This window comes from Equus przewalskii, chromosome 4 (genome assembly GCF_037783145.1).
Source record: "Equus przewalskii isolate Varuska chromosome 4, EquPr2, whole genome shotgun sequence".
Taxonomy (NCBI): Eukaryota; Metazoa; Chordata; class Mammalia; order Perissodactyla; family Equidae; genus Equus; species Equus przewalskii.
In genome coordinates, this window is record NC_091834.1 from 58,167,934 (window position 1) to 58,290,466 (window position 122,533).

The following is a 122,533-nucleotide window of genomic DNA, read 5'->3' on the forward strand; positions in this document are numbered from 1 at the left end:
CCGTAAGAAACATTATAAAAACAACAGACACAGAGATTGAACTTATTGGAAATGGAAGAACAAAATGGTGGGCTGGGCTGGCAGATCCTAACCAGAGAATTGGTGCAGGCAGTCCTCAGTTTCTAGGTATTTGTGGCCCCAGGCTAGGAAGGTCAATTTATGGTTTCTCAACTATGAAATAAGGGTGGTGCTAATAGTATCTACTTCAAAGGGTTTTTAGGAGGATTAAATGAGATAGAGACTATAAAGTGCTCAGCACATGGCAGGCACACAATAAGAGCCTGACAGATGTTAGCTATTTTTTTCTTAGGCCCTTATGAAGCTCTGGCAGCAGAAAGAAAGAATGGAAAAAGGGATAGGAGACCACCCAAGGCAGTGGAGTGTGTACTGGCTGAAGAATCCTTTGTCTCTAATTTACAGTGAGAAGAAAAAGAGCCGTCTAAGAATGAGGCACTGAAGCACAAGATTAGCCAGGGACACCCTTCTGGTTGAATGTGGCAAAGCTCTGTGGATCTTATTGCACTAAGTTCCCAGGAGTCCCCTCATACCCAATCTGAGTGTGCAGCCACTTTTGGATCCATTGGCCCGTGGGCCAGACACAGCCTTTGTTTAAGCTACAGCTGTTTCCGTCTTCTCTGGTAACAAAACTCCAACTTGTGTTCACATTGTTGGCAGAGATCCTTTGATTTCAGGAAGGTTAGGCCCCTATCTCAGCCACAAAGAATGAGCAGAGAATTGGGTCTAAATTCTCTGCTGAAATTGATTTAAATCAATCATAGTCATCTCCTTACCCTTCTTCAGGGATTGGCCAAAGAGTGGGCACATGACCCAATCCTGACCAATGAGAAAGAGGGTAGTTCCCCTAGGGAAGCCTCTTTTCCTAAATAAAAAGACAAGTCTCCACCTGTCCTCCCTCTTTTGTCCTGAACATGGATATGGTGGCTATAGCCACAGTAGCTATATTCTGGCCAGGAAAATGACAAATTGGCCCTGAAGTCATTAGATCAACACAGGCAACTGCCTACCTCTAGACCTCTTGCTATATAAGAAATATGAAATCCCATTTGTTTAGGCCTCTACAGATGACTTCTCTATTTCTTACAGTCAAATGCCTTCTAATACAGTGCTTTTCCTGCTTATTTCTTACCTCTGCCTCAACCGTCTGAGGATGGGACCCAAGCCATTTTTCTTACTTGGCTTTTTTTGGACAAAGATTTTAATAATCAAGAAGAAGAAACCAGTCTGTTGATCTGCTGCTCTAATAGAAAACTATCATGTCCTACTAAAAGAATTTTGCATCAACTGATTTATAAGTTGAAAACACAGGTTAAGCAGAAAGGTAAAAAACAAATAGTCTCTTATCTACTTGCTTCTCACCTCTCCCTCTGCAGCATTTAGCTTGAAAGAGACATAAAGGGACACCACGCCATCATTTTTGAGAGAACCACATTTGTGATGGAAAAAAGTGTGCTGAAATTTTGCAACTGTTTGAGTTCCTTGAGCATGAGTGGGATGAATCACTTGTGTGTCTATGGTGTCTTCTCTCCTGTGTCACCTGCCACCACCCTAACCTGATGCCCTCTGAGACATCAGTTGCCAAAAACAATAATCATCATTATTATTTTAGTACCTAACATATGGATGCTGTTTCACAATATTTCAGAGTGCTTTTACATATATTCTCTCCCTGAAGGCTCACAACTCTACTGTTTACTAGGTATATCATCCCCATAAAAAGTACTGCAGAGACCCTGAGGGAAGGAATTCTCATTTTAGGGGAGAGGTGTCATTTTATTTCCCGTCTAAGTCTTACTCTGCTGCAGGTACTAATGACCTCCTACTGTCTACTCAGCAGCATGGCATTTCTGAACCACTCATGATCCAGTAGCAAGAGGCCCAGTCCCTTAGCTGCTAGGTTGTGGAATTAGTCTTGCTAGCTATAACAAAGTAAGAATTCACATGCCCACATTATGGCCCTCTGATTCTTCATCCTAGTGTGGGGTTTTTCCCCCTGTGATCAGGCCTCTGCTGCAGTTTTCTGATGTGATGTCTGAATGCCATGTCAGAACAAGAGTTCTATTCAAATCTTAGGCTGTTCCACAGCCCAGCCCTCACCAATCTCATGCCCACAGACTAAATTTCTGTTCTAAACTGGATTGATACCTCCACTAGAACATAAGGGATATTAAGCCAGGGAATTTACTGCTATTTTACTGAGCAATCATTAGCACATAACACAGATTCTAGTTGGTTCACAGCAACTGCTTTATAAATATTTGTTGAATGAATGAATGACTCTGAGAACTGTCCCTAACTAGAGATTGCTGCTACTATGTCCTAATCACTAGATCAGAGTCCTTGGGTGCTCACATTCACATAGGGCCATGTATAGTTTCCTTACCTCTTAAATGACACAATATTGACTGTTGGACACCCCCTCATCACCAGCTTCCTTTTTCCATCTTGTTTCCTTTTCCTTACTGGCCCATGCAGACAAGGTCTAAGGATACTGAGCTCTCAGCTGAGCCTGCCTAAAATTCACCTTGATAAATGAGACTTTAGAGAGATTATAACAACATAAAAGGGCAGAAGGCCTCAAAAAACAGAAGAACACTGAAAATAAACCTTGTCCCTTTCATTTCTCCAAAAGGTCAAAAAGTAGACCACATGAAAAGATGATCTACATCATTAGCTACCAAGAAAAGGCAAATAAAGACCACAATGAGACAGCACTTCACACCCACCAGGACCGCTATAATCAAAAGACTGAAAATACCAAGTGTTGATGAGGAAGTGGAGAAATTGGAACCCTCAAACATTGTTGATGGGAATGTAAAATGGTCAGCTACTTTGGACAATGGTTTGGCAGTTCCTCAAAATGTTAAATATAGACTTACCATATGATCCAACAACTCCACTCCTAGGTATATACTCAAGAGAAATGAAAACATATGTCTATGCAAACTTTACACAAATGTTTATAGCGACATTATTCATAATTTCCAAAAAGTGGAAGCAATGCAAATGTCCATCAACTGATAAATGGATAAACAACAAAATGTGATGTACCCATAAATACAATGTTATTTGGCAAGAAAAAGTAATGAAGGAGGATTCTGGGAGAATAGTAGAAGCACCAGAAATCTGTCTCCCCACCTAGACAACAATTACACAGGCACAATCTGTCTGATGGACCTATTTTGGAAGTCTGGAGTCTATTGAACACAAACAACTTCCAGGGGAAGACTGGAATTACTTGGATGATAAATTGCAGTTAATTCCAGTCAATTTCAGCTCTTAGCATAGTAGCAGCTACCCATCCAACACCTCATGTGTTACTGCAGCAGCTTGCCCACAGCTGGTAGGATTCAGGGTTGGCAAAAAGGACCATGTCCTCTAAATATCAGGGAATCTGTGCTATGATCACTAATTTCTGCTTCTGATCACACAGGCATAGGTCACAAGGAGGTAATGACCATAGCTGTTGCACCTGCCCCTACTGTTGCAAGACCCTCCCCCTCTGGCTGAAGTGACTTCCTGGGAGAATTAAAGGGCTAGTGCCTTTTCCACCCCCTTCATTTTTCTTTTTCCCCTTTTTGGAACCAAACATTGATGAGTAGGACATTCAAAAGCAACTGCACATATGGGGGAAATTAGAAAGTCACCATGCATGCCCAGGAGAAGGCACAGGTTCAGAGAAGACCTGAGAATACCTTAAGTTTATACCTTAGGTACAGAGACAGCCTACAACAATCAAAATAACGCCAATCCTGGGGATGGGAGAGAATCTGATTTCCAGAATTACCACATTATTAGATTTAAATGTCCAGTCTTCAACAAAAAAATCACAAGGCATACAAAGAAACAAGAAAGTATGGCCCATTCAACAGAAGAAAGTAAACCAACAGAAACTGTCCCTGAAAAAAAAAAATTGATGGTGGATCTACTAGACAAAGACTTTAAAACAACTGTCTTAAAGATGCTCAAAGAGGGGCTGGCCCTGTGGCCGAGTGGTTAAGTTCATGTGCTCTGCTTCAGCAGCCCAGGGTTTTGCCAGTTCGGATCCTGGGCACAGACATAGCACTGCTCATGAAACCAGGCTGAGGCAGTGTCCCACATGCCACAGCTAGAAGGACCCACAACTGAAAATACACAACTATGTACCAGGGGGAGATTTGGGGAGAAAAAAGAAAAAAATAAAATCTTTATTTAAAAAAATGCTCAAAGAATTAAAGTAAGACATGGAGAAAATCAAGAAAATGATATATGAACAAAACAGAAATATCAGTAAAGATGTAGAAAATCTAAAAAGAAGCCAAAAAAAAATTTTGGAGCTGAAGAGTACAATAACGGAAACGAAAAATTCACTACACGGATTCAAAGGAAGCTTGAGTAGACGGAAGAATCAGCAAAATTAAAGATAGGGCAATGTGAATTATAAAATCTGAGGAACAGAAAGAAAAAGAGAACAGACTGAAGAAAAGTGAACCAAGCCTAAGGGACCTGTGGGACACCATTAAGCAGAGCAACAGACGTATTGTGGGAGTCTCAGAAGGAGAAGAGAGAGAGAACGGGGCAGAGAGAATATTTGTAGAAATAATGGCCCAAAACTTCCCAAATTTGACGAAAGACATGAATATAAATGAGAAGCTCCACAAACTTCAAGTAGGATGAACTCAAAAGAACCCACACTGAGACACATTATAATCAGAGTGTCAAAAGATATAGAGAGAATTTTGAAAGCAGCAAGAGAGAAGCAACTTGTCATGTACAAAGGATCTTCAATAAGATTATCAGCAGATATCTCATCAGAAACTTTGGAGGCCAGAAGGCAGTGGGCTAATATATTCAAAGTGCTACAAGGAAAAAACTGTCAACCAAGAATCCTATATCTGGCAAAACTGTCCTTCAAAAGTGAGGGAGAAATTAAGACATTTGCATATAAACAAGGGCTGAAGAAGTTTGTTACCACTAGACCTACCCTTTAGCAAGAAATGCTAAACAGAGTCCTGCAGGCTGAAATGAAAAGACGCTATAAACCAACTCAAAGTTGTATGAAAAAATAAAGATCTCACTAAAGGTAAACACATGGGCAACTATAAAACCTAGTATCATTGTAACAATGATGTGTAACTCCACTTTTTATTTTCTACATGATTTAAAAAACTAATACATTAAAAAAACAATTATTAATATAAAAGCTAGTATTATTATAATTTTGGTTGGTAACTCCACATTTTGTTTTCTATATAATTTATCAGACTAATGCATTAAAAAAATTATTAGTTCATGTTTTTGGCCACACAATGTATAAAGATGTAATTTTGTGACATCAACAAATGACAGGGGTGGGGATGGACTTGTTAAAGGAACAGAGTTTTTGTATGTTATTGAAGTTAAGCTGGTATAAATTCAAACTAGAGTGTTATAAATTTAGGGTGTTAAATTTTAATCCACATGGTAACCACAAGAAAATAGCTAAACAATATACACAAAAGGAAATGAGAAAGAAATTTAAACACATCTCACTACAAAAAATTAACTAAACACAAAAGAAGATAGTAATACTTGAAATGAGGGACAAAAAAGCTATAAAGCATATAAGAAAACAAATAGCAAAATGACAGATGTCCCTCCATCTCAGTAATTTCTTTAAATGCAAATAGACTAAACTATCCAATCAAAAGACAGAGATCAGCAGAATAGATTTGAAGAAAAAAAAAAACTATGACCAAACTATATGCTGCCTGCAAGAGACAAGGAAGTTATTGTTTAATGGGTATAGAGTTTCAGTTTTGCAAGTTGACAAGAGTTCCGGAGATAAATGGTGGTGATGGTTGCATAATAATATGAATGTACTTAATACTACTGAAATGTACACTTAATGGTAAAGATAGTAAATTTTATGTTATGTATATTTTACCACAATAAAAAAAATTGGGGAAAAAAAGGAATGAAGTACTGATACATAATACTGCAACATGGATGAACCCTGAAAGCATTATGCTAAGTGAAAAAAGTCAGATACAAAAGACCACAGCTTGTATGATTCCATTCATATGAAATGTCCAGAATAGGCAAATCCATCGGAACAGAAAGTAAATTAGTGGTTGTCAGGGGCAGGAGGGAGCAGGAATGGAGAATGTCTACTAATGGGTACAAGGTTTCTTTTGGAGTGACAAAAATGTTCCAGATTAGATACTGGTGATAGTTGCACAACTCCATGAATAAACACCACTAACTGTGCAATTTAAAAGGATGCATTTTATGGTATGTGAATTATATCTCAACAAAGCTGTCACGTTAAAAACAAAAAAAGCTTTCTCCCTTTACAATGTTTTTAGGACTAGAAGATTAATTAAGATGAGGCTGAGATGAAAACATGGGTCTTCTGCTTCCTTCCCCAGGGGTCTTCCCATCACTCTATCATTCTGTCACTGCTGCCCCCAGGCACTCACCTGCTCCATCAGCCCACAGGAACACTAACAGGTATAAAGGTAGCAGAAAATCACTTTACTAACAAGGTCCCACTACTGTGGTCCAGTAAAGTTAGAGAAAAACTCTGGCCCCCAGAACAGCTTCTTCTGCCTTGGCTGTGTCTAAGACAGCATTTTCTTCACAAATTATAGTAATGGGAATAAGAAAAATTTTTTTCATCTTGCCTATGAACTAAAACAAAAAATTTTTTTCATTTGACCTTTAATATATTCTTAAAGATAATGGCAATCTGGGGGCTGGCCCCACGGTATAGTGGCGAATTTTGGCGGGCTCTTCTTTGGCGGCCCGAGTTCGCAGGTTTAGATCCCTGGCACAGACCTACACGGCTCATCAGCCATGCTGTGGCAGCATCCCACATACAAAACAGAGCAAGGCTGGCACAGATGTTAGCTCAGGGTGAATCTTCCTCACTAAAAAAAAAAAAAAAAAGATAATTACAATCTGAATTGTGAGTTTTTTACTTTCTCACCTTTTAAACCATATTGCTTCCATTTTTTCCCCTCTTATAGCTGAACAGTGAAAATTCCTTTCTTACAAAATACAAATAAATGTCACTGCAATGGTCTTTGGATATTCTAACTTTCAGAGCCAGTATATACTCCATCTTTGTTTTTCAACAACTAATCCTCAGTCTAAAAGGGGAAAACAAGATAATCCCTTATTTAAATTATCAATGAAAGGGAATTGGTACAGAATAGCAGACAACTCTCACAACTTCATCATTCAGAACTTGCATAATTTTTAAAATAATACTTCAGAAACAGAAATATGCTAATATTTTAACAGCAATTTTCCTGGCTCTCCCAGGGTCCTGGTATCTATATATCTGTTGTTGAGCCTTACTGAATGCCAAGCACTGTGCAGGCACTTCACGATATATTATCTCATTTCATTCTCATTACAATTCTTCTCTGTCAATTCATGAGGCTTACAGTCTGGGACAAGGACCAAGAGTGGAAAAAGAAGTGACCAACAGGGGAATTCAGTTAGGAGTGTGTGCTGCCAAAATATCTTCCTTTTGGTTTGTTACACTGCCTGAAATGCCACCACTAGGTTTTGAAGGTTCTTCTGTCTGGTTTTAGAAAGTGGGTCCTCCTTAAACCACAATCAAACATGACCTCAGTCTCACAGACTGCAGGAGCTCAGACTTAAAAGAAGTGGCGTAAGAATAGGCAGGGGAGACCAAAGACCCCAATGCTGCATCCAGCAGTTTGGCCCAAGAGGCTGTCCCCACGTGAGGATCATTGGTCACAACTCCTATTTCCTAGGAGACCCTGGCATGTCTGCATTCTCCAAGGACACAGTGGTTTTCAGCGTCCCTGCTTTCTTGGCTAGTTCATCTCCTACCTGCTATTTCACAGGCTTCTGATAAAAGATTGTTTTTGTAAGTTCTGTCTACACCCTACTGGGCTCAGAATGTTTAACTGATTTGCCCAACATCACAGAGTAAGTGGTAGAACCAGGATTTGAACCCTCACAAAGTTGGTGTTCTTAATTACTATCCCGTATTTTTTCCCACTGTATTAATACAATTCCAAACAGAGTTAGGAAGTAACCCAAGAATGTTTTGTTTGGGGTACTCTCAACCACTTACTTTACTTTCTGAATATCATTTCCCTAATGCCTTCTCAAACCTGACTTTCAGATGCTTTATTTTTACTATGGTAAAAAATGGCTAAATTATTGACTTTCCTGGAATATCTTCAGTTTAACAGAAACCAATAATTTAAACTAAAACAATGAAGATTTAACCTTAGAATTTCATGTCTTATTGAGGATGAATGCTCGTCTCAAATATGACTAAGTGGATTTGGAAGAAATATCTTAAGCTTGAAAAATATGAAAGACCTTTCAGCAAACCAAAACATGTTTTCAGCATTATATGACTATAAATAGGACTGTGGCTCAAAGGATTTTTTCCAAGCTCTTAATTTAAATTAGCAAACGAATGGTTTCAAGTCCCCATAACACAGATCGTTTGATGGAATATTTTATCAAAAAATATGAAAAACAACATTGCTTCAAAAGCGGAGATAAAAAGAATGGTTGCTATCTGAAGTTCTTTTTTCTTGATTTAAAGAAAGGAGGAGGGGAAAGGCTTTTTAAATTCTTCTCAGTCTAGTTTCCCTGACAAACCTGTTTGATGGGCATCAGGGACCTGAAGCAGAGCTTCCAGGGAAAAAGTAGCCATCATTCATGCTTCATTGGATTTCTATGACAGAATGATCACATTCTGTAGAACCTGGCATAAGCACATCATTATTAAGCCCTGCTTTAGCATTTCTTAAGTGATCACGGATGCTGTGGTCCTTGGTGGCTCTTCTCTGCTGGCACTGTTTGTAGTTATTTGACCTTTTCTCAGTGGATAATCCACACAAAAAGCCCTAATTACTTCCCCAGCTTTGACCAGCCAGCAGTGTGAATAATCAATGACACTCATTTAGGTATTGCACAATCAGATGCTTATGGTGTTTAAAGAACATTTTTCCATTGACCTGCCACAGCTGTAGGACAGTTACAAGCAGTAAAGCTGCTGTTGTAATCACAAGATGACCAAGTGACCTTGTGGGCTTAAAGTTGATGACTGGAGCCTTGACTAGGGCATAGGCATGATACAGAACATATTTTGGGAGAGAAAGGAAGCTTGCTTTTATGCTAATATGACATGTGGAGCCCCAAGAGTAATGTTCTGAAATATTGACAAATCAGAAGACTCATATTGGCAGGTAAAATTCAGTATTTGTATCCAAGGCTACAGCTACTTCTTCCTATTGTACATAAAATAGTAAATAAATAAGATTAGGAAGAAAACCTCAACTCTAGCCACACCCCTTTCTATACTTTTTCTCAAGGTAAACATGTAAATAAAATTGAAGCAAGAAGGTTTCCTATTAAATAGATATTTAAAGATTCCTAGGATGCTGAAATTTTTTAACACATTCAAATTACAATAAATCCTAATCCAGTCTCAGGCCAAACTTTCCCTAAAAAGACCACTTTTAAAAAGACATAAAGTCTGTGGTTCTTTGAAATTATGATTAGTTAAAAAATCACATATAAAGCTGAATTACAAAATAAGTTGTAGGAAAATGAAATATGACAACATTTCCAAGAGTATGTTCCTAGAAACACCACTCCATTGAAAATCCTCTGGAAACAAGAATTCATCATCTAATAAGATTGAGAAATGCAGCACACAGTATCTTCTTCTTGGAGATTTACAATGTGTGTTAGCATATCAAAGGTTCTGGACTGCATTTTTCAAAACGACTTTGGGTAATACTGGTATATAGGTCTTTTTTCATTATTGTCATCTTACATGAAAATTAAATTTGTAAATATTGGTTCTTGTCTCAGAATGTCAATGAATAGACTTTCTACTTTACTTTTGAACTCCCTTAAAATTTTCATGGCTGTGTGCTTATTTACGAAAAGGAACACAAAGTAAAATCAGTAAAAACAAGCAAGAAAACAAATTGGCAGGACAATGAAACAGTTATGCTTCTAGCAGAAAAGATGAAGGAAAGGAAATACCCCAAATTGAGGACATAACAAAAAAGAGTTTGGGAGTGGGGAAAGTCCCAGATGAAAGAAAAGGAAGGACAATCAGAAGAAATGGCACAGACCATCCTCTCCTTTTCCAAACTTGAAGGCTGTCCTGATTTAATCTGGCAAAAGAAGGCAAACCAGCTCATCAGCATGCAATTGATGATTTACCCAGCCTGCTGTCAGAGACGCCTCTGTCTAAAGACACAGTAGAGAATGAAGAAAAACAGGCAAAACGCAGTGGGTAAGCCAAGAAGGCAAATCACTGAAAAAACATACATAGCAAAAGATTCCACATTTGATGGTGTGATCTTGATTAATCCCAAGATAGCTGCAGCTTTCATGTTTAGGGCTCCTGGGATGTGTAACCCAAGTTTTTACTGATACTGGAAGAACCCAATTCATATTTGTAGATAATGAGCTGCTCTTTAAACATGACTTTTAGTTTCACAGGTATCACACTGTGTTTTCCTTTAGTGTAAGGCAGGCTTTGGGTGATATTCATAACTCTTTCCTTGTACTTGTTTACTGTTTGTTGGAAACAGAGACCTATATTTTTCTGGGTTCTGCAGTACTCTTGCCAGATTAGGACAGACCTTGCCCCTTACTCTGCAGCACTCTTGTTCAAGAACCCAGTAGTTCTATGAAACTGGTTCCAGCTGATATTATGCCTGGAAATTTTTCAGGCTTTTGGAATCCACTGATTTCCTCCTAAAACATTAAATCTTATCTGTTGCCAAACTGTCAAGGACATGAGGTTATTACTCAGGTCAGTAGGACAGACGGTTAGAAACATAAGGGGTAGGGGTTGGGAGGCAGGGGTGCAGCGTCAGGAACATCTTACCCAAGCAACTTGCTGAGTAATTTCTTCTGCAGTTTTGACAAATGCAGTATTGTAATTAAAGGCATACCAGTGAGTGTGGCAAGACAGTGTGGCAGATGTATTCAGAAGGACTGCTACCCCTAGTCACACATTTCACCTTCTTCAACCCCATCGTGCCTGTATATGGCGTTTATATAACTGGTAGCACTTTAAATCCCATTTTAAATCTAAACAAGAAATTTCTAGAAAAATAAACTAAGAAGAAAGGGGTTGAGAAAGCACACACCCAGGGAGTAAAATATATGAATATTGAATCACTGAGTACTAGGAATGTGAAATTTTGAGATCTAGTAGATGGGATATGTACTATATGCAGCCAATTTTTAAAATGCTTTGTGGATGAGGAAACTGAGGCACGGGGAAGTTAAATGAGATGACAAAGATCATAGCTAGTATGTAGCGGGCCATAAAGAGCTATCTTTTAAATTTAGTGCTTTGTATTTTCACTGTAACATATTTCTCCTAAAAAAAGTTATCTTTTCAATATAGGATATAAAACATGTTACACATATAACAAGATACTTGCAGCTATATTAATTAAACTTTCATTCCATTTTCTTTAGCATAAGAAAGTATCAGGTTTACTGTAAGTATGAGAAAAACACAGACATCAGGAAAAAACTGAAATAGTTATAAGTGAGAAACATCATCTGAACCCTATTTGTGTAGAATAAAAATTATTATTAGCACTTATGCACCCTATGTTCACTGTAGCATTATTCACAGTAGCCAAGACATGGAAGCAACCCATCAACTGACGAATGAATAAAGAAGATGTGGTATATATATATATATATATATACACACACATGCAATGGAATACTACTCAGCCATAAAAAAAGACAAAATCATCCCATTTGCAACAACATGGATGGACCTTAAGGGTATTATGTTGAGTTAAATAAGCCAGACAGAGAAAGACAAACACTGTATGATTTCACTCATATATGGAAGATACACAAACACGTGGACAAAGAGAACAGACTAGTGGTCACCAAAGGAGAAGGGAGTTGGGGAGAGGGCATATGGGGTAAAGGGGCACATATATATGGTAAACTGACAAATAATAATTTACAACTGAAATTTCACAATGTTATAAACTGTTATGACCTCAATAAAATAATTTTTAAAAATTATTCTTAGCCACATTGATTCAGTTGAGAAAAGATGTTTCATTCATAACATCCAAAATTCTGATCCAGAATCAAAAACAGCAGGACGGTCATGTTGAAAGCATTTGCCCTGCGTTTGTGTCTCCTTAGGCTGCATCATCCAAATACGCTGGGCATTATTTGGATAATCTGGAGAAGGACACCTAATTTCCCTGTTTCTTCTTTGATCAAACTGCTATGTACAAGAGAGCAGCTTCTACATTCAGGATGAGTTTCTGCATGATTGAGAAACTAATTCAAAGGAATGCTTCTTAAAGTTGCAGCAACTTAGCAACTCATTATTATTAATATTTTCATTAAACCATTCAAAGCTTTCTTGACATAAACAAAATTTCCTTTTTCTAATCAGTCAGCATATCTGAACATTAAAGCTTGTTTGATTTTCCCAGTGTTTGGTTGGTTGTTTGCTCTGGGATATTTGGCCGCTTTTATAAAGTTAACAGTTTGGGAAAGGTGTTGTAAGAAAGCTTCTGAAGACGCAATAGTTTGTTTATCAAGTATTTCCAAGAAAAGATTTCAGTTAGTCACTTGGGTGTTTTATCTACCCACTGCCAAAAATCTGAATGTCACATATATATTCTTACACACGTGATAAATGCTAAAAATTGGACTGTTAAACGATCAAATATTCATAACATTGTTCCTTTTGAAAAACGTATTCCAAGTTCCAGTTTAGCTTGCCAGAAAGAAATCTCTGCTTAGTTCTTTGGCTGAGAATCTATCTCATGACCCAGTAAGGCAGCTCCCTCAGCCAGACATAGATATTCTTAAGAGCTAATCACCTAACTCTAAATTTGAAAATGGGAAGGAAAGTCTTTAGGGCACGTACTCTCCTAAGACAATACGAAGTGTGCTCCAAGAGCGGTCTGGGGACAGGCTTCCTATGCACTCCTATGTAAGAGTAGTTAAAATCATGCTGTCCTTACTCTTAGGAGTACATGGCAGCCCTGCCTACTCCTCTGGGTCACCCCTAGCTTTCTTGTCCCTACAACATTCAGGTCCCAGAACATTAACCTAGTAACCATATGCTAGGGAAGTTGTCATAGTATCAGGCAATTGGGGAATATATCAAAGATTATCCAGTCCAGAGGTGCCCAGACTTTTCTGGTTCACAGTATTATGAATGTCTTTGTAGTGTTTTTCAAGATACCTCTAGGCAAACAGGAATAAATAACAGCCCTATTTATTAAGTAGTTAGGCCCAAACACTTAATAAGTATTTATGTCCTAACAACTTAGTAGCTATTTTGTTAAATGCACAAATTAAAAGAAAATCGTATTTTTCTTCAATTCTTAAACAACGACAATTACTTCCTAATGAGATGCGTGTGCCTGTTCAGCACTACACATCTCAACCCTTGGAATCAAATTGGACTCTACCACCCTCTCTTCCTGTTCTACACTGATTTTCACATAGTACTTGCTTTTTATCACAGCAATGGACAAAAACCCAGCTTTACGAAAACATGACATCAAAAGAAATGCAGCATGAGCTAATGTGTGAATTATCTCAAGCTGGTATTCTGCCTGGTATCTGAAAGATGTCAAATATCACTGTATTTCCCTTGAAAATTTAAGATATCCTGCAACCCCCCACTGCAGCACCCCAAGGCACCTTAGCATACAGTTTGGGAACTGCGAGTCTAGACTAATAGCCCATTTCGTGAATTAGCAAGGTGAGATAAAGAGTAGTCAAAGAACTTTCCCAAGATTACCCAGCTAATTATAAGCTAAGTCAAAACAAGAAGACATGTTTAAAATACTGAGAATTTAGCCCACGTTCTTAAATTTAACTAGATGTCACAGATCTTAAATCTGCAGAGTAAACCTGTGGATATGGAACTACCTCCCAGGGCATTCCTGTCTTTGCATTCATTACTAGATGGTCTTCAACATACATATTGATAAAGAAACAAGGCACAAAGAGATAAGAGACTTGCCTAAGAAAACAAAACTAATTATAGGACCAAGAGTAGCACCTTGTCTCCAGACCATCTGTCCAGGCTTCTTCATTACATCACAGTTTCCTTCGCTCCCTATTCTAGAGGCCCTCTTCATCTCCAGCGAACACTGTTTTCTTCCTCCTTGTTTCTCCTCTTTTTGTTCTTTAGTGTATTCTACTTCCAGGGGCCATATGCCCTTATTAGGCCTAGTTCCTACATACAAGATCTTAGATATTATGGTAGAAGTGGGTAGTTATCTCACAGTATTCATTCCTCCCTTCTTCCCTGTAATCAAACATGAAATTTTGTATTGGGCTATCTAGAATAAAGGTTACCTTTCCCAGATTCTTTTGCAAATAAATATAGCCACATGACTAGTTTTTGGTGAATGGGATATAAGTAATGCATGCAATTTCTTGAAAATGTCCTTAAAGAGAGGGCATGTGCCCTTATTCCCCCTTCCTTCTACTTGCTGGCCAAAATGAGAACATGATGACTGGAGTTCAAGCTGCCATCTTGGACCATAAGGAGGAAGTCAGATATTGATGATGATGAAGCAAAAATAGAGAAGGATCTGGGTTCCTGTTGATCTTGGGCCTCCTTACAAAGCCTGGTCTGCTTACCTCTGGACTTCATTTATATAAGAAAGAAATACATTCATAGATTATTTAAGCCACTGTTATTTGAGTGTGTTGTCAACAGCACCTAAACCTAGTACTAATGAATACAGACTATCTTCATAACAATATAACAATAAATAGTGTACTTTAGAACAATGCCTATAGATTTCCATTATTATACATTTGAAATATGTAAAAGTTTAGGATACAAGACTCCAGACACCTGTCAGAAGTATATGTAACCACTCACTATGACCCCCTTGAGAATTAACCTATTTCTTCACACCCTAAGCCTTCCATGGAGACATATTTTATAAACCAAATGATATCTGACTAAAATATATAAAGAAGTTAATATATTTTCATAAAGGGAGAAATTCTCCAATAAAATTGGTCCAGTTTAAAATGACAAATTGAACACTTTCATCTATCTCTACTTCCTTCCCCAAACCCACTAATAATGGTAGAGATTTTTTAAAACAAACCAACAGGGAGAACAAAAATGAGAAAAGGGGTGAAGTCATAAAATTTTGGAAGCTAGAAAGCAGATGAACAAGCAGTAAGACTCCAAAAAACTAAATCCTAAACTAGCAGTGGGGAGAGCTAAGAAGCAACCTAATTTGCTTCTAGGAACTCCCAAAATGCCCAGGAATTGACATCACAAGTCACTATGGGAGTGAAGAGGTGAATGTAGAGCTATTCCTTCCTCAATTCCATGCAACTGGACAGCTGCCTCTTCCCAGTCTCAGTAAAAGACAGGAGCTTTATTCTCTGGATAGGGTAAAATAGAGGAACTCTGGACTGGAGGGATAAAGGCACAAATGAAATAGAATATCATACTAAAAATAGGGACACTAAATAAAAGTTTATATACGGAACTTTAAAACTCCCAGCCCTCTTGCCCTATTCTACTCTTAGAATTCGACAGTGAGAATTATATCGTCTAAGAAGGAATTGTATGGTTCTTTTTGTGGGAATATGACCAGCCCAAGGTAACAGACCTAAAGATTCTGATTCTGGGGTGTTCCTCTACAAACAGTCCACAGATATCAACCTATAGTAAAGCTCAATGTCAACAAGCTCTACTCATGTGATCAGAGCTTCCAATCAGCTTTTTAATCTCACCATTCTTAATCACAAACGGACAGCCAAGACATAGGGAAAAAACTTCTCACATGAAAGCCAACTACCTAAAGGGCCAGAGAATCTATATGAAGAAATAATAGCTGAAAACTTTTCTAAACTAAGGAAGGAAACAGACATCCAGGTACAGGAAGCACAGAGAGCACCAAACAAGACAAACCCAAAGAGGCCCACACCAAGGCAGCTTATAATTAAAATGTCAAGAGTTAAAGATAAAGAGAGAATCCTAAAAGCTGCAAGAGAAAGGCAACAAGTTACATGCAAAGAAAACCCCATAAGGCTATCAGCTGACTTCTCAGCAGAAACCTTACAGGCTAGAAGGGAGTGCACAATATATTTAAAGTGCTGAAAGGAAAAAACCTACAGCCAAGAATACTCTACCCAGCAAGGTTATCATTCAGAATAGAAGGAGAGATAAAGAGCTTTCCACACAGGCAACAACTAAAGGAGTTTATCACCAATAAGCCACTCTTACAAGATATGCTAAAGGGACTTATTTAAGTGGAAAAGGAAAGACCACAAGTAGAAATAATAAAATTATCAAAAAAAAAAACCCCACAATAAAATCACTGGCAAGGGCAAACATATAGTAAAGGTAGCAGGTCAACCACCTATGAAGCTAATATGAAGATCAAAAGACAAAAGTAGTAAAATTATCTATTTCCATAAGAGGGTAACAGATACACATGCACAAAAAATAGGTTAAATATGATATCAAAAACATAAAATGTGGGAGGATGGGAGTAAAAGAGTAGAGCTTTTAGAAGAGGTCAAACTTAAGAGACCATCAATTTAATATAGATTGCTATATACATAGGTTATTATATATGAACCTCATGCTAATTGCAAACCAGAAACCTATAATAAATAAACAAATAAGTAAGAGAAAGGAAATCAAACATATTACTAAAGAAAGCCATCAAACAACAAGGGAAGAGAGCAAGAGAAAACAAAGGAAAAGAGAAGAACTAATAAAACACCCAGAAAAAAAGTAACAAAATGACAATAAGCACATACTTATCAATAGCTACCTTAAATGTCAATGGACTAAATGCTCCAATCAAAAGGCATAGGGTGGCCGATTGGATAAAAAAACAAGGCCCATATATACGCTGCATTACAAGAGATATACTTCAGACCCAAAGACACTCAAACTGAAAGTGAAGGGATGGAAAAAGATGCTCCATGTAAGTGGCAATGAAAAGAAAGCTGGGGTAGCAATATTTATATCAGGCAAAATATATTTTAAAATAAAAACTGTAACAAGAGACAAAGAAGGGTCCTACATAATGATAAAGGGAACAATCCAACAAGAGGATATAACACTTGTAAATATCTATGCACCCAACATAGGAGCACCTAAATATATAAAGCAACTATTTATAGACCTAAAAGATGAAGCAGACAGTAACACAATAATCGGGGACTTTAATACTCCACTTACACCAGTGGATAGATCTTCCAAACAGAAAATTAACAAGGAAACATTGGCCTTAAATGACATATTAGACCAGATAGACTAGTAGATATATAGAGAACATTCCATCCAAAAACTGCAGAATACACATTCTTTTCAAGTGGACATGGAACATTCTTCAGGATAGATCACATATTAGGCCACAAAACAAGCCTCAATAAATTTAAGAAGACTGAAATAATACCAAGAATCTTTTCTGACCACAACAGGATGAAGCTAGAAATCAACTACAGGAAGAAAATCAGAAAAGCCACAAATATGTGGAGATTAAACAAAACGCTACTGAACAATGATTGGGTCAATGAAGAAATCAGAGGATAAATAAAAAAATACCTGCAGACAAATGAAAATGAAAATATGACATGCCAAAATTTATGGGATACAGCAAAAGCAGTTCCAAGAGGGAAGTTTATAGCCATACAGGCCTACCTCAGCAAACAAGAAAAATTTCAAATAAACAATCTAACAGTGTACCTAAAGGAGCTAGAAAAAGAAGAACAAAGCCCCACATCAGTAGAAGGAAGGAAATAATAAAAAATTGGAGCAGAAATCAATGAACTAGAGACCAAAAAAAAGAAAAAAATCAATGAAATGAATAGCTAGCTCTTTGAAAAGGTAAACAAAATCAACAAACTTTTAGCTAGACTCATACATAAAAAAAGAGAGAAGCCTCAAATAAATAAAATCAGAAATGAAAGAGGAGAAATTACAATGGACACCTCAGAAATACAAAAGATTATGAGACTTCTATGAAAAGCTAACCACCAACAAATTTGATAATCTAGAAGAAATGGATAAATTCTTAGAATCATAAAACCTTCCAAAACTGGACCAAGAAGAAGTAGAGAACTTGAACAGACCAATCACCAGTAAGGAAATTGAAACAGTAATCCAAAACCTCCCAAAAAATAAAAGTCCAGGACCAGACGGTTTCCCTGCTGAATTCTACCAAACAATCAAAGAAGACTTAATACCTGTTCTTCTCAAACTCTTCCAAAAAAATTGAAGAGGAGGGGAAGCTTCCTAATTCATTCTATGAGGCCAACATTACCCTGATACCAAAGTTGGACAAGGACACCAAAAATGAAAATTATAGGCCAATATCACTGATGAACATCAATGCAAAAATCCTCAACAAAATACCACCTAATCGAATACAATATATTAAAAAGATCATACACCATGATCAAGTGGAATTTAGGGGATGTAGGGATGGTTCAACATCTGCAAATCAATCAACATGATACACCATATTAACAAAATGAAGACTAAAAACCACATGATCAGCTCAATAGATGCAGAGAAAGAATTTGACAAGATACAGCATCCATTTATGATAAAAACTCAGAATAAAATGAGTATAGAAGGAAAGTACTTCAACATAATAAAGCCATATATGACAAACCCACAGCTAATATGATACTCAATGGAGTAAAACTGAAAGCTATCCCTCTAAGAACAGGAACCTGACAAGGATGCCCATGTTCACCACTCTTATTTAACATAGTATTGGAAGTCCTAGTCAGAGCAATCAGGCAAGTAAAAGGAATACAAGGGATCCAAATTGGAAAGGAAGTGAAACTGTCACTCTTTGCAGATGACGTGATTTTATATATAGAACGCCCTAAAGAATCTACCAAAAAACTTTTAGAAATAATAAATGAATACGATAAAGTTGCGGGATAAAAAATCAACATACAAAAATCACTTGTGTTTCTATACACTTTTCTATACACTAACAACGAAGCAACAGAAAGGGAAGTTAAGAATACAATCCCATTCGTAAATGGAATAAAATACCTGGGAATAATTTAACCAAAGAGGTGAAAGACCTGTACACTGAAAACTATAAAACATTCTTGAAAGAAGTTGAAAAAGACACAAAGAAATGGAAAGATATTCCATGCTCTTGGACTGGAAGAATTAACATAGTTAAAACGTCCATACTTCCTAAAGCAATCTACAGATTCAATGCAATTCCTATCAAAGTTCCAATGACATTTTTCACAGAAATAGAACAAAGAATCCTAAAATGTATATGGAACAACAAAAGATCCCAAATAGCCAAAGGAATCCTAAGAAAAAAGAGCAAAGCTGGAGTATCACACTCCCTAATTTCAAAATATACTACAAAGCAAAGTCAAAACAGCATGGTACTGGGACAAAAACAGACACACAGATCAATGGAACAGAATTGAGAGCCCAGAAATAAACCCACACATCTATGGACAGCTAATTTTCAACAAGGGAGCCAAGAACATACAATGGAGAAAGGAAAGTCTCTTCAATAAAAAGGAAAACTGGACAGTCACATGCAAAAGAATGAAAGTAGACCATTATCATACACCATACACAAAAATTAACTCAAAATGGATTAAAGACTTGAATGTAAAACTTGAAACCATGAAAATTCTAGAAGAAAACGTAAGCAATTCTCTCTTCAACATCAGTCTTAGCAGCATATTTTAAAGTACCATGTCTGACAGGGTAAGGGAAACAAAAGAAAAAAATTAAAAATGGGACTACATCAAACTAAAAAGTTTCTGCACAGCAAAAGAAATCATTAACAAAACAAAAAGACAACTTAACAATTGGGAGAAGATATTTGCAAACCATGTATCTGATAAGGGGTTAATATCCAAAATATATAAAGAACTCATAGATCTCAACAACAAAAAAACTAACCCAATTAAAAAATGGGCAAAAGATCTGAGCAGACATTTTTCCAAAGAAGATATACAGATGGCAAACAGGCACATGAAAAGACATTCAACATCACTAATTATCAGGGAATTGGAAATCAAAAGTACAATGACATATCACCCCATGCCCATCAGAATGGCTATAATTAACATGACAAAAAATAAGTGTTGGAGAGGATATGGAGAAAAGGGAACTCTCATATACTACTGGGAGTGCAAACTAGTGCAGCCACTGTGGAAAACAGTATGAAGATTCCTCAAAAAATTAAGAATAGAACCACCATAGAATCCAGCTATTCCACTGCTGGGTATTCAAAGAATATGAAAACACAAATGCATAAAGATATATGCACCCCTGTGTTCACTGCGGCATTATTCACAACAGCCAAGACTCGGAAGCAACCTAGGTGCCCATCAAGGGACAAATGGATAAGGAAGATGTGGTATATATACACAATGGAATACTACTCAGCCATAAAAAGATGAAATCTTGCCATTTCTGACAACATGGATGGGCCTTGAGGGTTTTATGCTAAGTGAAGTAAGTCAAAGGAAGAAAGTCAAATACTAAATGATCTCACTCATAAATAGAAGTTAAAAACAACAATGAACAAACACATAGAGACAGAGATTGGATTGGTGGTTACCAGAGGGAAAGCGGGGAGAGAGGAGGGAGCAAAGGAGCGATTTGCACATGTGTATGATGGGTGGAAATAAGTCTTTGGGTGGTAAACATGATGTACACAGAAACAGAAATATGATGATGTACATCTGAAATTTATATAATGTTATAAACCAATGTTACCTCAATAAAAAAATAATAAAATTAAAATGAAAAGATGTGACTATAAGGAAAAAAGAAAAAAGAAAGTCAACTACCGAACCAAATAAAGAGAAAAAAGCAAGTTGGAGGAAATATAGATTATGCATAGAGAAGGAAACTTCCAAAACATAAAAAAGTATCTTCTGTTATCATTCCTCAGAAAGATATGAGAAGCTATTACACCCATGAAAGAAGAATAGGATGCTTTTTTAAAAAAACAGAGAATAAGAAAGAGAGCTTGAATACTGAAAATGAAAATCCATGGAGGGTTTGCAATCATCTCCAATAAGAAAGAGATAAAAGACAAATAGATTTTTCAAAAGTGAGAAAAGATGAAAAATGGAAGAGGATCAATCAAGGAAGTCCAAAGTCTGCTAGCGGAAGTTCTAAGAAGAGACTGGAGGAAATCATTGAAGAAATAATTCAAGAAACTTCTCAGCACTGGAGGACACAAGTTTCCAGAATAAAAAGATCCATGGAGTAGCCAGCATAATGGATAAAAATAGACCCACACTTTTATAAGAAATATCAATATGAAATTTGAGAAGCTTAGCACAAAGAAAAGATTTTTAAAGATTTCAGATTTAAAAAAGACACACACACAGATACACACAAGATTAAGAATCAGAATGGTAGTAGACTTCTCCATAACAATAATAGAAGCTAGCAGACAATGGAGAAATGCCTTTAAAATTTAAAATTTTAGACAACTAAATGCGAAGGTAGAATAATGGATTTCAGTAATTCAAGATCTCGAAAATTTCTCAGGAAGCTGTTAGAAGGTATGCTCTTTCACAGTAAGAATGTGAAATGAGGAAAAAATAAAAGACACAATCCAGGAAACAAGGGATCCAACACAAAAGAGAAGCAAAGGGAATTCCCTGAAACAGGGGTCAGCAAACTATAGCCCATAGGCCAAATCCATCCTGACACTTGTCGTTATACGGCCCATGAGCTAAGAATGGTTTTTACATTTTTAAGTGGTTTTTGAAAACAAAAGAAGAATATTTCATGACACATAAAAATTATGTGAAATTCAAACTTTGGTGTCCGTAAAAAAGTGTTATTGGAACACAGGCACATGTATTCATGTATTATCTATGGCTGCTTTTGTGCTATAACAACAAAGTTGAGTAAACGCACCCAAGACCACATGGCCTGAAAAATCCAAAATATTTATTATTCGGCCCTTTACAGAAAAAGTTTGCCTTGCCAAGAAGGATAGTGAAGGAAGATCCTGGAATAATAGCTGTCACACAGCAAGCATAGACAGCAAATGGCCCAAACTAGAACAAACCAGAAGGCCATAGGAGAGAGGTCACCAAAAAATATAATACAATTGCTGAAAAATTTGAATGTACTGAAAGGAGATTTGTATAACTTGGGGAGGATTGAGGAATAAACTGGTTATAAGCACACAGAAAATTAAATAAATGAAAAACAAGGGCATTATTAAAATAAATCAATTTTTTACATAGTGGTACAGGATGAAAAATTATTGTAGTATACTACCTGGTTCAGAGTGAACAGTATTTACATAGTCATAATAATGAAAGCACTGAATATTAAACAAAATTATAATATAATTACGTGAGGAAATGGGGAAACTACAAAGAAATGTATTAAGCAGGAATGAGAATACTGGTGGCAACAAGAGTGAGAGAAAGATAAATTCTTATTTTCCACAGGGGGACATCAATAGTGCCTAAAATAAAAGGTCAAGAAATATCAGTATAAGAATATTTAGTGACATAGAGGTAAACACCATGAGAAACAGCCAAAAGCGTCACAAGTGGTTTCCTCCAGTGATTGGGAAATAGGTTTATGGTGGTAGAAAGCAAGGGGTAGACCTGCTGTTTATCAAAATAAGGCTTGCAGAACTATTTAATTTTTTAAACTATGTGCATATATACCCTTGATTCAAATAAAAGCTACATTTAATATATAACCCCAAAAAGAAAATTTCTCTCATAAATTTCTGATTGCTTGGCAGGCTTTACCAGTTAAGTTTTTCAAATAATGTTTATGAACACACCTGACATGAGAATTTTAAACTGCTTAAGAAATAAAGATCTTATTTTACTTACCAACATAAGATTGATAAATAAACCAACACAGGGTTGATAAGAAAAAGTGAAGAGATTTTTTAAGAACTGATTGTTTTCAAAGCACTCAAAATTCCTTTACACTGTTCTACTCTGTTTAGATCATTACTACTGAGAACTTATCTAAATCTTAACCACTTCTCTTGATCACATAAAAACTACTTAAAAGACCTAATGGAAGGCTGTTTATATGATGAAAGATACTATGCTAAGACAGTTAATGGAAGAATAAGCTATCTTATTAAATAGATCTTCCAAAGAAGGGCATGTACTAAGCACTTCTGGATTCTAGCTAAAAATACAAACAAATGTAAAATGAACACATTAATGATACGATTATAAGTAAATAAAACAATGAAAATATTGCTAGTAATTAGACATTCAGTGTATCCCAAATCTGTTTTTCAGTATTATCTTTCAAAGTCACTGACATTTTTTAAATGTCCTAGATTTTGTATAAATTGTACACGGGGCTTTTATTTGAAGATTTATGCTGATATTTGATACCCAATTTAAAGCTGACTCAATTCGAGATTTTATTCCCTAACACAATTACCTTACTTACCTTGGTATTCACTGTTTTTCAGTTTTAACACTCTTCATTCAAATGATGATCAGTTTGTGGCAATTAGCATTTCAGCCAGGGAAGTGGCTTATAAAGTATTCCCTTTTACATCCACCCTCTAAAGAGAAAAAAAAAATTGCTATTTAGTTTAATACTAACTGTATTTTAAAATTGTGCCTTGAATTCATTTAGAAAATAACTTTGAAAAATCAGAATGGCTAGGAGTACTTACCTGTATCCCTAATTAGACTGGAATGGCTGTTTCTAAGAAGACTATAGGCACTCTCCCTGTTCTAAATGAAATGTAGCAAGTGCTGCTCAAATCACCATCATGAGAGCATTATGCAATTTTATCTGTCTATTTTCTATTTCTGCTTTATGTTGTTACATGGGAGCTATACTGAAGTGTGTTTTCTATCACTGCAAGGGCCAGATAAAATAGTTTAACTACTACATCAAATTGGGGAATTATAAATATAAATTGTCTGCGGCTGTCTATAGATATGTCTGTAAAAGATAAAAGCATTTTTCCCCTTTTAGAGAAAATACTCCCAATGCCTTCTTTGCCTCACATATAAATTGTCTTTTAAGGGACCAGGTGCAATGGGCCAAGAATTGGCTGTCTTCCCAACCCAGCTTTGAATTTTGATTTCTAAATGTACTTGTCGAGTTAGGAATCACAGAAATGCAGAATTTAGAGTTTAAAGACACCAAGGCAAGAATTGTTTTCCTGCACCTTTTGCCTTAGGGGAGAGAAAAGGGTGGGGGATAGCGCTTTGGGAGAAGTCATCTGAAATGAAATGAACTTAATTGCTTTTCCTGTGGATCTCTCTGCCTGGACAGGTGGCTGAGAGTCCTCTGTGTCTCCCTGATCCATGTCAGCGTGAACATATGAGGAACCTAGAATTTGGAAACAGGTCAGACATCTGGGCAGCTATCCAGCTTTGGTCCACATGCAGGATAAACATGATTCCATTGGAAGCATTTGTTTGACACGATTAAATTATTAATATCCAGCAGAACACCAGTACAATAGAGGCCCATTCCTCTAAAACCAGTTCAGCGCTGACCCCTGAAAGTGTTGGTCCACATAGGCATGGGACATTTGGATAGAGTTGATACTCCATAAGTATTTTCTCACTGATACAATTTTGAACTGTGAGAGGCCTGTCTTCAGAGTCCTCTTGGGAGGACAAGAAATTTCTAACTAACTAGAAAATGGCTAGCAGGGAGACTGGTTGGGGAATTCCTCAGAGAGAGCAAGTAAAACTACCCATTACTCTGGTTTGTGTACTTGCCACCATTATTCCTTCTACATTCCTATAACCAATATGAAAAGATATTTTTTTAGATTCCACCCTATTTAAGGAATGTAGTGCAATCCCATGCATTTCTGATGAATTAAACTCAGGTCTAATTCCTGATGTGATTTATAGCAAAATCTCTCAGAATGCTATTACTATCTTTTAGACACTCTTCAAGCTGTACATTGAAAAAAGACACAGAGCCTCTGCATTTGTTGTTCCCTGACGTAGAATGCTCCTCATATAGCCAGCTTCTCACTCTTCAGGTCTTTGTTTAAATGGGACCTTCTTAAAGACAGCTATCATTACCATCCTTTATAAAGTAGATCCCTTCAACCTCCATCTTTAGTTATTATCCATCACAGCACTCTGTTTATCTCCTTCATGAAATTGTTACAGCCATAATTATTTTAATTGTGTGCTTTTTTTCTTATCTCTTGTCTCTCTCCCTTACTGAAAGCTTCCCCACTGGAAGCTTCATGAGATAATTGTACTTCCAGGACCAAGCAAGTACCTGGAACACAGAAGGTACTCAATAAAATTTATGAATGAATGAGTACTGAGGATTACAAAGGAACTTTACTGAAACGTTTAAAAATTTTATTTTTGCTAAGTATATCAATCATCTTTAACTACATTATTCAGCAATAATAATTCCAAAAAATCTCAGGATTTAAAATAAAAAGATTGTTTCTTGCTCATTTTTCATGTGAGCTGCAGATTGCTTATGGCTTTGGCCCAATGATCTACATTCCAAGGTTGAGGCAGTGGCCCTTCTCTGGTACCTGCCCTGGGTCATCTCGTTCACATGGCTGAGGGAAAAGAATAGGAACTGTTGGAAACACACGATGGTCTTAACCTAGGATCTGACAGATGGCACTCTGCTTACAGGAAGACATTCACTTACAAGAGAGGAAGTTACTGGGAAAAATAATACAGTCAACCACAAGAAGCTGTTGCTCAGAAACTGTACTTACTAACAATTTGCAACCTAATTTTTTTTTTTTAAAGATTTTATTTTTTCCTTTTTCTCCCCAAAGCCCCCCAGTACATAGTTGTATATTCTTTGTTGTGGGTCCTTCTAGTGGCATGTGGGACGCTGCCTCAGCTTGGTTTGATGAGCAGTGTCATGTCCGCGCCCAGGATTCGAACCAACGAAACACTGGGCCGCCTGCAGAGGAGCGCGCGAACTTAACCGCTCGGCCACGGGGCCAGCCCCAATTTGTAACCTAATTTTGTTTATATTGCTGTCCATTCACTCTTTATTCACTGGCTTTCTCGAATTACAAACAGTCTTATCAGAGATCCTCTATATGCTAAAAATTAAGATACGTGAGTGAGTGGTACATTTATTCTGTTCCCTTGCCTGGTTACACCTTTGCGGTTCCTGGGTTGTGGCCTGAGTATTTCTTAGTATTTACGTATCTCCATCTATACAATAGAAAGCCAAAGGCCTCAAACTCCTGAGTGACTCAGTTCTGCCAGTACCAAAGGAAGCTGGCATGAGAAGTTCCTGCCCCAGAAAAAAGTTCTTCCCCAGTCAGAGTAAATGACTGGAACGGATGAAGAGTGGCCAAATCTGGCCTAAATCCTTAGGGTGATGTTTAAGTGATAAACCTCATCCTATATACAATGCATTAACATGAAGTTCATTATTTAGTCATAAACTATTATGTGTTCAATTTTGACCACTAACTCAGGCACCTGTCTACCTCTGTTTTCTGATTTTAATATTTACAATATAGTCCTCTAAAAGTTTTCAGCATTACATTGGTGGAGTTTTCCGGAATGCCTATTATATGGGACGCCTGCCACCGCATGGCTTGATAAGCAGTGCATAGGTCCACACTCAGGATTTGAACTGGCAAACCCCAGGCCGCCAAAGTGGAGCACATGAACCCAATAGTCACCCCACCAGGCTGGCCCCTAAAATGAAAGTTTTGAACTATGGTCTTAGCCAAGGTTAAAAAGAAGATTGAACCAAAAACAACTCTCAACCGAGAACTTCTATGTTGAAAGTTTTTTTGTCTTGTGACCTTTCTCCAATCAGATATCATATGAAATTATATGCTGCTGGACATTGTAGATGGTACTTTTTACAATTTATAAGAAATTTTCTTTTAGAAACTATTTACAATGTAAATCAACATTGGAAGATTTTATATGTACATTTTTGAAAATTGAAGATATATATGTGGTTGGGCAAATTAAAAAAATACATGTGAATCCTATCTATTTTGCTCTGTGAGTGTTATCAATCATGTTATCCAGAAGAGTGGGTACAGAACTTGAAATCAAAGTCTCTCCAGTTTCATAGACATCTCCTATAGACATAGACTCTCCAAGCCAAAGAGTGTGATTACCATCTCACTGAGATTTTCCCTCTGTTTACTCTTCTGGCCTCTTCCCAAGTATTCTCTTCCCATCTCCTCATAAATCTCACTGTCCACATTTTCACTCATTTTTATTATCCACCACAGAGCCTGGGCAAGTCTTCACTTCAGTTTAGACATCAAGGCTTATAGAAGGTAACAATGGGATGCATCCAGCATATAAACAAAATATGCTCCTTTTTAACAAGGTTTTCATATTGAAATTAAAGAAATTTCTGAAATTTCATGTATGCGCATTTGTGTAAATTCCATGGGAAACTCCAAAGAGAAACTATCACTTCACTGTTTCATTTTCTTCAGTATTTAAAACATGCAAGGAAAGAAAGCAATAATAGCCCCTGGTGTAAAAGAAACAGGATAAGGTTCATTTTCTATTCCGCTTCTTCAGATAACTGCATCCATTTCTGATCATTTTAGCACCTGCTATGGTTCAATCAACTTCTTTAATAGTTGTGGAATGTGAAATGTCTACACAAGATTGTGGGAGACCTTTTTTTTCTTCCTAGAGTTGCTACCAGATGCAAACAAGGTGCATGCTACTGTTGTTAAACTGTGAGCAAAGTAAAGAAAAAAGAAAGACTGATTTAGATAATACATCCAAGATGCTTGTTGAGTGAAATGTCAAGTAGATTCATGTCTTGCCTTGTCCATCATCAGACAATCAATGACACTTGAACCTGGGATGACCAGGTCAACTTGCTACCACTGCTACCAAGTGGGAGAGGGAGCACATAGATCACCTCTCAGAATGACAATTACTCTGAGGAGCTATGGTAATTCCACAAGCCCTGGTCATTGTCTTGCTTAGCAAGAGGCTTCCTATGCTCCCACAGCTAAATACCAGCTCACTCAGATCTTGACACAAGGGAAACAAAAAGCCCTTTGGGATATCAACTCCCTGGTGGCTCAGGTCTGATCAGAATTGCATTTCACTCTGCTTAGAACAAGTTTTTTTTAAAAAAAAAAAAAAGAAGAAGAAGAAGAAGAAAGAAAGAAAGAAAAAGGATTAACGGAAATGAAGCCTTTGAATGAGCTGTGTTCCTTCTTTTGCATATAAATGAACATGAATACGGTCAATAGACAGACTTTTGCCATCTTTCTCCCACTCCCACCCATCCCAATGACATTTATTTTTTTAGTGACCCAGACTAGAACATCCTCATAAGAAATAAATCCATCATATTCCTGCTTGGGATCAATACTACATATCTACTGTTACTTTGTCATGCTTTCATATGTGTACTTGTTGTAGCCTGTAATCCTTAAATTTGCTCTGGAGATTTGGAGATTTCGTCAAAACCCCAAGAACAAAAAGCGTTAAAATTTTTGTTTGTATTTACATGCAAAGCTTACAAAGTTCTCCCGGGGAAATGGTGGTAAGAGCATTCTTCAAACCTGTGTTAACTGTCAAAGCCTGAGGGTGAAATCTCAGGGGTTTGTTTTAACATAGGGAAAAAACTATAACATTAATTTTAAGTTTTCTTAAAACTCCACAGTGAATATGAACAACATTTTTTCCCATCAGCTCACTTAAAATGTAAGTATAATTGTTAGTCGAAGCTAAAAGGCCATATAAAAACATCAACATGTTTTCTCTCTCTGAAAGACGGATGTAGAGCCTGCCTGGAGGATCATAACTGAGGCAAACTAAGTGGAAAACCTGGTATTTTAGGTACATTATTTTAAATCACTCAAGTCTCCAAAGAAACTTCCAGTAACAGCTTACTTTGATCATCCCAGTACTGTTGAAAAAGAGTATGTAAAGTTAGACTACTGTATATTTAGCCCTAAAACTAGCAATGAGCTGAAAGACAAAGACATAAATCACATTTTAAAATCTGCCTGTCCTACTGCAGAATGAGTCAATTACCAATGATACCATCTGAAAAGACATGGCTAAATCAACTCAATAAAGACACCTACTATTTCAGCATTGGAGATCACAAGTCCAAGGACATTCTATAGTTTATGTGTTTATTAATATTTTATACATTATTATTGAATTTCTCTAAAATAAAATTGAATTAATAATTCACAAAAATAATCAAATTCACTTTGACTTCTAAAGAACTATTTTTTAAAACCTCATTTGTACGATAAAAGATGAGAATTATCATAGAGAACCGTTATATGAAATCTCTCAAAAAACTCAGACTTTTTAATGACTCTAATGTTCATGTACAGTCTATACCCCTAATAATGATCCTAGATATGGATGACCTTCTCTAAACACACAAGCATCAGAATTGGCAGGATTTTCACAGATAATGTGGATCAAGGCTGCCCCAGGAGGAGAAGCCCAAGGCGTTCTGGCCTACGTGCCAATCTGTATCACCCTCCAGGAAATACAGGATGTCCTGACCTGATCTGTACCCAAAGTTGTACAACCTCACGATACCAGACCCCACCTGCACTGATACCATTTTAATGACTTTTTTACATGATCTTTCCTTTGTCTAGTAAAAAATAACTCGCATACCTATGCCTTATAAATGTAGCCCTACCCTAACCCATTGCAGCTCTTCACTGCCATGGGTCCTGTCCCCATGCTATTCTCTGAATAAAAGAGCACTACCACCAGACCTTGAGAGTCCAATAAATCTTTCTTTTGACTCCTCTGCTCTCCGAGCCCGCATCATTTCTGGAGGCTGTAGGGGAGGAAGACATTTCCTCTCCCCAAATGGGGGTTCGTCTGGCTGGAGAACGAATTAAATTCACATGAGACAGAATAGCAAGAGAAAATTAAACAAAGCTTTATGAGGAACCATGGCCCGGGGCCTTTCTTCCCGAAGGAAGAAAGGACACCAAAGAAGTGGGGTGCACAGAGTGGTTATATAGCCCCCAAACGGGGTGTTTCACATGTGATTGAAATGTCCCTCCCACAATAGTCACAAGATTGCCCTGTTGGCACAGTGCTTGATGGACACAGCAGGTAATGGTCTGCTATCTCGGTGGGCATAGCAGGAGGCAAGTCTATGTCTGGAGCTGGGCGGTCACAGGTGAGCGCAGCGGCAATCGGTTCCTAGCCTAAGGAAAGATGCTTAATCCTTAAGGAATGCCAAAGTTGGGAGGGGGAGGGAAGTCAGTTACAGGAGGTTACCGGAGAAGCACAATAAAATGCAGATTTAAGTCCTTGCCTTTGGTATTGATTAAGAGTTTTTAGAGAGTAGGTCGTCTCCTTTCTTCTTCCTGGTTCAGAGAGGGAGGCACCTTTTACAGATAGAGATTTACCTTACAAATGTAAACGTGTCCTAACAAAGGGCAAGTTCCATTCCTCAGAGCCTCTTTCCCTGTCCCAGTTTATCAAAAGCAATCAGCCTCAAATAATCCTCATGCCAAAGAGACATATCTTGGGGTAGCCAATTCCAGGTCCCCACAAGGCCCATACAGGGATCTTGCTTCACCAGCTTGTGAGCCTAAGTTCTGGTAAGTGCCCTTTTCCTCCTTGTGCCTTTCTCTTTTTCAGGAATGGATCTAAATTCACTTCTTCATTGGGAACCTTCTTGGACAGCTGTATGAATCCAAGTTTTCTGTCCATGGCTACTCTATGGGGCAAACCATGGCATTCTGCCCTAAGAGAATCAGTACCTTAGGCCTGAGGGCAATGAGGAAGGAATTAATCCATTCCTTCCTAATCCGATCTCTAATATATACATTTTACATGGGCACAAGTCAATCACTTAAGTCATTAGGACAGTCTCCTATCTCCAAGACTCCTGTGGCAGATTTCTTTTTCTAAGGTTGGATTGGGATACCTCCCTGTGGATCCGGACCACACTCTGAACCGTGGGCAAGTCCCAATGGGGACTCCAATTGAAGGGAAGTACCAACCTCTAACCCTTGGTTGAGTATGGGAACCCCTTCTTGGGAGAATGGCTCCAGGATACAACTGGGTAGAATGTCCCCCAGACTTGCGGAAAATTCTTCACTGTTTTTCTCTATTCTTCTTTTATCTCCGAGACCATTCACCAGGCACCTATTATTGCCAGGCATAATGGGGAAGACATATAAGGGATGCCCCATCACACCTTGCTTTGGGAACCCCACAGGCAGAACAATGGGTAGGACCTGCCCCTAGGTTCAGGGGGGAATTTCAAGATAATGGACCCTTTTCTTTCATGTCTCTTCTTTTGTCTTTTTGCTTCTTAGGACCATGGGAGCTTCTAATTTCATTCCTAAGTACTCACCTTTGGGTTGCCTTTTAAATAACTGGGCAAAATTTGATCTACAAGATCTAAAGAAAAAGAGACATTTTTTACTGTAATACTGTTTGGCGTCAACATACTCTGAATGAGGAAAAATGGCCCATAAATGGCACCCTAAATTTTAATACTATTTTTCAACTAGACTTATTTTGCCACTGCCTGGGAAAATGATCTGAAATTCTTTATATTCAAGCATTCATGGCCCTAAGTCAAGATCCTGAACTCAGAGCGGTTTGTCACATGTGTCTAGCTTCCCAACTAAAGTAGAAAAACCCACACCTAACACCCACATGTTAGATGATGACTGCCTTGTTAGACCTCTTCCTAAGGCTCCTACAGCTCTCACCAAATTAACCTCTCCCGGGGACTCAAAGACCAGAATACCTACCCCCTACGAGGAGGAACCTAAAATTGAGTCCTCAACCCTCATAAGTCCTGCAGGTCATATGAGGAGTGGGACCTCTTATAATCCTGGACATTTCCCTCTCCACGAGGTTGAAAATGCGGAAATGGGGACCATTAGAGTGCCATTTTCATTGTCTGATATGACTCAAATAAAGATGCAACGGAGTAGATATTCAAAAAATCCTTCACTTCATTAGTCAACGTGCCCCAGACATACGCCGAAAATTGACTAAATTGGCTTTGGGTCCTCAAACACCTACCTGTACAGAGACTTTTGGAGGTTGCTACTCAGGTGTTTAATAATCAGGACTTGACTCTTAAAAAGGATAAGGACAGAAGGGCAAAATTACAGGGTAAGGTATAGGCTTACATTTTAGCAGCCACCATTGCAGATATGCCACAGAAACAGGCTAACCAGGGACCGAAGTCTCAAACTACCAATGTCAGAGGCCCAGGTAAGTCCCCTTGTTACCGCTGCTGTCAACTTGGACGCTGGAGCAAACAGTGCCCAAGAAAGGATGTTCCTCCTGGGCCTTGTCCTCTCTGCAAGTGAGAGGGACATTGGAAGCGTGATTGTGCTCGCCTCCAGAGTGAGGAGGGGCCAGGAACACACTTCCCTGCCCAGGGATGTGATCCTGAGGACTCAGCCTGAAGGGGCCCAGAGGCCAGTCCGGCTCCGACAACCATCGAACAGACTGAGCCCTGGGTTACTCTGGATATGCAAGGTAAGCAAATCAAGTTTCTTATTGATACAGGAGCCACTTACTCTGTTTATCACTCTGGCCCAACTCCTAAGTCCCACCAAAAAGTTGTTAGAACAGAGGGCGACTCTAAATTTTGTTATCAAACTCTTCCTTTATCTTGCAAATATCAGGCTCAGACCTTTTTCCATACTTTCCTACTCCTACCTACTTGTCCCAGTCCATTATTAGGGCGAGACTTAATGAAAAAATTAGGAAGCCAATTTATTCTAACATGTTGGGGGAGGGCGGCTTGTTTGCTGATCTCTCTCCAAACTCTTTTGTTTCCCAGATACTCTCTAATATTCCACGCTACATATGGCAAGCAGTTGATCCCCAGGTTTGGGACTGCTCCCTTCCGGGAAGAGCTATAACAGCACAGCCAGTCTCTACTACTTTGCGGGACTCTTCTCTTATACCCCATAAGAAGCAGTATCCTTTAAAACCAGAGGCAGTTGAAGGATTACAGCCCGTTATATTAAAATTCCTCAGTCACGGCCTCCTTAAACGATGTCAATCTCCCTATAATACTCCTATCTTGCCTGTAAAGAAGCCAAATGGAGATTATCGTTTGGTCCAGCACCTCTGTATAATTAATGAACTCACTGTTCCTATTCACCCCATCGTCCCTAACCCATATACCGTATTTTCCCAGATCCCAGAAAACTAATTGGTTTACAGTCCTGGACTTAAAGGATGCTTTCTTTTGTATTCCTCTGGATGAAACTTCCCAACCTTTATTTGCCTTTGAATGGAAGTTTCCTTATGAAGCTTTTCCTACCCAGTTGTCTTGTACAGTCCTCCCTCGGGGTTTTTGGGATAGTTCCCATTTGTTTGGAAGTGCCCTAGGCAAGGATCTATGGAATGTCAAACTCCCTGTTGGTGGCTTAATACAATATGTATGATATTCTTATTTGTGGTCCCACAAAGGACAATTCTGATCACAATATTGTCCTTGTCCTTAATTTCTTAGTCCAACAGGGATATTGAGTGTCCCCACAAAAGGTACAAATTTCACAACAGTAGGTGTCCTATTTGGGCTGTGATTGAACCCCAGGACACCAGGCACTTTCTATAAATAGGAAAAAGACTGTCCTGGAACTTGGACCACCAAAGACAAAAAAACAACTTTGCACTTTCCTGGGTATGGCAGGATTCTGTCGTTTACGGCTTCCTCAGGTCAGGGTAATAGCATAGACTTCATACGAAGCAACCAGAGGACCTGATATGGAACCTCTGGAATGGACACAAAAGGACGACAAGGCTTTCTTGGTCCATTCAACAACAACTGTCTTCCGCCCCAGCCCTGGCTCTGCCTAATGTCAAAAAGCCTTTTTCTCTATGTTGCTGAAAAGCAGGGCCAAGCCCTCGGTACCCTCACTCAAAGACTAGGCCCAGGGGCTGCCCCATGGCGCAGTTGTTAAGTTCTCTCGTTCCACTTCTCGGCATCCCGGGGTTCGCTGGTTCAGATCTCAGGTGCAGACATGGCACCACTTGGCAAGCCATGCTGTGGTTGGCGTCCCACATACAAAGTAGAGGAAGATGGACACAGATGTTAGCTCAGGGCCAGTCTTCCTCAGCAATAAGAGGAGGATTGGCAGCAGATATTAGCTCAGGGCTGATCTTCCTCAAAACTCTGACCTGATGGATTCCCCCATACATAACACGGATGACACCTGGTTTATAGATGGCAGTAGCTTCATAGAAGAGGGCATGTGCAAGGCAGGCTATGCTATAGTAAATGCCCCGCACGTCATCAAGGTACAAGCCCTTCCAGCCAATACGTCCGCCCAAAAGGCTGAACTCATCGCTCTTACTCAAGCTCTTTACCTGGCAAAGGATATGGTTATTAATATTTATACTGACTCAAAATATGCCTTCTTGGTCCTACATGCACATGGGGCCATATGAAAGGAGAAGGGACTACTCAATACAAAGAATTCCCCTATCAAACATGGAATAGAGATTGTGGCTCTTTTATTTTATTTTATTTTTTTGAAGATTTTATTTTTCCTTTTTCTCCCCAAAACCCCCTGGTACATAGTCATACATTTTTAGTTGTGAGTGCTTCTAGTTGTGGCATGTGGGATGCCGCCTCAGCATGGCCTGATGAGCAGTGCCACGTCCACGCCCAGGATCCAAACTGGAGAAACCCTGGGCCACCGAAGCGGAGCGCGCGAATTTAATCACTCAGCGTCGGGGTCAGCCCCAGATTTTGGCTCTTTTAAACTCTGTGCTTCTTCCAAAGCAAGTGACTGTGGTCCATAGTCAGGGACATCGGAAGGATTTGTCCCTTGAGAGCAAGGGTAATAATTTCGATGACCAGGAAGCTAAACGGCAGCTAAACAAAGTAGTCTTTTAAGCTTACTCCCCTTTCCCCCGGGCTTTAAGCCTTATTAGTTCTATTTATACAAATCAAGAAATAACCCTGGATCAAGAAAAGGGATATACCCAGGAATCAAAACAGTCTTGGCTAATTAATCATCAGGGAAAATTTTTCACACCTAAAAACCTTCAATGAAAATTAGTTAACGAAATTCATCAGGCTACCCATTTTGGCAAACAACCATTGACCCCCCATAGCTATAAAGTTAAAAGATCATACTTCTTGGACTCATATCTCCCAAATAAAACCTTTGTCTTTACAGGACAAAGCTGATCCAGATCCTGCTGTTCAACCGGACTACTCTTATGAACGAACTGGTGATTTAAAACTACTTTTTAGAACAAAGTGAGCCCTATCTTGACTATTTTCCTGTTATCTCCTTTTGTAATTACAGACAACTCTTTTTTTTAAATGGGTTCAACATTTTGCTGAGCTCTGTAACCAGACTACACGTGGGGTTTGCGGACTCTTGCCTCTGTCCAGAACTTCTGGCCTCCCCTGGTGAGTCTCTCCCCTCCGGGGTACTGACTGGCATGCAGTGATTCTCTTTACTACACGATATATTTCTAGCTCTTCTCTTCTACAAGATTCATCTATTACTAATCATAATGTCTCCTGTGGCCATCCCCTCTGATACCTGTTTGCTCCCTGGCCATAACCAAACCTTTTTCCTTCAACTCTACCGCCCAAATACTAACTAGATCCACCTCATCACAGGGTGATCATAAACAACAAGTTCCTAAGCTAAAGTCCCCAGCCTATTGATACACACAGGATAGACTATATCAAATTTGGGACAAATATATTTGGCTCACTCCTACTAGTGGTCAACTCAGTCAAAAGGCCATACTATGTTGGGAACAAACCAATCACACTTGTGATACGTGGCCTAATAGCACCCAACCTATGGGACAAATTCCCTGTTATATGTGTTCTCATATCATAGCCTTAAGAAATACTGATTGGTTTGGGACTGACTGGGATAGATCGCCCAGCACACATTGGTTAGCCCCTAATGGCAGTCCTTGGTTATGTGGCTCCAACTTATGGCCTTGGCTGCCACCTAGGTGGATTGGACGATGCACCCTAGTCTTCATCTGGACGCAAGGGTAGAACTGCATTTACTATATCTCCTCCCACTAACCTATACAACCTGTGACAATGCTGGACCTGCTCTGTCTTCCACTGGTATGATCACCTTGCTTCAATTTTCCTTCTGCAATTAGGAATTGAAAGTGTCATCTGGCACATGGAAGCCCTAAACAAATTTACCGTGAAAGCATTAAACGCTACACAACATAGCCTTTAGCTGTTCAATTTAGAAGTATCCCAAATGCGTAAGGCAGTCCTCCAAACCAAATGGTACTGGATGTCTTGACAGCAGCACAGGGGGCACTTGTGGCATTATAAAAACCGAATGTTGTGTCTATATTCCTGTCTACCATCAGAATATCTCTGGCCTCCTATCCGATATGAGTCACCAGATTAAATCCATGTCTGAGCCTACCTTATCCCTAAATGGTTGGTTGGACTCTTGATCAGGTCCAGGTCTCTAGACTACTCTCAAAGCCTTATTCATTGGGTTAGCCATATTGCTTGTATTTCTTATTATAATTTCTTTTCTATTTCATCATTTGTCTTCCACATGTCAAGAAAGTTTTGCCTCCTGGACCACTTCTCATCAAATGATTCTCTCATCTCCGGAGGATCTGTATACCCTGTCTGCCTTGGACTCTGCAGGAGCAACCTTCCAGTCCACTGAACTTTCTGCCTATACCTTGATGGCCCCCACTTAGGGACAGCTCTACAAACTTGTACAGCTGGAAGTAGTTGTAGAAGATGACCATCGTCCATGTTCCCAAAGAATTTCGGGGCCAAATGGGTTCCGGGGTTGGATTTTATGATGTGGATCAAGGCTGCCCCAGGAGGAGAAGCCCAAGGCGCTCTGGCTTACATGCCGATCTATATCACCTTCTAGGAAGTACAAGATGTCCTGACCTGATTTGTATCTAGTTATACGACCACACAATAACAGACCCCTGCACTGATAGCATTTTAACAACTTTTTTATGTGATCTTTCCTTTGTCTAGTAAAAAATAACTCGCATACCTATGTCTTATAAATGTAGCCCTACCCTCAACTCATTGCAGCTCTTCACTGCCCATGGGTCCTGTCCCCATGCTATTCTCGGAATAAAAGAGCAATACCACTAGACTTTAAGAGCCCAAGAAGTCTTTCTTTTGACTCCTCGGCTCCCTGAGCCCACATCACTGACCATCTTCTGCCTTAAAATATTCAATGGGGGGGCCGGCCCAATGGCCGAGTGGTTAAGTTGGCGCGCTCCACTTCGGTGGCCCGGGTTTCGCCAGTTTGGATCCTGGGCACGGACATGGCACCGCTCATCAGGCCATGCTGAGGCGGCGTCCCACATGCCGCAACTAGAAGGACCCATGACTAAAAACACACAAATATGTACCAAGGGGCTTTGGGGAAAAAAAGGAAAACTAAAATCTTTAAAGTATTGAATGATAATGATAGCTCTACCATTTTTTATCTCTAAATCAAGTTATTTAAAAAATTAATACTACCAAAGAAGAAAGCATAAAGACTATTTTTTAAAATGCAAGTCTTGCTTTGTTTTGTTTTGAACAGTATGCTCAGAAATATTTAATTCCATTCGGGAGGTAATAAAAAATGACAGAGAATTTTGCCTAGATAGTTTACTTTCTAACATTTCCTGTATATGATATGTACTGCTTATTCTAACATTTCCCAATTTATATTTCCTGAAGAGATTGAATCAGTGCAATTTCATGCCTACAGATTTTCAGTTTCCAACACTTAATGACTAAATGATTGGCGACTGAACGACACTAAATTGTGCTTTTAGGAGGAATAACTATTCAAAAGGAACTCATTTAGCAGCTCACTTTCTGTGTGAATATTTGTCATTTACTTTCCTTATGTTTTCTTTAGCTGTTTATTGCAATTAGTAGAAATACTTTTACCATTTCCGTTCGTTTTTCTCTGATTGGCCAGAGCTGTAACATTATTCCTGGAAATGCCAATCAGGGGAATGAGAACACTTCCAGGAATATAACCACAATGAAGTGATTTGGCTTAAATACTGGCATTTTAATTGAGTACGTGCAGGCACAGAACATTTCTTAAAAGCAGTGTATTAGTCTTCTCAAACTGCAATTTCAAATTAAGATGCTACTGAAAATTTACGAGCGTGTTTCCTCAGCTCAGCGTCACTATTTTAGCCCTCTCTTGGGGGTGGAGGGGAGGAGAGAGGTCATACACAGACTCTGAAAAGGCCAATAATTTTACTCCAATTGCTCTTTTCTTCTGAAATTTGCTGTAACCCACATATACTCTCCTCTGAGGAAAGGTAACAACATCAATTTAAATTTATAACAGTGATGATAAGGAAATATTTTTCACCATTTTGGACTCTTCAGGGTCAAATAAGGCACTAAATTTGCTGCTGGTGGTAGCGAGGGGAAGAAAATGTAAAGAAAAACCCTTTTTTCTCTGTTCCTCTGCAGTTCAGTGAGATTTTAAGTGCATAGCATAACCCTGTACAAGATCTGAATCACTGGAGTTCGAATACTTTATCGCAACATGCTTCAGCATTAACTGAATTTTAATCCCTTATATTCTTTGAAAATTGATTGTTGATATAGAGCTACTCTCACTCATAAGGACACTTTAATAACCAGAACATTCTATTTCCTAACTGCCTACTAGAGTAGATGTTAGTAATAAAATGTTCCTTAAAAGTTTGGTAGTTAATATTCCACTAAAATTCTTCTTTTTCCTGCATCATTTTAATGTTATTTCTTGAGGTACTAATTAAGTATCTTAATTAAGATACTGCTGCTTCTAATTAAGATTATCACTCTCCTTGTACCATAATGTCTGGAATTCTCTGATTAACCATAGAATTTACCACAGCCTTTTATGAAGCTCCTGATTGCAAAGATTCCAAATAGTATTAAATATCAAGCATTCTGAAGTTTCACTCATAAAAATGCACCAAAGAACAAGCAAATTAACTACTCTTACTATCTTAGGAGAACAAAGGACAAAACACATAGATCTCCCTTTCTGCTTATCCTAGACATCCCAGCTCTCTATTTTGAATGAATACCTCAGCACACCACAGGTGAAGATAAAGTTCGTTCTAAGAGCCGTTGAGATTAAATCAAAGATATTTTTTCTCGCTTAGACCTCCCTTGAAAACTATGTAAAACGATTTTTGTTCTGAGAATGAAGACTAACTAATTACCCAGAGAGAAGCTGTTTTGTTCCTATGTGTGTGCACCTAAGAGGATTGACAAGTGCCAGCAGTGGTAAGAGACGACAAGGACAAGAGGTCCTGTGGTGGAGTGCTATCCTGTTCCTGTGTGTGTGCGTCTAACAGGATTGACAATTGCCAGCAGTGGTAAGGGACGACAAGGACAAGAGGTCCTGTGGTGGAGTGCTATCCAGCAACATCTATTCTTGAGAACTCAGCGCTGTGATGCCCTGTGCTTTGCGTTGTGTGCACATCAATTTCTGCAGTTGCCCCATATAATTGTTGTCTCACAAGACTTAAATTCTACACTAACTAGGTGGATTAGTTTCCCACTCCTGTTATAACAAACGACCACAAATTCAGTGGCTTAAAACAACATAAATTTATTCTCTTATAGATCTGGAGGTCATAAATCTTAAATCAGTCTCACTGGGTTACAGTCGAGGTGTCAGCAGAACTGGTTCCCTCTGGACACTCTGAGGGAGAATCTGTTGCCTTGATTTTTCAGCTTCTAGTGACCACCTATATTCCTTGGCTTGTGGCCCCTTCGTCCATCTTCTAAGCTCATCACTCCAACTTCTGCTTCTGTCATCATCACATGGCCTTTTCTCTGCCCCATCGTATCTCCCTCTCTCACTCTCTCTTTCCCCTACATCCCTACTAAGGACCATTGTGATTACATTGGGTGATAATCCAGGATAATCTCATCTCAAAATCCTTAATTTATTCACACCTACAAAGTCCCTTTTATCATATAAACTAACAGTCACAGGGGTTAGGGCATGGACATATTATTCAGCCTACAATAATTGGGAACAGTTATTCAGCCTACCACGCTAAGCTAGGGATGACTAGACTGATGATGAGGCTATGAATGTGAGCTGGACTCTCCCGTATGTGTAGCTCTAAAACCCTATTAAACACACATACATGGTTCTGAACGTGCAGGTGGCAGGGATTGGGATAGGCATTTTCTATCTTCATAATTCATGGTAATAAACAATGCAATAAGATGACTTGTGCAAAAAAACAAGGTATATTTGAGCTTAAGTGAAACTCAGGTCAGAGACAAAATATTTTATAATGTAGTGCAATTATTGTAAAGCATAGGTCAGAGACAGGATGTAATTTTAAATCAGTGGTGTTTTAATCACAATGTCTACCAAAGGAAGAAGCTAATCTTAGGAGAAAAATGAGGTGTAGCTCTGATTATTTTAAGGATTAAATAAGACAATCTATGTAAGACATTAAACATAGTGTCTAACACTTAGTATATTCTCAAAAATGTTAATTATTATGATTTCTTCCAATATTTAGAGATAAAAACTGTCTTCTTCCCCTTAGTTTGCAATGATGAATCTAGTTCATTCCTTGTCAGATAAGCACTTGCATTACTACCCCCAAAGAGAGTGCTGACAGTGAACTGAAGGAAATCTCAGAAGACGACCATCCCCAGCAGACCACCAGCACAATCTTTGACATGCTTTCTTTCCTGAGTTGACCTCCTTTTCCTGGGTTAAAGTTGAGTGGCCGGGCATTAGCTGCTACTTGGAAAAGTGCTGAGTGGCTGATGTGTGCTGTCAGCATTGTCCAAGGCCAGCCGGGGAATGTCGGCATGCCTCCTTCCTTTCCACTAGCATTTGGCAAAGACTTACATTGTGATGCTTAGGAAGGTGGGAAGTGATGAAAATGCAGTTCTCTCCAGCCACATCATACGCTCATTTAAAATGCTATCTTCCCAACAGTTTGTTGAGCTAGTAGAGACAATAATGAAAATGACAAAGGGAAACCACCATTTGAAGGGAAATCTAGTCATTGCTGGCAAATTTAAGAATCAGTCTATCTGTTCTCTATTCTCCCACTAAGTGCTCTGTAAAAGGTTAAATAGTACCTATTTTCCATCTATAAAAAGGTGGGGTAGTCATAATTATTAAATAAAAACAGCATAAAATACACATCTATATCAACAAACAGGGTAAATAATGGGGGATTTTCCTTTGGGAGTCCTACATTTGTCCTGATCTGACGCAGTCTAAGTTCACCCCTGGGCTTGATGGATCTGACATTCTCCTTCTCCCTTCACCATTTTGAACCCCAAAAAGTCTTTAGGTCTCACCACCCACATTATTTTTTTTTTAAACCTTGTGACATTCCAACAAAGGCAAGAAGTGGCAACCACCCCTCAAGTCAGAATGGCCCATCACTCTCATTCTTCCAAAATCCTTTTTCCTTCTCTCAGAAATGACCTCTGCTTCCCTATAATCCTGGCAGCCAAGTCTTCGGTGCTCTGGTTTGCCTCCAGAGCGTTACTTCTCTTCCTTGGTTTTAATCTTATTTTTTTAACGTGAGATACAATACAGGCAAAATAAGGTGTTTTTTTTTTTTAAACCCCACAGTGAAATGCTCCTAAAATATTTGATAAATGACACTAGCCTTGTTAAAATGTTTTTGTCCTCTAAATGGTATTGAGGAAAACATCTAAGAATCCACATCTCAATAAGTAAGAATTACAGAGTGGATCAAATGCCTAAGACGTGGTCTTCTTAGTGAAATAATGACTTCCTGATATCTAAACAACTATCACTTGCAGATAATCGATACAAATATTCAGATTAAGGCTTAGGTGAAAATAGTTAACTACAGAGCTATGGAAAGGAAGGGGAGATCAGGTCATAAAATATTAAAGAATTTAAAAAGTGAGCATTAGAGTTCCCTCTAAAAGGTTAATAGTTCAGCGGAGGTTGGGGGCAAAGTAAACTGCCTTTGTATGCATTACAATCTTTTCAAAGAATGATTACCCTATTAAATAGGTTAACCACCTAACCCTAACTCAGATACAGAAGGATGAATCAGAAAGGGGATAAATACATATACACATGAAAGTGAAACAATATATAAATGAAAATGTCAAAGTTCAGGGTACAAGGGGATAGGAGAATTAATAAGTAACACAAGCTCAGAAGGAAAAGGTAAGCCAGACAATATTTATTATACCAGTTTGAAGACCAAGATCTATTAATATCTCCTGCTCAAGGCTTCAAAATTGTTCTCACTCTTCTGTAACCTTCTAGCCTCAGACAATGAGATTATACATACACATACAATCATCCAGTGAGACAATTGGGTTACACATGCCATTTTCCTACTTCCTCTGGGGCTTCCTAGCATTTCTTGAAATCTAATAGGAACAGAATTTTATGAAGGAAAATGAGCCTGTACAGTCCACTTCAGACTTAATGTCATATAGTATATTTAAAATGCTCCTATAATTTACTTGAATATCTATGTCCACTAGGTAATGAAGAGAATGATTAATATACAGTGACTAAGGAACAGAAAGGGAATTGCCATCCCCGCCATGACCCCCAGTGGAGTCAACAACCTTCATGGCAAGTCATTAATATTTCCCTGCCCCTGCATGGCCAACCTCACACTGAATAATCTTTCTCTTATGTATATTACAAAACATTGGACATATAAACCTGGTTTCCTAAATAAAATGGACACCACAGATTATAGAACGTAGCCTGGTATTCAAGGCCAGGCCCCACATACATAGTACTAATCTTTTTTCAACCATATCTCTCAGTACTTGCTTATAAAAACTCTCTACTCCAGCCAGATTAGCATACACCCTGTCCCCAAGGCACATTTCCATCACACTTATATCAGGTCACCTGGAAAATAGATGGAATGTCATCCTACATCAAACTATTAGAATAAGATATCATAGAACCTTGGCACTGGATGTGATTTTTGAGGTCAATTGGTCTAATCTCCTAATCTATGATATTTCCAAAAATGACCCAACCTAGACCCGAATACCTATTTTTTTCTACTTTTTCATCCTCAGTTTTAGTGCCATGAAAATTATCTTCAGGAGTAAAGAATGAAAAGGAACTTGGAGTCTTATGCTGAAGAATTATTGGTTAACTATGCTGACAGATGGAATTAAAGGAGAGAGGGGACACCCAGGCTGCAACAAGCACACCTAGATCCCAGATCTTGATTTCTGATACTGTTCTTCAATGCAAAGAACCAGGACTCCTTGTAGAAATGGCTGATTCTAGGACCGGATCAGGAAATATACAAATGAGCCTGGAGCATCTTGTAGTGCCAGACAGTAAGGAAGTGCTCAAAAACCCCACAATGATTAGATATGAAAAGGGCCACAGGAGCTAACTGAAAGCGTCCCCAGTAGCCAAAGCTGGAACAATTTGAGGGACAAAATAAATAACATAGTACTGCATTGTAACTCAAAAAATAAAATAAATATCCATGAGACCATACTAATAAATAAACGATTAAAGAAATAAAAAGAGACAGATCTCCTGACTAGAAGAATTCCCAGTCATTTATGGAAATATTCCACCCTCTAACAAGGATAACTCCCCACTCCTTCAGTATGAGCTACACATAGTGCCTTCCTTCCAGGGAATGCAGTATGGAGACGGGGAAAAGAGAGAAACTTTACAGCAGAGAAACCAGATGAGCACTACCTCAGCCAGGTGACGAAGGCTATCACCAACACTGATAAGTCACATTGACAGTATATATCCTTGATATAATGTGAAGAAAATGGCACTTTTCCTCTGTGGTTTTCCTCCCGAAACACATACCCCCAATCTAATCCCGAGAAAAAAGTCAGACTAATCCCAACTGAGGGACAGTCGACAAAATACTTCATCAGTACTTCCCGAAACCATCCAGATCAGCGAAAACAAGGCAAGTCTGAGAAACAGTCACAGCGAGGGGAGTCTAAGGAGACATGACTAAGTGTAATGCGGTATCCTGGATGGGATCCTAGAGCAGCAAAAGGACATTATGGAAAACAAAGTAAATCTGAGTCAAGTACGGGCTTCAGTTAATCTACTAATACCCACTCATTAATTGTGACAAATGTACAATACTAATGTAAGAGGCTAACAATAACGGAAGCTGGGTGTGAGGTAGAAGGGAACTATATCTTGGCAATTTTTCTACAAATCTAAACTATTCTCAAATTAAAACTTTATTTAAAAAACACAGTGGGGGTAGTGCGGAGTTTGGAGAGGTGAGTGGGCAGTGGGATGGAAAAGACATAAGTGGATAGAAACATGGGGCCATCAGGGAGGATCCCAAATTTCACTGGACGCCAGAGGGTTCCCAGTTCCAGAGTAAGCTGGGTTCACCTGGAATCCTTCTGTAAGTGATTCTTGCACTCGTCCCCATTCCACCCTCACCCCCAGCCTACTTACATCTCAGATCTGAGAGGACATTATTCACAAACAGGGCACCCTATGGTCGAGACAGAGCAAGGGGGCAAGGGGAATGTGTTAAGAAGGAGCAGAGAAGTCCTGAAGGCCTTTCCATCCTTCCTTCCTCCCTTCCTTCCTTTCTTCCTTCTTTCCGTCCTTCCTGCCTGCCTGCATCTTGTCTCCTTCCTTATCTTCTCTTGGGGAAGGATATGGTAAAATTATTATGCTTAATATTGCAGATATGTCAATTAGTTTAATCATGTAAACAAGCAACTAAGAGTATTTGAAACGGAACAAATTGGGGGGCCGGCCCGGAGGTGCAGCGGTTGGGTTCCCACGTTCCACTTCTGCGCCAGGGGTTTGCCAGTTCAGATCCCCGGTGCTGACCTATGCACCATTTGTTGGGCCATGCTGTGGCGGGCATCCCACATATGAGGTGGAGGAAGATGGGCACAGATGTTGGTTCAGGGCCAATCTTCCTCAGGAAAAAAGGAGGAGGACTAGTGGCAGATATCAGCTCAGGGCTAATCTTCCTTAAAAAAGAATAAAATTTTAAAAAAAGAAATTGGTAATACAAGTGATGGAAAAGCTAAAATGCAATCCGGAGATAGTGAGGCAGCTGGAGATAAGCAAAAGCAAGAAACCACCGCACTACCACCCCCTAACCTAGAAGGCCAAGAGAGGAGGCAGTTACTGGAGGTTGGGGAGTGGGGTCACCTTACAGAAGCTGGAACCACGGCTGAAGGAGTTGCTGCCTGAGGCAGAGGGAAAGAAAGAAATATGGTGGCCTCTTCCTTCCTCTTGCCCTTTAGTCCTCATTTCCGTTCAGAAGCCAGGGAAATGCCGCCTGCAGGGGTCTGCCCTCCTATAATACCGGCCAAGCAGGGAGAGGGTGGGGATGAATCTGGGGAAATCAGGTCTACACAACAAGCTACCTCTCTAGAACTATTTATATTTTGATGCAATTAGTCTAGGCAAAGCCAGCAAATTGCTGAAGTTTTTTTACTAGGAATTTTTACAACCTTTTTTATAAGCATTTCTGCAGTAAACATGAATGATCATTCCCATTTTATAACTGGAAGGTTGAAATAGAGAGACCTGTTTGTATAAGATCTCAAAGAAAGTCAGTCACAGAGCTGGGGAAAGGACTAAAGATCTGTTTTACTTACAGCCTATTTTCTGATGCTTCACCTTTCCTCCTTTTTAATTATGCACAGGGTCACTGAAAGAGCTGAAACTAAAACTAAGAGCATAGTGTCCTGTCAAATAAAACTATTCTGCCAAACTTAGCTTCGGAAAAGAGCGGTTTGATTGTTTCAGAGCAAAGCCAGGATTTGCTCTGAATAAAGAAATAGATCCAGGGCCGGCCCTGTGGCCAAGTGGTTAAGTTTGCGCATTCTGCTTCGGTGGCCCAGGGTTTCGCAGGTTCTGATCCTGGGCGCGGACATGGCACCACTCATCAAGCCATGCTGAGGTGGCATCCCACATGTCACAACTAGAAGCACCCACAACTGAAAATACACAAGTATGTACCGGGGGGCTTTGGGAGAAAAAGGAAAAATAAAATCTTTAAAAAAAAAAAAAAAGAAATAGATCCACATATGACAAAAAACAAACAAAAATTACAGAGGAGCCAATATTTTGTAGTTTCTGCTAATGTTCAGTCACTTTGGGAGGCAGTCAGCCAAGACTCAAAAGGAAAGGTGCCACAAACAAGCAGCTAGGAAACAAGAAATATTTAGCAACTTTTGAGAACATGTCTTGTCTTTCTAGGAGTCTTGCAGCATCTTAAAGAGTATTTCTAGGGGGCCTGCCCGGTGGCACAGTGGTTAAGTTCACACCTTCCGCTCTGGCGGCCCGGGGTTCAGATGCCAGGTGCGGACATGGCACTGCTTGGCAAGCCATACTGTGGTAGGCGTCCCACATATAAAGTAGAGGAAGATGGGCACAGATGTTAGCTCAGGGCCAGTCTTCCTCAGCAAAAAGAGGAGGATTGCCAGTAGATGTTAGCTCAGGGCTAATCTTCCAAAAAAAAAAAAATTTCTATTACCAAAAATCTCCTGGAAATTGAGCAGATCCGGGGAACCCCGTAGCCTCTCACTCTATGTCTTGTGTTACCGGGTCAACTGGATTCTGGTTGTCTTAGCAGTACTCCGAGAATCTAGGAAAACTTTGGAAGCTCCTTTAGTTTGGGTTGAAACAGCAGGTCTTCAACTACTGTTCTGGTCTGCAGCCACCCTGAAGGTTTCATACAGGATCCTTCTCAGCTCTCCTTGGGATTCTGGGAAGCTGGACAAAGGCGAATTTGATTGTTCCAAAGATACTGGGACACTGTAAATTCACAGTACTGGTTTGAAAAGCCATTAGATTCCTGGGGTGCTAAACCAGAAGGGGAGAATAATGGTGGTGGTGGTAAGAACATAACCTCTGAGAAGACAGGAGGTATGTTTTACACTTCCAAACGTCTCTTCCTGAGCTGATAAATATCTGTATCTGAAAGAATTTAAAATGAAATTAACAGCAGTGTTGCAACCCCAAACCATAATGCTGATTTAGTGTAACTAGATCCAGCGTAACTAGAGCTCTACTACTCAAACTTCAGTTTTCTCAAAACACTGGACTCAGAACATAGGGAGAAGAGGATGATGAAAACTTAATAATAAGGTATGAATAAACTTTATGCATCTCAAGATATTTTTCAGTTTAACTTGAGAATCACTAAACACCAACGCAAGTTCTACAGCACTTGCGCTCCACAGATGCAAACAGCAATCCTGCTGAGCAGGAGCATTCATTCAAAGTAAATTAAAGCATACAGATTTTCCATCTTATTATGTACAGATGTGGATTAATTTTATTTCATCTAGCAAGGATAGTTTATTATGTGTATCAGTGTTATTACTATTGTTTTTATAAAATTCATCCAACTGCATATCAATCACTTTAACGAGCAGTTTATTTTGTAAATTAAACTTAGACCAAAAGTAAAGTCACCTTTGAACTTAAAATAAAAGCTTTATTAATAGAAGTCCTTTGAATTGATATAAAAATCACCACTTCATTATCTTTTTTTCCCTGGGAAACTTCCTAAAATGAATAACAGCCTTATTTGCATTTGCAAACAGGAAACTTTGCAAGCTATACTGAGAGCAAAGCTTAGTTATTATGTCAGTTCCTTACAGATATTTAGAACAAGCATTACTTCAGCATTTCAATATTGGCTAAAAGAGCTTTAATATGCGCGGCAGGATGTAAGATGCTTAGCTGATCCAAATGCCAGTCTATGGATTTGAAAGACTAAAGATCACATCACCAGAAGGTTGACAGAAGTGACACTTTGCAAAGTGCCAATGATTTATGCCAATGTCTTGCTTGATGATACTGTTATAGACAGCACTGTCATTAAAAAGTCCCTGCTGACTTTCTCCTCCATTTATGGTGCACAAATTATAGGTGAGCCCAAAGATCGAACCCTCCCTGCCTTTTAGATTTCAATGACCATGTATTTCTCGTTTAGGTTAGTTATTTCATGTACCCTCCTTTCTGCCTGCTTCTTTATTTCATCTGTAAACACAGCAATGAGAGGGCAAGGAATGACATTTATCCTGCTAAGAAATGTGCGAGTTATAAACATTCTCTGCAAGCTCCCACAACCATAAACTGGAAGGGATATTTTTCAAGTCTCAAAAGTCTTTCACAATCCGCTCTTATTATGGAAAGAAGACACCAAACACAGTTTCTAAAGAGCACATTTGAAGCAAAGCTCTGGAGTAAACCGTCAGGATTACTATGGCTTGACCTTTAGCAGTGTATATGATATTCCATTACCGTGTGGCGACTTGGGCATTTCCAAAGCAACTCTTAAAACAGCAAAGAGCAGATGAGATTATATTCTCTTAAGCACTTAATTTTAAAATTTTTCTGCTAAACTTCTGCCTAAATACACAAATATTTACTGTATGAAACAGAATGGAGTTTTCAGAAATACTCTGAAGGTAATTTTTAAATGGCATTGTTCTAAAATCCCATGTATAGACACCAATCATTTTATCTTGCACTTGGAAAAAATACTCCAAATTTTATTAGGTAATTTCCATTGACTAAAGTGAAGTTGAGGTTAAAGGAACTGGCTGTTGTTGCTTTTTAACAAGGTTTACAATAGACTTACAGAGTTTTTTCTGAAAAATCTGACCAGCCCAGAAGCATTTATATGTGCTTAATTTGCTGGAAATGACTACTTTTAGTTTCTTTATATCTTTACCTCACAGAAAAATAGACGACTTTAAAAATACAGTGTGAAAAGAGACCAGCCCAAAAGATTCCACTGCAACTCTCTTACGGAGTTTACAGCGTTAGTAGTGCTCTTTCCTTCGTCTGCTATTAAATATAGACTGATACAAAATAGAGTTCATAGAATACTTAAAAAGCCAAATTTTTCTAAATGAAAACCATCAAAGATGAAATTTATGTTGAAAACTAAAATTTATAAAACAAGAACTACCTTTTATTTTTTTTGAAAAAAGAGACGAAATAGAAAGCTCAATCTAAATAACCACATGACAGTATTAAATCAAGATTTGCTTTTCAGAAAACCAACTACACTGAAAATTAGAATATACATTACCTTCTGTTTGCTGGAGGCAACAGAAGCTGACAGCAAGGAGGCAAAGGAAAAAAAGCTTAAGCCAAAGGGACTGGGGTTTAGGGACAGCTGCAACTCCTGCAGTCACCAGGGTCCAGTGCAAAGCTGAGACACCTGTCCAAGCTGGGTGAACAGCACACACATCAGAGGCAGCCCAGGTAGACCAGCATGCCGTAGGGATGATGGGAGTGGGGACAAACGTTAAATGGTTGCCCCAAATTAAGAGTTATGAAAATGTTTAACTTTTAATTATACAGTAACATATCCTCCTTATTTAAAAAATTAAACATAACATACAAAGCCAAGATTTACTTCAACTCTCTGGAAGCTTCAGAACTTTTCAAGTTTATTTACATATTAGAAATGGTCTAAATGCCAACCAACATAGGAGGATGGCTAAACAGACCATGGTATATACAGACCAGGAAGTACTATGCAACTTTAGAATGACATAGACTTTTTTTTTTTTTTTAGAAAGATTAGCCCTAAGCTAACTACTGCCAGTCCTCCTCTTTTTGCTGAGGAAGCCTGGCCCTGAGCTAACATCCATGCCCATCTTCCTCTACTTTATATGTGGGACGCCTACCACAGCATGGTGTGCCAAGCGGTGCCATGTCCACACCCGGGATCCAAACCAGCTAACCCCGGGCTGCTGAGAAGTGGAGCGTGTGAACTTAACCGCTGCGCCACTGGGCCGGCCCCCTGACATAGATTTTTTAATGCACTAACATGAAAAGATCTCTAAGACATAATGCTGAGTCAAAAAAATTACAAAAAGACATATACCTTATGATATAATTATGTAAAACATGTCATTTATATAAAACAAATTAACACTCATCTTTGGGAATCTTCTTGTGGAACCCAGTACCTATGTGTGGCCCCATCTTTGGCACACAGTTATGGGTCATCCTGTGGCTTGTTTTCTAGTGTCTTGCACTATTACTTTTTCATTTGAGGATACTTTGAGGAACCCTCTATAGCACCAAGTAAGCTCAGAATAAGCACTCAGTGAATATTAGTTAACAAATACTTTTATGTCTAATAAGACTGGTGCTAAAAAGTGACAGCTATAATTCTTGCAAGTTTATTTTAATAGGCTTAGAATAATGTGAGATTCAATGTAAATGTTTATTTATCTTCTTTTAATATGTAAAAAGCAATGATATTTTTGTTTTACAACCTTCAGAGTTTTCATGAATACAGAAAGGCTTCTGGTCTATTTTCTAGTTGCTGATACTTAGTAACCATTTACAGCGCTCAGCAAGAACCATTTTAGCACCTTTTATTCATTTTATGCTCTAAGTTGCATACTCACATACTCACTATGTGGCCTGGCAGAAAAGAGGGCAAGTTTCAAAAATTCTCAGACTGGTAATTTGTCCCTCCTTATAAGTATTTGTCTATGGTTAAAAGAAAACACACCCTTTACTTTAAACTAAAGTATAATTTCAATGTTTCTATCAATAAATGGCACTCAATCTAATATAGAACTTGAATTAAGTCATAGGGTGAAGTTTTTTCCCTAAAAGAAAAATCTTACTACTTTTTCAAAACACCTCAGCTTGCTCCTTGTTACTTTAACAATCCATACTTGTAATTATTCTCCTAATTTAAAGGAAGATAAGAGAATGTTGTGTTTTGTAGCGAAGGTTTATAAAGCCCACAGTCAATATGTTTTGCACTGTAATAACTGCAGATGATCTGAAAATAAGCAATGAAATGATTTCTTTTAATCCAAAAGCATCGTGCAAAGGTTACATTGTTTAAGTGGCCAAATTTTAGTTCTGTGGATCAGAACTTAATGGATCATCTGCAAACAAATCTTTAAAAATAGTCCTCGAGTTTATGTTTTCTCTGCCTTTCACATTGTATTATTTCATACATAATAAAATCAAATCAGCCTCAAAATAATTTCCTGGTTGTACCTCCAGCCATTCTCCCAACAAACAGCTTACGCCTGTCATACGACATTTTTCACTTTCTGGGGCACTTTTCCAAAAAGAGGCCTTAGCACACGTTATTCCTTCTACCTAGAATGCCTTACTTACTGTTTTTAGCAAACTCTCGGATCCTTTCAGACCCAGCTTCAACGACACCACCACAGTGAAGCCTTCCCTATCACCACGAGGCAAGGAAAGTTACCACGTGCTTTGCACTTTTCTTCTCATAGGATCTACCCTATGACGCTCTGTTTACTCATTTACTAGATTTTGAGTTTCTTGATGGCAGAGACTGTGTCTTCTTTTTTCAGAAACTAACTATAGCACCTACCTCAAATAGATGCTTACTAAATGTTTATGATAATAACGAATTTCTTTTCAATGTAACTGTCCCAGATTACTCAGCATAAATTATTTGATGGCTACAGACAGAAGTGTATAGAATGACTTTACAAGCCAAAGGGGCCTAAATGGACATTAGTGGGAAGTCTATCTTGGCCAGTGAGCAGGAAGTTCAGAAAAATAATTTGTTTTTTTCAAAATGCAACATTTCTCCATCACACAAAGGGTCTCAGTTAGTTAACAGCCTTAAAGACAGAAGCTCTTTATTCCATATTATGTAATTGGCATTGAAAGAAAAATGACCTTAGAATCTTAACCTAAAAATGTAAGTTTTCTTTTGTTTAAAAAGAAAATAATGCAGAAACCTAAACTAAGGAAGAGAGCCAAGAGAAAGAACCTTAAGTTATCCGGGAATTGAACAAGTTATTTCAACTTTTCAGACTGCCTGAGAACAAACAAAATGCAACAGAGATAGCAGAAACAGGCCCCCGTTTTTCTCTTCTGTAGTCCACTCTTAACAAGAACACATATGCAAATAGTCTTCTACCCTGGGTCAAACTGAACCTTTCAGTAGCTTGAGTGCAAAGAGCTAGGAGTTCACCACCTGCTTTATTCCTGCATTTCACCTACAAGCTCAGATGCTTCTGTTTACAAGCGTGCTCTAAGATCTTCAGAAAATTTGGGAAATCCGCTCTAACCTATTAGCAGGTGTTTAAGGAGTACTTCTGGAAAGAGCACTTTATGAATTTATAGAAAGGAGGTTAGCAGCAGGGTCATGAGCAAGTTAATTTACCATGAATTTAATGTAGCTTTAGCTTCTAGCAATGTGCTTGATCATATGTTTTTGTAAAATGTGCAAGGATACTTATCCTCAATAAGGTAAGACCACTGTCTCTTTCCACTCTGATTTTCCTTTCACATTTCCTCTATATGGAGGTGTCTTAGCATGGCCACAAATATTTTGAGCTCCAACGGGAAGCTAAGGTGGTGATACCTTTAGTTTGGGTTTAGTGAGATATTTATGTGGTTTTCAGTCACTTCCATGTTTAAGTAAATTATTGCCAGCTATTTTCAATATAAGAATGACTTTCAGGAACATATCTCCCACCCATTGTGCCAACTAACCCAATGTCACGATATGAAGGTGCAGGGCCAGAAGTTGTTCCGTCATATGTTTGGATAGTATGATGGAGAGTACTACTCGCTGTTCCCCAGTTATGCTTGCAGTATATCCTCTGTGCCCTTGCTCTTGTTATTTCTTCCACCTAGCCTTGCCTTCCCACTTCCCCAATGAAAATCCTACACAAGATCCGATCAAATGCCATCTCCTCAGTGAAGCTTTACCAAGTACAGTCATGGGTCGCTTAACAATGGAAATGCATTCTGAGAAATGTGTCATTAGGGGATTTTGTCCTTGTGCGAACATCAGAGAGTGTATTTACACAAAGCTAGATGGTATAGCTTACTAGGCTATATGGTACTAATCTTATGGAATCACCATTGTATATGCAGACCATCATTGATCGAAACATCGTTATGCAGTGCATGACTGTATAGAATAAATCTCTCCATTTTCCATGATATTGCTTTTACTTGTGTCTCTATTTTTTAATGTTTTTAATTTACATAAATAATACTGTAATGTAGATATTTCTTACTTTTTTCACTTATGACAATGCCTTTGGGATCTATCCATGTTGCTATATGTACATCTAGTTTGTCATAGTTAATTGCAGAACATCTATTTCTAATTGCTGGATAGTATTTTATTTTATGCATCCACCACATTTTTTTTTAAAGATTTTATTTTTCTTTTTTCTCCCCAAAGCCCCCTGGTACATAGTTGTATATGTTTAGTTGTGGGTCCTTCTAGTTGTGGCCAGTGGGACGCCGCCTCAGCATGGCCTGACAAGCGGTACCATGTCAGCACCCAGGATCCAAACCAGCAAAACCCTGGGCCGGGGAAAAGTACACTGCAATGAATAACCACATATTTGTCCCTTCATGGAACTCTGTGAGGATTCATCTGTGATAGGTAATCAGATACGGAATTGTTGGGCCATAGGGCAGGTAGATATTGCCAGATTGTTTTTGGGTAACACCTGTCAGCAGTGCATGAGGCTTCTATTTCTTCTAATAGCTTTGCCACTTGGTTTTTGCCTCCTTTGAAATTTTTGTAAATCTAATTGCATAAATTGGTATCTTATTATTGGAATTTGCGTTTCTCTGGTTACTAGTGAGTTTAAAGCATCTCTTCATTTATTTGTCAGCCATTCTGGCTTTCTTTTCAGGGAATCTATAAGTTTTCCTTTTTTTTCCTTCTTGATGTGTAAATATTCTCTATACACCCTAAATATTAATCCATTATTGGTTTTAGATATTACAATGATCTTCTCCCAGTCAGTTAATGTTGCCTATGGTGTTCTTTGTTGAGTAGAGTCTAATCCACCATTTTTTCTTAAATGTAAGATTTGTACTCTTTGAATCTTAAGAAATCTTTATCATTAGTTCATATAGATATTAATATTTTCTTGTATTATAATTTTTGTCTTTTATTTTAGCCCTTCACATTTAGATCTTTGAATCATCTTAAGTTCAGCATTTTTTTTTTTCCTCTCCAAATCCCCCCAGCACATAGTGTATTTTTAGTTGTGGGTTCTTCCCAGTTGTGGCATGTGGGATGCCGCCTTAGCGTGGCCTGATGAGTGGTGCCATGTCCGCGCCCAGGATCCGAACCAGCGAAACCCCAGACCGCTGAAGCAGAGGGTATGAACTCAACCACTCAGCCACAAGGCCAGCCCCTGAAGTTCAGCTTTGATTATGATATAATGTAGAGATCTTTTTCTTCATATATTTTCTCTACTCTTTTTTATGTGTTTGTACCAATTTATATTCCCATTAACACTTTATCCTGCACCACGGACATTTGGTATTATTTTTAACATTTCTTGTCACTTCACTGGATGATAAATGATGCTTTGTTGCAGTTGAACATTTTTCCTATGTTTATTTAGCATTTCTAATTCTTTTGAATACGTGTGATTTATCATTCACTTTTTTTGCCCATCCTTGTTAAAATGTTATCTACTCAATGAGGCCTACATTGACCATCCTAGTTTAAAGTTGCAACCCCTTATATGCATTTCTGATCCTCCTTAAACTACTCTGTTTTTAGCATTTTCCATACTGCTCACCACCTTCTAATATATTATATAATTTATTTATTATGTCTACTCTCATGGACATCTCTAGAGAATGTGAGCTCCATAAGGCAAGGATTGTTGTCTGTTTTACACACTGATGTACCTAGAACAATGCCTGGCAAATAGTAGGAACTTGTCACAGGCTTCTCCCTGTTTCTTCACAGAGACTTCCCTCTGTGTATGTCTGTGTCTAAATTCCTTCCTCTTGTAAGGACACCAGTCACATTGGATTAGGGTCCACCCTAATGACCTCATTTTAACTTAATTACCTCTTTAAAGACCCTCTCTCTGAATACAGTGACATTCATATGACTTCAGCATATGAATTTGGGGGTGATGGGGGTGCAGCCTGTAATAAGTGTCTCTATTTAAAAATAAATACTAAATTGTATTTTAGCTATTTGTGAACATGATTCTCTTCTACTAGACTGTAAATTCTTTAAGGACTAGAAAATGTCTTACTTAACTTTGTGTTTCCCCAAGTGTCAGCCATGGTGTCAAACAATGGTGCCTAGGAAATTTGATGTGAACCTAATTTTCTAAACTGGTCTTTTCTTTTGTTAACATGAAGCTGAACATATTTATTTGCCTCAGCCACTATTTCTGCTGTTGGAACTGGGCTCCCCCACAAAGATATAGAGATTGAGACACAGATATACATACATATTATTGATATGTAAACAAAAGTCTAGTAATCTAAATCTTAGTGGCTTCATAAAATGAAGTTCTAGGTAGTAAATTAGTCTGTGCAAGACTAAGGGCTTAAGAGAAGACAGAAAAGACCATTGAAGGTCACAATTTGCATATTGATCTAACTGTATGCTTATTCTCTTACAAACATGTAATTAACTTTGCTTTTATTGAATTTTAGTTCCAAACCAATTTTATTAGTCATAGTTTCACTGGCAATTTCAGTGAAGTATGAGAGACAGATGTTAGTTAAGAAGATAGCATGTATACTAATCTATCTGGATAATAGATTTAATACATGCTGAACGTATTGCTTTGTAGGCATTGGATATGATCAATAGCTGTGTTCCACTCTTAGAACATTTCTTGGAGCATGAAGCGTTTCACAGTTAAGACTAATTTTAGTCTAAAGATTATCATATAGAAGAGATATACAAATAAGCCATAATTAGAAGTACTAATTATCTGGTATGAAAACAAAAGCATTAATTGCCGTAAAAAGCTCTCTCCCTAAGTACTGGAGTTTTTTAAAATGTCTTTCCTGTAATCAATGATAGTAGTAGAAAGTGCACTGATTTGGGAATCAGAAGACCTGAGCTGAGTCCTGGCTTTGCCATTTATTAGTTGTATGACTCTGAGTAAGATGGTTTAATTCCATAGCTCTCAGTATTCTCATGTGAAATGGGAATAATGATACTCAATATTAATAATTGTCCTGTCTACCTTATAAGTCTGTTTTCAGGAGTCAATGGAACTCATTCATTGATTCATCAGCATATATTTAGTGCGTATGCCAGATATTAAAGAGATCTATAAATTTGAAAGCCCTGTAGAAATAAAGAGGATTATTTAATTTCAGAAAATATTTGATTTGGGATACTTAATATTAGAGTAAGCAACATAAATATGGAACTTTTGAAATATTTTACTGAACAGAAAAATGACTGTCATTTTAATTGGTAAGCCCTGCTTCCATGGCTTTGGCAAAAGGCAAACTTTTCAGTATTTTCTCCCTAACCAAACACCAATGCTGAACTCATCCTACATGTATAGGAAATGCTAAGTGAGTGTGTGTGTGTGTGTGTGTGTGTATGGTATGTATATATATTTATGTTTGTGTATATATATATATGCATATACATGTACACACCACACACACACACGAATACCCAAATGTCATATTCCAGCCCTCAAGACTTGCACATAGTTGAATTCTAGGGCAGCTGCTGCCATGGGATTAAATCTGGACCAAGATGGCTCCAGCGGGAAAGCAAAGATCAGAGTCACATTCAGGATGCCTTGGGAAGCCAGGACGTCAGCTAATCAAAAATATTTATATGGCTAGCACCTTTGTACTGTCAGTCCTAACTGCTACATAGAGAGAACAACAAACAGAAGAAAAAAAGAGTCCCAAATCTCGAACTGCTCACAGTTCAGCTGAAAATCAGAAAAGACACAAGAAAATGTCTTCAGAAAACATTCACAGAACAGCGCAAGTACAAATAAATACCATGTTGTGCAGTTTTTCACTTTCTTCAATATCTCACTTGGGCCTCATCAGAATAGTCCAGAAAAGCCACTTTTCTGAGACAGAGAGTATTCACAATATGCTGGTCACTAAACTGAATGCTTTACTGAAGAAACAGACTCACAGATTTTAAGTAAGTTTCCCAAACAAGGTTATAAATCTAGTAAGTAACATAATAAAGTTTCAAATCAAAGTCTGTCTGATTCCAATGCTCTTAACCACTACACCATACGGTAACTTGTAAGAACACTGAAAACTGTAATGATGTTATTGAGCACATTTGTTTTTGAGAATTCTTAGTAATTGTTAAGAAAATTCTACTTAGACTACTTCTATGTCCTACCCAAAATCCATGAAAACCAGTGAAATAGATTGGGCTGAATAGAATCCAGCCGACACTGAGCGGAAGGGATGTCAAGAGGCTAAGTTAGGAAGCGTTGCTCAAGACCCTCATCTGCTCTTCGAGAGAACCAAGTGAGAGTGTAGAGAAGAACGCGGGCACGTTGATGTGGTGAGGAAGAGGAGTCTTGGTGATAGCCACACAGAACTCCATCTACAACAGACCCTCACTCCAAGGGTGCCCCAATCCAACTGACATTCTTAGGGTCAAAGGATTCCCTCTTTTCTGAACAAAATATGCTTTGACGTGCTGTTTCCTCTCCCTGGACTACTCTTCCCCACATATCCCTGGCAAAATAGTTCTTTCAAGACTCAGCTCAAATGTCAGGTCCATGGCAATGCCTTCCTGACTCTCCCAGGCAAACAATTACTTGTAGTTAACACCTGCATTATAGACCTCGTCTGTGTGTATCTGTGTGTGGATGTGTGCCCCACCATTCTGATTAACTAAATTCACTTACAAATTGCTTGGACCATGCAACAGTCACTGTTGCATATAAGTACAGGTTGTACAAACTATTCTTAGGTAAAGTCAGGCTGTCTGTCTAAAAAGTTTGAAATTATATGCACATTTATAAAGACATCATTCCTGCAAGTGAACTACATCTCTACTTGAAATGACGGAGTGTTCCGCCCCTCACATTAGGTCAGGGGTAATGTTCATTCTACTAGCTTTGAAGTGCTTTTCTAGAAAAATCTTTATACATTTGAGGCCCCAGAGGGCTATCTCATTTGCCTTAAGACTGAACTACCTCTGAATATGAACCAATATGGAGACGCTACATGGTGAAGTAGAAAAATCACTAGTTTAGCAACCAGGAAACCTGGATTATAGTCCTAATTCTGCAGGCTTGGAAGTCACTGAAACTTGGACCTCAGTATTCTTTTTTAAAATAAGGGAGTTGGTTGGACCACATGTTTTCTCAGATCCTTTTCTGCTTGATACTATCATGTTATAAAATGAGGGACTTGAATTCAAGGAGCAATGAAAGCTCAGGAATACCCTTTGCACGCAAGTATGATGGTGCAGTGAACTCCTCTCTGGGCCTGTCCTGAGACACAGTGGAAGCACATCAGAGGGTGAGCAAACAGGGCCCTCCTCGTGCCTCTGTTCCTCTTCTACCTTCACCCTTAAAAGTCTCCGAATTGAGTTGAACCCTGCTTGAGCCTCTGCTGCTTTGTCTTTTCCTGATTGCCTCTAGTCAAACCACACTTGATTTTTCTTCCGAATCATAAGTTCGTCATAAAGCAATAAACTGTATAGGAATTCTGTATTGCTATCATTCGTAGACTTTGAAGAGAATAGTGTGTCATTGAAAGAGATATAGACTGCTTCCCCACTGCATGTGTGTGTGTTTCTATTTTAAATTTAATGCTGTTGCCTTCACACACAGACATACACACACAAATGCCCTCAGAAAAAACCATAACCTACATTATTTAAATCAATATATTGATGAATATTTTGTAATCTGAGTTATATGAAAATGCTTATTACTAACATTTCATCGTTTTATACCTCAGATAACATATAATGCTTTTCCAAACTATTCAACTTTGCTATGGAACCAACATCTTTATTAAATGAACATTGGTCAATGATAAAGTACTAACTATAGGATTTGAATCTTTTAAAGTCACTAATCTATCTCTAGTCAAAATGTTTTAGAAATCCAAACTTCACAGTCCTTATAAAACCTCATAGTCTATGGGGCTGGCCCCGTGGCCGAGTGGTTAAGTTCGGGCGCTCAGCTGCAGGCGGCCCAGTGTTTCATTGGTTCGAATCCTGGGCGCGGACAAGGCACTGCTCATCAAGCCACGCTGAGGCGGCATCCCACATGCCACAACTAGAAGGATGCACAACAAAGAATATACAACTATGTACTGGGGGGCTTTGGGGAGAAAAAGGAAAAAATAAAATCTTTAAAAACAAAAAACCTCATAGTCTAACTATAAAGAGGTAATTTTTTTCCATAAAGAAGTGTATATATATATATACATAAATGTCATGATATCTGGGACTTGCTTGAAAATACTTTTCTATCACCCCTCCCAAATAATGGCAAGGAAAGATGAAACAAGATTGGCAAAATGCTATGATTTAGTAAAGCTGAATGAGGGATATATAGGAATCCATTATACTATTCTTTCCACTTTTGTGTATGTGTGAATTTTTCCATAATGAAAGGTTTTTGGTTTTTTATGTAATGCCTCTACACAGTGCCCGGCACATCAAAAATTCTTAACAAACCTATGCTAAATAGTGTATTAATAAGTGGAAACATTTCTGAATTCCAATGTAGATTACTATAACCGTTGAAAAATTATATTATCTTCCTGGGTCCCTTTAGTGTTTGTTTTCCTTATACAGTATATAATTCTTCACCCCCACTGCCTTCTTTTGTGATCTAGAGATCACATCAAAGGGTGAAAGGAGGCTTGTATATCATCAGCGATGAACATTTACAGAGTATCCACTATGTAAACACACAGCACTCTACTGGGCTTTTTTTTAACATATGAGACAATAGCACAAAGCATTATCTACCAAGAAACATCTTTATGAAACCACAGGGAGACAAGGTGAAAAACAAAGGTCATTCCCATATATAGAAAATGCATTTCACCACATTTGTGTTTATTACCACGTGTTCTAATTCTACTATAGTTGCTATCACTTGCTTACTATATTAATCCAAATGAGCCAGCTGCCACTATGCGCAACACCAAACCACACTGATTAAACTCACTATGTATCAACTTTCGGAACTAAATACTACTTTTGAGATGATCTGTCATTCACAACTATGACTTTTCACCATATTCATAATGTACTCATTGCACCAAAGTGGCCATTGAATTTTCCTTGACTACTTAGTAAAAATAAATACCTCTATTACTTATAAGATAAACAAGTTCTGGAGACCTAAGGTACAGCATGATAACTACAGTTAATAATAACGTATTGTATACTTGAAATTTGCTAAGAGGGTGGATCTCAAGTCTTCTCATCACAGAAAAAAAAAAGGTAACTATGGGAGGTGACAGATATGTTAATTAGTTTGATTGTGGTAATCATTTCACAATGTATACATATATCAAAACATCATGTTGTATATCTTAAATATATAGAATTTTTAATTGTCAAAAATAAATTGTTAAAAACCTAAGGCAGTCCTTTAAGAGTTTAACTTCTTGTCACCATGCACTGATTGAAAAAGAAGCGTGCCCCAAAAAGAAAAATCACTCTCTCCTAAAAGAGTGTCCATAGAGGCCTTACTCCCACATTTAAACTCAGTGAAAACTTCATCAGCTAGAATCTAAATTGCTTTAGACTTTAGAGGGTAGAGTATGTGTGAATAAAACACTTTAATTATCTACTTCTACCTATCATAGAATCTGAGATCAGTATTTCTCTCTTCACTTTTGCCTTGCTTTTTGAACATCAAAAAGGAGCTCTTTCAACTTAAGAGACATAACAATCAGATGTAATATATTAACCACGAATGGATCCTAGTTTGAAAAAAACACTATAGGCATTCAGGGGACAAATGAGGAAATTTGAATATGGATAGGTTATTAGATAATATTTGGGAATTATTGTTAATTTTCTCAGGTATAATAATATTTTGAATAGGTAGGAAAATTCCGTTACTTTTAGGAAGTGTTTGCTGAAGTATTTAGGGTAAAACTGTCATGACATCTGAAACTTTATCAGAAATGGTTCAGATAGATAAGTAGATAAAGGCAGTAAGGCAAAATATTAACAATTAATGAATCTAGGAAGTAGACATAACTTCCTGTATGCTCTGAAAGTTTTCAAAATAAAAGCTTAAAGAGAAGCTCTTTTTTTTGTACTTTACTTAGACATGCTAAAGGATGACCTAGGAGAATAATGTATGTGAACTGATGTACCCTTTTGACCCACAAGTGTACTTTTAAAACCAGGTTACTTACTGCCCAAGGGTTCCATAGCTGGGGAAGACACAATGAGAAATCAAGCCCATCACAAAGTTATCAGTGATGGTTATCATCACCTCAGCAAACTGCCATGCCCTCAGTACACAGTGCCCTCAGCCAGCATCTCCAGATCAATACGGCTATCAATGACAGATGGCCAAAGCGCCCCCATCCACTCAGGTCATTTCTAGTTCACACGGGCCGACAGGATTTAGGAGTCTTGTGTCATTAGACTGTCTTTAGAAAACAACCTAGCCATTAAAGGCGGAAGCAGAGTAATGTTGTATGTCAGACAGCACACTGTTGACAGTTTAAATATACTCAGAAAGCTTAAAAAGTGTTGATTTTCTGTGTGCTACAATTACATTTTTACTAGCGGAGAATGCATCATTAAAACGTAAATGCATGTTGAAAGCAAAGCTATAAAAAGACTTTCTGTCACAAACCATTTCTAGACACCCATAGCTACAAAGAAAAAGTAATATTGTTCAGCATTGATTTGACCCAAATTGTAATTCCTGTGGAAAGGAGAAGGGACTTTTGGTCCAAATATAATTTTTTTAATGTGGTTTATACTTCACAGAATTCGATTTGGGATCCATTTAGTTTGGAGACAGCACGTAAACAGGTCATCTACCTCAAAAGAAACTTTGTAGTAACATTTCATGAAGACACCAACAATTTTCTAGTTGTTGCAACATTAACATCCCTTTACTAAATAATCCAACATTTTCATTATTAATCGCTCAGCCTGTCCCTTGAGTTACCAAAGGGAAGGTAGCCTCCACCTCTGCCCCAAATGGCATAAATGCTCAGACAACACAAGGAAATACTGGTGAGGCCCTACATTTACTACAAATCAGTCTCTCTTCCCTATTTCAGTCCTTAAATAAACCCTACTTACTAGTAATTAGGATGTAAGCAAAAATGTACTATGAATACTCACTAAATTAGTTACAGATACACATAGGGAAATCTATTTAACTAATTTCAAGCAAGACCTTGGAATACATTTAACCATTTCTGTTTATGACATACAAATAACAGATTTATTACTATCATGGGGCAAATTACTTCTTGCGCAAGTACTACTGACTTCATTATCTGAGGGCTGGACTTGGCCCAAAGTGTACTGACTCACAATATTTTCCTTCATGGCAAGATGAACAGTTGCTTTAAATTGAAAAACAGACCCAGAGTTGTTGGGGGAGGCAGAAGGAAGAGGATGGTTCAGCATTGGTGAGCGATGTGCTCGCTGAATACAATGACCTAGTTCTGGTCAAGGAAAAGTCACAAACACTCCATTTAGAAAGAGAACTTAAATATTTTTTAGAAAGAGAGAGAAATAATTTCTTTAGGGAGAAACTTCCCTCAGGCAAATCTCAAAAATAAATGGTAACATTTATATAGTAGTTACTATAATGCTTCCTCACTGACAAGAGAGAATTCAAACAGAAAAGAATGTTGGCCTCTAGAAAAAGCAATGGGAAACCTCTGGCCCTTGGTTTAATTTCTTCTAGCTAGACCATGAAAAGTTTTCTGAAACCAAGTGTCTTTTGAGCCTCCCTTCTCTACCATTAAGAGCAACAAATACAGCTGTGCAAATAGCAGGACTGTGCGCTCCTGTGGTAAGATACGTGCCCTGGCTCTTCCCGGGGGACATCGCTTTCAGACATGTGCACAGTCCTCTGAGTCAGCGGGCTCAAAGAGGGACGAGGAGATGTAGGCAACGGTAAATTCCAGCCTGAACCAGTAAGAGAAGATACAAGGCTGATTGGTGGGGATTCTCGGGCAACGAAAAGGGAAGATTCTGACAGCTGACGAAGAGGAAGGGAAAGATGGAAAGCCCTGCAAGTGGAGCTGCAGGGAACACAAGCTGAGAAGGACAGAAATACTGCTCTTTCCTTCTTAGCCATTTTTATATCTTTCTCTCTTTTTAGTCCTTTTACCACCTTTTTTTGCTGGTGAGAACACGGGCTTTGGAACAACTGTCAGGGTTTGATTTTCAGGCCATCATGTATTATTTGCGTGGTTTTGATAATTTACCAAACAACTCTATATTTCAGCTTCCTTATCTGTAAAGCAGACAGAATGAGACTTACCTCACGGAGTCGCTGTAAGGAGGGAAGAAGATCACATGAAATACACAGCTGGGATCTGGCTCATTGTGCATGCTTAAAAATGTGCTTTCTCCTTTCCTCTCCTCCTTCTTTTACTCTTTTCATCTATATTTCTTCTTTCTAACTTCCTTTCACATCTGCTAGAACTTTGGGCCCTTTACTTCATTACTCATTTTCTATGGGTCAATGACCTTCGATAGAAAGATTTCTCAATCCCTGGATTAAACGGGAGGTTCAGTCACAAGTGCTCATGGCCTTTGTGGTTGTCTGAATCCCAAAAGACTAAATTTCCTGTTGATCTGATGAAGAGCAATTTTCATAACAGGAAGATTTTCAGAGAATCTGGGAAATAGAAAAGAGGAATGCCTGGCTCCTCTTCCTCAGAGAGTGGAATAGTTGGATTCCTCTCAAACAATGATACAGCAGTTAGGCAGAGATTCCAAGCACTGAACAGACTTCAGCCCAGCCTGAGCCATGGGACAGGCGGGGTGTCCCATTCTATGCAACAATGAGACCTGGGCTCTGGGACTATGCTCAAGCATGATTGACCCAAGCAATGGGGAATTGCTTTACCAAAAGCAAGTTTCAAGAATAGAGAAGTAAGTCTGAACTACACCCATAGAGAAGAAAGAATTCTGTGTTCAAAGTGAAATGACTTATAACTATGATCCCAGTGTTTGTGGGGCTGGCCCAATGATGCAGTGGTTAAGTTCCCGCACACTGCTTCTGTGGCCCAGGATTCACAAGTTCGGATCCCCAGAGCAGACCTAGTACTGCTCCTCAAGCCACACCGTGGCGGCATCCCACATAAAGTGGAGGAAGATTGGCACAGATGTTAGTTCAGAACCAATCTTCCTCACACACACACACACACAAATTCTAGTATCTGTTAGTTTTGAACTAGCAAAGCAAGTACTGTGAATTGTTTTTTGTGGCTGGGCGGGGGTTGGTGCCTGCAAGGAACCTCAAATTCATTTCAGGAAGCAACGACAATTTTTTTTCCAAGTAATTTTATTGAGATCATAACGGTTTATAACATTGTGTAATTTCAGGTATACATTATTATTTATCAGTTTCTGAATACATTTCATTGTGCTCACTCTCAGGAGTCTAATTTTTATCCATCACCATACATATGTGCCCCTTTATCCCTTTCGCCCACCCCCAAGCTCCCTTCCCCTCTGGTAACCACTAATCTGTTCTCTTTATCCATGTATTTGTTATCTTCCACATATGAGTGAAATGATGCAGTATTTGTCTTCTCTGTCTGGCTTATTTCACTTAACCTCATACTCTCAAGGTCCATCCATGTTGTTGCAAATGGGACGATTTTGTCCTTTTTTTATGGCTGAGTAGTATTCCATTGTATATATATATACCACATCTTCTTTATCCGTTCATCTGTAGAAGGGCACTTGGGCTGCTTCCACATTTTGGCTATTGTGAATAACGCTGCAGTGAACATAGGGGTGCATAAATCTCTTTAGATCATTGATTTCAAGTTCTTTGAATAAATACCCAGTAGTAGGATAGTTGGATCACATGTTATTTCTATTTTTAATTTTTTGAGAAATCTCCATACTGTTTTCCATAGTGGCTGCACCAGTTTGCATTCCCACCAACAGTGTATGAGCATTCCCTTTTTTTAAAAAAAAAGTAAAGGAATAGGGGAAAGCGAGTAAGAGAAAGGAGGAGAGAGAAGGAAATATCTACTCAAGGGGAAGTAGTTTCTTTCTCTTCCCAGACTCCAAGAGAGCCCTTCTTCAATGGGCAGCCTGGAGAAAGCACTTCATGGGCGGCTTGCCTACAGCATGCAACACTGCTGACTGCTCCCTCCTTCTTGGGACTCCTCAGCCCCTCGGCTTTCTGGACACATCTCTATTCTTCTCCTCCTCCTGCACCCTCTCTGATTAGTCCCTAGAGTTTACTCCTTGGAGCTCTCACTCCAGAAGCTCCATCTAAACATTTTATTTATTTCTATGTCTTCTCCTACCCCTTAAATAAGATGACTCCCAAACATGTACCTTTAAACCCATTCTCTCTTCTAAAACCCGCAAGCCAAACTGGCCATGGCCAGCTGGCTGGTGATCATGTCTAAAATCAAAGTTGTTACCTCTACTCTTCCCAAACTCACATCCTATCTATTAGTTCTCAAAGTGAAAGAAGTTCTGGAGTCATTCTTGATTATTTCTTCTACTCCAACTCCCAAATCCAATCCATCAACAAATGATTTTGATTTTGCTTCCTGAATCTGTCTCCAATCTACATTCTTCTTCCAACCCTACTGCCACTGTCTCTCATAAAGCTCTCATCATCTCCCACCTGGACTCCTAGCTAACTTCTCTGTTTCTGGTCTCTTTTCTGGATAATCTTTGTATCAAAGTGATCTTTCTAAGACATAAGTCTAATACTTTCTCTCTTTTTTTTTAAAGAGTTTTTATTATTATTTTTTTTGGTGAAGAAGATTGTCACTGAGCTAACATCTATGTCAATCTTCCTCCATTTTGTATGTGGGATGCTGCCACAGCATGGCTGGTTGAGTCGTGTGTAGGTCCATACCCAGGATCTGAACCCACGAACCCCAGGCCACTGAAGCGGAGTGCACAAACTTAACCACTATACCACTGGGCCAGTCCCTACTTTCTCTTTTAATAACCTTAATAACTTCTGATGGCTCCCCTCTGCTTCTTAAAATAAAAATCCAAATCCAAACAAGCCTCCTCATAATGTTGCTTTAGTCTTCTTTAACATCTCCATCTCTTGCAGTTCCCCCCACTGCATCCCATAACCCTTATTTCAAGCCCTACAGTTCAGCCGCACCAGCACATGATCCTTCATAATTTTTTGCCTTTGCATGTTCTGTTCACTCTGTATAAAATGCTTTTCCCTGCCTGGTGAGCTCCTCCACATTCTTTAAGATTAAGCTTAAATGTCGCTCCTCTGTAAAGCTTTCCCTCATGGCCTTACATCTTCCCTGTAGGATCCTTGGTCCTCTATCAGGGCACTTTTCAAGATGCACTGCAAGTACAGTTTACATATTTGTCTCCCTGGACAACTGAGACCAAGATTGTGAGCTCCTAAAAGACAGGCATCAGCTCTTAGTCCTTTTGGTGCCCCCAGCTGTTCACTAAACACTCAATAAATGCTGATGGATGTCAAGAGAATCAGCTTTTCATACCAGGGAAGAACCTCAGCACCCTCCAGAAAGTGCTGCCCTTTCCCAGAGAGAGCTCTTCGGGCGCGTGCAATCTCGCCCAACGTACCAGTCCATAGCTAGAATAAGATCAGAGTAGATTCCTTCAGCTTAAAAGAGGGATTGAGAGGGAGTAGGAGAGAGAGAGAGGAAAAGAGGGATAAATGACCACTTTTTTGATGATTCAGTGTATCTTCCCAAGTAGAAAAAGAGATCTTATTCCTTATATACAAAAGTTGGGGACCAAACAGGACCTTTCCACAGTGCTCCGTATTTAGTAGATAACTTAAAAAGCACTTGAATAAATTAATCTACAGGTAAATGCTATCTGGTTGGTGGGAAATTTGCACTAGAAATAAAAAAACAGCTTCTCGCTCACTTGAGCTTTTCTTTCTCCAGTGTCTCTCTCTATGTACCTCTGTCTCCCTTTCTCTCTTTTTCTTGATTTAGCTCAGTTCATTTCCAACAAGCAGAAAAAAGTTGAGTGACCACCAGGAAATTTTTCTAGCCTCTATACTCAAACAGCCTCTGGGAAAATACACTTGATTTACAACCATAACATATACAACTGGGTATCTTAACTGTAAATCTAATGTAATGACTGTTCCTTTAGATATTTCCTTAATTTTAGGTGAGTAATAAATATACCCTTTAACGACTATAGGTTCTAATCATTTCCAAATGACTCATTTCCACTGCATTGCTACCGTACATTTTCTTTGTGTAAATAGCTAAATATTTCTAAATCATTCCATTAGCATATAGAAAAACATTTACTATTTGTTTTTAAATGGCTGGGGGGGTGGTTATAAGCATATATAAGCCAAAAAATGAGCTTTATAACAATTCTCTAAGCATATTGTGTTTGAAAATGCAATATTTATACAATAGAAACTATAATACTAAAATCCAAAAAGCTTCTAGAAATTAGTTTTTTTTAATTTTAAACTATTAAAATATTTTAAGAAATATGAAAAGAAATCTTTTAATGCCAATTCCATATCAAAGTTGCGGGGATTTTACATTTTTACAGAGCAGAGTTCATGAACTCCTGCTAACCACGTTAACCATCTACCAGGTTTCTAAAGACTCAGCAGGGGTTAGAATTGGAAGGCTCTGCCATCAACATCAATAACAGGAGCAGTGACACTCAGAGGAGTTTTCCACTGTGCTCCCCAACGAGGCTTCAGCACATTCAGGGACCACAGCCCATAAAGGAAAGATGTCTTAGTAATTCCAAATAAAATCTAGAGGGACACATTATTTCAGATTTTGTTTTTAAATGGCGAGAGTCTTTTAAAAATTACATATATGTGTATATATGGGTGTGTATATATTTTTGGGTGTCAGTATATAATGTCATGACAGCCATATTTCTTATTTTAAACAGCCTTACCACCTAAAAGGAATTTTGAGCTCAAATTTTTGTTTCGATTCACAGGGAAAAAGATGTGAACAAAACACAAATGTTTCTCTGGGAGGCAGGAAAATGGTTTAACTCCCTAAGTCAAGATGGAAGCAGGTTGGACATACGATAACCCAAGCAATTTGGTGTGTCCTGGGCCCAAGGCAGGTGGCAGATCAATTCAGAGACACATAAAAACAAAGGGAATACATCTGAGTTTACAGATACACATTAAAAGCTAATTTCAACGCATTTTTGAAATAAAAAATAAAACTCTGTACAACTTGAATTTGTTGCCTATGGATTTTCACAGACAAGAAAATATATTTCCCTCCTCGCCCCCTTTTTAAAATAATTCTCATTCAATTCCCTTTCTTCACTCCAATTTCCATAAAAGTCTGATTTTTTAACTGGATTATTGGGGCTTGGTAAAAAATGGATCAGGATAGGGCAATATTCTAATCTTAAGGCAGAGTTAACCATTAATCTTCTGGTATTTTCTCTCCTTTCTTTTTGGAGTCCCAAGGGGTATAAAATATCTGTATTTCCTGGTGCTGCTGGTGGCAGGGAGACAGCATAGCACATCCTATCAATTTGTTTTGAAGCTGAAAGAAACAAGGCAGTGCCTCTAAAGCAGTGTTTATTCTGTGGTGGAGTCAGCATTAAGACTATCTATATACATGATTTGCATTCTAGTCTTCTGGATATTTAATTTATAGAAAGCTCAAACATTATAAATCCTTATATTTATAATACCCAAATTCGTTTTCCTTTCACCTCATCACCATTGTAGCAGTTATTGCACACTAAACAAAGACTTTCGTGAGATTTTATGGGGTTCTTGTTAACTCTCTCCAATTAGGCTAAATAATAAACTCAAAGTTGAATCCTTTCAGATAAAGCTAATTCAGTAAGGCCAAAACCAGTGATCTCATATTATGAAATCTCAATCTTATCTGCCCCTCTTTCGAAGAAGCATTCCCACGGTAGTCACGGCAATTTACACTAGGGAGCTAAATTGTCTCTTTTCTAAATTACGATATGCACAAATTCTGCCTTTGGGGAAGTGTTATGTTATTTGCGATCCATGGACAAGTTATTTAAATCTGAAAACATTCTAATTGACAAAAAAGAATATGAAAAAAAAGAGAGAGAGAGAAGGATAAATTAATGGGAATACATAGGAAAAATTTACCAGACTCAGCAATTTTTCCCCATTACTTTTTTCATATATTCATTTCACCACAGCAAATGGTCACAGATTAAACCAAACTGTTGTCTGACTCAGTTGTTTGACAATTCCATTTCTGTTGCAATGCCTTCCTTAAGAGGAAGCAATATCTTTTTCCCTTTTAATTTGCATTAAAAATTGAGTTTTGGGGCTGGCCCAGTGGCGCAGTGGTTAAGTTCCATGTTCCACTTTGGTGGCCCAGGGTTCGCCAGTTAGGATCCTTCATGTGGACATATGCACCGCTTAGTAAGCCGTACTGTGGCAGGTGTCCCACATATAAAGTAGAGGAAGATGGGCATGGATGTTAGCTCAGAGCCAATCTTCCTCAGCAAAAGAAACAAAGGAGGATTGGTGGCAGATGTCAGCTCAGGGCTAATCTTCCTCAAAAAAAAATTAAAAATAAAAAATAAATAAATTTTTAAAAATTGAGTTTTTTCCCTTTTATATATTAATATTTTAAAAAGATGAATTTGCTTTACTCAATTATGAATATTTGCTCAAGATTTATAAAACAACTATTTTTACTGTGGTAAAAATACTTAACACAAAATTTACCATTTCAACCACTTTTAAGTGTACAGTTCCGTGGCATTTAAGTGTATTCACCCTGGTGTACCACCAACACTACCATTTGTCTCTAGAAGTCTTTTCATCTTCCCAAACCGAAATTCTGTATCCATTAACAATAACTCTTCAATCTCCACCCCCACCCAGCCCCTGGTCACCACCATCCTATTTTCTGTCTCTATGAATTTGACAACTCTAGGTAACTCACGTAAGTGGAATCATACAGTATTTGTCTTTTTGTGACGTGACTGGCTTATTTCAATTAGCATAATGTCTTCAAAGTTCATCCATGTTGTGCAGCATATGTCAAAATTCCCTTCCTTTTTAAGGCTGAGTAATATTCCATTGTATGTGTAAACCACACTTTGTTTATCCACTCATCCCTGAATGGACACTTGGGTTGCTTCTACCTTTTGGCTATTGTGAACAACTGCTGTGAACATGGGTGTAAAAATAGCTATTCAAGTCCCTGCTGTCACTCCTTTCGGGTGTATATACTCAGAAGTGGAATCGCTGGATCATGTGGTAATTCGTGTTTAATCTTTTTTGGAAATACCACACTGTTTTCCATAGTGGCTGCACCATTTTACATTGCCACCATCAGTGCACATGGGTTCCAATTTCTCCACAACTCAATCAACAATTGTTATTTTTGGATTTTTTTTTAAAATAATAGCCATCCTAAAAGGTGCAAAGTGATATCTCGTTGTGGTTTTTATTTCTGTTTCCCTAATGATTAATGATGTTGAGCTTCTCCTCATGCATTTACTGGCCATTTGTATATTTTCTTTGGCGAAATATCTATTCAAGTCCTTTGCCCATTTTTTACTTGGGTTTTTTTTTAATTGTCGAGTTGTAAGTATTCTTTATATATTCTGGTCAGATATATGATATGCAAATATTTTCTCCCATTCCTTGAGCTGCCTTTTCACTCTATTGATAGTGCCCTTACTGCAATTTTAAGCTTTAATAATTTCATGCTACAAAATTTTTAAAAAATCACTTGAGAGTTCAATTATTTAAATTTTTAGACTTGTTTAGTTTTGTAAATTTTGACTAATACATTTTTAATATTAATTTTTTCTTTCCGTCCCTCTGAAGACACAAAACAGAAAAAAATTAAAATATTATTATTTAAAATTCAGAAAATTAAATGAGGATAAAATCAAATAAATGTTTAAATGATTTTTTTAAGTTTGTAGCATTTATACTCCTGAAATCATTAAAGTTTAAAACTGCGCAAAGACTTCTGGAACATCCTCTTTTAATTGTAGAACCCAGGAGGTGGGTATACGGATATACTATATCCATATATATCTGGGTATACTATTCTTTCAACTCTTTTGTATGTTTTCATAATAAAATGTTGAAAAAAACTGGGGTCAAGAGATATAATGTAATCATGGTAAATTAATAAGTGTGTATGAAAAAGCTAAGCATAGAAGCAAAGTGATTATCGACATTATTGTACCCAAGGCAGAAATTCTTGGTGCAGTCTTGGCCTCCTCTTAGAGAACTTTTTCTCAAGATCTATTTACAGCCAAGGAGTGCTTTCTAGATCCAGAAACCTTTCTTTTTTCCCCTTAAAGAATGACTGCATCACTTCCTAACACTCTCTGATATGTTAGAAAACAGTACCAAGATATTTTCTGAACTCATTCAGTTGTTCACCATTTATTCAGTAGGTATTTCCTACATGCTAGGCACAGTGCTCAGCAGTGAAGATACAATCATGAACAAAACACAATCCTTAACCAATAGAAATGTATAGTCTAGTGGAGGAGAGAGAAGAGGTCAGATAAATAGAGCCTTATGACAAAGTGTAAAGTGCAATGACAGCATGTTCAGCATTATAACACCACAGTATTATAGCAGACCATGGAACTAGGAAGGAATAGCACCCAACCCTCCTTACTAATGCAATCAAGGCCTCCTGAGTAGGAGACAGGGTTGGCGGTGAGGTGGTATAAAGGTGTAGAAATTCACCAGGTAAAGAGAGGGTCTGAAATAGTCTGATGTGTGAAAAACATGAAATGCATGCAAGGATGACATGAGTACACCGAATCAAGTGCACAAGGGTACTTTTCACCAGCAGTCTTGACACTTCAGTGAACACAAGTATGCTACATAACACACCATTTTCTGAGTCTCACCCTGGAGATTCTGGCTCAGGAGCTCTGGGGTGGAACCCAGGAATCTGCATATTTAACAGGACCACAAGAGATTCTTGTTTTAACTTTGCAATGGAAATTTTACCTTATACAAAATTAGAGACAACAGTATAAGATTACCCACACTCCCCTCACCCAGCTTCAACAAATAATCAACACAGAACCAGTCTTGTTTAATCTATATCCCCACCCACTTACCCTTCATCACGGATCTATTTTGAAGATAATCCCAGATATCTTAACATCTTATTAATTCATAGTTCAATTGATATCTCTAAAAGAAAACAACTTTATTTTTTTTAACATTACTACAATAATCATACCTAAAGTCCAAAGTGATCCTAGTGTAACTGATTCGCATTCTCAGAAAAACTGTACTATTAGTCTGTGGAAGAGGGTAATAAGTCAATGTCCAAGTGGATTGCTTAGGAAGACAAAGCTTTATTTATTTCCTCATAGATTCAAAATCTTTTGGTTCAAGAATAAGCAAGATATTCAGTTATTTTTCTGAAATTGTCACCTTCAGATCTTCAAAAATATTTTTCAAAAGTATAAAATTTTTAAACTGAATTTAAAAAAAAAACTTTTCCAGGGTTATTGGTCAAAATTGTTTAAAGGAAAAAAATGTTGCCCTGGTTAAATAGTATTTTTACACCTTCTCAATCTTCATACAGGAGAAAACAAGTTACTCAATTTACTTTTCCTCCAGAGTTACCTGGATTTCACAGTTATTTAAAGTTTAAAAATGTTTTTCTCAATGAACCTCAGAAAAGTTTCCCAAAGTAACAAAGAACACAAAATGGGTTCAAATAAGCTCCTTACAATTTAATTAACTCAAAATGTTAGGGAACTTTGCTATTTATAACAATTATATCCACAGAATGTACCTTTTGGGAAGCCTTCTATGGAAAATCAAGGTTAAGAAATGCGATTGCATGCCTCGGTCATGCTTAAGCTCCTTTTTTGTATTTGCCTTATCATCCTCACTGAGGACCAATATTTATAAAATTCAAAGCAGTGTTTCCTTGACATTTCTCTCTCCTTTCATCAGTTTCTTTAAAAACAAAACAGAATAAACCTAAAATAAAAAGAAAGAAAGAAGAAAGGAAAGAGAAAGAAAACAACCCTTGTGTTTATATCTGAACATCAGTAGTCATATTAAGTTTTCTTCTTTAACCATGAAAATCAGGAAATTCTTTCCCACAATAATAGGTTAAAAATATCTTCCATTTCACTATAAATCCATAACACAGTGTTTGTGTAACACTGATATAAGCTATACATCTGCATTTTTTAGATATATTCCATTTTTTAAGTACAGTGATAATCCGTTATATCAGCTTACAAGCTATTCCTTACTTATTAACAGACAAAAACCATGGATCCATTTCAAAACTATGACATAAAATCCCACATTTATGATCATTAACCTTAGAAAGCCTAAGATTTAACTGCTTCTTGATCTTTTCATCAAAACAAGTTTTTAATAAACTGCTAAATATTATGTGTTTAAGATATGTCATTTCTATTTTAAATACTTTACCCTTTACTGAGGTTTTTTATTTGACATGTGTCCAAGGTACAAAGATAAATCTTCTCTCCTGCTCTTCGATAAGGAGTCAGAGCTTACTTAAAGGTTTAAGAACAGAGCTGTTGAACTAATTTTTTTTCTATTGCAAGTTATATATGAGAATTGGTAGCAGCCTTTTGAAAGAACTTTACGTGTGGATAATAGTTCTTATCTCACCTCCATCTATCATGCTATCAGTTTCTTTATTGCTGGAGTTTACCTTTGGGCACCTCATACGCCAGGTGTCAATCTGTCCTCGCCCCGAGACTTTGTAGCAAACCAAGCTCAGGTGTGTTAAAGCTTCACAAGAATAAACTGTTTTTCCTCTTTCTCCAACTACAGGACAGGTGTAGTCAAAAAGCAAGCCTCTGGCACTCCAGATGTGCTCCATCACAGTGGGAAGCCAGAACATTTTTTATCCTGCCTCCTAGGTCACAACTTCTTATCTGGAGATTTTTCTAGATTTTGCTTCTTGTCCTAGTTTTACCTTTGCCCCCCACCTCCCCTCTCTAAGGCATTTAAAATGGCAGCTTTAAAAAGACTGAAACAACTCAAATGTCCATCAATAGTAGACTGGTTAAATAAATTATGGTACTCCACAAAATGAATTACTATGCATTATTAAAAAAAATGGAGAGATTTCCAAGATATATTAAGTAAAAAAGGAAGATACAGAATAGTATTACCTTTTTCATTAAAAAAGGAGAAAACATTCATAATTGATTTATATTCATAAAGAAACTCTGAAAAGAGACATTAAAAACTAATAACACTGGTTACTGGGGTTAGGAGTATGTGGGAACTAGGCATGGTGAGACACAGGCGAGAGGGAAAGACAATTTTCATGATATACCTTCTTATACTTTTTATTTTTGAACTATATGATTACATTGTGTATTCAAAAATTTAAAGTGAAAGGAAAGAAATAGTAGCTTTATTCAGTGCAAGGAAGCTAAAAGAAAGAAAGAAAATACTAAGAAAGTCTCATTCTTGGGCTATTGGCACTATAGTTTAGTGGAGAGAATAACTTATCAGGAAATTTAGAAAGATAAAACTTTAAAAAGTTCATCAGTGAAAGAAGCTAGGATTGGTTTTGATTGAAGAACAGGCTAAAAGACCTCCAAAATATTAGCTACTAATGCCATAGCTTTATTGATTTGCATCTATGTCTTAGAAGTGAGCAAAAAGGATTTTGAAGGGGAATTACATTACAGCAGGATCGAATGGTCTCTCCTTAAGCATTTTCTTCAGTTTTCTAAAAGACATCTCACGTGCTGCCTCTTTCACATCTCTGATTCCAAAGGCGGAAGGTGCAGTGTGAAGCACCTACTATTTTTTAACCTTGTTTCCTCATCTGGACAGTGGGGATAAGAATAGTATCTACCTCATAAGGTCACTGTGAGGATTAATTAGGACAGGAGAAGCACACAGAACAGCACCTGGCACACAGCAAGAACTGTGCAAATGTTTGCTATGTTACCTGCTCTTCCCCATTTTGCTGTTTTTCTTTCAAAGTGCTGCCTCCATGGCCTAATACTTACCTTTCCAGTTAACCCTCGTTCTTTTTTTCTCCCCTTCCCTTCCCCCTTTCTTTTTAATAAAAGGATGCAATTAGTCACTAAAACACTCCTACAGACTTTCTGAGACAAGATCACCCCAAAGAAAGATATTCATCAAGGAAATAGCATCGTCTTTGCCAGGGAAAGTCAGATTAAAAACAGTGGCATAAAGTTAACTCCTTACATTTCTACATCACTCTGTAAAGCCGTATGTTACCTCATTTGATCTTCACAACAACCCTCTGAGACCATCAGGGCAGACAAGGAACAAAGGGCAGAGAAGGTTAAAAGGGTTGCCTGAGGTTACACTGCGTATTACGAGTTAGTGACAATGCCTGACTGACTGAACACCTGCCAGAGCCTGGGCACTGTGCAGACCTCCACCTACCAATACACTCTCCCCTACAAGAGTTTCTCTGGTATAAAGCATCTCTCAGAGTTCCCCTCAACTTGAGGATCCCATACTCACAAGCATCACATCGCAGGAAGGACCGGGGATTCCTGGCAAAACATCTCGGGCCTCCGGATCCTGGGCAAAGAACTTAACCTCTCTAAGCCAGTTTTCTAATCTCTAAAGGTGTGACCAAAACTTACCACCATGAGGTGGTTGTAAGAGTTAAATGAGAGAATGAATAAAAAGAAGTTTGTAAACTGTAAAGTTCCATAGCAGGTATTAGTTATTGTTGTTATCTGATCAAACAGTAGAAGGCAAGATCAAACCTGGGTGAAAAAAAAAAGAAGACCTGATATAAAAACATCCCTAGATCCCCAGCCCTTAAAAGACCTCCCAGGGAGAGTAGCAAGATTACAAAAACTCATGCTGTCTCCCCTGCAGAGGGCACCCACTGAGCCAACGGGGGTAGGCCGCCTGGGTCAGTCCCATTCTAGCAAACGTATTCCTTTCCATTTGCTCCAGTTGGTGGTAGGAGGTGAAGGGGGAAAACCAGACAGCTGGTGCGACATGAAACAGAAAGATCTATGTTTTACCTTTAAAAAAAAAAAAAAACTGTGGGAAATAGTGGGAGAATGAAAGCAGCAGGCAAGTGCTTGGGGCGTTTCAGCTGGTAAGTGAGAGAGAGAGAAGCTGCCCCAAGACAGATGCAATCCACACCCTCCATCTGTAATCAGAGAGAGGCTCACATGTCAGAAAAAAAGTTTGTCCTCCCTCAGGGGAATCAGGAAGGTTGTCAACGTTCTAGCCATGAGAAAACAAAAATACCTATAGAGAACATTCCAACATGTGGAGGCCTGAGAGAGCTCAGGGCGCTGTTCCATAGGGGTCTCACTCCTGCAGGCTTCGCGTTTGGACTGGGAATGTCAGCAGGAGGCATGCTTCACGGGGGAGGAGAAGTGGTGTCTGAACCTGCTCGGACACAGGCCCACTGCTTATGCTTTAGCAAGGCAGTAGAGCGAAGCGGTTAAGTAAGCTGATTGTCAGTCAAACTACGTGGGTTCAAATCCCAGCTCCTCTGCTTACGTACTTAACCTATGGGATTTTGAGTTGCTTGTCTTTGGTAGCAAAGTTGCTTAACTTTGCTAAGCATCAGTTTCCTGATCTATAAAATGGGTGTTAATATTAGTACCTTCCTCAGGATGCTGCGATAATTAAATAAGATAATGTTTATAAAGCAATTAGAAAGATGCTGGCACATAGTAAGCAACCAATGAATGCTGGCTATCACAGTATTGTTTCAAAAGGCAAGTTTACTAGTCTACCTCGGTTCCTAAGGCCTAGAGAACAAGAAGTTGGAGTGAAAGAAAGTGAAAACTTTCCTGTAGCACCAAACAGAAGAACAGACCTTGCATACTCACTGGCAACTGAGAAAAGTTTCAAGTGCTTCTGTTTTATGAGCTATTTTACATAACAAGTTGAACATCTGTATAGAAAGGCAGCAAACCCCAGAGACTAACCTAGAATCACAGCTGGGTTTGGACGTCAACTCCACCTCTCACTAGCTTTGTGACCTTGGACAAGTCACATAAGCTTTATGCTTCTGTTCCACATTTGTGAAATGAGGATGACAGTAATAGTGTCTACCTCGCAGTGTTGGAGTGAGGATAAAACGAGACAACACGGGTCTCAGTACAACCCTCAGTGCAGTCCCTAGCACACAAAAAGTGCTTCATAATTGATAAGCGGTATTATTTCCTTCACGCAAAGAAAAGAATCAGAGGGTTGTTTGTTAATAACATTTAAAACCACTTCTCTGAGAAAGCGAAATATACTGTCTATTGGGAATCAGTTCTTGCTCTCATCAGAAGTAATTTTCTCTTTTAAGAAGATTTATCAGGAGCCAGCCCAGTGGCGTAGTGGTTAAGTTAGCACACTCTACTTCTGCGGTCCGGGGTTCACCAGTCGGGATCCTGGATGTGGACCTACACACCACTCATCAAGCCATGCTGTGGCGGTGTCCCACAAGCAAAGCAGAGGAAGACTGGCATAGATGTTAGCTCAGCAACAATCTTCCTCAAGCAAAAAGAGGAAGATTGGCAGTGGATGTTAGCTCAGGGCTAACATCTTCCTCACCAAAAAAAAAAAATATTTATCAGTCTTTCCTAGGAAGAAGTCATTTACCCAGGGTATCAGAATACTTTTAGATTTGTTTATCATACAGTCTGGCTCTCATTACTGTGCTTTAACTAAACTAAGCAGAAAAATCTATCTGAAGTAATTGAAAAATTTGAATTACCTCTGAGAGCTATGATTAATATTCTGTCCATATTTATGTATCATATTTTATAATTAAGTCATAGTCATAAAAGGAATAAGGTAGGGGCCGGCCGGGTGGCGCAGCGGTTAAGTGCACACCTTCCACTTTGGCAGCCCGGGGTTCTCGGGTTTGGATCCCAGGTGTGGACATGGCACCACTTGGCAAGTCATGCTGTGGCAGGCATCCCACATATAAAATAGAGGAAGATGGGCATGGATGTTAGCTCAGGGCCAGCCTTCCTCAGCAAAAAGAGGAGGACTGGCAGCAGATGTTAGCTCAGGGCTAATCTTCCTAAAAAAAAAAAAAAAAAAGGCAATAAGGTAAATGTCTCAAAAATTCTAGCAAAAATAAGACAAAACACATTTGCTTAAAGGTTTATCAGCCTCACAATAATTCATTCTGCATAGTTTAAAAGTTTGTCAGTTCAGTAAAATTCAGTAGTACCAAAATAAAAATGTATATTAAGCACATCAGAAAATAGAAATACACTCATTCATTTATTCAGTCAATAAACATTTCTGAATGCCTAGTGTGTGTCAAATACTGCCCTCTGTTTTAAATCAAATATATTGTATTGATTCATTCTTACAAAGTTCTTTTGTTTATTATTATCTACATTGCACTCAAATTGTCACATGATCTGATAATACCGCAACATGATTAACTTGGTTAAATATTAAAAACTCTGTCACTTTAAGAATTTGTATCCTTTTCCATTAACATTCCTCTCCAGTTTTATGTACTTGATCTGTGCTATGGGATGCAGCATAAATTATCTGCCTTCAGCAAAACGAGCAGCTGAAGTGCCCTGCTGCCTGACGGCGCTCTTGGCCCTGAGCTGCTGAAGCACGTGCTGTACTGGCTGTCATCTGCCTTTCAGTTGCCTCAAGAAAAGTCTTTAAGTGGCTCAAAACTTATGTGTTCGGTCCTTCAGTACCCAAAATGAGCCCAGTATTTTAGCACCATGCTTAGGAGTTAATTAATAAACTAATTAAACAATGATGAAAACAATCCCGGGATGTTTCTTTTTAAAGAAAAGTATCATCACCAACTAACGCTTTGTGCTTTACTAAGCCAACAACAGGAGAGGATGAAACAATATTTTTAGCAAAATGCTTCCACTAGAGCCTAAGAGGAGGAAAAGTATTTTTATTTTTTTTAACTTTTTATTAAGATTATGAGAGTTTACAACCTTGTGAAATTTCAGTTGTACATTATTGTTAGTCGTGTTGTGGGTACACCACTTCACCCTTTGTGCCCTCCCCCCACCCCCCCTTTCCCCTGGTAACCACTGATCAGTTCTCTTTGTCTATATGTTTAACTTCCACCTATGAGTGGAGTCATACAGAGTTTGTCTTTCTCTATCTGGCTTATTTCACTTAACATAATACCTTCAAGGTCCATCCATGTTGTTGTGAATGGGACGATTTTATCTTTTTTTATGGCTGAGTAGCATTGCATTGTATGCGGAATATCTTCTTTATCCACATCTTCTTTATCTAATCATCAGTTGATGGGCATTTAGGTTGCTTCCACGTCTTGGCTACTGTAAATAATGCTGCGATGAACACAGGGGTGCATGGGACTTTTGGAATTGCTGATTTCAAGTTCTTTGGATAGATTCCCAGTAGTGGGATGGTTGGGTCATAAGGTATGTCTATTTTTAATTTTTTGAGAAATCTCCTTACTGTTTTCCATAGTGGCTGCACTAGTTTGCATTCCCACCAACAGTGTATGAGGGTTCCTTTTACAACCTCTCCAACATTTGTCACTTTTTGTTTTGGTTATTTTTGCCATTCTAACAGGTGTAAGGGGATATCTTACACAAAAATCATTACTTATTTAGCTAAAAATTGTTCTTCAAGTATCACCTCTTGGAGTCTCCCCACATCCATTGGCTTGCTCTATCTGGAACCCCCTGCCTTCCTTCTCCCCCCCTCTCTCCACACCGTGCTTCCCGACAATCCTTTCCGGCCTGGCACAGCTGACTCAGACGTCCCCCTGCCCCCACCTCTCCACCCATAAATCCCACCCCAGGGTGTTTTCACTCGGCTCTGGCTAGAAGAAATCTGAGCACACTCTGGGCACCCATTCACTGCTCTTCTGACTTCTTTTGCAGCTTCTCCCAGGTCACTTTGTTTTGTAGCTACTGGTGACTACATCTATCTCTTCAACTCAACTTCGAGTTTGTTCTTTTTGTACTTCCCACAGTGCCTAGTTCAAACCTGTTAATGATCAGGTGAGTGAGCCTGGGTAAGACATTCACACTTTACATACCTCAACTTCCTCATCTAGCAAATGAGTGTAACAACATCTGTCCTGCCTAACTGGAGTTTGTCAGGCTGTCAAATTAGATAATAATTGAAAGCATTTTTTTTAAGTACTCCAAAGTTTTTCAAAAGCAATTTGACAGTATTTATCAAGAGCTTTAAATTTTTTCATTTTTTCTTATTCACTAATTATACTTCTAGTTATCAATCCTAAGAAAAAAACTATAAACAGGGAATAATTTTTTAAATACTGTTCAAATATTATTTATAATAATAAAAAATATGAAATAATTTAAAAATTCAACCAAGGAGAATGGCTAAATAAATTACTGCACATTGACTCAATAAAACATTATATACCTCTTTTTTCTTTTTGAGGAAGATTAGCCCTGAGCTAACATCTGCCACCAAAGCTCCTGGGTTTTTTGTCGCTGAGGAAGACTGGCCCTGAGCTAACATCCATGCCCATCTTCCTCTACTTTATATGTGGGACGTCTGCCACAGCATGGCTTGACAAGCGGTGCATATGTCTGCGCTCAGGATCCAAACCAGTGAACCCTGGGCCGCTGAAGCCGAACGTGTGAAATTAACCACTGTGCCACTGGGCTGGTCCCCATTATATACCATTTTTAAATCATAAAAATTACTTTAAAAGATGATGGAATAACAAACAACATGAGAAGTGCTTAAGATGTAGCATCAAAAGAAAAAAATGAGTACCAAAATTGTTCATATAATTTGACAAGTACGCAAAAAAGAAACATCTACTCAAAAATTTGATTAGAAGGGAGTATGCCAAAATTCTAATAATGGTTATTTGGGAGTAATAGGATAAATGAGTATTTTTTCTTCTTTATATTATTTTGTACTTTCCAGATATTAGATAATAAGTCCATATTAGTTTGAAAGTAAAAAGAAAGATAAACATTGAACACTAGTTAAAAAGCTACATTAAAGCAAGCTATTAATATTATGTCCTTAGATTACATTACTTCATTATCGTATATGGGCTCTGGGATTGGTCATTTTCTTAAATAAAAATAAACTAATTTAGGCTATCCTGCATTTTAGGCAGCTTGTTAAACAACCAAGAAAAAAATTTAATCAGATTTCTTCTGCCTGTACTCAAAAAATAACCTCAATTATTTTAACCAGTGAATACAAAAAGTCACTCCTCTCCTTTTTGGTTACTCAGATATCTTGTCAACCAGTGTGAGGACCTGTCTTCTAGCTCTCTGGGTGAGTCATAAACGCTATGTTATCTTTGGTGTATTTCAGAATCCAAAGCTACCTTTTATTTTCACTTCTGAACCTTATCTTTCTTAAATATTCTGTTTGAAAGAATCATCTTTGCCCATGTGTTCAGCAAGTTTAAGTACTTTTCTAGGTTATCATCAAATGCTCAGGTTAACAAGTTTTTCAAATGTAGTTCAGGCTACTAAATGTTTCCATGCTGGGGGAAATTTTTTTTAAAAAAGAAGAAGAGGAAAAAAATGAAGAGTCTACTATCTTTTGGTCAAAAATCTTATTCCATAAAGTCACATTTTGAATACAGATGATTTTATGTTCCCTTAAATATAAAATTCAAAATATTTGCTTTTCATTTTCAGGTGCTTTTCCTATACTGCTTAAAGCACATCTCTTTAAAGAATGGGCTGTAATTCCCATTCTCTGTCACTATCCATACTGATTTAACTTACACAAAGAATAGTTTTTTACTGAGGAAAAAAGAAATCCAACTTTTGAGTTTATTCCAAACCTAAGTCTTCCTTTTAGAGCACTTGAATAAGAAAACTGCTTTATCTGACCATGCCATTGCTCTTTCCCAAGTTAAATTTATTAATATGCATTTCATTGAATTTGTCCACTCATATGTAACTGACCCAAATGTTTTATCAAGTGCTCAAATCAGGTCAAGGACAAGAGATGCTAGTGATGTTATTTTAAGAGGAAATAAAAGGCACTGAAGCTAGATCAGCTCCTATTCTGTCAAAAGGCAACGTTTCTTGGCACACACATGTCACGGTTCACCAACAGGAGAAACAGTGACAAGCAGACATGGTAGCTCATTCCTAGAGAACAGTCTGGCTATTTTGTCTATGGATATGAACTGAAATTTTTCTAAACAAAAATATGATTAATACATGAAATCATATATTTTGATTCACAACAAGAGAATTTAGAAATTACCAGCTTGCCATTGATAATCATCTAGTTCTTTCAAGGACAAGAAGTGTGTCTCTTTACCTCTTATATCCAGTATCTAGTACATTGCCTACATGCAGTAGGTGCTCAATAAATGTGTGTTAAACCCGTGGCACAGTAACATAATTGACTTACTGAAAAGAAATTGCCAAGTTGCACATACTGCAATAGGTACTGCAAATAATTAGCTCAGTTTATTAGCAGAGGAGCTAAGATCAAGGGATCAACCCCCAAACAGGTCTTTTGCTCTTGGTCTAGTCACAGTTTCATGTCTTGTCCCAATAAGCCATCTCTCCCATGGATGCAAGGAGAATCAGACAAGCAGAGAGAGAGAGAAATAGTTTAACACAATCCATCACCCTCTAAAACTGATAATTTAGAAATTAAACTGATAGTAAATGAGCTATGTGTAATTTTGATATGGAAAGTTCCAATATTTCAGTATGTAAGACTTTGTTATAAGAGTAAAATAGTAACATTAACTACTGGCCCCTAAACTAATACAGACCAACACTCAACTTCTGTCTCATTTTATTATAACTGAAATAGTTTGTCACAGAGTTCCACTGCTGAGGACAATAATCTTCTTGTGATCGCTATGAAAGATGACTTAATTCAATACATCAGGTGAAAGAAAAGATTTCTCTTTTTCGAATAAAGGAATTTCAATAATATGCTTTGCAAAATAAATAAATAATGTGAATGCATGCAAGACATATAGCCTAAAACATGTACCTTTTCGAAGGATCCCCAAATAAACTTCTACCATGAATGGAGCCTGTTTCAGAAGTTTGAATACAAGAGAGTGTTAATTTGTATTAAGATCTCACTGGCTTTAATATCTCAAGAAAGTCAATTAGCTTCTGTCTGTACATTTTCTCACTGTGAAAGTAGAGATAATGCTACTTACTGCTTCACAGGGAGTGCTGTGCAAATTAATTGGTTAATGTTCTTAAAGCACAGCGTAAGTGCTAAATGTTATCATTAGTGTGCATTGTATATCTCTTTGCTATTTTGTGCCACCTTAAAATTCTACAGCTTATAAGGGTGCCTCACTCCTGGAATACTTACAAAAGGTTAAGGAAAGTTCAAGAAGTAAAAAAAAAGCAAGCATGTGGGCATAGCTAGAGTAGAAGAAAGGAAAAACATGGAATTTGGCACATTTTATTACATGCTGCTTGTTACGTCAAGTTACATGCTTCTTACACTAAAAACCATTGAACTGTACATTTTAAATGGATGAATTGCATGGTATGTGAATTATATCTCAATAAGGCTGTTATAAAAATAAGAATAAATCTAACCTCATCATCACAACAAAAAAAAGTTATATACTCCTCGAAAGTGTGAATCATTATGCCAGATGAAAAATTTCTATCCACACACATTTTGAGTTCAAAACATGCTATGCAGTTTTAAGAAATCAATTTACAATAGAGCTAAGTAATCAAATAATGCATTGAGATAAAGTTATAATTTACTTTTAATAATTTACGTATTAATTACCATAGTTACATATTTAATCTGATTAATTGAAATAATCTATCTTGACACCAATGAGATCAGATCCAATAATGCTTATCTTTGCTTTTGCTGCTGTTAATGTCCTAGAATACTCTTTGGGAGAGAAATTCTTAAACGCACAGAACGAAATTCAACTGAATTAATAATAATAATAGTAATCAGACCTTAGGCTTGTATAGTGACTTATAATTATACCAGGTGGCAAGAAATGTGAAAAGTTTGAGACTTTACCCTATTTGCAGACTAACCAGTCAGCCTGCCACAGTTTTATGGATGCTGGCAGAAAACACAAAACTTTTGGATCAGAGACAAAGGACAGTTTATTATCCACAGAATAGTAGTAGCCAGAACATCATTTTCTTGTGCCAGTTTTCCAAGCCTCAGTTCCCACAGAGTGACACAACAAGGGCTAGGAGACACCTGCACACACAGTAGGTTGTGTTAAAGTAGAGAAATCCTGAACTTAGAAAACGCCAATCTTTTCCTTCTGCTCCAGAGAGAGACATTCTCTCTTCCAAGCCTGTTTGCTATACCAACATTCTTGAAAAAATAGTCCTGAACAAAAGGCTGGCAGTGGCTTTGCTCACAAGACATGCAGAAATGTTAGAGAACCAAGGAGAATTATATCCTAACACTAGGGTGACTATATATATTGGTTTGCTTTGGACAGCCCTGGCTAATACCTATTGTCCAAGCTTAATTTTTAATAGCACCCTCTTTTACTCTCAAAAGTGTCCCAGTTTAAACAAGAAATTATATTGTCACCACGTTTAAAATTCTTAGGAAATTCCTCTACCTGGTCAGAGCACTGACAATCTCAACAGTTAAGGTTTAGGTCAAGTGAACAAGAATGGAGCCACACGATAAACAACAATTAACTCAAAATGGATTAAAGACTTGAATGTAAGACCTGAAACCATAAATCTCCTAGAAGAAAACATAGGCAGTAAGCTCCTTGACATTGGTCTCGGTGATGATTTTTTGGATTTGACATCAAAAGCAAAAGTAAAAAAGTAGGGGGCCGGCCCCATGACATAGTGGTGGGGTCTGGTGCACTCTGCTTTGGCAGCCTGAGTTCGCAGGTTCAGATCCAAGGCGTGGACCCACAGCACTGTCAAGCCATGCTGTGGCAGCAACCCACATACAAAATAGAGGAAGACTGGCATGGATGTTAACTCAGAGCAAATCTTCCTCACAAAAAAAATTAAATAAATAAAAATTTAAAAATAAAAATTTAAAAAAATAAACAAGTGGGGCTACGTCAAACTTAAAAGCTTCTGCAGAGCAAAGCAAACATCAACAGAATGAAAAAGCAACCTACCAAATGGGAGAAAATATTTGCAAATCATATATCTGATAAGAGATTATTATCCAAAAAATATAAAGAACTCAAAACTTAATAACAAAAAAAAAAAACAATTTAAAAATGGTCAGAGGACCTGAATAGACATTTTTTTAAAGATCTATAGATAGCCAACAGGAACATGAAAAGATTCTCAACATCGTTAATCATCAGGGAAATGCAAATCAAAGCCACCTTACGCCTGTCAGAATGCCTATTATCAAAAAGACAAGAAATAACAAGTATTGGCAAGGATGTGGAGAAAAGGGAACACTCGTGCACTGTTGGTAGGAATGTAAATTGGTGCAGCCTCTATGGAAAACAGTATGGAGATTCCTCAAAAAATTAAAAATACAACTACCACATAAGCCAGCTGTTCCACTACTGGTTATCTATCTGAAGAAAACAAAAACACTAATTTGAAAAGATATATGCACCCATATGTTCATTAGAGCATTATTTACAATAGCCAAGATATGGAAAACAACCTAAGTATTCATTGACAGATGAATAGATAAAGAAGATGTGGTGTATACACACACACACACGAACACACACACAAATGGACTACTACTCAGCCATAAAAAAGAATGAAATCTTGTCATCTGAGACAACATGGATGGACCTTGAGGGTATTATGCTGAGTGAAATAAATCAGACAGAGAAAGACAAACACCACGTGATTTCACTTATACATATGTGGAACCTAAAAAACAAAACAAATAAACAAAACAAAACCCAGACTCATAGATACAGAGAACAGATTAGTGGTTGCCAGAAGGGAGGGAGGTTGGGGGGGAGGCAAAATGAGTGAAGGGGATTAAGAAGTACAAACAGATGGGCATTATACTGAATGAAATAAGTCAGACAAAGAGAAATACCATATGATCTCACTTATTGTGGAATTTAAAAGAAAAAACAAGCTCATAGATACAGAGAACAGACTGATGGTTGCCAGAGGTGGGGGGTGTGGGGGGGGTGTGAAATGGGTGAAGGTGGTCAAAAGGTACAAACTTCCATGGATAAAATAAGACCTGGCAATGTAATGTACAGCATGGTGACTATAATTAATACTGTATTGTATATTTGAAAGTTACTAAGAGAGTAAATCTTAAAAGGTGCCAATCACAAGAAAAAAATGTAACCATGTGTGGGATGGATGTTATCTAGACTTATTATAGTGATCATTTTGTAACGTAAACAAATATTGAATCATTATGTTGTACACCTGAAACTAATATAATGTTATATGTCAAATATATTTCAATACAACAAAAAAGAATGGAGGCCAAAAAGCGGAAAGTCAAATCATGTACATGATTTTAATAATCACTAAATGAAAGGGACTTCAAGTACTTATGTAGAAGGAAAGAGATTATGTCAGGAAAAATTAAAAGCTAGTTTATTTGGGGGTTTTTTTTTTTAAGGAAGATTAGCCCTGAGCTAACATCTGCTGCCAATCTTCCTCTTTTTGCTGAGGACGACTGGCCCTGAGCTAACATCCATGCCCAGCTTCCTCTACTTTTTATGTGGGATGCCTACCACAGCATGGTGCGCCAATTGGTGCCATGTCCACACCCGGGATTCGAACCGGTGAACCCCGGGCTGCCGAAGCAGAAAGTGTACACTTAGCCGCTGGGCGACCGGGCTGGCCCCTAAAAGCTAGTCTGATGACTAAAACAAGCCACTAAAAATGGCAACTGAAACTTTCACATAGCTGATATAACATTTCTATTATTTTGCCCGAATACTTGTGCATCTTTACTGAAAAATCTCAGGTAATTTTACCCCAAGTACCCCTTTCACTAAGAAATAATTTTCTGACTTTCCATTTTGAGTTGTAAAGAATATTAAAAACATCCATTTCCCTGATAGCTAATGGTGTTGAGAATCTTTTCATATGCCTGTTGGCCATCCATATATCTTCTTTGGAGAAATCTCTGTTCAGATCTTTTGCCCATTTTCTAATTGGATTGTTGGTTTTTTTGTTGTTGAGACATATGAGTTCTTTGTATATTTTGGATATTAACCCCTTATCTGATATGTGGTTTGCAAATATCTTCTCCCAATTGTTAGGTTGTCTTTTCGTTTTGTTGATGGTTTCCTTTGCTGTGCAGAAGCTTTTTAGTTTGATGTAGTCCCATTTGTTCATTTTTTCTTTTGTTTCCCTTGCCTGGTCAGACATGGGACTTGAAAATATGCTGCTCAGACCAATGTCATAGAGCGTACTGTCTATGTTTTCCTCTAGAAGTCTCATGGTTCAGGGAAATGCAAATCAAAACTACAATGAGGTATCACCTCACTCCGGTCAGAATGGCTATAATTAACAAGACAGGAAACAACAAATGTTGGAGAGGGTGTGGAGAGAAGGGAACCTTTGTTCACTGCTGGTGGCAGTGCAAACTGGTGCAGCCACTATGGAAAGCAGTTTGGAGTATCCTCAGAAAATTAAGGATAGATCTACCATATGATCCAGCTATTCCACTGCTGGGTATTTATCCAAAGAACTTGAAAACACAAAGGCATAAAGATACTTGCACCCCTATGTTCATTGCGGCATTATACACAAGAGCCAAGACTTGGAAGCAACCTAGGTGCCCATGAAGGGACGAATGGATAAAGAAGATGTGGTATTTATACACGATGGACTACTACTCAGCCATAAGAAATGACAAAATCCAGCCATTTGTGACAACATGGATGGACCTTGAGGGTATTATGCTGAGTGAAATAAGTCAGAGGGAGAAAGTTAAATACCATATGATCTCACTCATAAGTAGAACAACAACAACAAAACCACATAGCATTGGAGATTGGACTGGTGGTTACCATTGGGGAAGTGGGGAGGGGAGATGGCAAAAGGCGTGATTAGGGTCACATGTGAGGGGATGCACTATAATTAGTGTTCGGGTGGTGAACATGCTGTAATGTATCCAGAATTTGAAATATGATGTACATCCGAAAAAAATAAAAATTAAAAAAAAAAATCCAGTGTATTTCAGCCGCATCCATTCAATCCACTTTTGCCAGGTTCCCCATCCTCTCTAACCCTTCCAGACAGTTCAAGTTGTTTGACTTAACTGCATTCCACTCTCGTCCTCATCCCCTTCCCTTACTCTCCCACCCTTAAGCTCACCTCTGATCCCTGTCTCTACAATCAGCCCTGACCTTAGACAATAATGATTTGATGAGTTTTAACTCAATACTATGGAACCACACTCAATTTACCCCTTCTGACTGACCCAGCTAGCCCAGTTTTGTCAAGTGCACTTTGGTCTTCAAACACCACAAGCTCCTGGATGCTCTGCACCTGTAGTTTGCATGCCTGTTGAGGAACACCACTATTCCCACATGGGACTTTCAAGATACATATAATTTTAGTGGCACATCTTCCACCTCATATACCATGGAGGGTCCATCAGCCTGGACTTCCCCTCTAGACCCACCCAGCGTCCCACTTCAAAAACCTCAGGGGCCAGCCCAGTGGCGCAGCCGTTAAGTTCTCATGTTCTGCTTCTCAGCGGCCCAGGGTTCTCTGGTCTGGATCCCAGGTGCGGACATGGCACCGCTTGGCAAAAGCCATGCTGGGGTAGGCGTCCCACGTATAAAGTAGAGGAAGATGGGCATGGATGTTAGCTGAGGGCCAGTCTTCCTTGGCAAAAAGAGGAGGATTGGCAGTAGTTAGCTCGGGGCTAATCTTCCTTAAAAAAAAAAAAACCTGAACTCAGTTAGCCTTATTCCTTCCCACTCCGCCATTTGTGCCCCAAGTAGCCTGTTCACGCCTGACTCTATACTGAGACATGATTGAGAATTTCTGTATCACTCTTCTCCTTTCACAACTAAACCTAAAGAATTAATTAGATGCTTCCAGCAGGTTATCAGTATAAAGTCAAGAAAGTTTAACAAAATAGTCTGGGTTACAAAACAGTCTCACTATGTGACAGATTATTAGAATGCCTGGACTTTGTTTATGAGTTTATGAATTTCCAATTCATATGGATTCTTAGGGAATTATTTAAATCTCACTGTAAAATAAAATTATAAAAATCCATAGTAAAAATTTTATGTATATTATGATTGTAATTATGTAAAAAGAAAATCATGGATGTGAGCAAAGCCTTAAAAACAATCTGCAAACAGCAATGCACTCTATAGACAAGTGAATAGTTAAGTCAGAGTAATGTAATTATGGAGCTGTTTTCTTTTTTAAAAAGTATCCATTTTTGCATTTTGATAGGGAAAAGGAAATTGTAACATTTATCATAAGATAATATTTTGTAAGTATGCTGAGATAACTCAATGAAAAATACTGTAGTTATCAATGCTCCCTTTTTAATGAGCTCTTCCTTAATCAAATCTGGGTTTAGCTGGATATTGATTTAGAACATGCCCCCTTTCATATGCATATATATGTTTTCCAGAGGCCCCAAAAGGTTAATACTGTTATATATCATTATATACTAACAGTTTGGTCTAATGGATAAGGACTGAATCAGCAATCTTAACATCTTCCTCTTAGCTCTATGACCCTGGCAAGCCACTTAACATCTATCACCTCAGTTTCTCTTTCAAAACAAATAATAATAATTGTTGAATTAGAAAAATACCTACAAAGTATATTAAGAGCCTTTGGTAAAAAATGAGAAATGAATGTAAACTAAAGACCTAGTTCAGCTAGCCTACTTTTCTAATATAATACATGAAATTTCAATTTGATAGAAATATGTTCTTGGATTATAACTAAAATTATTGACCATGGAATATAAACTAGACTATTAGTATATTAAAACACTTTGCTAAACATCAGAACAACATTTTGACACAAATTTTCAATGAGAAACATACTATGACATGTAAAGACATATAATTCTTTCCATTGCCCAAAGTTAGGATTTACAGTTGTAAAGAAAAGAATTATTAATTGTTAAAGATAAATCTGTAAATTTGTAAATGGTAATCCCTAATTAAAAGTTTTAAAGTTCCTTTAAAATGTATAGTGTTAAATACACAGATTCACCAACTGTAAAGATACATTACAAAAATCCTGCTTTTTCATAAGTCATTGAAGAAATATTGCAGCAAAGATTAATTACCATTGTACTGTCTAAAAAGTGTACCTTCAAGCTGTTAAATGAGTGAACAGAGATCTATTATGACTTTAACAAGAACGTTACTCTCCATGGGGATTACTGCTCTTAACAGTAGGAAATGCATCATTTAATGACATTAAAATTGAATGGAAGTGTTTTCACCCATTTAAATAAAAGTCCTTGTTCTTTACTTCACAATGAAACTTGCTTTTTGTTAGCTTATTTATTATAGGAGTTTATGTAAAATTTTCCTGGCAGTGCTATTTCAGATGGCTTTTATATTTTTAAATCTCTATATTCCAATTTCTTTTCTATAGAGACAGTGGTAGAGAGGTACTAAATTAGTGTAATTTAACAATATTTGCAATCTGATACATGAGGACTCCATTCCAGCTACAAACATTACTTCTAATATAGCACGATTAGTCAGCTACTTATTTCAAATTTGGACAAATTATTTACATTCAAGGATCTTAGATCCTAAATTTGTTAGCTTTCTTCCCAAATGTTCTATGTAGGGAATTTGATAAAACATAAAATACATGTGTCAATACAACAAGAACAACTGGGAAAGAAGAGAACAATCTCTGTATTTTAAAATATTTGAAAATGATAAAATGCCATCTCCAAAAATCAAATTGGAAAATATTTATTTTCATTCCCAATACTGGCCAGAGTGCAATGAAATGGACATTTATGCTCACTTCAGTTTGGAAAATAAATTGGTGATTTCTGGAAGGCAATTTGGTTACATGAATCAAGAGCTTTGTAAATAAGCTCACCCTTTGACCCAGTATTACTACTTCTAGGAGTCCACTCTCAGGAAATAATGCAAAATGCTGACTATTTAACCCCAAAAGATGTGCCAGAGTTCTTTAAAATAGCAAAATGTTGGAATCAATCTAAATGCCCACCAAAGGGAATGCTTAAAGCAAATTATGGTAATAGAAAGAATAGAGCATTTTATAGCTATTAGAAATTATGTATACAAATATTTTTAAACGAAAAGTCAAAATGCTTTGATATAATGTTAAGTGACCAAAAAAAGGATACATGGGGCAGGCCAGGTGGCACAGCGGTTAAGTTCAAACATTCCGCTTCGGCGGCCGGGATTCACTGGTTCAGACCCCAGGTGCAGACATGGAACCACTTGGCAAGCCATGCTGTGGTAGGCGTCCCACATATAAAGTAGAGGAAGATGGGCACATATGTGAGCTCAGGGCCACCTTCCTCAGCAAAAAGAGGAGGATTGGCAGCAGATGTTAGCTCAGGGTTAATCTTCCTCAAAAAAAAAAAAAGAAAGGATACAAAATTGTATGTGTTCTATGATCTAAATGAGAATGGAGAGAGGAAAGTGGATTTAAAAAAGACAAAAAGGAAATGTGCCAAAATAACAATAGTGGTACTTTCTAGGTTGAGGAGATTGTAGGTAATTTTTTTTCTGGTTCTTAATCATTTTCAGTACTTTCTAAACATTTTATAATGAGAAGTATTTTTATAATCATAAAAAATTAATGGGTTGGGAACTGAAAGCTAATAAATTTTACTTTTTTAAAAAATGGGAACATGGAAGAAAGTTCTTCATACATGCTCAAATTTTTAAAAAGCAAATTACCTAAGAGTAATGTTGATTGGTCTTATTTTTGTTTTTTAAAAAATTTATGAAGTAATTAAATTCATAGAAACAGAAAGTAGAATGGTAGTTACTAGGGGCTGAGGGGAGGGAGAAACCAGGAGTTGTTTAACGGGTATAGAGTTTCACTTTTGCCAGATGAAAAGTTCCGGAGATGTGTTACACAGCAACGTGAATGTAACTAATATTACCGAACTGTACACGTAAAAATAGTTCAAATGGTAAATATTGTGTTTTTCACCACAATCTTTAAAAAAGTAAATTATACGAAAATTGGTGTGTGTGGGGCTGTGTATCAGGATAAAATACCACCTTGTTAGCAAGAGTTTTCCCCTTGGTGTAGGGAAAGGGGATGGTCAGGAGGGGAATTTTTTTACTTTAAATACTTCTGGACAACTTGAATATTTTCAGTCAGCTGATACTACTTTTACATCTTTTTTAAAAAAATTGGGGGTGGCAGCTAGATCCGTTTGTGGTTTTTTGATCCTAATTGCTGTAACAGTCAATGAAAGAGTAATGAGCTGAGTCACTTGTATCCAGTTTAGCAGTCAATAGAAGCATGCAGCCTGCAGATCAAAGCTGAATTGAAAACATTTAAACACTTGTATCATTTCCCTAAGAAGTCACCTGACCTTTTACATCAACGTTTCAACGTCAAAGTGTTGAGTAGTTAAGGAAAAGGTTATTGTATTTAGGGGATAGAGTGGAATAGATTAAAGATATCCAAACTGCTTACAAGTTATTGATCAGTTCACATTCAAGCATAAGACTAAAAATTAAATTGGAAAAATATTACATACTTCTTAAAAATTACCTACATAAGATGAGCTAAATAATCAACAGCAGACACACACCATTTGTAATGAAAATTTCTATTTCTGTTGCCTATGGCTGTTTGGTTTACAGCAGCATGATGGTAGACATAGAGAAGCATCCCTGTAGCAGCCTTGGTGGTCCAAGTGCTGAGAATCAATGTCTGCACTCTCTGGATGTCCTAACAAGAGCATTCATTCATTTATTCACTGACTCATTCAACAAACCTTTACTCAGCAGCTACTGCTATGGCAGATATCCTGGCAGTCTAAAACAACCAGAATATCCGCTTTAAAACATTTCCTGGGCACCACCTATGTATTTAGCACTGTGCTAAGTACGGTGGCGATTATTACAGAGGAATGTGGAGAGGCAACTATCACCTCTATACAATCAATATGTAAAATAGAACTTTAGAAATAGAAGGAATATTAAAGCAGACATTTCTTACTTTTTCAGAGTTAATATTTTTTAATGAACTGATGATTCTATTAGGTGGTATTTATTTTCCTTATTTACCTTACTTGGAAAAAGAAAATATTTGCAACCACATAGGAGTTTCTCTACATTACTTTAAAATTTTACAAGTACATGAAATCCAAAAGTTTAGAAATCATTGTCCTAGAGGTCATCTAGAAAACAGCATATAGTTAATTCTGTATGCCATGGAGTGGTCTCTAAGTATTAGAATGGTAAGATTGGAGCAATATCATGGTGATAGATGAGAGGCTTATTATTTGTTGACCTCTCCGTAATAGACTTTAGCAAAAGTCATTTAGTAAAATGTAAAACATTAAAAACATATAAATGGAGAAACTATTACATAGAGTAATTCAATACAGAAAATATGCAATACAAATAGAACGAGCAGGATATAAGTTTAAATGGTCCAAACTATTTCCAAACACCCCCCCATACAACTAGGCAACAATAAGGTTAGTGTGTGTGCGCTAAATTGAGATAGAATAAACTCAATACATTATGTCTATCTTGTTCAACTCTACTGTTTACAGAGCCTAAGGAAAAGAGTAAATCTTGAAGGGTTATCTCTAATTTTTCCAAGTCACTAAGACGTATTAGTAATTTAATATTTGTGTAAATTGAGTTAGTAATACCCCAACTTTAATTTCGGATCGTGACACTGACCTAAATATAATGCGTCGCTGCTTTGGCTTTCTCAGAGTATATAATAAGAGAAAAAGACTGGTAACCACTGTTATTTATTTTGTGTGCATGTGCCAAGAACAGTCCTACAACTCACGGGATGAGTCGCTGGATTGCAGACGACAGCATCTGCCAAGGTTCCATGTTAAAAAGCAGCATTACTATAGCTCCCTTTGTTCTTCTCTTGCTGTAGGGCAGATGTCTCACACTGTTTAGAACACCAAATAGTGGCTAACCATCAGGACTCGATAATTTGCCAAACTGATAGCTTCATTTTTATTTCTATTCTAAAATATGTTACCTCTGATTTTCTTCTTGTACCATTTTTCTATTGAAAAGCTACTCTTTTAATTTTTTTCCTTTACACAAGACTCATCAAGCTACCTGCTCTGGGCTTTGTGATTATCCCCTGAACACATTTCTTTATGAGCATAAACTTCTGGACATTATATAAGCTATTCGATTCCAGCCTTGATCTTCAAGGAAACTCTCCAGGGTGTTGTACTTGTGGTTTCTTGAGTGAACCTGCCTGGAAACTACCAACATCTGCCCACTGGAACCAAGCCTTTATCCTCAGCAGTAGTTCACAACCTTGATGGCAACAGAATCCTCTGTGCAGCTTAAACACACGGAGGTCGAACCTCAGGCCAGTTCAATTAAAATCAGAAATTCTGGGGATGGTACCCAGGCATATTAGTTCCTAACTTTCTCTGCTTTGGAGCCAGAATTGAGAATCACTACTAGAAGGTAAAAGCAGCTACTTCCAAATTTATCACATTGACTTGTCATTATTTCTTTATATGTCTGTCTACTCTACTAGACTGAGATCCCCTTGAAGACAGTATTTGGCATAGGAGATTTTCAATAACTTCATTTAAAATAAAACTCCAAACTCCGTACCACGGCTTACATGGCTTGGTGTGATCTTTTCCTGCCTGTCCACCTCACATCTCCCCTGGCTCCTGAGTTTCTTGCAAACATGCCAAATTTATTCCTACCTCCAGGCCTTTTAATTTACTGTTCCCTCAACCAGAAATACTCCTCTCCCAGTCCTTTATTCCTCTAGCACTTTCTCATCATAGAGGTCTCTGCTCTGTCCTTAGGAAGTCCTTTCCTGACTGGCCTATGTAAAATAACCACTCCCCTGGCAGTCTTTGTCATTTACCACTGTCTTATCTCCTTCATGCAACTTAACTCTAACAAAAATTAACTTTCCTACTTATTATGTACTTATTTACTGTCTGTTTCCACCCCCACCCCCACTAGATTGAAAATTCTAAGACAGTCATGACTTTGATTTCTTTGCCACCGCTTACTTACTGTGCCTAGTATGGAGTGGATCCTCAATAAATATTTTTGAATGAATGTTGACTAGGCATTTGAATGAATGAATGAATGAACGAATGAATCTGTGTTACCTCAGCAAATTGTTCAAAATTTCAGGACCTCTTGGCCTACGTTTTAGTAATATCTTTCTGATGTTACTTTCTTATCATTCTATTTCCCCTTGAATAAGTGTCAGTAAATGTACTATCCCATTTGTTAAAACCTTTGTTGATTTCAAATCATTATCTGGCTTTTTTTCTGTAACTCATTCCCCCTTTTGCCCAGATCAACTTGTGTTTCCTAAAGTCAACAATTTCTAAAGGTACCAAGAAATAGAATATGAAAATCACATGCCATCCTGCTGTAGATTATTGAGATTTGGAGGTTGATAAATTATAAGGATTATTCATTCTGCTGGATTATATTCAACCAAATCATTGGCATCTTTCAAAATGACCTTTACCTGGTTTTCTTAAAAAAGAAATATCCTAACTGCTTTAAATTTATATATTAAATATATATAAATTTATATATTAAGATTTGAGTTAAGTAAATATATCTTTATTTCCTCTCAATATATGACATTTGAAAGTTTAAATTTTTTTATCTTAAGGTCAACAGTCCTTACAGAAGAACCCATTTCTAGTTCTAAAATGAAATTTAGTGTGGGAAAGACTTAAAATGCATAAATTCACTTTACAGAGAAAAGAATCCATCTATTCCATAAACTTCAACAAAATGGCTCATATAAGAAACAGGATATAGCCAGAGTAAACATATTATCATATGATATCTAGTCCTGTTTACAACCCTGTAACATAACATTCAACTATTTTTTTTCAGTTGCTTGTATTATATTTAGATACTCTTTAATCACACACATCAACCCTGATCAAACGGTCATGGAAGGCCTTGCAAATCATGTAATGTAACTGAAATTTTACCTTAAGAGGAATACAGTGTCACTGCAGGGTTCTTAAGCAAGGAGAAATATTATCAGATTGGTTTTTTAGATATTTCACTCTGCAGGATGGAGAATGAAATGGAAGAGAACAGAGCTAAAGGCAGGGAGTCCTCAATGAGAACTACCAACCTGGAACTGGATAGTGACACTGAACGTGAGAAAAAACAGATTCAAGAGAGACTTAAAGAGGTAAAACAGAACTTAATTATTGCTGTTTATCGTTTCTTGTCCTCATCTATTTATACTTTTTGTGCATTTTACATAGGGAGAGGTGGTTCAAAGTTTATGAATTAAAGTTATTTCTCATTAAAGATTGGTGGAAGTAATATCTGGCTCCCTATTCATCCCCAAATCTTGGAGCAGTTACAGAAGCAAAGCTAAAACAGATTCACAGAATACTGATAGGGTATAGCATCATAATTTTTGACATGTAATTTCTTTTGTCCCTTTTACAATTAGTAATACAGAACTTGTACATAATACATAAGTAATGTATGACCTAAGTTGACAAAACAGCAATTAACCACTTGTTTGTCTACACTGCTAAAGGACCATGGCAGCAGCCTCCCTATGGCTCTTCTGTAAAAGATACGATGGTTTGTAACAGTCTGTAGGGCCTTTATTTTCTTTCCTGCCCACATCTGCATGTCCAAATTTGAAATATAATCCCCAGCTCACTTCAACTGCCATCTCTCCATGCAGCCATCTCAGATCCCGGAATCTGGAAATAGCAAGACTTTTCCTCTTCAGAATTCCCATATTCCTTTTATGACACTGCACATTCTACTTTGTGTAAAGGTCTTATCTCCAGGAGACTATAAGCTCCTTGTAAGCAAGGTCCTTGTCATTTCTTCTTTAATCTACCCACAGTAGTTAGCACAGTGCCTGGTGCTAACAGAAACTCCCTAAATATGTGTCAAATAAATAAATCAATAACTATTTCCAGCTGCTTGTTCCACCCCTGCCTTGTTTCACTTAGATCAATAGCAATGGAAATGCTGCCAGAGACCAAAGCCTCATGGGACCTTCTGAATTAGAGGTTCAGGGAACAAGAGTCACTGGCAACTTTGTAGAAACTATGCCAGATATTTTACTTAAAGAGACACTGCTCAACCTCGTGTCTAAACTTTGATTTATATTCTCTCTGACAACAGTCCCAATAGAATGTTTTAGTGTAAAAATTCTAACCACAAGTTTCTTTTGGAATTCGATTATCCCTGCATATCAAACCATACATAAAAAAATTGCTCAAGCTAACAATATCGCTGTGCTTGTATTAAAACCTAAGATAATATTAATAACATTAAAATAAACTTTGAGCTTCATGCTCCTCTCATAAGTATTTTTCTAAAGGAATCAATTTCTAGGGGAAAAAAAAACCCAATCATGTTCAAGTCTCAAAGGAGAAAACCTTAATTCCCTAATAAAAAGGCAATTGTTAAACATGATCAGATTCAAGACCTGGAGTTGTAGTATCTTTCAAATGTCCAAACTGCTTCAACAAGAAGCTAGCCAAAGTCCCGTCCATGTAGGCATAGAACACACTATCTTTTTAATTCCTTTCTTGTTGTTTGGAATGCTGCAATCTTTACTGTGAATACTCTGTAGGCCTGTTACTCGGTCAGCGGTGTATTTGGCTTCTGTGGTTCTAGAGAAAGGAGTTTAAGCTCCTGATGCTCAAGAATATTTGGATTTATAGCTGAATGCTTCCCAGCTGTATTAAATAACAATAACAAAATAAGGTTATTAAAAAAGAATATTTGATACTGAGGTGTACAGGGGTAAAATGAAATGAAATCTGAGATTTGCTTTAAAATATTTCAGCAAAGAGGAAAAAGGGAGACAATAGATGAAAAAAAGGACAAAATCTAGACAGTGATTTAATTTGGGTGGGTTCATTGTACCATCTCACTACATTTGTGTATGTTTGAAATTTTTTCTTTTTAAGCATTACATCAAGTTTAAATTAAAAACAGAAATCCAGACAAATAGTACCCAGAGTCTTGCATCATTCCTGAGAACCACAGGGTGTATTCCATCATGGTCCATTTCAGTGTGACTCTAGATTCATGTCCCTAAAGCTGGCTCTCAGTTTTTCTTTTATTTATTTCACGACAAAAAAAAAAAAAAAAAAAATTGCTTTCAGAGAGTCAGTTGGACCTGTGGCTCAGAACACTGAAACACAGCCAGAAATTTCAGGATGGTTCTTGACTTCATATCCTCTATAAGTTTCTAGGGACACAATCTTCTTGGTATAGATATCTTGCTTTCTGCTTGTGGTAGACATGTGTTGCTTTGCTGTCTAGCATCTATCTACTTTTTCTCCTGTGATAACAATTCCTAAATTTCCATTTGAGGACCCACTCCAGCCCCATTCTCAATCCTTCAATGAAAAAGCTGATTCTATCTCTGGATTCAAGGGTTGAGTTTAAGACCAAGACTAAGTCAGAGCATCCATCCCCCCAGCCACTGATAGGTTCCTAGATGGGCACATGACCTAAATCAAGCCAATCAGGGCTAAGGAGGTTCAGGTCTTAGACTTCTGTTTGTACTATGGGGAAAGTGAACTCTCTTTCCCACTGGATCTTTTTAAATTTCTTTAAAAGATTTTATTTTTCCTTTTTGTCCCAAAGCCCCTTGGTACACAGCTGTGTATTTCCAGTTGTGGGTCCCTCCAGCCGTGGCATGCGGGATGCTGCCATGGCCCAATGAGAGGTGCCATGTCCACGCCCAGGACTCAAACTGGCGAAAGCCTGGGCCACCGAATCAGAGCGCCGGGAACCCAACCACTGGGCCATGGGGCCAGGCCCTCCCACTGGATTTGATATTGGGTTCATGTGTTTTTGTAGTTGCTTGAAGCCATCATGTATAGCCTGACAATGAATTGAACAAAGCAGAAGGTAGGCATATAGCCATTGGAGGTGAAAGGAAGACAGGTTCTAATGACACCATATGATCCCTGATGAGCTGCTCTTGAAGATTGTCCCAGGCCTTTCAGCTGTGTGATTCAATCAATTACCTGAAGAGCTCTGACACGTAGCTTAATCGCTCCCTTTGGTAATTAAGCCACACTGTATAGTCAGATAGCTTGATAGCACAGCACTCTGTAAGGTTTGTATTCCAAAGGAAGATGCATAAACTTAAAGCAGAATTCTTACCTATCAAAATACTTGAATGAGTTTTGAACATGTGGCTTCATGGCCATTAAATTCCGTAATTAATTCAACCAATATTGTATGCTTACTCTGACTATGCTAGGTGCCAATTCTAGCAAGGTCAGGGCAGCTTAGCAATGGGAAATGAATGCAACCCTTAGATGTTGCCATTTGATCAACTTACATATCTAACTCTGTTTGAATTTTTCTAACAAAAAATTTTAAGAGCATTTCAGTAACATAACTATTACTGGCCCAGCTCCCTCCTGGATGACTAGTGGTCCAAGTGACACACCAAGGATGGGGTTAGAAGAAGAGGGGTGGGCATTTGCTTAAGGCTTCCTCTGGTTCCTGAGCCTAAGAACAAGGAAGATCCCAAAATAGCTTCCAGAAAGAAAACTCAGGCCAAGCAACACAATGCTGCCAAAACAATAATTTGAGGGGAATGGGCACTGAGTGAGAAAGAAACAAAGGGGAGCCAATGGAGAAGTCAGAAGCAACTAGTTAGAACAGAAGATGAAAGAATGGAGAATCTCAGAGACTCAGATTATATCTTCAATCAACACCTGGGAAAGGGCTGTGAAGGTGCCAAGCTATTTCAGACAAATAGTAGAAAAATACTGTAGAATCATCATTATTTTTACTACATTAGTGAAAAAAAATTCACTTGTCTAAGTGAAAATCAAAGGGCATCAGGAAGAGAAAGAGAACCCACGGATTTCCTATCCTGTTACACATTTTGCTTCTTCAGGCTGTGAGATGGAAATGGTGAATTAGCAGTCAACATCCATTCCAACTACCCTCTAATGTGCATTCCAGTAGTACAGAGACCAGAAAGCTAAAAAACATCTTTCCATTCCCTTGCAGGAGGAGTTCTGGAATCAGGACCCACCAAGTAGACGCAATCACATGAGATCTGGAAGGTCCAAGGGAGGTGAGGGCAATCACCCTGCTCTCGTAGAGTTGGGGAGGGGAGATATTAGCTTTTCTGTGGCAGAGTTCCAGTGTCTAGTCACTAGCTTTGTGAGGCTATTGTGTGAGCTCTTGAATTCCACAGTTCCATGGCAGCCTCCTGATCCCCCCACCTTCCTGATCAAGCAGCAGCTAAAATTTCAGGCCAGTTCAGCGGCATTGCTCCGGGAGTTACTCCTGCAGGCCCAATATTGAGCTCAGAACTCCAATTTTATAAGGACAAATGCCCTATAGTTAAATCTCTTCTTAAAAGAGCTAGAATGGTTTCTGGTTCCCGAAACTGAACCATGAAACACTCTACTTCCTAAAGCATTACAGATTTGTGCTGATAGGCAAATTGAGCCAAAGATGAATCCCATTTACAGGGTGGTGTCATTTGGGCACAAAAGTTAGTACTTATAAAAGAAAAGGCATTGGATGTATGCAAATGAACAAAGCAACAGAACATATAAATCTCTGCAGCAGCTAATAGTAAGGTTGTGTCTTACTATCTTTGTCCCCAGACAGAAGGATTTCCATGGGGCAAACTTTCATAATGCCAAGCCATCCGTTTAGCAGCGTTAGCCAAGTTAATGAGGTCACTGGTACTCACTTGTTGTCATTTTCCCATTGTAGGCACTTAGGCCCAATGTGAAACATTAATAAATTGAATAGGTCACCAAATACAATGGTCTGGTCAAGATGGAGCTGTTTGTAAAAGGTTATGAATCAGACTAAAATCCTTTATTTGTCACAGAGGCAGGGAGGCAATACTCTTTTCTTAGACACAGATCCCTCCACACCCTTCAGATTACATATTATATAAACTCAGATTACAATATTATTAGGAAGCATTATCAACTAGAGTATGCAGATCACTACCTGTTTCTCTCATTAAGAGCAGGGCAAAGAATAATAACCATGAAATACCACCCTGGGAAAAACATGGGCTTGAAAGGAAATGAGACAGTTGAATTTGGCATCTTGTAATGGCCCCGGAGGGAAGGTGATTCGGCTAAAATTTGGTATTTACAAAGATTTGATTCAAAACCTCTACCACTTTTCAGCACTGCAAGTAGGAGGCAGAGGAGTTTGTTTTCCAATGGGGCCAGGGTGGGAGCTCTGGGTCTATCTCATGTTTAGCCTCAGGGTCTTGGATCCCACAAAGGCCTGGGAGCCCAGTACCTATGGTGCTGCCCCGGGAACTTCCAAAGTGACTCTGGCAAATTCCAAATGCAGGATCTACTTGCGAATTGCAGTGGTCTTCGAAAAACTGAAAATCAGAGAGGACCTTAGAGAAACAGAAGATTATTTTGAGTATTTATAAATAATGTTTTACATGCATTTTACACTTGGAGGAGATTATACCAATATCATTCCATTTGCACATTCACTAATTGACATGTAAACATTTTAGTCATTATGCATATGCTAATAGTACAAATAATTTGATTTATATCTTTTTTCTTAAGGTGAGTATATCCACGTTTCATTCATGAGAGTTCTAGGAAAAGAAGTGTTGTAAAAGAGAAAACAACCCAAAACTCTCCACTTTAGTCGCTGAAAGCTAATGAGGTAACCTGCATTCCTATTGCTTAGCTCCTCCAAATGTCTAGCCCCTTATTAACAACTCTGCTTTATTAAAATAGCCCTTTCACATAGCATTTCTGCAACAAGGGAGTATAGAAATCAAGCCTAAATCTATATTCTACAGCTCTGTATGTGTGCTCCCCCTAAACTATCATTACTGACCAAGTCATAAAGATTTAAGCAAGAAATTTAAAATATAAACGACACTTAGGGATAAAGAGCTTTCAAAAACAAAACAAAGGGTACATTTTACCATAAAATGCCATATGTGATTTTAAGCAGTTTAGAATATATTGTTCCACTGCGGTAAAATTAATTCTCGATATGTGTAGGTACAAAATGTATACATACACAGTACCAACATTTGAAGACACAGTGAAATTAGAATATTTTAAATACTATAAAAATTCTTTTTTTAATGAATCTTTATAAAGGAGGGAGTAGTTAAAATAAACACTAAACATTCACAATTCTATTTCAAAATATAAAATAAAAGGACATGGAGTTGGCATCACTGTTTGTCACCCACATGTATATCAGAACTTACAAGTGATTCTGCAGTTGCCACACAGTGGGGGCCTCCAGGCCTGTTAGATATGTGATTCCTGTGCTCAACAACATATCTAACTCCTGCACCCAGCAGAGCCCAGGGTCATTCTCAGGTCATAGTGGTTAAAGATGGCTGTCAATTCACTGCTTAGGCTAGGTTTCAAGTCTCCTTTATCTCTGTTATATTGATGATTCCTAGTGATAGCTTAAGAAACTAACAACACCATCCATATGCATCTTAATGGTGTGCTTTGTAGCACCAAAGTGACTGTATTAAAAGCTCAGTGTGCTGTATTTGAAAGAGTCTGTTACCCTTTGAAAGCTAAGAACTGGAACAAATATACTTTTATCTGAATAAACAGTTATGGTTCTATGCTGCCTTGCAAATTTGAAAAAGGGAGGGATATAATAAAACAAGTTGAAACTAGCTGATCCTGCCTTTTCTCAGTGCAAAAGTAATTATTATTCAGTCAAAAAATATGCAGTGAAAAAGAGTAATTGCATAAGAAGACATTATAATCCTGAGAGTATCCACCTGGTGTTTTTATTTTGATGAATACCCCTTTGGGTCCCTATGCCTGTGCAACATAATGTTTATCACAATTCTCCACGGCTAACGAGAGAGACAAGCCTTAATTGTAAATTTGCACATGCTTTATTGCCAATGCAATGGCATGAACACATTTAACAGGACTGTCATTCCATTTAATTACTCTGATTTTGACATGGACCTACCACAGATAAAATTGATGGCATGAGTTACAAGCACCATAAAAAATTACTGCTTTCTCTTCAAAGGGTGAGTATTAAGGTGTTCTTCCCTATTCTCTACAGCTGTCTGCATTAGGTGAGGAAAAAATAAAGCATGGTAATAGGATAGCCATCCTCTAATTGGTTCCTTCCCAACTGAGTTATCCTTGTGATATGACAATGATGCAGGGTCATTTTTTTAGCCTACCTGCATAAGATCTGTGACATCTAAAGAAAAATAAACAATTAAGTAGGCAAGTGGACAAAAACAGAGAAAAGACTTCTGTCAAATTAATCCTGTTAAATTTGTATTTTATTTGCTATGTCTCAGCTTTTTTTTCAGTGATCATAATGATGGTTCTCATTATACTTTTGCCTGAGATAAATGAAAAAAAGCTCAGGAGCTGGACACTAAGCTCAAGATTTGCGCAGACAAACAGGAGATATGATAGGGCTATGGTAATAGTCATTGCCCCAAATTCAAAACTGGCAGTAAGAGGAAGTCAGCAGCTCTATTGAAGTAAGAGAGCAGTGACGTGGCGCCTAGCATCCTGGCACATGTAGCCAAATGGAAAGGTGCCAATATTGGCTGGAAGAGCATAAAGCACTGGCTTTCTGTTCTACAAGTTGAGGGAAGAGCTTTAGCAGAACAACATCAATGTTTTATGTAGTCACATTAAACTGTCTGCTACTTGAGTTCATTTTCCACATTCTAGTTTATGACTCACCAAAAAAAAGAAGAAAAAAGAAGCTGGTATCCTCCTAAAATATCTCCATAAACCTCCTATCCCCGCCCATGGAAAAAAAATCTAAACTTCTAAATACATCTATAAATTGATTACCCAAATAGATGATGAATCAAAGCATCTCCTTTTTTAGCCTTTTAAAATTGAAATTGTCATTGAAAATAAGTTGATATTTATTTGGCTATTGATCAAGTAGAAATCTTCAATAAAAATATCCTGCCATGTGGTTTCATCCCAAGTTTCCTTTGTTTTTCAATTCAGAAATGGTTTTATGCTATGCCAATAGGCTGAGATATTCAGAGAATTAAATCAATAGACTATAAATTACATGTAAAAGAAAACATCGAGTCAATGCCCTGACACAACAGATTTATTATTAAAGTAGGTAACTCCATGGCAATTCACTACATTAGTTTTTATAAAGTAAGAGACAGGGAGAGATCAATGATAACTTTGGCTTACTGTTCCTTTTAATGGTTCATTTATAATAGCTACTTATTTCCAATTATTTTAGCTTGCTATAATAATGCCAAGCCAAGAAAAAAAGATAATCACCATTATGGGAATATACATTTAATTCAAGTCTGACTGACTATTCTTTAATCTGATTCATGTATTTGTTGAGTAGCCAGAAATACTCTAAATGCATAGTGATTCTTCGGTACACATAAAAACTCCATTATACAGTCTGCATTACATTGAGCACAAGAAATCTGGCAGTTTTGGGTGTACTTTCATTGGCATGTTATTAGAGGAACAACCACATTGCAAGGCCCATCCATAGCACACCAGCAAAAGTCTGCCTGGAGCTATCAACATCAAGAATAATAGCTGAGGGGCCAGCCAGGTGGCATAGTAGTTAAGTTTGTGTGCTCTGCTTTGGTGGCCCAGAGTCACAGGTTCAGATCCCAGGCATGGGATCTATACACTGCTCATCAAGCCATGCTAATGGCAGCATCCCATATACAAAGTAGAGGAAGACTGGCACGGATGTTAGCTCAGGGCCAATCTTCCCTAAGTAGACACAAAAAATAACAGCTGAATCGTAAATGGATCCTTCAGCCTCACTAGGTTTCCTGGAAATTGCTATCTATTCAAATATAAAGCATATTTTTGCTCCAGATTTGCACATGGACCCACACTCCATTTGTGGATTTTCTGCAACCACTTTGCCATTCTTTTTCTTTTTTGCTGGGAAAGATTCATCCTGAGTTAACATCTACTGCCAATTTTCCTCTCTCTTTTTTTTTTTCTCCCAAAGCCCCAGTACATAGCTGTGCATTCTAGCTGTAAGTCCGTCTAGTGCTTCCACATAAGCCGCCACCACAGCATGGCTACTGACAGATGAATGGTGTGGTTCCACACCCAGGAACCAGGCCTGGGCTGCAGAAGCAGAGCGCACCAAACTTTAACCACTAGGCCATCAGGGATGGCTTGCCACTTCACCATTCTTGAATAATTACTACCCTGATTTCAGTGGTGGTTTGATACAGGCTTCCATAGGCCTTCTGAAATGAAGAAGGAATAAACTCATCTACTTTTGATAAGGCTGAAGGAGGGGGGTCGTCACCAACCAATCCCCCAGATATTTTCTTCCTGGGGAACTGAGATTAAATAAATATTAAAGGAGAGGAGGGATGATCAAATCATGGAGAGAAGGCTCCCCCGCCCCCATCACTATTTCTTAGTGATACAGGAATGATAAATTTTAAAAATTCAGGTCTTTTTGGCAACAAAAAGTGGCAGCACCACTGCTTGCCCTTGTTGGTTGCCTTGTTACTGATCACTCTGGATTCTCCACACCTCTGAATTGCACTATTGGTGTTGCACATGCAATTTCACTCTGTTTAAAAGTAATGGTTACTAATATACAGAATATACAGAGAATTCATAAAACTCAACAACAAAAAAATAAATAACCCAATTAAAAAATGGGCAAAGGACTTGAATAGACATTTCTCCAAAGAAGATATACAAATGTCCAGTAAGTACATGAAAAGATGCCCAACATCACTAATCATCAGGGAAACGCAAATCAAAACTACAGTGAGATACCACCTCACACTCATTAGGGTGGCTACTATAAAAAAAAAAACAGAAAATAACAAGTGTTGGCAAGGATATGGAGAAATTGGAACCCTGTGCACTGTTGGTGGAAATGTAAAATGGTACAACCATTGTGGAAAACAGCATGGTGGTTCCACAAAAAATTAAAAATAGAATTACCATATAATCCAGCAACTCCACATCTGAGTATATACTCAAAAGAAGTGAAAGCAGGTTCTCAAAGAGATATTTGTGGACCCATGTTCATAGCAGCATTATTTATAATAAATAGAATTTAGAAGCAACCCAGGTGTCCAGTGATGAATGAATGGATAAGGCAAAATGTGGTATAAACATGCAATGAATATTATTCAGCCTTAAAAGGAACAAAATTCTGCAATGTACCACAACATGGATGAATCTTGAGGACATTATGCTAAGTGAAATAAGCCAGTCACAGAAAGATAAATACTGTATTATTCCACTTATATAAGATACTTAGAGTTGTCAAAATCATAGAGACAGAAGGTAGAATGCTGTTTTCCAGGAGTAGGGGAGGATGGGAATGGGGAGTGACTGTTTAATGGGTATAGACCTTCAGTTTCATGAGATGAAGCATTCTAGAGATGGACAGTTGTAATGACAGCACAACATTATGAATGTATTTAACACCACTGAACTATACACTTAAAAATGGTTAAGATGGTAAATTTTATGTGTATTTTACCACAATACAAAAAAACTGGAAAACAAAAAGGAGTGGTAACATTACAACTCTCCAGCAAGGCTAAAATATGACTGTCAATACCAAGTGTTGACAACGATATGGAGTAACTGGAACTCTCATGCACTGGTGGTGAGAGTATAAATTGGTACAACTGCTTTAGAAAACTATTTGGCAGCATCTACTAAAGCTAAACATATGCCTAGGCTATGATCTAGCAATTCCACTCTTGGGAATAGATCCAAGAGATATGAGTGCATATTCTTACCAAAAGACATTGACAAGAATGTTCATAATAGCTTAACTCAAGTTAGACAAATATTAGAAACAACCCAAATGCCATCACAGTAGGATGGATAAGTGAAATGTGGTATATTCATACAATGGAATACTATACAGTGATTTTTAAAAGAACGAACTATTATCACTAGCTATAACATGAATGAATCTTACAGATATTACATTAAGCAAAAAAGCAATACAGTATCTTCTATATGAAATCATTTATATGAAATCACATAATACAAAACAGATATGACTAATACAGCAGCAGAAGTAGGAATAGTGGAAGGAGAGTATTGACTAGAAAAGGACATGAGAGAAAATTTTGGGATACTGGAAAAGTACTGTCTTGATCTAGGTGGCAATTATACAGGTATGTGATGAATTTTAGCATTACAGAAAGAAGTCAGACAGAAAAGTCTACACATGGTATGATGCCATTTATATGACATTTTGGAAGAGGCAAAACTATAGGGATAGAAAACAGATCAGTGGCTGCCAAGAGCTTGGAGTGGAAGGAAGTGATTGACTGCAAAGGGGCACAAGGGAACTTTTTGGGATGATGGAAATGGCCTATATTTTGACTGTGGTGGTGTTACACAATAGTATACAGTTATCGAAACTCATCTTGGGGCCAGCCTGGTGGTGCAGCGGTTAAGTGCACACGTTCCACTTTGGCAGCTCGAGGTTCGCCGGTTCGGATCCCAGGTACGGACATGGTACCGCTTGGCAAGCCATGCTGTGGTAGGCATCCCACATATAAAGTAGAGGAAGATGGGCACGGATGTTAGCTCAGGGCAGGTCTTCCTCAGCAAAAAGAGGAGGACTGGCAGCAGTTAGCACAGGGCCAATCTTCCTCAAAACAAAACAAAACTCATCTAACTATACATTTAAAAAGGTTGAATCTTCTTATAGCTCTTGAAACCACTTTCTAGGCCCAAGATGAAGCCACTCCTGCCCAGGGTACCACGTCAGCAAACTGAAACTTAGATAACTTTCCTGTCCCTGTGAAAGTTCCACTTGACCAGAAACGTAGTATATCCAGTCAGCAAATCCCCAAACGCGAAGCCAACTCAGGGCCTTCTCACCCCAAATGAGATTGACCATGTGGCCCTAGCCAATCAGATGTTTTCTATTTGTCTCTTCCTTGTTCTTTATTCTTTATCCTATAAAAGATTCTTGCCTTCTGCCCCATTTTGCAGTTCTCTGAGAGAAAACCGTCCACTTCTTGAAGTGTTAAATAAAATTTGTATTACCTAAATTGTTTACTTTAATCATTTTTAACATAGTTAAATTATAATTCAATAGCTACCTTAAAAATATTCAACACTCTGTATACTTAAGATTAGTGTATTTTATGCACTTAACTATACCATGTGTATTTTATACTTCAATTAAAAAGTTTAAAAAGTAAAAAAAAAAAAAAGCAGAGGTTAAATGGGTTATAAGACATGTGTTCCAGTCTAAACTCTGTTACTGGTTTGCCATGTCAAATACCCTAGTTTTTGCAACTGAGTAGAAAGTGTTAGGTCTGGAATGAGCCCTGAGGTTCATATAATCTCACCTTGACCCAAAGAGGAGAAGTGATCTGTGATATGTCACACAGCTACTCAGTGTGGACCCAGAAACAAAATCCCAGGACATCTGACTCTCCACCCAATACTCCAATTCCAGTTCAAGGGAGATTAAAACAAAAAAAAGTCAAAAGTCAAAATGATCATTTGGCACTGCATAAGCTGCAAATTGTCACCCAATTGTGTACTACTGGGCCTCTGTTTGCACATATTTGTTCTCCACTTCTAAAGCTACCGAGAGAACGAACAAGAAGCTTGTCAAGTTCCTCAAGCTATTTAAGCAGCTCTACCAGAATAATCGGAAGTATCAGAGATCATTTGATGGTAGTAATTTACCATAAAATGTAGATTATGGCAGTCCCCATTTAGGGAGCTCCAACTCAAAATCAAATCTTGACATATCTTCCACCCTTCCGTGTCCAGGGCCATCTCCAACATCATTTAGTCAGCCATGCAAAGTACCATAATTGTTCTACCACCGGGAGAGAGATTTTAGGGTATGACCCTTAATTAAGTCCTCTGAAAATACAGCTCCTCTGCAACAATGTCCACCTTTTAAAGTGCACACATACTCAAACATCCAGATCTTAACAAATCCTATAAAGCAGTATTCACGTGCCATATAGTTGCCAACATGTTCTCAAAAAATTGCCAACATGAGCAGTTGTGTCATACTTCTCTCTAAAATAGAAACATTAAGGAAGTGCTAAATCAGTGGCCCCTAGTTTGCCTTTCTATACTGTTTCTACCTAGATGACCCTTTGACCTTCCATCTTCTCCCACCCCCACTAAGGCCCAAGCACCAACTTCTCTCTGACCTCCACCCTCCTGTCAAAACAGAAAAGACTCCGGTATCAGTTATTTACACTTTGTGATTGACTGATCAGTTACACTTTAGTTTCAATGAGCTTTAGTCAGTATGTTAATTCAAGCAACATTTGCATTTAAACCATTTTACACCTCACTGTAGAATGAAAGGTCAATTCTCCATTAAAGAATTTGGAACTTCAGTTTAGCTTCAGTAAGCAAGTAAGAAAATATTTTGGAAACAAGAAAGAACTTGAAATCACACTTTGTGTTCCTAGCCTTGGGGAGTCATGAACCATATTAGAATATCTGAGAGGCTTCCGAAAGAACCTAAAGAATTGTTCCCTCACTTCCTCACTCATTCACTCCTTTATGCATTAAGCAAACATTTATCAAGCGCCTACCATGTGCCAGGTATTATACAAGGCAGAGAGGAGCAATGATTAATAAGATATGATCTCTATCCTGAAGTAGTTTACAAAGAAGAGTTACAAACAGGTTAAAAGAATTTGCAGCCCCAAAGTGAGAAGGGGTCTGACAAATAAAATGCTAAAGGAGGACAACAACGGAGCAGGGATTCACTCTCCCTGGGGCAAGTTTCACAGAAGACAGAGCAGTGAGCTCAGCTTGAAGGAGTTTGACAGCTCAAAAAGGAGAAAAGGGGCAAAATGGGTTGCCTAATCTTTTGGCCAAATTTAAGGGGAGATGAGAGAGAAATGGTTACCTTTTTTGAGCAGAGGGAATTTAAGGCAAGAGGGGCTAACACCAAGCACAGTGTCTCCTGCCGCCACAAACATAAAGATAACACAGGCTGTGGCAGCAGCTGGGCCCATTCCTCCCATCTGCAGACACCTGAGAGGCCAGCTGATGATAAGCCTTGCCCAGATGCCCGGAGCCACTTAGAGGGAAGGACAGGTGCAAGTATCACCATACAACTCCACAATCAAGCTACAATTGTTAAAATGTTATTTTTGTATCAGAATATATCAGTGGAACATAAATTGTATCCATACCCTTTAAGATAGTTACTGTGTGATTTTGCTCTGTTTTTGACCTTAGAATTTGTTAGTGTCAAATTCAGGATAACAAAGAGAACAGGTTGATAGTCAAGTAATGTTCTTGTCACAAAATAGCTCCCTTCCGGCCAGGGAAGGATTAAAGGGAAGTCGTACCTCACCTTAGCAGCTGATGGTTTATTTCTGGAAGCTTGCTGAAGGCAGAAACTTTGCCTCCAAATTCTAACAAAGCCTATATACTCACAATACCCAGAGCTGCCCTGTAGCCCCTTTGCTCAATTCCTTGGCCTAAGCAACTACATTAGATCTTTAACCCTCCTTTGCCCCCAAATTTGCATGTGAATAGGTTATGGCATGAGACATATTTGATGCAATATCTTACTCAATATCAAATCTCTTTGTATCACATCAATATTTTCTGGAGTGTAAAACACAGCCCTCAAACCGCTATACTGTTCCAACCTCTGATAACGTAAGAATGAATATTCATTCTTTGAACAAGCATTTATCCAACAACAAGGAAGATGGTTAGTTAGTCTCCAACACCCATTCTCTCCTTCCATTTTAGATGGCTCCCTGGTGGCCACCCACCCGGAGACAGCATTTCCTAGTATCATTTGCAACTAGGTGGCCATATGACTAAGTTTATCACAATAAAATGTGAGTGGAAATGATGTGTGCCCCTTACCAGTCACTTACTTTGTAGGAAATTCCTTGCCCTCCACTTTCATTCTATCCTTCTTCCTAAAAACTGAAATGAGAATGTGGCGATGACATAGCTTCAATCATGCAGACAAGACCTGAGGAACGTTGGAGCAGCACAATGGAGGAAAGCCAGATTGTGAATGACTTCATGGTGCTAAGGCACCCCACCCATCTGGGCTCTCACATTCCTCTGAAATTTCACATGCAAGAGAAGTAAACTTCCAGCCATATTTAATCCACTGTATTTTTAGGTTTCTTTGTTATAGCAGCTTAGCTGGACCCTAGTTAATATAAATATTCATTCAACGTCTATTGAGCATTTACTGTGTGACAGGTACTTTATGTAGGGGAAACATGAAGTGGTGAATAGACAGAAAAGCGCTCTGGACATAGGTTGCCTATGGTCTAGAAGGAGAGACAAAAAGTGTAAAACTACATTTGCCAAAGGTGATAGTGTGTAAAGGAAACAAAGAGGGTACTAAATTAAGGCCTCTCTGAGGGAGCATCATTTAGCTAAGGCCTCAAGGTTTTAGGAAAAAATGGGGTGGGGGTGGGGGATCAATGCCAAGTTGCCAAGTCCCTGGGGCAACAAAGGGCTTTGGACGGAACTCAGGCAGGTGAACAATGTGAGCTGCGTGGCATTAAGAGGAAAGGCTCTTCCTACAGAGATATATACACACATAAACATATGCATAATTGCACAGACACATTAAATTATGCGTAAATTATCTTTGTTTCTATAGTTCTTCCTAACTCTATTTTCTTTTTTTCAAACAACAAATTTGTTTTAAACTTCCTTAGTCTCTCCCATATTCCAGCACTGGATCTAGAAAACCCAATCACCGTGAGAACCATAAGAACTCTGTCCAACTTGATAGCATCCTTAGACTCCATCTCCAGAATTTTCCTAAAATTAGGTCCCCTTTTTCCTAAGCACACAATCTCTCTAGGGCCATTTCCATCTATCTTATACTCCTTTTCATCCTTTCTGACTTACAAACACTTAAAAACCCCAAGTTTCTATAATTCTCACTCTCTTCTCTTTCCATTCCCTTGGCTTTCAGAGTCAAACTGGAGGCATGAAGTTTATGTTAACATTTCCCAGACACCTTGTCTTCTCTAGAAAATGTCATCATAAAACCTTAGCATTCAGCCCAAATCACATGTTGATCACTGCCTCAGCCAGAATTAAAGGCTTACTCTCAAGCAACATATTTTAGGGAGGAAGGTCACCTCAATTGCTCTACAGGACTTTTAAAATAAAATCCTAAAAGTTTAAATGCCTAACTAAATTCTAGTAAAAATATTAATAAATAAGGTAATACAACATAAATTAGGTAATAGGTTATATGCTTCATTATGATTTGTAAACACCTTGAAAAAGGATGGTATCTTCTCTCCGTAAAGTTTTACATCATCTCTGAATAAATGTTTTTTATTAATGAAGGAGCAAAGTCATGAGGCAGGATTCAAATACAAGCCAGCAAAAAAGAAACTAGAGTAAGGAGATGCGAGCAGAAGTTCCAGGTTGAGGGGGGATAGAGTTAGTGGAGAGCAGGAAGAGGTGAAGCCGGAAGGAATTCCTAGCACCAGAAGAGCAAACCTATAGGTGCTTCTCAAGGGCACCTGCAGCTGATACGTACGGAACCACTCATCTCACACAATTATGGATGCTCATTCAGGGGCTGGACTGGATGCCTGCATGTCATTCTCAAATAAGAAAGAAAAAACTAGGGAGAGAGGTGAGAAAGAGGAAAGATAAGAAAAGGAAAAATCGGGTTAGTCAAGCCAGTTAAGGGAAAGAGTATGAACGACGTTATTAAGAATGTATGCTCAGGAGCCAGGCTGCTAAGTTGAAAAGTGAGCTTTCAGGGCTGGCCCTGTGGCTGAGAGGTTAAGTTCCGGTGCTCTGCTTTGGCAGCTCAGGGTTTGCCGATTTGGATCCCAGGCACAGACCTACATACTGCTCATCGAGCCATGCTGTGGCAGCATCCCACATAGAAGAACTAGAGTGACCTAGGATGTACAACTATGTACTGCGGCTTTGGGGAGAAAAAAACAGAGCAAGATTGGCAACAGATGTTAGTTTAGGGCCAATCTTCCTCACCAAAAAAGTGTACTAGAAAAAAAAAGTGAGCTTTGCCATTTTCTAGCTGGGTGAGCTCCCCTCTCAGTTTTCTCTTCTTTAAAATAGCAATTATAATAGTACCTACACCTCATAGCGTTATGGAGAGCATTTAAAGGAGCCAATCCATGTAGAGTGCTTAGCACAGTGCCTAGCACAATGCAAGCTATCAACAAGTCAGTGACTCTTGTACACATAGGCTCAGTCTCAGAAGAAGAACTGCCAAAGATGGTAAGAGAGGAAAGCTGTAAAATAAAATAGGAAATGAGTTCTGTTCTACAACTCAATTAGATACATTTGTTTTTTGAGTGGGCAAAAAAAAGGGCCATCTTTGGCTCTTTTTATGTATTTGTTTAGGTTTAACAAGGAAAAAGAGTGTGCATTAAAAGAGCCCCAAGCTGAGGAAGGACAGAAAATGGAATTTGAAGAAGCTGCCATCTGGCCCATCTTATATAGATACTTTCCAAATCATGTTGTCCAACTTCCCTCCCACGATTCCAGGCCACAGCCCACAGGCCCTAAAAAATTTCAAAGTACCATCATTTGGTACATCACACAGTACATGTATCAGGATAGTGAGTTGTTAGCAATAGAACCTGACTATTGGTGTTTAATTGGAAAAGGATCATATGGGTAGCTCAGAAAATTGCTGGGAAGACTGGAAATTAAACTTGAAAAAATGGAAAGCTTGGCAGCCGGAGCCAGAGTTAAATGTCACCACAGAGCCAGTCTGATGGGGAGACCCCACTGCCCCTGCCCCAAACCCTGAGGCTGCCACCTGCCCTGCTAAACCACTAACCTGGTTGCTGCTGGATGCCATCTCTAGACCTTTCACCATGGATGTGCTGAAAATAGATGAGGCTACGGAGAAAGCAAGGATATGGCCTTTTCTGACTCACAGTGAGAAATTCCCTAAACATAAAAGGTGCAGATGTTGGCTGGATTAATCCTACTCAAATGAAAAAAGAAGAAAGAGGGGCCAGCCCCATGGCCGAGTGGTTAAGTTCGTGCACTCCGCTTGGGCAGCCCAGGGTTTCACTGGTTCGGATCCTGGGCGCGGACATGGCACTGATCATCAGGCCATGCTGAGGCAGCGTCCCGCATGGCACAGCTAGAAGGACCCACAACTAAAATACGCAACTGTTTACTGGGGGGCTTTGGGGAGAAGAAGGAAATAATAAAAAATAAAATCTTTAAAAAGGCAAAGACTGTTCAGTTTCTTGTATTCTTTCCATAGGTGAACAATCATTCATGTTTAAAAAAAGAAAAAGAAAGAAAGAAAAATATCTGATGCAATAAGTGCACATACACTGTTTTAACTAATTATTAAATAAAAATTATGCCACACAAACACAGATAATGTTTATTATATAACATAAATGACAAAAGTAGAATTCAAAATCATGGCACACAATAATGGCCCTGAAGTAAAAGTATGCATAGGGACAAAGACTGGCCTAAAGAAAACAGCTATCTTTGCGGGAATGTGATGCTACTGGTCTTTTTTTTTCTTTCTTTCTATAATAATTTTATCTGTGTGATATAATAGAATCATGCTATTTTTCACTATACTATGAGCATTGCAAGCAAGTCATTCTTATTCTGAGAGCTTCAATTCTGTCAGCAATAAAACTGCAGATAGAAAAATAAACTTTTTTATGTGCATGTGTACAGTTATATACTTTTAATATTTTTTATTTTAAAAAATTAAGATCTTTCATAGTATACATATATAACATATATATAACAACCTAACCCCACTCTTCTAAAATATAAATATTTTTAATCTGAAATGAAATTTAAGGTTAGTATTAATTACATTATTACTCTTACATTCTTAAGATATGAGGCTTTCACATGTGAGGATTAAATGAATGGGCTGCCAATTCCAACTTTACTAATCACTCACTGTGTAATGGTCAGAAACTTACAGAACTTCCCTAAGTCTCAGTTTCCCCACCTGTATATGGGGATAATAAAACCCACATCATAGGGCTGCTGTGAAGAATAACTGAGATGATACATATAAAACTCTTAGCTCAGCATCAGGTACAAAGAAAGCCTTCAATAAATGTTAACATAAAAAAATAAGTTGTCACAACTTGTTAACGTCTGGATCTCTCTCGTAGAGGAGTATTTTTTATATAAGATAATGAATTGCAGGTGAAGTCCTTGTGGTCCACAGGGAACACATCAATGAAGCCAGAATGCCCTCAACTTCCACAGAGCCTGAATCAAGCAGCAACCAGGGAGCTAATATGCCATCTGAGTAGCTTAGGCAGGGCAATTAAGAAACTTGGCTTTCTTCTTGATTTTTTGTCTCTGTCTCATCTGTCAAACCACATAAAGAATTTCAGAAATGGAAGAAATAAAATGGATCAGCCAGTTTCTGTTTACCTATGGGATAGCAGGGAGCTGGGCAGTCACTCTGTAGGATGCATAGAGGAAAGTAGGAAGGAGAGACCCTCTAGCCATATATCTAGTTATTCAAACATGCTTATTCTTAATAACTTTTAGGTCTTCAGTATTTAATCATTACTGCAATTAATTACTGTAATCACTATACTTAATACAGTAATTAATTATTAATGTTATTAATACATCTAGCCTGAGATTAATTTTGCCTGCCATTCTTAATATCCACTTAAGTGTATATTAAAGATATAAGTAAATATTTTTTCTTACCACTATTGCTGCTAGCACCTTTCTGGGCCTCAGTTTCTTCACCTGTGAATTGGAAAAATTGGATTAGATGACATCTAATGTCTCTTCTTGTCTTAGGTTCCATGATTCTATAACTAAATAATATCAGTAATATTGTAATGTTTGTAATTATGCCAAGTCCTTGTTCACTTATGAAAGTTAGAAAAGTAGGAAGGAGCAAAGAATGTTCTTTTACTGCAACTCTTAATCTGACTTCATGTGAATTGTGTTGTGGGAATACCTGGCTTCTAAAGACTGGTTCTCTTTAGGCCTCATACTATATTCCTTCAAGTTCTAGTCGAAACTGGCTCCTCTGGTTATTCTTAGTCAAGAAGGGCTAAGTTGTAAACTATGGGGACTAGCCCTTTAGGATGAAGATGAATTAGTCTCTTCTTTTTTTCTTCAAGTGTAAATTGTGACTAGATTTAGCCATTGTGTATTTTACAAATTGAAGGTTTGTGGCAACCCTGTGTCAAGTAAGTCTATTGGCACATTTACTCACTTCATGTCTCTGTCACATTTTGGTAATTCTCATATTATTTTGAACTTTTCCATTATTATTACATTTGCTATGGTGATCTATGATCAGTGATTTTTGTGTGTGCGTATGAGGAAGTTGGCCCTGAGCTAACATCTGCGGCCAATCTTCCTCTTTTGGCTTGGGCAAGATTGTCCTTGAGCTAACATCTGTGCCAATCTTCCTCTATTTTGTATATGGGATGCCACCACAGCATGGTATGATGAGTGGTATGTAGGTCTGCACCTGGGATCCAAACCCACAAACTCCAGGCTGCTGAAGCAGAGTGTGCAAACTTAACCACCACACCATGGGGCCAGCCCCCAATCAGTGATTTTTGATGTTGCTATTGTAATTGTTTGGGGGCACCATGAACTACGCCCACGTAAGAAGGCAAATTTAATCAATAAATGTGTGTGTTCTGACTGCTCCACTGACCTCCCATTTCCCCATCTCTCTCCCTCTCCTTGGGCCTCTCTATTCCCCAAGACATGACAATATTGAAATTAAGCCAATTAATAACCCTACAGTGGCCTCTAAGTGTTCAAGCGAAAGGAAGAGTCACACATCTTTCACTTTAAATCAAAACCAAGAAATGATTAAGTTTAGTGAGGAAGGCATCAAATTGAAAGCCAAGACAGGCTGAAAGCTAGGTCTCTTGTGCAAAACTGTTAGCCAAGTTGTAAACGCAAAGGAAAAGTTCTTAAAGGAAATTAAAAGTGCTGGAAATTAAAATTCCAGTGAACAGGGGAATGATAAGACAGTAAAACAGCCTTATTGATGATATGGAGAAAGTTATAGTGATCTAGATAGAAAGTCAAACCAGCCACAACATTCCCTTAAGCCAAAACCTAATCCAGAGTAAGGCCCTAACTCTCTCCAACTCTGTGAAGGCTGAGAGAGGGGAGGAAGCTGCAGAAGGAAAGTTTCAAGCTAGCAGAGGTTGGTTCACGAGGTTTAAGGAAAGACACTGACTCCATAACATAAAAGCACAGGTGAGGCAGCAAGGGCTGATGCAGAAGCTGCAGCAAGTTCTCCAGAAGATCTAGCTAAGATCATTAATGAAGGTGGCTACACTAAACCACAGACTTTTAATGTAGATGAAACAGCCTTATGTTGGAAGAAGATGCAGTCTAGGACTTTCATAGCTAGAGAGGAGAAGTCAATGCCTGGCTTCAAAGATTCAAAGGACAGGCTGAATCCCTTATTAGGAGCTAATGCAGCTGGTCACTTTAAATTGAAGCCAGTGCTCATTTCCCATTGCAAAAATCGTAGGGCCGTTAAGAATTATGCTAAATCTACTCTGCCTGTGCTCTGTAAATGGAATAACAAAGCACACCTGTTTACAACATGGTTTAATGACTATTTTAAGCCCATTGTTAAGACATACTGCTCAGAAAAAAAGATTCCTTTCAAAATATTACTGCTGGTTGACAATGCACCTGGTCACCCAAGAGCTCTAAGGGAGATGTACGACGTTAATGTTGTTTTCATGCCTGCTAACACAACATCCATTCTGCAGCCCACAGATCAAGGAGTCACTTCTATTTTCAAGCCTTATTATTTAAGAAATACATTTCATAAGGCCATAGCTGCCATAGATAGTGATTCTTCTGATGGACCCGGGCAAAGTCAATTGAAAACCTTCTGTAAAGGATTCACCATCTTAGATGCCATTAAGAACATGTGTGATTCATGGGAAGAGGTCAAAATATCACCATTCACTGGAGTTTGGAAGAGTTCATTCCAACCCTCTTGGACAACTTCGAGGGTTTCAAGACTTCAGTGGAGGAAGTAACTGCAGATGTGGTGGAAATAGCAAGAGAACTAGAATTAGAAGTGGAGCTTGAACATGTGACTGAATGACTGCAATCTCATGATAAAAAATTTAACAGATGAGGAGTTGCTTCTTATGGGTGAGCAAAGAAAGTAGTTTCTTCAGATGGAATCTACTCCTGGTGAAGATGCTGTATAGATTGTTAAAATGATAACAAAGGATTTAGAATATTACATAAACTTAGTTGATAAAGCAGCAGCAGGGTTTGAGCGGATTGACTCCAATTTTGAAAGAAGTTCTACTGGGAGTAAAATGCTATTAAACAGCATCACATGCTTCAGAGAAATGGCTCATGAAAAGAAGAGTCAATCGATGCGGCAAGCTTCATTGTTGTCTTCTTGTAAGAATCCACCACAGCCACCCCAACCTTCAGCAACCACCACCCTGATCAGTCAGCACTATCAACATTGAGGCAAGACCCCCCACCAGCAAAAAGATTATAATTCGTTGAAGGCTCAGACAATAGGTAGCATTTTTTAGCAATAAAATATTTTTAAATAAGGTATGACATGGTTTTTTAGACAAAATGCTATGCATACTTAATAGACTACAGTATAATGTAAACATAACTTTTATATGCACTGGGAAACCAAAAAATTTGTGTGCCTCACTTTATTGCAATATTTGCTTTATTGTGGTGTCTGGAATTGAACCCACCTTATGTCCAAGGTATGCCTGTATATAAAATAACCAAATGAAAACTGAGGGTTGTAATATCACGCATTCAAATGTTTTCAACCATACCGTTGCTAGCTTTCACAGAGACAAAACATTTGTATTTTACATTGAATATTTCCATTTTTGTCCACATGTTAGGAGTGCCACAGACATAATTTGTGAATATAAAGGATATCTATCTTCTTCCTGAAAATAATTCCCATAATCAATTAATGTCAGATATGAAAAAAGACTTTTATTGTTAAAATATTCCTCTCATTGTCTTTGTTAGATTTGACCTCTCTCTTCAGCTTTTTCATTCAAATATTTGTCATTTACGTATTTTCCCAAGAATGTGTAGCCACAGTTTGCATATATGTCTGATATTAAACAATCAGTTCTGCCAGCTGTCTAATTCTTTATTAGCGTGCAATTACCCACTATAGTACCTGTATCAAACAACAACAGCCTGATAACTGTGTAGAGGACTTACCCAGCTGGCCCTGTGGAGAAGCCCTACAACAAAGTTGGCAAGAGTTTGGGCTCTGGATTCAGTGGATAAGTTACCTAGCATCTTGGACCCCTCCATTTCCTTACTGTAAAATCAAAATAATCAAAATACTTGCTTGCTGAGTAAGGATTCAATGAGTTCATGTACGTAAAGCATTTGACATCGGGGCTTGGCTCAGAGAAATCCTGGATAAACACAGTATTAAACAGCATACTGAAAAGCCACATAAATTTTAGAGGACAACTTAAAAGTCAACAAGAACAGTCGCCTATTTTACAGTTCAAGAATTCTGGAAGTATAGAAAGATAAAGTATCTACCCAAGCTCATACTGTGAATGAGAAAAGACTAAACACAGGTGTCCTGAATTCCTCTCCAGAGCTCTTTCCACAGGGACCGTCTCTTCATGTAATTGCAAGTCAAGGGCCCTGCCCTCAAGAAGCTTAAGATCCATTCGAGGGAGCCAAGACTAACACACATGGATAGTCGTCACAATCCCACTTAGGTGTTGTCTAACAAAGCTTCCTGCGTAAAGGGCGGAGTTCTCAGGAGAGGCTCAGCTGAAAGAGTGGCAAGTAGTACGGGAAACTTTCTAGAAAGCAGTGAAATTTGAGACAAGGTGGGGTTTGACTCTGCAACTGAATGAGAAGAGGACATTCGAGAAGCAAGGATGCTTCCCTAACTAGAGAAGCACTCGTCTCTCTAGGAACTTCCGATGTTTGGAGATCTCTACTCATCACACCTGCAACCCCCACCACTCCCCAATACGGAAATTGAATATGTAATTCAACTAAACGTATTTTGAAACTACGGGAAGAGAACAGACAGGGAGTAAAAGCTCCCTTTCCCTTTTAAATCTCAGAGGGACAAACCAGGGAACCAGTTGTTTCTCCTGGGAAAGGAGTACTTCTGGAGTAGCTACGTCCTTCACCCCGCGTGGCGAGACGGAGCCCCGAGACCCCTCACTGGGCGTCGGGCAGCGCCCACGGCATTCTAGGCCCACCTTCAGCTCCGGCGACTTCCTGGAGCACCTGGAAGCAGAGGGATGCGGGCGGGAAAAGGAGGAAACTGCCCAGCGGTCCCTTGAGACAAAGCGGGGCTCTCCGCAGCCTCCGGGAACGCTCCCGCCTCCCGTCCCGGTCGCTGTCGACCCACCCCGGGCGCACGCTGAGAAGGCGCCGCCTGCGCGCTCCGGAAGGGACCGGATGCTGCTCGCTCCCTGCCGCGCGTGCGGCCCGGAGGGACCAGGAGGGCAGCGGCGGCCCGGGCTGAAGAATTCAAGAATTCGGAGAGAGAGGGCGGGGAAGCTGAGGAAGGAAAGTCGTCTCAACCCGGTGCGGGGACTCCCCTCCCCGCCGCGGGCGCGCGCAGCCCGGGGGGCATCCCCGAGGCCGTTGCACCGGCCGGGCCGCCACGACGCCGGCGCGGGTCTGCAGCGGGCAGAGCCGGCCAGCTGAGCGCGGAGCCGAGCGGTCCCCGAGGCGCGGGCAGCTGCCCCCTGCGCGTTCCCGAGGAGGGACCCCATTCGTTCCTCAGAATGGAAGATGCCCGCTCTTGCTTTCCCAGAACCGTATTGCTGATATTTCTGGGAGCGGGGGCTGGTGGTGGAGGGGGCGTCCTACCACTTTAAATCCTCGCTTTCTGCATTCTCACGCTTTTGTGGCCTTTTTTCTTTTAAAAGGAAGCGGGTCATAATTTTTTAAATGTCCAGCGCGGCTAAAAAGTTTCCTAGTTTAAAAAGAAAAATCATTTGATAATTTTTCCTTTATTTTCTATTACAACCAATTGCGTATTCTTTTTGCCTAACCAAGTAACACCCAAGCCTAAAATGAAAACGCGAAACAATCTGATTCCTATAGATTAGCCTTGGGACTAGAGGTTTTACAAACACATTTTAATGAGAAAAAATTAATGGGCTGTTCAAAAAATGGACATACATATTTTAGTTGTGTCTGGAAATGTTAAAAAGGAAACATTGGTCTTTTCACTTATTTCTAATAAACCCCAAATGAAGTCTTTCCAGGATGTTTTGCAGGACGCGATTGGGCTTTGCGATTGGCCAAAAAAAAAAAAAAAAAAAGGAAAAGGAAAGAAAAAGCGTTTGTAGGCTAGCGTCTATGGAGCAAAGTTGCTTGATTGATACTTGGTTTGCAGTTCTGCAATATAGGTCAGCTATATTTGATGACTGGTATAATTAAAAATAAGGCTCTAAAACGCTAGAGTTTCCAGTTCAGCTTTTCAAACACTGATAGCCATAGATATCCTTTCAGGCAGCAGGTTCTGCTGAGGTCAGAAGGACCCCAGAGAGGAAGGAAAATGTGGAAAGTTGTGTTGCAGGAAACATTATGTTAATTGTTTGGGCTTGACGTGTGTGTGTGTGTGTGTGTGTGTGTTTTAGGTATGTGAGTGAGTCATGGAAAAAATTAAGAAATATGGATCAGAACAATTCAGGAGGCTATAGTGTGCCACAAACCAAACAGAAACAAACACACACAAAAAAGATTCAGGGATAAGACAACTCCTGGAATGTTCCTTGCAGCTCTAAGCCCTTTCTAGCTGACACGTCTTGACAATTTAATGGAGGTTGAACTTGGGTGCAGTTAACTCCTCTTTCATTTATTCTTCCCTAGCGTAGGTTTAAAAACAACAACAACAACATATGTGTGTTGAATTTTACCTCCTCTCTCCATCTCTATTTTTATATTTTAAGAGTAGATGTCTTTAAGAGCAAGTAGCCCAAGATTTTATTGTTCAAACAAGATGGCAGAAATATTCAACTGGGAGGTTGTTTCAAAGATTCAGTAATTCTGATGGCCTCAAAATCAAGGACTTGACTAAATGGGTGGCTAGTAAGCCAGAAGTGGAAAAATGTAAACACTATCCAGCCTGAGACAAATCACGTAGAATAAATGAGAAGGCACAAAATTGAATCAGGAACTTAGAATTAAGAAGTTCACTGGCCTCAGGTTCTAAGCCACTCCGTTTTTTATTTAGGAAGTAAGAGTATTGATACTATGTGCTCTAAGTCAAATCAAGCCACCTTTGGGCATCTTATTTTTCTGACTCATAAAATGAGAGGTTGGTAGATGGGTCCCTTTCAATTCTGGTCATCTAGGCACAAGAAGTCGTGAGGCAGAACTTGTGTGTGCTATCAGAAATGCAGGCAAAAAGTAGCCTGATCTACAGCAGAGGGTCACCAAAGTTAGCTCTCTAGTGAGTAGCTTATCTGATAAGGATATGCTAACTTGTGTTCTTGTGTGTGTTGAAAAAGCCAT

General features: G+C 38.3%; 1 long non-coding RNA gene across 1 annotated transcript; it reads right to left on the reverse strand.

Annotated features, from left to right (window-relative positions):
- Nucleotides 1-5,129: 5,129 nt before the first annotated feature.
- Nucleotides 5,130-120,722, reverse strand: LOC139083042 (uncharacterized). The gene is made up of 4 exons (XR_011539534.1): nt 120,262-120,722; nt 115,721-115,762; nt 23,477-23,594; nt 5,130-6,908 (listed from the first exon to the last, which is right to left on the reverse strand). It is a non-coding gene; the product is annotated as an uncharacterized lncRNA (long non-coding RNA).
- Between the last annotated feature and the right edge of the window lie 1,811 nt (nt 120,723-122,533).